Consider the following 144,179-nt stretch of genomic DNA (forward strand, 5'->3'; position numbering starts at 1 on the left):
CTGGGCCCGGCCGATGTGATGTCACGTGATCAGGAACTTGACATGACATCACCAGATCCTTGAGGTCACAGGGAACAGGGGTTCGCAATAGAGCCTTTCACAGGCACTATTGCCAACATAAGGTATTTGAGAGAAACATTGTTTCTCCACATAATATAGATCTAGCAAATTAATATGAGTGAACCACCCCTTTAATGTAGGCGCCTTGTAAATTAGGGTCTCCATTCCTGTGTGGTGCACTTATATAGTGCTGGGCAGCCCGCCTAGTCTAATAGTATGGGCGTCATCAATAGGCTGTAAGCCAGATACTGTGCACCTACATGTGTGAATGGTGCCCTATACAAGCCATTTGTGTGCAATTTTAATGCTAAGCAATCACTCTTCTCCATGGATTGGCAGTGTGTGAGTTGTTGCTATATCATTATTTTGCACCTGTGGCCTCCATCTTTATTAAGGGGTTTTGCTGCATCCTGTTAGTGCATTTGATTCTGTGGACTGGGCAGGTAAACACTGTTGCCCTTTTGTTGCTGAGAATTTTTCTTTAATTTTTGGGGAATAATTGAATTTCTCTTTTTATGGTTCCCCTTGGATTATGCAGAGCATTAGAGATTTTTTCCTCTGATTGAGCTGGAATTCCACAGTCTAGCTGGAACCGCTATGGACTATCTGAGTTGTCGCTCTGACAAGCGGCTATCTGACCTTCCGGGGCTGTGTCAGGATAATCCCTTTATAGGGGCTCCCCCGCCAGTTGCTCCTGTGATCAGCATCATGACCCTTTGGGCCCTTTCCCCTTCAGCTCTTGTTCACCATCTCTTTAAATAAAACATCTTTTGTTTCCTCCAAGTTCTCTCCAGTCTCTTGCTGTATTGGGTAATCTGCTGCCACCACTCATCCGATGGTCCAGTGAGTCCACAGTAACATCTCCATGCCTCAGAAGCGTGACAAAAATTCTGAAGGAGGACATCCTATACACCCTGGAAAGATTAACAACGAGGGTCACATTTTGACCCTCTTAAAATAAGGAGCAAGAGACGTCTTATGACCCTCTAAAAATTTTAAATGAAGCTTGCCTTTTTACCCTCTAAAAATTTTGAGTAAGGGCTGCATGATGGACCCAGATTATATGGTGGAAAAGTAAGAGGAGAAGGACAAAATAAGAAGAAACCATGAACCATTTATGATGAGTATATGGAAATACACCAGAAAAAAAAGCAAATTTGAACTGGTTATATGTTTTTCTGCTGTCATTCAGTGAGGTTGAGAAGTCTGGGCCAATCCAGGCCTTGTTATTTTAATAAAAATCAGCATGCCAGCATTATCACTTGACAGTTGGAGGCACCAATCACTTAATATGCCCCTGTCAGCACCAGGCAAGGTAAGTCAGCACCTGCAAGGCATAGAGGAACAGTTCATTCCACGGCTTCAGCTTGAATACTCAATGGTTGTATGGCAAAGTTGAATCATGGAGGACACAGGTACAGTTGACTAGGTACTCCTTCATCGTCTTCAAAAAAAATTTTCCTCCCTTGTAGAATTTCTCATGCATCAGGGACTAGGCGCTAAGAGGGTCTAATCAAAAAGTTGCATAATTTTGCTAGTGTTCCCCTGCCTCTGTTCGACCTGGTGTGTGTCTCTCATCTCTCCTCCAGGGTGAGGGCTCACACTATATATAGAGGAGTTGTGAAGGGTCTCATACTGTATGTAGGGAGGCTTTATGGGGCAAATAATGTATATAGCGGGCTGTGTGGGAGTTCATATTGTATATAGGAGGCTACATGAGGGGTCATACTAAATTTAGGGCCTATGTGGGAGTTCATACTTTATATAGGGAGGCTATTTAGAAGCTAAATGTATGTATATATATATATATATATATATATATATATAGGCACTGTGGGGGCTCATACTGTTTACAATGAGGGCTGTGTGTGGACTCACACTGTATTTATAAGGCTGTATGTAGACTGATACAATTAACATTAATATATAATAAGAATGATAGTTTCTGTTAATATTAATAATGTACAGAATTAATTTTAGCTTACAGGTTTGGCCTCCACAACATTGATAGTCTGTCATGTGGCCCTTTGGGAAAATGTATTTATCACCCCTCGTATGCAATATAGAAGGCAGTAAAACAGAAACAAAAAACATAATGTAGCTGGTTTGTGATCAGCACCATAACATGAAGGTGCTCTAAAATGGTTAACTTGATATAAATTATTGTAAGTCAATAGATGACTATGCTATAAAGGTGTATGGATTTAAAATCAACAACAAAACCTTATATTACATTGCCCATATAAATAAAAGCATAAATAAATAATGTCACATTAGCCAAGATACACAATTGCTTCATAAAAAACAGTAGAAAGTATTTCAATGGTTGTGTCATCTAATATATAAAGCTGAGTGCATGTATGTGTGTGTGTTTGTGTGTGTGTGTGTGTGTATGTGTGTGTGTGTGTGTGTGTGTATGTCCGCTAAAGGAATCCGCACTGTCACATTTACAATCAGAAAATTTTGCATAGACACCCCATGTGACTCAGAGAACGTCATAGACTATGTTCTGACAAGAAAGGTTAACCACGCGCTTTACAGTTACTCTGCAAAAAAACCTGCCTCCATCAACACTAGAAGTCCCAGAAATTTCAAGCTTCGCCCTGAAGTCCCGAAAGAGGGTCAAATGACACTATACAATAAACTGAATAGAACTAACTAGAAACTAAATGGCTAAACTCAATGGAAAACAACAACCTCCTGTGGTGCGACAGTAATGGCCTTAATTACAGAACAAAAGACGGTGATTATAGGATGTTAGCTAAAATCCTTCAGGTCATTCGACCCGTCTCTGGGTTCCAAAGGTAGAAATGTTAAATTACCCCTCTCTGGGACTTCTAGTGTTAAAGTGAATGGAACTGGAAACTACAGGTTGTTAATAGCAGCTGTGATTGGTTGCTAAATGAACAAAGGACATTCATACTATAATAAGCTTATGTGTGAGGTAATATGATGTTGGTGGGGAGACAGATGCAGACAGACCGGACTGAGAGACAGACAGACAGAGACAGACAGGCACAGACAGAGAAAGAGACACACAGGGAAACAGACAGAGACAAGCAGAGACAGACAGAGACAGGAAAAAAAAGCCAGACAGACAAACAGAAAGAGACAAACAGAGGCAGACAGAAAAAGACAGACAGAGACAGACAGACAGGGGAAGTGACAGACAGAGAGACAGGGAACAAGACAGACAGAGAGACAGGGAAAAAAAAGACAAACAGAGAGACAGGGAAAAAGACAGACAGAGAGACAGTGAAAGAGACCGACAGGGAAAGAGACTGAAAGGGATAGAGACTGACAGGGAAAGAGACAGAGACTGATAGAGAGACACAAACAGACAGAGAGATAGCGAAATAGACAGACAGACAGACAGGGAAAGAGAGACAGAGACACACAGCAATAGAGAGAGACAGACAGATTGAGAAACAAAGAACGAGACATGGATACATTGACAGACAAACAGTTAGACAGACAGAGACAGACACTGTTTCATGTCCCCAACGGAGTCCGCGCCTGCGACTTCTGCTCTGATCGCCAGGCGATGCTGTGTTCCTGCCATGGATAGTGCTGGTGATGGGAAAGGAGTCGGTGCCTGTGGTTCTGCGGAGCACAAGCTCCGCTCATCCACTAGGCTGGGTTTCCCTATAACCTGCAGTTCCACTGGCTGACTGTAGGTGACGGGTGTCTTCCAGCTGAAGTTGCCATCAGTCACCTGCAGCCAATTGGAAGACACCACCCCTTCTTATTCCCCCTCCTGTCATCTGACCACTGCCAGAGATAGTCTGTATTCCTTGTTCCTGTGCTGTTTGTATTTTGATTTCTGTGCGCTGACCTTGATTGTGTTCTGACTACCCTTCTGCCTGTCGTTTTTGTACCTTGCTGCCAGTCCCGGATTTGACCTTTGCTTTGTCTCTTCACTATGCCCTTGCCTGCCGTTCTGTTCCTGTATTGAATTTCCTAGTTTTTGATCCTGCCTGACCACCACGGACTACAGCCTACCACAGGTAGTGATCTCTGGGGCTCTTTGTAATTCCAAATTCCTGTATATGGGTTAAAGGGTTGCGGAGTTCTCAGGGTCCTGCTTTGTGAGTGGATTTCCTCTGGCCTCCCTTTTACAGCGAGTCTGTGGCTCCAGAAAGGTGATACACACTGATAGAGACAGAGACAGACACATAGACAGAGACAGACAAATAGACAGACAGACAGAAAGAGACAAATAAGGAATAATGTTTAGAACACCATTCTAAGTCTGAACTGGGAGCAAAAACCTAAAAAAAAAAATCACTATATGGAGATAAGGTATGCACACCAGTGACTATGGAAGGGGAATACATGTAATAGCAGAAACTGCTGTGTGAATACTGACATGAAAAATCCAATACCTATATGTAAGAATGAAAATGTGAAAAATGGAATCTGCATTACTGCCATGAATATATGAATAAAGAGAAATTTAGCTACTGAATTGATCAATGCAACAGAGCCCCAACACTACGCCAAAGTATTTCTCTACGTTGGGGTCCCTAGCTTGTGTGTGTCCTCTCATGCAGTTAAAAAAACTTACCGTGTATGGGAAGCTGAGACCCAGGCTATGTATGCGTATCATGTGGATTGACAATAGGTGTGAGTGGGGAGGGTTCACAAACGAAAAACTACTAACAAATAAGGAATAATGTTTGGAACACCATTCTAAGCCTGAACTGGGTGCCAAAACCTAAAAACACATCACTATGGGGAGATAAAGTATGCACACCAGTGACTATGGAAGGGGAATACATGCAATAGCAGAAACTGCCGTGTGAATACTGACATGAAAAATCCAATAGCTATATGTAAGAATGAAAATGTGAAAACTGGAACCTGCATTACTGCCATGAATATATGAATCAAGAGAAATTTAGCTACTGAATTGATCAATGCAATAGAGCCCCAACACTACACGAAAGTCTTGAGTGATGATTTTTTAGGTTTTTGCACCCAGTTCAGGCTTAGAATGGTGTTCCAAATATTATTCCTTATTTGTTAGTAGATTTTCGTTTGTGAACCCACCTCACTTACACCTATTGCCAATCCACATGATACGCATATATAGCCTGGGTCTCAGCTTCCCATACACAGTAAGTTTTTTTAACTGCATGAGAGGACACACAAGCTAGGGACCCCAACGTAGAGAAATACTTTGGCGTAGTGTTGGGGCTCTTCTGCATTGATCAATTCAGTAGCTAAATTTCTCTTTATTCATATATTCATGGCAGTAATGCAGATTCCATTTTTCACATTTTCATTCTTACATATAGGTATTGGATTTTTCATGTCAGTATTCACACAGCAGTTTCTGCTATTCCATGTATTCCCCTTACATAGTCACTGGTGTGTATACCTTATCTCCATATAGACAGAAAGAGACAGACAGATAGAGACAGACAGAAGCAGACAGGGATAGAAACAGATAGAAACAGAAGCAGATAGGAAAAAGACAGACAGAGAGATAAAGAGACAGACAGACGGGGACTGTGAGAGAGACAGAGTGACGGTTACTATCCCAGGCAACACCCTGATACTAGAGCTAGTATATATATATGTATGTATGTATATATATATATATATATATATATATATATATAAAGCTGAGTGAATATGTATGTATGTATAGCCGCTAAAGGCATTCGCACCGTCGCATTTACAATCACGAAATTTAGCAGACACCCCATGTCACTCAGGGAATGTCATAGACTATGTTTTGACGGTAAAATTAAACCCCACATTTTACAGTTACTCTCCAAAAAACCTGCCTCCATTAAAGTCAATGGAGCTATGAGCTATTAGGTTATTAATAGCAGCTGTGAGTGATTGTTATAGAAACAAAATAAATTGTTAGTATAAGAAGCTTATGTGTGAGGTAATAAGATATCGGTGGGGAGAGGGATAGAGAGAGAGAGAAAGAGAGACTGACAGAGATAGAGTAAGAGGCAGACAGGGAAAGAGAGAGACAGACAGGGAAAGAGACAGAGGGACAGACAGTCAAAAAGACAGACAGAGGCAGACAGACACAGACAAATGGGGCAAGATACCCAGAGATGCAGACAGTCAAAGAGAAAGAGGCAGACAGAGACAGACAGAGACAGACAGGGAAAGAGACACAGAAACATACAGTCAAAGAGACAGAGGCAGACAGGGAAAGAGACAGGTGGACAGGGAAAAAGACAGACAGAGAGACAGACAGAGAAAGAGACAGACAGACAGGGAAAGAGACAGGAAAAGAGACAGGGAAAGAGACAGACGGAAAGAGACAAAAGAGGGAAAGAGACAAAAACATGAAAAGAGACAGATACAAGGAAAACGACAGGGAAAGAGACAGAGACAAGGAAGGAGACATGGAAAGAGATAGAGACAGATGAGGAAAGACACAGATGGGGAAAGAGACAGCTGGGGAAAGAGACAGACCTGGAACAAGACAGACAGGGAAAGAGACAGACAGAGAGACAGTTACACAGAGACAGACAGGTAAAGAGACAGACAGAGAGACAGACACAGAGATAGACAGAGACAGAAAGAGACAGACAGAGAGACAGAGACAGAAGGAGACAAACAGACAGAGACAAACAGACAGAGACTGGGAGAAAGACAGAGACAGTTCCTATCCCAAGCAACGCCCGGGTACTACAGCTAGTAATACTATAAAATGTTACATAATAAAAAACATTCAAAATTATCTAATGTGGAAAGTGTTAAACCCTTTGCTTGGATTTGAACTCTGTAATTTTGTATCAGAAAGTAATAGTGTTAACCAATTTATACCAGAAAATAATGACCAGCACTTTATAACAGAATGAAGCAAATGTGAATGGGTGCAAGCTGTAGTGACTGCAGAGTATAAAAGTATAAAATACATCAGCCTCTATAAGAACTACTACTGTATGTGCAAACATTAAGTATATGAAATTTGGACTGCATTACTGTTATATAGAATATTCTTATAATATAATAGGTACTTAGTGCATAAATTGTTGAATTCCTGGGAGCCCACCAGACACGACAAGGCATCTATTATTTATTGTGACCCTAAGCTTATTATTTATTAAACAAACCTCTTTTGGGCTACAAGCCTGTAAGTTTAAAGGACAGGCAAGATCCAGTGCTATTCAAAGACTGCCATAGGTCGATGAGAGGAGATAACAGAGAAAGGTCAGCTTCTCCAAGCGGTAACTAGTTGGCAGGAAGTGGCTAAATTGTGTGCTAATTATTTTCATTTTATAAGTATACATCTACAGCAGTATTGTAGATTAAATCTCATATATTCATTGTTTATAGACATCCTAAAATCTTTTCGCTTGAAGTGTTCACCCATTCCAGTATATTTTGTTTTTTAGACCTCAGTAGATTTATACACAAACTCATCCTCAGACAGCATTTTTCTATGTTATCTAAGAATCAACAACCTATTGTATAGCCAACTACTTATGGTGAAGTCCTTAAATCCATAGGGTTAAAGTAAAACTTGCCTCCTTCTTTCAACTCCACCCAAAACCAAAGCCTAGCCATAGATACTTTTTCATGAATGACAATTAGAAAATACCCTCCAGCATAGCAGTTATCTGTCATCTTAAGAAATACTAGCTATAAGGGCGCTAACGTAAAACACAAAGATTCTGATTAAGGCCAACAATATGGGTGAAGGAGCTGTGATTCCGGAGAAATATGACTACCCTATCGAGGCATCTAGAATACTGACCAAGATTTTTACATATGTCTTCATTCATTGTTAGAATAGAGCAACACAAATGTTTAGAAAATAGCATTTCAGCTCACCTGATAAACTGCACAGTGCAGAGAAGCTCCATTGACGATCCAAAAGTAGAAATAGTACCAGCCCAAGTCCTTACATTTTTTTTTCAATTCAAAAAGGCATAAAAACAAGAAGGTAGGTGGATTAAAAATAAAAACCAGGTTGAGACTTAAGCGGGCTTTACACGCTGCGACATCGCTCTGGACTTACTCTCCCTGCGACGTCGCTCTGGCCGGCGAACCACCTCCTTTCTAAGGGGGCGGTTCGTGCGGCGTCACACGGCAAGCATCCAATAGAAGCGGAGGGGCGGAGATGAGCGGGACGTAACATCCCGTTCACCTTCTTCCGTCAGCATTGCCGGTGGAGGCAGGAAAGGAGATGTGCGTCGCTCCTGCGGTGTCACACATAGCGATGTGTGCAGTCACAGGAACGAGGAACAACATCGCTAATAAAAAGAAAATTATTTTTTGTTTCAGGACGACCTCTTCGCGGTAAACGATTTTTACCAATTTTGCGATCGATTAAGGTCGCATATAAGTGTCACACACTGCGATATCGTTAATGACGCCGGATGTGCGTCACAAACACCTTGACCCGACGATAATTCATTAACGATATCCTAGCGTTTAAAGCCCCCTTAAGGGCTACTCTGGGCCAGAAACACGTTACCTGTGCCTGTCTTGTATCAGTTTTTTTTATTTTTAATCCACCTATCTTCTTGTTTTTATGACTTTTTGCATCGAATGAAATTGGAAAAAAAAATGTATGAACTTTTGCTGGTACTATTTCTAAATTTGCAATACAAATGTTTGTTGCTGCTGTTGTCAAACTATTAGCTGAATCTAATCAGGAATAAATCTTTTCATTTTGGAGACTTCTAGGGGGTCAAAAGATTTTGCCTTTGTTTTTTTTTTTATGACATCGGAAAGCAAAAAAACAAAAAATGAAAGAATAGTCTTTAGGGATGATCGAATATCTCAAATATTCGGCTTCGTGAATATTTTCTGAATAGGTCGCTGCTATGCGAATACTTGATGCGCAATGTAAGTCTATGGGAAGCTAGTTCTGAATAGTTGTTATTCGTGTTTCTTATAGACTTTCATTGCGCATCAAATATTTGCGAATAGTCGAATAGCGGTGACCTATTCGGAAAATATTTGCGATGCCGAATATTTGAGGTATTCGATCATCCCTAATAGTGATACATAAAGTTGAATACTATATATACGAAGATAAAATAGATACCTCCTCATGGACAATATGGTGGCTCTGTTGTTATCACTGTTGCCCTGGGGTCTAGGGTTCAAATCTCACCAAGGAGAACATCTCCAAGGAGTTTGTGTGTTTGCCCTGGGTTTGCATGGGTTTCCTCCAGGTTCTCCAGTTTTCTCCCACACTCCAAAACCATACTGAATTTAGATTATGAGCTCCAGTGAGGACAGTAATAAGCATGTCTGTACAGTTATGTAAAACATAATTATTACATATAAGCAAGTAAAATAAATAAAGTGAGAAGGCTCACGTGAGATGGTTATGAATAATATAGGTACCAATCTATCAGTAGGTGTGGAGATTGTCTCCGTAATCCTAATGTCTTTAGCCACTAAGTCAGGGATGTATAATGTATAAAGGGTATACTGCAGGCAGATCTCCATGTATCAACCATATTAAATAGACTCTACTCATGCAAAAGGACCAGCTTCATTTTGAAGTATTTTCTGGAAGAAATATCCAAAAACATACTAGATAACTTGATCGCCCAGAAGCTCTGGTGTGACGCCCTGGCAAAACCAGGTGTTCACAAAAGTGCCCACCCTCCTTGATACCACCAAAACCCACACCCAGGTACAACACAGCCATTAACGTCTAGCCACCCCCTCATGATAATAAGGACACACCAGTGGGCGGGATCAGGCAGATGAGAACGCCCACCTAGGGGTCCTGAGGTGTCAGGGGCAGGAACAACAATTGAATGATAGCCTGGCTCACTTCAATTATAATCAAACCGGCTGATAAGGGTGGGTCTTTGGTGGTGATGGACAAGAGCTATTATATTTCTGAGTATATGTCACAATTAGCTGATAGAACCACCTATTTACCACTGTCTCATGACCCTTCCAGTGACTCTTGGAATAATTGATTCTAAATTGGCTACCTATCTGAAAAAGGTCAATCCGGTTACTCCGGTTCTATATACGTTACCAAAGGTGCACAAAAATTTGTGGTATCCACCCGGACGTCCTATAGTTTCTGCGATTGACTCTTTGTTATCACCTTTGGCAATAACATTGGACTGTATTCTATCGCCTCTGGTATCTAAAACTCCCTCTTACCTACGTGATACAGGAGATTTTCTGCATCAGCTTCAGTCTCTTAGTCCATTCCCACCTGGCTCGTTCCTTGTCACTTTGGATGTCAATTCTCTTTACACAAGTATTGATCATTCTCTTAACATCCTAGTGGTCACCTGGTTTTTGGATAACTACAGTGATTTTTCTTCTATACAAAAAGAATTTTGTCTTGATCTTTTGACTATAGTACTTCATAAAAATTATTTTTTATTCCAAGATCAATTTTATTTTAAGATCAAGGGCACAGCGATGGGCTATGTTGCCCCACCATATGCAAACATATACATGACTCACTTTGAGTCTATGTTTGTATATACCCATCCGCTGTTCCAAGACCATATAGCTTTTTACAAACGATACATTGACGATATTTTTATTGTCTTTACAGGTTCTCAGGCGCTTTTTGACGATTTTTTTCAGGATTTGAATACTAGGGTAGTTGGTCTTTCTTTTACCCAACACATTGATCTGTCTACTGTAAATTTTCTTGATACTTTTATTCATATGGATCAGGAGGGTCATATCCTTTCTGACATGTATATTAAACCCACTGACCGTAATAGTCTCTTGCACTATACAAGTAGTCACCCACGTCATTTAAAAAACTCCCTGCCAATTTCTCAACATAAGAGAGTATCACGAATCGTTACATTGCATGATCAGCGTTCTCGTAGACATGGGGAGATGTCACAAAAATTTCTGCAACGCGGATATCCCGCATCGGTAGTTCATTCCGCATTTCAAGAAAGTTTAAATCCTATTCGTAAACCTAGGAGGGAGGGATCTTTTATTTCTTTTGTTAACACATTTCATCCTTTTCATCCAATCATTTAGAAGATTATACTTAGACATTGGCAGGTATTACAGAGATCCTATCCTCAAATAACCGAATTCTCCACTTCTCCTTTGTTTAGCTGCAAATGGTCCCCTAATCTCCGCGATCTTTTAGTCAAGGCGGACATTGGGTCAACAATTCTTCAGTCCCGACAGACCTTTCTTTCCACTCCCAAAAAGGGTAATTTCCTGTGTCTCCATTGTCCCCATTGCTCAAATATGGTTAAGGGCAACCAATTTACACACCCACGTATTGGGAAGGTTTCCCAAATAAAGGAATTTTTCACCTGTGACACATCATATGTAGTCTACCTAATAAAGTGTCCGTGCGGTCTCGGATATGTTGGGGAGACTACCCAGCATGTCCAAGACCGCATAGGGAAGCACAAATCCACCATTAGATGTAGATTGACTATGTTGCCTATACCCTATCACTTCATACAATGTGGACATACTATTTCTCAACTTCGCTTCCAGGTTCTGGAGCATGTTCCCCCATTGAGGCGTGGAGGTGACAGGGTTCGAAAATTAAACAATAGAGAATCCTATTTGATTCACATGCTCAATACCCTGTCCCCTCATGGTCTTAATAGGGAGTATGAATGTTATTGAATTGGAGATATGGGGTCCGTCCTGTTTTGTGATTCATTTTTTCTTGTTTGCTTATAAGTGTATGAATGTGGATGTACATGCTTTATATCCATATATATATATGTCACGCTCCCCGGGTCCTCTGCTCCACTCCCCGGCTCACCTGCCACGCTCCCCGCTCTCCAGCCTCCATTGCCCGCGCATCCCAGGCCTCCTGGTCCCCGCTCCCGGCGCCCGTCGGCTTCCCAGCCTCTGCCCGGCTCTGCTGCTTCCTCCTCTCAGCTTCCTGCCCTGGCTTCTGGCACCCGGGCCGCGCGCATGCGCATTAGGGCGCGCGCGCGGTCACTGACCCTTTCTTAAAGGGCCAGTGTCCACTAACAGGAAATGATGCACTAAGGTACAGGGTATAAAGGGGTTTAATGTCCAAGGGGGCGGGGCCTGTTCTTCGTGTTTCCCAAGCTAGGAGTCAGGTCTCCTTGTGTTTCTGTGAGATACTTACCTCTCTCTCTTCTAGAGCCGATCCTGCATTGCCATCCGGTCCTGCTGTATCTCGAACCCCGAACGCTGCCTATCTGCCATCCTGACAGTCCGTACCATCTCTGTTCCCTGCGGTGACCCGTCATCTCGCTCCAACGGTTCCGGACCCTGCCTGACATCATCCCGGCTTCCGAACCTGAGCTCCGTCACCCGGACCACCATCAGAGACCCCGTGGTCCCAGGGACTTCTCCATTGTGCTCTAGTGCACGGACTGTCCTGCTACCTAAAGTGCTCCGGCTACCGGACTCCTTTCCCTAATCGGGGAGTTCGGCCCAGTGGATCCACCTCCCGGGTCTGCCCATCCATCTGGCCCTAACAGTAAGAACAGGCCATGGATCCCGCCGAAGCACTAGCGGCCTTGCATGAGGAACTCCAACGCCAGCGTGAAGTCCAGACCCGCATGCTGAACTTTATGACTTCCGTGGACGCCCGCTTGAACACGCTACAAGCCTCGGTCACATCTTCAAGGAGAAAAAGACATTGCACATATCCGCACAACCTAAGTATATTATCAAAAATCTTTATTCGTACACTTAAATGCAATAAAACACCATTAAAACCGTGAACCATAAAACAAACAACCTGGCCCCCACAATTATAACAATGCAGACCATAAGGTGCCCGTGTAATCCATTAATACATTAGTATATTGCCAAAATTAGTTAAGCCCACATCCCCCAATTGAGCATGGTATGCAAGTCCCAACAAAAAAGCAGGTCACATGAATGGCAGTTTGCAACAGTTATAAATATAAACAATCTTATGCAACATAAAATTCTATGCCTGGACACAAGGAAACCACATACACATATATGATGCCACATATAAAGTGTAACCCCAAAAGTACTTAGAAGGGGTCTATGGCTATAAGGCTAATATAAGACCTAAGCCCGTGGCCACAAAAATGAATGCATACAATAATACAGCGTGGGCTGCTCAATCCCAAACACAAATAGCAGCAATGATGCACCAATGAGTTATATCACCCCCAGGGGAGGGGGGGGAGGGAGAGAGAGGGGGAGGCTAAACCTATAAGGCTATAGACCAAGGGGAGCAGACCATGGCAGGGCACGTGGGTGCACCAGGGTTCCCACGCGTATCGCCGCCGCTGCGGCTTCGTCAGGGAAAGAAAAGTGTAAGCGTACAGAGTTTGAGGGGTATTTAAGGTTAGGTAAGGTCAGTCACCTGTGTCGTGACGCTGGCGCAGGCGCGGTCCGGACCGTGTGTGTAATCAGTAGCGCGTGCGCAGAGGAGCATGGACGGCGAGTCAACTGGGTCATGAGAGCGCAAGATGCTGTACCTGTAAGCGCATGCGTGGAGGCTCGACATACCAAGGAGGCGCACTGTCGCGCTGTTGTCCAGCACAGCTGGTACCTCCGTCACATTCACATGAAATAAGCACAATGTTTAAGAATCCATACATAACATACAAGTCTATGTAGTGCCACACGATAAAGCGATCGATACCACCATCCCATATGTTTATAATAAGTGCTGTTTTGTTATACAACAAGGCAAGTGCCCCCACTGTTAATGCGAGCCATCAAGAGCACCCAATAAGGATGCTATTGATATCATCAAATGACCATAGTGGGTTGGTAGAACGGGGGGGGGGGGGGGAGGAGGGGGGAGGGGGAAGAGGCACCTCTAGCTCAGAACCATATAATTTGACCAGGGTCAACCTGTAAACACCAATATCCATACGTGGTCCCACATTGTCCTGGTGTGTATTTAAATCTGTGTGCTCGTCCAACTGTAAAGCATAACCAATAATATTCAGAATTATACTGAAGGCCAACGAACCACGCAGAACCAAATACCATTTATCTTATATCTCAGGGGTATAAAAAACATATCTCCCAACGGAGGACTCTGTGACATATATGTATAGACCATTATGTATGCGATGTCCAAGGACAAGGCATACCGTACACACCTCACACATATATTTTACAGTATAAACCCATGAGAGTACACATGGAAAGAGGGGGAGGGAGGGGGGAGGGGAGAGGGGGGGGGGGGAAAGGGAAGGGGGAGGGTCACATCTTCAGCGCCCCGGGTCTCCACTAGTCAATCCACGGCTCCCGCTCCCGTGGCAGCCTCCTCGGATGCTTACAGACTTCGTTTGGCCTCAACACCCCGGTACGCCGGAGATCCTAAGACCTGCAGGGGGTTTATAAACCAATGCTCCCTCCATTTTACGCAGCTGCCGCATTTGTTTGCCTCCGACCAAGCCAAGGTCGCCTTCATAATGTCTCATCTAGAGGGCGAGGCACTGGCGTGGATGAACCCCTTGTGGGAGAAGGAGGACCCTATGACCAAGAACCTCCAGGAGTTCCTGCAGGCCTTTCGCGGCACCTTTGACGAGCCTGGACGCGCCTCCGCGTCTGCTTCATCTCTTCTCCGGTTACGTCAGGGAACTCTGACGGTGGGTCAATACGCCATCCGTTTCCGCACCTTGGCTTCGGAACTCGGGTGGAATAACGAGGCCCTAACCGCCGCCTTCTGGGAAGGACTCTCGGGTCGAATCAAAGATGAGCTGGCTGGTCGTGACGTACCGTCCACCCTGGACGCCCTGATTACCCTAGCGACTCGAGTGGACATTCGCTTTCAGGAGCGGTCCAAAGAGGTGTCCCGTGAGAGACGTCCAGTACGGCATTCCTCTCCTCCACAGAAGCCCGCCGTACTCCAGTCAACGGCCTCTGGTGTCTCCGTCCATGAGCCCATGCAGATTGACCGTGTGCGACAGTCTGAACAACGTCGAGCAGAGCGGCTCGCCAAGGGCCTCTGCTTCTACTGCGGAGAAGGCACACACCTGCTACGCTCCTGTCCAGAGAGGCCGGGAAACTCCAAAGCCTAGGGTTGGTAGGAGAGGCCACCCTAGGTGCTGGGACTCTCTCAGACCCGGTTACATGGACTGTGCAAGTGACAACGGGAGAGACGCGGTTCACGGCTGAGGCGTACCTCGATTCTGGGGCAGCAGGCAATTTCATCCAGCAGGCCACGGTGGACAAGTACCAGGTGCCTGTTACTCCACTCGACAAACCCCTCGTGATAGCCTCTGTGGATGGGAGACCCCTCTCTGACACCATCTCCTGGATCACCAAGCCGCTTGAACTGCGTATCGGTGCTCTGCACACTGAGAACATCGCTCTCTACGTCCTCCCACACATGTCACATCAAATCCTGCTGGGCCTTCCTTGGTTGCGGACACACGAACCCTCAGTCAGCTGGGGCACTGGTGATATCACTCGATGGGGGTCTTCTTGTCATGAGAACTGTCTGAAGACCATACAACCCATCCGGCGACCTCCGGTTCCAGAGTCCCTACCGGGACTGCCCTCAGCCTATTGGTCCTTCGCGGACGTCTTTGATAAGAAGGAGTCAGAGGTACTTCCGCCACATCGTCCTTACGATTGTGCCATTGACCTGCTCCCGGGAACCACACCACCTCGAGGACGGATATATCCACTGTCTCCAGCCGAAACAAGGGCCATGTCTACGTACATCACAGAGAGCCTGGCTAGGGGATTCATTCGGAGATCCTCCTCTCCTGCTGGAGCAGGCTTCTTCTTCGTAAAGAAGAAAGAGGGCAACCTACACCCATGCATAGACTACCGGGGATTGAACCAAATCACCGTAAAAAACAAGTACCCCCTGCCGCTCATCCCCGAATTGTTTGATCGGCTCAGAGGAGCTCGTGTGTTCACCAAGTTGGATCTTCGGGGTGCCTACAACCTGGTCCAGTGGATCCACCTCCCGGGTCTGCCCATCCATCTGGCCCTAACAATATATATATATATATATATATATATATATATATATATATATATATATATATATATATAAGTATAATCATTATGGTAATTCTTATCCTCCATTGATTACATAAGGGTTGGGAATCTGTTACTGTATTCCTGATAGTTGTAGCAGGGGCATTCAGATAATGTATACGTATGTATATTCATACGGCTCGTATGTTTTGACTATTTATATTTGGTCATTACTTAATATTGGTAATCACTTGCTTTGAACCTGCTACATTTACTTATATCTTTCCTTTTTCCCTCCTTCCTATAGACACGCTGAAGTTTACTTTGGTTTCCATGGAGCTCCGAATCCGGGTTACACTGTTTCACCATTCCCTCATTACTGCGCATGCGCGCACTTCCGCGTTTCACCGTGCGTTCCTTCATACAGGAAATTATTAGTTGGCCCGCCCCTATTCGGCTTATAAGCCTCACCGCGGCTCTGTTCTGTCCCATTCCACCACTGATCTCCCAGGGCACAGGTAATGTCATAGCGCTCCTCACTGCTATCATCATGTTATTCTATGGGATTATTTTTTCTATATCCTTCATTGATTGTTATTTCACTTTATCCTCTAGCTATCTTATTAGCGATATTTGTATTCCAAATCCTCTCTAGGAAACTCCGCTTTCTATATGAGGTAATATGATGTTTTATTGTGGCATACATATGCACTTTCTGTTACATCTTAATATGTGGTTTAAAATTTATATTCTTTGTCCCATAGATAACCACATATGTGATCATTATACCACGTTATTCAGAGCTCTTCTTTAGGGAGATTCTGATTAGGTATGTTTATATTGTATGTTCTTTTTGGCGGTTTTATGCATTTAATTCTTCTTTGTATCAAATATATGGGCCTTTTTTTCTAGAAAATTTCATGCGAAGTTCATTGATATACTTCACAGGATAAAACATATTACCTGTTTTCACACTGAATTAGGTATATATGATGTTTTTCTAATTATTTTTGATATGGATATGATTTATAATATCTCATGTATTTATGGTACTGATAACTGCATATGTTTCTATTTTTTATTTAGTTTTGAAAAAGGCATTCGCCGAAACGTCAAAAATAAAATTAAATAAAAATTCAATTATATAAGACTCTCTCATTTTTTGAGTGCTGGGGTTCTCTATCTACAGGGGCAGGAACAAGGCAGACAAGTTGGAGAGTTCAAGCTGACAATTCGAGTTGTAGTGGAGTGGAAGTGAAGTACAGACTGAGAAATGTAGTCGGGGTAGGGGCCCTTGAACTCCTCGGCAAGATGGCAGACAGTAAACAGGGCCACAGGCGACGGAGATACGGTCGTGGGAGATCTTAAGTGGACCGGGGCAGGGTTATAGCCCGCCGGTGCCGACAGCGGGAATCCGGTCCGGAGGCCATGCACAGACGGGGTGCCAGAACCCTAGGAAAAGGAAGGTTGAAAGCCCCTTGTTAATCAACCAGCAGAGGACGAGGTTTCAGACCTTTTTCTCCAGAAGCCCAGAGAGCGAAACGGAAGCCCAACGCGGGGGATAGGGTGTCCGTCAGAACCCACAGAAATCCAAAGAGTCACAGCTCCCAACATACACAGTACCTGGAGTGGACTTCCCCGTTCCATGCGGAGTCGTCCCACAAAAGAGACAAACACAGAGTGCAGGAGAAAGGGACACCTGTTTGCTACACCCCGGGTGTGGGACCCGAATACACCCCTCAATGGCGACCGGTCACTGGCAACTTGGTTTACCACTGGACTTGTGTGTGATTACTGAACTGAGTACACCATTGATCCCCAGTCCAACCCGGCACGCCACTTCCAGTAGCCATTCCTCCCGTGTACCAACGGGCCCCGGGACTACATTTGGGATCCCAAATTGCTGCACCCGCTTCATCAGCCCCAGGCGCCCCATCACCAGGCAGCGTCACCATCCCTCACCGCAACCCACGGGTGGCGTCACCGACACAACAAATCCCCTGTTAATATCCCCCTTCCGACGGTTGTGAGGACAGACGGCCGTGTGAGCCCGGGTCCGGTCACAACTCAAGTCGCAGCAGTGAACCCGAATCCGAGCGGCCCCAGAAGCGGCAGCGGCCCCCGCCCAGAACACTGGCATTCAGAGAGGCAGCATGTTACTCCTTCACAGCCATATCAGGCAACCTGACAGTGCCAGCCTGCGAATTGTGCGCATTGCAGATGTCCAACATTTTCTCCTCTAGATATGACCCTACTTTTGCAGTCATAATACTATGAGTAGTGGAATATTATAATATAGGAAGAGATGAGCAAATTCGTGGGTCGGTATTGGTGTTTGTACCAAACACAGATGTTACAAAAAAACATAGTTCAGGTGTTTTATGTATGAAAACCACTCACACAGGCCTCTCTGTGTCAGGTATGCTCGGTGCTCAGCCCAGTGCGAGCCGCTTGCAGTGTTTGAACAGCTTGTACTGGAGGTAACAAAATCACAATCGGGTGTAGTGTGGACCAAACAAAAAAAATATGGAAAAATACCTCCCACCTGGCCCAGAAAGGGATCTGTTTATGGCTGAGTGCATTTGAGCGGACACCTCAACTGCCCAATTGGTGACTTCCATTGGCGTTCAAGTTAAGTCCAGATCCCAAACTGAACTTCATCTAAAGTTCGGGTGACCTGTCAAAACAACCTTCAACGGGTTTACTAATTTCTAGACATAGACCCATCATACTATATACTGTATGTGGAGCTGTGCTTGCCATCATTCTATATAGGGGACTGTGTGGCCATCATACTGTTTTTGTGGGGGCACACTGTTGACCATTATAGTGAGTGTGGGGGCAGGGCTGCCATCAGGGCATTAATGCCCTGACTACTATATGAGGCCTCTCCTGTTCTGCACTATAATGCCTACCTGGAACCACAGACTCAGATTAGTTGTAATGGACAGGCTAGAGAGAAGCCGCTCATCAAGCAGGACTCTGAGAACCCAAAAACCCTTTGAGCCCTATACAGGGATTTGGAATTACACAGGGCTCTGGTGATCACTACCTGTGGAAGGCTGCAGTCTAATGAGAGCAGTAGTCAGGCAGGGACACACCAGGAATTGCTGAACAAGGACAAAATCGGCAGGCAAGGACCTAATGAGGAAACCAAGCAGATGTCAAATCCGGGAGTGGTGGCGTGGTACAAAAACAGCAGCAGAAGGGTCATCAGAAAACAAGCAGACGTCTAAACACAGGGGTCACTAAGCAAAACAGAGAGGGAGCCAGGAAACAGGAAAATAAAACTATCTCTGGCAGAGGCCAGCAGACAGAAGGGGGAATTAAAAGGGTGTGGTGTCTTCCCATTGGCTGTAGCTAAATGATGGTAACTTCAGCTGGAAGAACATGCCACCTACAGTCAGCCAGTGGTACTGCAGATCTCAGGGAAACCCAGCTTAGTGCATGAACAGAGCCTGCGCCCACCAGAGCCACTGGTACCGACTCCTCTACCATCAGCAGCACTATCCATGGTGGGAACACGGTGTTGCCTGGTGATTGAAGCAGAAGTCTCAGGAGTGGACTCTGGTGGGGACATGACATACACCAATTAAGAACTGCAAGACATGGTAAGATATTGTGTGTGTGTGAGTAAATATAGCAGAGCTGTGTGTTTCTATATCTGCATTTATTGTGCATCTAACAGTTGTGTTTGTCTATATCTGCATGTAGTGTGGATGTCTATATGTGCATGTAGCAGAGTCGTGTAGGTATATCGGCACATAGAAAAGTTGTGTATGTTTAGGGGCATGTAGCAGAGGAGTGTATGTCTATGGGCATATAGGAGAGTCATGTATGTCTATGGGCATTTAGCAGAGCTGTGTATGTCTATGGGCACATAGCAGTGTCACTTAAGTCTATGGGCATATAGCAGAGCTGTGCGCGTATAATATATACACTGCAGAAAGACACTAACAATAGATTTTGCCTGGATTCTCTAAATTATATATATATAGCCAGGACAACACAATGTAACTCTGAGTCTATCCCACTTTGGTGAAATCAACCTGTCCAGTTATGAATCAACACTGTTTGTGAATCAATTTCTCCAGCTGCTGTGCAAATGGAACATACATTAGGTAGAAATAATAGGCAATTAGCAAGACACGCCCTATAAAGGACTGGTTCTGTATATTGTCACCACAGACCATTTCTCTGTTCTCATCTTTCTTGGCTGTTGTTTGGTCACTTTTGCATTTTGTCATTGCTCTCAACCCTAGCGATAGTTTGACGCCCTGGGAAAACCAGGTAGTCACAAATAGGCCCTCGCATAACAACTTCCCTCACTAGGAAACACACAGCCAACCTAGAAACCCTAGTCACTCCCCCCCCATAGGGAAAGATAGACACACCATTGGGCATGACCAGACGGTTGGACACGCCCACCCAGGGTGAAGTATAGGAGTTCAAGTGGAGAGGAGTGTGGGCTGGAGTTAAGTGTAGCTCCAGCAGTGAAAGTTCAAGTTGAACGGTTCCAGGGTAGGAGCCCTCATGCCTCTGGCGAGGAGGCAGACTGTGGTCTCCGTCAGCAGGAGACGGAAAGACGGCTCGGCAGAACCGAGGTTGACCGGGACAGGGTTGTAGCCTGCCTGTACCGTCACGGGGAACCAACCCGGAAACCGTAGCACAAAGTGGGGTACTCGGACCCTGAAGTCAGAACCGGAAACAAGTGGACTGGTTAATTCACTGATTGAGGCCAGGACTAGAGGTCCTGTCCCACCCAAAGTCCCTCATAGAAGACAACAGCCCACCGATAGGGATAAGAGGTCACCGCCAGGGCCCATAGATCCAACGGGCCAGCGTCTGTGGGCTCGGCTCCTCAGGCCACATCAAGCCGGAAGCGGACTCCTGAGTTTCAGACTAGGAAGTCCACCTTACACAAGACAGTGCAGAGGAAAAGGATAAAGACCACCAGCCGGGTGGGGGACTAGAATGCAACCGGCCGTGGCACCAGCCACCAGCACCTTGGTTTACCAGAGACATGTGTGGTTTATTAACTCTGAGTAAACAAACACCCCCTGCGGTCGCAATACCCTGCACCGGAGCCACTGGGTCCCGGGGCAACCATCCCTACCCACGGAGGTATTAACATCCAGCTGCCAATATCTCTCCCCCGGGTGTCCCATCACAGCAGCGGTGGCGTCCCAACTCACCACAAACCGTGGGTGGCGTCACGAACTTAATACGGCCTAGCCCGTACATCTACGTCCCCCCATTTTATTTGGCGTGTCCGCGAGACCTCCGGGTCCGGAGACCCTCGAGCCACTATCCCAGCAGGCCCGGATCCGAGCAGCGCCAGCTGCTGGCACGGGGACAGCACAATAGCATAAGGTGATGTCTACAATCCTCAGAAGTTGCTCAGGTAGCACAGCTCATCCAGGATGTCACATCAATACGAACTGTGGCAAGAAGGTTAGCTGTGTCTGTCAAAACAGTGATCAGAGCATGGAGCAGATACCAGGAGACAGGCCAGTACACCAGGAGAAATGGAGAGCAACAACCCAGTAGCAGTACCGCTACCTCCTCATTTGTTCAAAGAGGAACAGGAGGAGCGGTGCCAGAGCTCTGCAAAAGAACCTCTATCAGGGCACGAATATCCATGTGTTTGCTCAAACTGTTAGAAGCAGACTCCATTAGGGTGGTATGAGGACCCCGAAACCACAAATTAGTGTAGTCCCTACAGCCCAAGACTGTCTGTGCAGGGTGATTGCTATTTGCCAGACAATACCAGATTGGCAGATTCGACATTTGCACTCTCTACTCTTCCTGGATGAGATCTGGTTGACACTGAGCACGTGACAGAAATGACAGCATCTTGAGATGTTGTACCGCCCCGAGGGCTCGGCCGGCTGCCGAGCCGCTCGGATCCGTGCTCGTCGGTGGGTGGCTCGAGCTCTCTATGGACCCGGAGGTCACGTCGCTCTCAAAGGGGTTTGGCGCTACACGCTGGGACTTCGGTGAGGAGTTCCACGGCCGGAGCCGCGGTGGTTTGTAGGGGATTTAAGTTCGTGACGCCACCCACGGGTTATGTGGTGAATGGATGGACACCACCGCTGCCATTGACTAGGCCTCCTGGGGATGGTGTTGCGCAGCTTGGTGTTGACCCCCTCCGTGGGTAGGGGAGTTATGGTCCCGGGGGCCCGAGGGAGGCGCTGAGGCGGGGAATGAATGGTGCTGGCGCATCGGTGCGGTGTGCGACCCGAAGGCACTGGTGTACTCACTATGATACAACACACTGGAGTCTCTGATAAACCAAACGGGATTATGAACGGTGCCCGCAGCCGGCTGCAGCTTCCCATTAACCGGTTGGTGGTTTCCGCCTTTCTCCTGCACCTCTTTAATGTGAACGTTATGACTCCTATGCCTAAGCAACGGTAGGTAGTCCGCTCCCCGGCTTGCTGGATGTCGGGAGAGCCCTGTTTGCCCACGGACGCTGGCCCCTTGGGTCTCTACGCCTTGACGGTGGCTTTACCCTAATGGTTGGGCTGTTGTCTTCAGTCGGGTCTTGTGTGGGAAAGGTCCTAAAGTCCAGTCCTTAATCAGTTGATTCGACTTAGCCTAGTTGTTTCTGGGCCTCGTACTGGGTCTGAGTACCCCTCCTGGTGGTCCGGTTTGCAATCGGTTCCCCGATTCGGCACCAGCGGGCCACCGCCTGACCCCGGTCCCTACGGTTCCACCGGCTGTAATCCCAGCTCCTGCAGGCGGCCACCACCGTCTGCCTCCTTGCCAGAAGTGACTCGGCTCCAACCCAGACATCTGGTAGATTATGGCAGGCCTGGTCACAGGTCTGCCCTCGAACTTGACTACTCCCGTCCACTGTCAAAGCTAATCTACTTAGAACTACTGTTTTTCCCGCCTCCAGGCCTGTGAACTCCTCGGTGGGCGGAGCCAACCGCCTGGCTCCACCCCCCTGGTGTGGACATCAAACCTGCAGGGAGATAACGAGGGTTTTGAAGTTTGGCTGCTGTCACCTTTTTAGGGAGGGGGTGTGTGTGCATGGGACTACCTGGGAAGACCTGACTTGTCCAGGGCGTCACAATGTCATGGAGAACGTTCTGCTGCCTTCAACATACTCCAGCATGACTGGTTTGGCAGTGGGTGTGGTGTGGAGAAGCATTTCTTTGGAGGGCTGCACAGCCATGGGATGAGATTCTCAGACCAATTGTGAAACCATATGCAAGTGCAGTGGTTTCCTTCTGATGCATGACAATGCTAGGACTTATGTCACTCAAGTGTGCCAGCAGTTCTTTCATGATGAAGGTATTGATGCTATGGACGACTGACCTGCTCGTTCCCAAGACCTTAATCCAATCCAGCACATCAGGGACATCATGTCTCGTTCCATCCACCAACTTCATGTTGCACCACAGTCTGACCAGGAGTTGACTGATGCTTTAATCTAGGTCTAGAAGGAGATCCTTCAGAAACATGCCTAGGTGCTGGAGGGTGTAGAACTGGTGTCCCTGCTGGGATGTCAACCTACTACCCACTTGGGCAGGGTTGCATCTTTCCCCGCTGCCATGTGACTGTCCATGTGTGCTCCTTCTCTCTCCCTACCCCCCCTAGACCTGTGCTTCCCACACAGACTCCCTGGGAATGTGCTTAGGACACGCGTGCACACCGGCCCTCCTCTTAAAGGGCTGGTATGGCATTTCCTGGAAGTGCCTCTAAGTCTGAGACTGAGAGGCATTATGTATAAAAGGCACCCTCCCATTAAGGGAGGTGCCTGCAAAATGCTCCTTGTTAGTTAGTCTATCAGTCTGCTAGCTAGTTGTCAGATCCCGTGCTTCTGTCCCATCAACTGTACCTGTGTCTGTACTCCCAGGTTATTTTAACCCCACTTAATTGTAAAGTATACAAATAAAATAATGTTTTTACAAGGAACTTTTTTGTTGCAGGAGCTGGATACCCTCCCTGCTGTTTCTTCCTTTCAGATGAAGGCTATGCTTCATCCACCACAACAGATTATTGTATCTGCCTCACTATTTACAGCAGTGTGGGTTAGTTATTAAAGGGAACCTGTCAGGTGCAATATGCACCCAGAAGCATGAGCAGTCCTGGGTGCATATTTCCAATCCCTGCCTAACCGTCCCTGTATCTAGTAGCATAGATAAAGTGATCTATAGAAAAAGTATTTGTAAAGATCCTTTATGATATTCTAATAAGGCCAGGGACTAGTTGCAAGGACGTTACTTCCCTTAGCTAGTCGGCCTCCTTAGCATGTTAGTACACCCCTGTGAGCGTGCTATCAGGCTAATGAATGAGCAGAGTCAGAGGATGGTCGTGCTCATGTAGCGCCCCTGAGAACCTCAGGGCACTAGAAGGAACTGCATCCTCTTTTAGATGCAGGACCTACCCCCTGGGACCTGTGCTGATTCCACCAACACATATCTAAAATCCTAGTTCTCCTCTCCACACTGGGCATAAAGCGTTAACCATGTAAGGGGATGGTCGCCATGGGAACGAGTCCCTGGGTACAGCCAGCCTTGTGGAATGGGTCAGTCAGTCTGAAGTGGGGAGCACACAGGAGAGTTGTGTGGATGTGCCAGAGCTGGGTCCGTGTAACGGTGACCCCGGGGGTACAGGAGAGAGGTCGCCAGGATGGATACCGAGATACCGCTGGGACCGGAGCACGCACGAGGCACAGGGCCCTAGGTCACATGTCAAGTTTCAAATGGTTTGATAAATACCTGCCCGGTGAGGACACCTTCACGGACTTCATCGAACCAAATAATCCAGTGGCATCACCAGTAATTTAGGATCGGTGTTCACACCCGCAGGGTCCACACTGCCTGCCGTGTGGAGAAGGAGACTATACTCAAAAATGGACAGTCGGGGTTCCCAAACATTCCATGCTACGGGGACTCAATCTACAGAGAGTGCCGGGGACAGAGCAACCTGGGTGACTACATTGGCACTGATACTCCTGGGACCGGAACCAGCAGGCCGAGGGTCCATGTAAGTAGAGACTGTTAAAGTTAACCTGGTGTGGTCTCCATCATTACACACCATACATCTCCCAGGCACAGCCCTACCTGCGGAGGGACTACCACCATAGCTGCCCCTACCACCATCCATGGGAGTACCCACGTTGAACAGCACCGGTTCTCCATTCTTAACCACAACCCGCAGGTGGTGTCACGAACATTAACTCTATTATCCCCTGTAAATACTCCCCTTTTATTGAACGTCCCCATGACACGGGACCGGGCAACGGCCACCAGAGTGATATCCCCGTTTGCAACTGCCCGAGAACGAGTACCCCCTTCCCTGTGCGATGCAGCCTAAAATTGGCATCACGAGAAGGATACGGACAAGGCCCTTTAACACGGGTGACGTGTGCCTTAAGAACTGTATTATATGGACTGTTTCTGTAAAGACTATCACCATCTTGAATACTGAAAAAGCTGCTGCACCATCACTGTGCCTAAAAAGAGTGCAAAACTGCAAAAGCGCGCGAACCTAAGCCCCGCTCATGGACCCTGAGAGTGCGGGCGGAAGTCGGCAGTAACCGGACCTAGAAGCTCCCAGTGTGCCCCAGTCCCCAAGAGAGTGCTGAGAGATGAATGAGGGGGATTGGCGAGACAAAGGCGCGGGGAGACGACAAAGGTTCGCACGCCTGTGACTGGCAAGATGTCTGCACCTCCAGTCCGTGAGCATGGACGGCTTGGCCGCGGAGACGTGCCCTGGATGGCAGAGAGACTGGAGGCGGCGGTCCAACGGATGTACTGGACCCTGAGGACGAAGAACCTGCGTCGAATCGCGGAATGGGAGGCGAAGACTATGGGGATAGTGGCAGCCATGCGGGCTCAAGAGAGTGGAGCTCCGCCTGACCAGGCTATACCGTCCCAGGCCCCAGGATCCCTCCTTGACCAGGCATCATCGCCGCCAGAGCCAGTGAGACCAGAAGCGGTCACATCACCTTCCCCGCTGGGGAAGGAGCATGCATCAGTTCCTGATTCGGGTTCAGCAATCCAGGCCTCGTTGGAGTCGGGAGTCGCAGGAAAGGTTGCCGCCGGTGCTGATGATCATCCACAGGTACTGCGCCCAGCCACTGTAAAGGGAATGGCGGCTCTGATCCCAAAGCTAGAATGGGTGCCACATGCAGGGGAAGAGTTCGTCCGCGTTGTGCTAACGCGATACACGGTGTCTGATATGGAGGCGCCAAAGCCAGAAGAGTCTGTACACAAACCTGCTGCGGTGCCCTTTAAAGCCTCTGCACCTGCGACAGCACCAACATCCCAGCGGCCGCTAGGGGGCGGTAGAGATGTGTGTACCCAGTGCGGTTAATCATGTAAGGGGATGGTCACCATGGGAACGAGTCCCTGGGTACAGCCAGCCTTGTGGGAAGGGTCAGTCAGTCTGAAGTGGGGAGCACACAGGAGAGGTGTGCGGACGTGCCTGAGCTGGGTCGGTGTAACGGTGACCCCGGGGGCACAGGAGAGATGTCGCCAGGATGGGTACCGAGATACCGCTGGGATCGAAGTACGCACAGGGCACAGGGTCCTAGGTCAAATGTCAAGTTTCAAACAGGTTGATAAATACGTGCACGGTGAGGACACCTTTACAGACTTCATCGAACCAAATATTCTGGGGGCATCAGCAGTAAACTAGGATCGGGGTTCGAACACATACCTCCCCGCAGGGTCCGCACTGCCCACCGTACAGAGAAGGAGACTGTACCCCCAAAGGGACAGTCAGGGTTCGCAAACGCTCCACGCTACAGGGACTCAATCTACAGAGAATGCCGGGAACAGAGCAACCTGGGTCACTACATTGGCACTGATACTCCTAGGACCAGAACCAGAAGGCCGAGGGTCCATGTTAGTGAAATGCGCGTTGGAGTGCGTGACAGGGGAACAGCATCACACTCTGGCTCTGAACATGACAGCAGGTAATTACTAGGGATTCTCCTTCTACAGCCCCTGCTTTTGTATTTTGCAATCTTGACAGTTCAGCAATATTGGCAGTGATTTTTGGACTGATGGCGGTATGTGGATTTTGGCTGAAGAGATTTAAGTAATTTTAATTATACACACTGTGTGCAGAATTATTAGGCAAATGAGTATTTTGATCACATAATTTTTATACATGTTTTCCTACTCCAAGCTGTATAGGCTTGAGAGCCAACTACCAATTAAGTAAATCAGGTGATGTGCATCTCTGTAATGAGGAGGGGTGCGGTGTAATGACATCAACACCCTATATAAGGTGTGCTTAATTATCAGCCAACTTCCTTTCCTTTGGCAAAATAGGTCAGAAAAGAGATTTGACGGGCTCTGAAAAGTCCAAAATTGTGAGATGTCTTGCAGAGGGATGCAGCAGTCTTGAAATTGCCAAACATTTGAAGCGTGATCACCGAACAATCAAGCGTTTCATGGAAAATGGCCAACAGGGTCGCAAGAAGCATATTGGGCAAAAAAGGCACAAAATAACTGCCCATGAATTGAGGAAAATCAAGCGTGAAGCTGCCAAGATGCCATTTGCCACCAGTTTGGCCATATTTCAGAGCTACAACCTTACTGGAGTATCAAAAAGCACAAGGTGTGCCATACTCAGGGACATAGCCAAGGTAAGGAAGGCTGAAAACCACCACCTTTCAACAAGAAACACAAGATAAAACGTCAAGACTGGGCCAAGAAATATCTTAAGACTGATTTTTCAAAGGTTTTATGGACTGATGAAATGAGAGTGACTCTTGATGGGCCAGATGGATGGGCCAGAGGCTGGATCAGTAAAGAGCAGAGAGCTCCACTCCGACTGAGATGCCTGCAAGGTGGAAGTGGGTACTGGTATGGGCTGGTATCATCAAAGATGGACTTGTGGGACCTTTTCGGGATGAGAACGGAGTGAAGCTCAACTCCCAGACCTGCTGCCAGTTTCTGGAAGACCACTTCTTCAAGCAGTGGTACAAGAAGAAGTCAGTATCATTAAAAAAAAAATGATTTTCATGCAGGACAATGCTCCATCACATGCTTCCAACTACTCCACAGCGTGGCTGGCCAGTAAAGGGCTAAAAGAGGAAAAAATAATGACATGGTCCCCCTGCTCACCTGATCTGAACCCCATAGAGAACCTGTTGTCCCTCATAAAATGTAAGATCTACAGGGAGGGAAAACAGTCCACCTCTGGGAACAGTGTCTGGAGGCTGTGGTGGCTGCTGCACGCAATGTTGATCGTAAACAGATCAAGCAACTGACAGAATCTATGGATGGTCGGCTGCTGGGTTATATCATAAAGAAAGGTGGCTATATTGGTCACTAATTTTTTGGGGGGTTTGTTTTTGCATGTCAGAAATGTTTATTTCTAAATTTTGTGCAGTTATATTGGTTTACCTGGTGAAAATAAACAAGTGAGATGGGAATATATTTGGTTTTTATTAAGTTGCCTATTAATTCTGCACAGTAATAGTTACCTGCAAAAACAGATATCCTCCTAAGATAGCCAAATCTAAAAAACCCCACTCCAACTTCCAAAAATATTAAACTTTGATATTTATGAGAGTCTTTTGAGTTGATTGAGAACATAGTTGTTGATCAATAATAAAAAAAAATCCTCTAAAATACTGTACAACTTGCTAAATAATTCTGCACACAGTGTATCTTCTCACTATTGCCTAGAGAATATATACCGTATTTTTCGGATTATAAGACGCACTTTTCCTCCCAAAAATTTGGGAGGAAAATGAGGGGTGCGTCTTAAAATCCGAATATAGCTTTACCTGGGGGTCCTGTCTGTGCAGTGATCGGGCGTCCGGCTGCCTGTGGCTGCGTGCAAGCGGCTGGGTACCTGTGCTTACTTGCGGGTGGCAGCCGGGTACCTGTGGCTGCGTGCGGGCGCCAGTCAGGTGTCTGTGCCTGCATGCAGGCGGCAGCCGGGTGTCTGTGTGTGGTAGGCAGCCGGCACCAACAGGCACCCGGCTGCCGCCTGCACACAGGCACCTGACTGCCGCCCGCACGCAGCCACAGGTACCCGGCTGCCACCTGCATGCAAGCACAGGTACCCGACCGCTTGCACGCAGGATGTACGGGCCGCCTGCTGGCTGCCACTCTGTGCGTGCGGCAGGCAGCTGTGCAGCAGGTTACCCAGTTTGTCCGCGGTCCCAGATTCAAATGATGGCGCCGGGAGTGGGCGCATGCGCAGATGGAGCTCTTGGATGAGAGCTCCAGCTGCGCATGCGCCGCTCCAGGCGCCATCATTTTAACCGGGACCGCGGACACTGGGAAACTCACCGCACCGGCCTGCTGCACGACTCACCCGCCGCCGCTGCTGCCGCCACTGTCGCGGGCGGGGAGGAGGGTGTCAGCACACCGCGCTCACCCCTTCTGCTCGGGTCCGGCAGCTGCTCCTGGTGGCTCGAGCTGTAGGCCGGATCCCGGGGTTTCTCGAGCGACACTCCTCGCCCGTGAGTGAAAGGGGGGTTTTGTGGTTGGGTGTGGGGATTGTTATAGTTCGTGACGCCACCCACGGTTGTGGTGATTTCACCACCGCTGCTCAATGTGGGGATCCCGGGGATGGTGATGTGGAGCAGCCAGTTGTTGTGTTGCCCCTCCGTGGGTAGGGGTTGGTGATCCCGGGGGCCAGTGGGGTGCAAGGGCGCAGGGGGCAGCGCTGTGCCTTGCGGCACTGAGGTACTCACTCAGCCAGTAAACACGACACAGTTCTCGGTAAACAAACGGCTGGTTGGACGGGTCCCTCGGACGTTTCACGGTGCTGCAGTTCCCTGCAGTTAGCGGTGACGGTCTCTTCCCTGCACCTTTGAAATGTCTGTTTGGTAGCGGTGGATTCCCACCGGTTACCCGCTCCCCGACTGCAATCTGTGCCGGAGGAGCTCCACACTTTGCCCGCAGGCGCCGGCCCTGGGAAACTGGTGCCTTGGCGGTGGCGGTGTTTCCCCGTTGTGGTTGGACCTTTGCCGTCAATCAGGACTTGCTTGTTGGGGGATCTACGTCCCCTTCACTAACGGATTTAGCAATTTACAGCGACTCCAAGCCTTGCTGGGATCCGAAAGCCCCTGCTCTGGTGCTGACTGCCCTTTGTATACTGCTCCAGGCCCCCGGATACACACAGCCTCCGTGGCCCTTCCAGCAACCTCCAGACAGTCCCACTGCAGATCTTCACCACTGTCTGCTGACCTTGCTGGCTCCTTCTGGGCACACAGCCACAGACCAACTTCAGGCTTTCTCTCTTTACTGCTTTCTTCCTTCACTTCTTCTTAGCTGTTTACTCTAACCCTGTCTAGACTACTCCTTCACTCTTGCCCTGCCTGGGCTCGACTCTCTCTTAGCTCCTCACTCCTGCTCCTCCCCGAGCTATCTCCTGAGCTCATCTGCCTGGTTACTTCCTGCCTCCAGAGCTGTGAGCTCCTTGGTGGGCGGAGCCAACCGCCTGGCCCACCCCCTGGTGTGCATCATCAGACTCCTGGAGGAAGGCAACAAGGATTTTTGGGTTAGCTGGTGTACCTACAGGGAATGTGGGGTGCGTGTGTGTTGTTATCTGTGTCCCCTGGCTTGCCCAGTGCGACACATTCCCCTTAGCAAAACGCAGACCGTCCTCGGGCTGCCCGTCCAACACCGGTTTTATTTTCCTTTTTGTTTTTCTGAAAATGTAAAACGGTATAACATTATAAACGGTAAATTATATACATTTTTAATCACAACTCTTCCCAAGACGGGAGGCACATTTACTTTTAACGTTGCAACGGTATACGGTCACGGTTTCCGCTCTCTCCCACCCAAGCAACCTGGCCCTGATGCTGCCCCTAAAACCCAGGCAGCACCCCTTGACCCACAGTCCAGCACAAGTTACCCGAGCGGGATCTGTCCTTCCCCTCCAGAGGGTGGCCACCGGTTCCTTTGGTGGCTGGGCCCTGGCCTGCTCTGCTCAGGGCCCTCCCTCCAACCTGCCTCTCCGGAGGCGGTATTGCGGAAACGGTAACGGTACCCAACATATTTACAAGCCACTTAACGTTTGTGGTGCCCTGCAAGTTCACGGGCTTGTCCATGGATAGTTCCCATGCAAAACTTAAACGGTCCCCACGGGGACAACGGTGCCGGCTCCAGCCGGTTCAATCACAAGCCAATCAACAAACAAATCAGGTGACTTCTTCGGTAATTTCACTTATCATTTCAAACTTTTTAAACTTTTTCAAACAAACAACAACTTCAGTGATGGTCCCAACGGGGACGGTGCAACGGGCATCCGCTGCTCTACTCCGGCTCCTCTGCTAAGGCGAACCCATCCTCTGCCACCAGCACACCAAACAGGCACTGACATGCCTGCTGTGACAGGGGTACCCGGTACCCATTTCCACCGGTACGCGGGGTATGATAAACCACGGGGTCCCCCACATAGCGGGAGCGCTCAATTGCTCCTTCAGCCGCAACAGCGGACCTGGAGCTGGGGCAGGAGTCGTCATCTCTTAGTCCTGCGTCAGGCGGGTTGCCGCCAGCTGCCGCAGCCTCCTGGCCCCCAGTATCCAACACCTCAGACCCTTCTACGGTAGCACGGGGCAGCAGATTAGGCGAGCTTACACGGAGGCGCTCCATAGATAACGGTAAGGATGATGTATAAGCCGAAACTAGGCCGGGCCCCTCAGCCGCAACGGCCGGTCCAGGTAGGACATAGGGACGTGGGTGACCAGTCGGTTCTGCTACATCCATTTCCCCTCCGTACCTCGGGGCAGTTGTAATCAGCTCCTCCACCTCGTTGGTCCACTGCTCCAGCATCCGGAAGATCTGATCCTGCTGACGCTGGTGGAATTGTATCACCCGGGCCTTCATCCAGGCCACGATCCCGGGCTCAGGGTCTGGCACAGTCTCTATTGGGACTTCTGACACCATGCTGTTAAGGGGCCGCGGTTCTAGCGGTTCCCCTTGGGGCACTTCAGGGCCGTCCTGGACGTCTGCAGCCGGCTGATCCGCCGGAGCGGCTGGGCAGGGTATCGCTACCGATTGGGCAGGTAGCGGGCCTAATGGCGGGGCGGCAGCTACTATTACGGGTAGCGGGGAGAGAGGCAGGGTGAGCGGAAGCCGGCCGGGCCCCTCAGCTCCAACGGCCGATCCTTCAGGAATACAGGGGCGTGGGTCGCTTACCCGCTCCTCCAAATCCTCTTCCGCCTCGCGTCTCCACATAGCAGCCACCACATCCGCCATGTCGGTCTCCCACTCCTCCAGGAGGAGTTGCATATGGGCCTGCAGACGGTTACTCAGCGGGACGGTCCGGTCCCTCAACCACGTCGCCGTGCCGGGCGCAGGGGCTTCTTCGTTGGGAGCTGGGTGGTACATCTTGGCACTCGTGCCTTCCAGGAACTGGGTATCTTTGCAGAGTCCTGGCGTCCCTGCTTTTATAGCCGCGGCTACATGCGTTCAGCCGCCATCGCGTCCCCCTTAGCTCTTTCCCGGCCCCTCCTCTCTCGGGGCGGGGTTTTGGCTTTCGCGCCTTCCCTGCTCGAGAAGATGCTCGAGCTGGAACCTTTCGCGCCAAAGATGGCGGCTTCTCAAATTTTTCTGCCGGATGCCTCCGGCGGTAACAAGGCGCACCTCTACCTGACGGCAGAGCGGTAAGATCCTGTTCGTGACGCCAAGTTGTCGCGGGCGGGGAGGAGGGTGTCAGCACACCGCGCTCACCCCTTCTGCTCGGGTCCGGCAGCTGCTCCTGGTGGCTCGAGCTGTAGGCCGGATCCCGGGGTTTCTCGAGCGACACTCCTCGCCCGTGAGTGAAAGGGGGGTTTTGTGGTTGGGTGTGGGGATTGTTATAGTTCGTGACGCCACCCACGGTTGTGGTGATTTCACCACCGCTGCTCAATGTGGGGATCCCGGGGATGGTGATGTGGAGCAGCCAGTTGTTGTGTTGCCCCTCCGTGGGTAGGGGTTGGTGATCCCGGGGGCCAGTGGGGTGCAGGGGCGCAGGGGGCAGCGCTGTGCCTTGCGGCACTGAGGTACTCACTCAGCCAGTAAACACGACACAGTTCTCAGTAAACAAACGGCTGGTTGGACGGGTCCCTCGGACGGTTCACGGTGCTGCGGTTCCCTGCAGTTAGCGGTGACGGTCTCTTCCCTGCACCTTTGAAATGTCTGTTTGGTAGCGGTGGATTCCCACCGGTTACCCGCTCCCCGACTGCAATCTGTGCCGGAGGAGCTCCACACTTTGCCCGCAGGCGCCGGCCCTGGGAAACTGGTGCCTTGGCGGTGGCGGTGTTTCCCCGTTGTGGTTGGACCTTTGCCGTCAATCAGGACTTGCTTGTTGGGGGATCTACGTCCCCTTCACTAACGGATTTAGCAATTTACAGCGACTCCAAGCCTTGCTGGGATCCGAAAGCCCCTGCTCTGGTGCTGACTGCCCTTTGTATACTGCTCCAGGCCCCCGGATACACACAGCCTCCGTGGCCCTTCCAGCAACCTCCAGACAGTCCCACTGCAGATCTTCACCACTGTCTGCTGACCTTGCTGGCTCCTTCTGGGCACACAGCCACAGACCAACTTCAGGCTTTCTCTCTTTACTGCTTTCTTCCTTCACTTCCACTTAGCTGTTTACTCTAACCCTGTCTAGACTACTCCTTCACTCTTGCCCTGCCTGGGCTCGACTTTCTCTTAGCTCCTCACTCCTGCTCCTCCCCGAGCTATCTCCTGAGCTCATCTGCCTGGTTACTTCCTGCCTCCAGAGCTGTGAGCTCCTTGGTGGGCGGAGCCAACCGCCTGGCCCACCCCCTGGTGTGCATCATCAGACTCCTGGAGGAAGGCAACAAGGATTTTTGGGTTAGCTGGTGTACCTACAGGGAATGTGGGGTGCGTGTGTGTTGTTATCTGTGTCCCCTGGCTTGCCCAGGGCGACACACCACCACGGACGCCGCTGCTGCCACCACCACGGACCCCGCGGCTCCTGCCACCACGGACGTCGCGGCTCCTGCCACCACGGACCCCGCGGCTCCTACCACCATGGACGCCTTGGCACCTGCCACCACGGACTCCGCCGCCACTGTTCCGCCGCTCCTGCCAGCACAACCTCTGCCTTCTGTGACCCCGCTTCACCACTCCTGCTGCTCCCTTCCGGTAAGAGAACACCGGAGTGTAAAACGGACCCCATTTTTATTTTTTCACCTTTTTTATGTCTAAATTTGGGGGTGAGTCTTACAATACGGTGCATCTTATAAAGCAAAATATACGGTATATATATATATATATATATATATATATATATATATATATATATATATATATATATATATATATATATATATATATATTGGAGACATGAGTGTGACCTGTTCCCTTGCCATATGTATTTATGCTTTTAACATGTCTTATGTGTAATTGTTTTTATATTGATTTCTGGTTCTATCAATAAAGAGATAATTTATATATTTATTGTTGTGTGTTTTCTAGGACAATTTTTTTTGGGTTAATCTGGTTTGATGTATGTTCTTGATCAGGTTTATTGAAGTATTGGTTTCTCCATGATTATGCACCATACATCTCCCAGACACAGCCATATCTGTGGAGGGTGTACCACCATAGCTGCCACTACCACCATCCATGGGAGAACCCACGTTGAGCAGCGGCAGTTCTCCATTCTTAACCGCAACCCTCAGGTGGCATCATGAACATTAATTCTATTATCCCCTGTAAATACTCCCCTTTTTTTAAGCGTCCCTAGGACACGGGACCGGGCAACGGCCACCAGAGTGACATCCCCGTTTGCAACCGCCCGGGACCGAGTACCCCCTTCCCTAGGCGACACACTCACCTCTCTGCTGCCATTGTATCTGAGTCCTCAATTTCAGCTCAGTGTGCATGATCTCGGACTTTTGGTCATGCGTACTATGAATCCGGGTGTACGAGTCCTGGCTTCAAACCCATGTAGTGTGCATGATCGAAAGTCCGGGATCGTGCGCACTGAACGAAAATAGAGAACTCAGATGCAGAAGAGAGGTGAGTGCAACCATCCTCTGATGCTGCACATTCATTAGTATGATAGCACGCCCACAGGGGTGCACTAACAGGCTAAGGGGCTGACTAGGGGAAGTAACGCTCTTGCAACAAGTCCCTGGCCTCATTACCATATCATAAAGGATCTTTAGAAATACTTTTTCTAAAGATCTCTTTATCTATGCTAGTGTATACAGGGATTAGCAATATGCAACCCAGAACTGCTCGTGGTTCTGGGTTCATATTGCACCTGACAAGGGGTGCCTGGTAACCCAACTGTGCAAGACCAGAGAGGACTGTACAGACTCTAGAGCTGAGGTATGATAGAAGCCTGCAGTGTGGACGTAGCTTGCTGAAAATCCCACCATCCAAATTCTATATTCAATGTTTGCATACCTTAGTGTCTCAGAGTGCAGCTATATATTTGTTAGAGTATATTTTATGTTCAGTTTGCACTTGCACCTGTTCACACTTGTCTGTTAGGAAGACAATAACACATCAGACCATGAAGGGTGCAGCTTAATGAAAAATAGGCAGGGCTAGCTTTACGGGGATGTTTTTTATTGCCACCATTTTTTTTAATAATTGTATAGCCTCCCTTGGTCGAATAAAGGGAAGCTTTCTTATGGAAGGGGAGTGGAGGCTGACCTTGAAGTCAAGACAAAGAAAAAAAAAACTTCTGCATTTGGTTATGCTACAGTATGTAACTTCATTCTATATAATTAATAATTCATCTCTTATAAATCAGCAGAAATTCTGTGTTCACTCGTCATACAAACAATAGAAGTGGATCTAGTCAGCAAATTATGAGTGATTCCTCCACACTGCAAGTGAAGGCAAGAATATTATGAAAGAAGACAATGACAAATATGGTTATCTACCGCCATCTAGTGGTACAAGTAGAGAATACGCCAGCTTTTCTCATGCTTTATAAAAGCGTAGATCTGAATCATAGTTGAATAGCAAACAGGGTCATCATCTAGATTTTTTTTTTTTGTTCTGGACAATGTTTATGAATATATTTAAAGGAGTAATTACAGTATAAAGTAAGTACATAGTCTTGTAACAGATCTATAACTAGGGATGATCGAATACCTCAATTATTCGCCTTTGCGAATATTTTCCGAATACATCGCCGCTATTCGACTATTCGCGAATATTCAATGTGCAATGTAAGTCTATGGGAAACCCGAATAACAACTATTCGGAACTATTCGGGCTTCCCATAGACTTACATAGCGCATCGAATAGTCAAATAGCGGCGAGGTATTCGGAAAATATTCGCGAAGCCGAATAATCAAAGTATTCGATCATCTCTATGTATAACCATTTTAAAAATCACACTTGTACGGTATGTTCTTAAAATGCTTTGTTTTTGCTCTGATTTTCAAAAAATGCAATAAAAACATTGCAACTTTGCAATGATTTCAGAAATTTATAGTAAAGAATATCATAAACTTACCCTTAGAATACACCTATAATGTTTTAATCTTTGCCAATGTTGTGCAAAAACAGAAGTTTAAAGAAAAATACTTTAATTAGGGCACTTAGTGCATTCTAAGAATGGCCAAGAGGTTTAGTATAGCAATCATATCCACGATTGTGTCTCCTTTTTTTGCTTTTGCTTAACTATGGACGTTTGTTTTGCCTGATGATTTTGCACATTTGTGGTGCCCCTAAGGCTCCAGTCGCCACAGAGGTACTGCACCTCAGCCAGAGATGTGGTATCCCATTTCCAGGTAAGGAGGAGGTCACAGGTCTTTGCACACACACACAGACACACTCTTTATTTAGCAATACTTCATCAGACCATGGTTAGGGCAAGTTGAACCTTTAGGGAAAGCCCAGCCCAGACGCCAGCTTGGAGGTGGAGTTTAGTTAGTGGGAGCAGACTGTAGAACGTGAGTCAGTCAGGAAGTGGACACGGAGGAGAGAGGTCCTGGGGTTTGGGGCTGGAGCAGCTCATCCCAGGATCCAGGAAAAAGGAGTCTTAGAGCCACGGGAAGTGAGAAATCCACCCGTGGGCTCATATCCATAGCTGGCATACTAGCGTGGAGGGACTTGGCCGCAACGGAGATCCAGTCCCTAGACTAGTCGAGAACAACCAGGCTCAGCTAGTAAACCGGAGGTTGAGGATACTTCAAGTACAGAAGCCACATCCACACAAATCCAGTGAAAAAGTGACCACATAGGACCAAGGGACTAGACAGGAAAGCTACCCCTAAAAGCAATCCTCAGACACCGGCTTGGGGTACTGTGTGCTTAAGCGCGGGGCAGGTGGGAGAGGAAGACAACCAAGGAAGGAACATAGAAAGGTGTGCCGAGTTGTGCCTCCGAACTATCCGTGGATCGGCTGGAGCCCATCACAGCAGAACTCAGCCTCCAAGGGCAGCATCTGACCAGTCGTGATAACCTGGAACTGACAAATGTGAGTAAAGAACTTGTGACTGCATCCATGCGTTGCCCAGTTATTCACGCATTCTCTAGTCCTGCAGCCTACCATCACATCTCAACATCATAGACTCAAACAACCAAACCTCTATCCCTGCCCTGGGGCTAAGCTCTATCTGTGGAGCGCTCAACAACCTCTGCTGCATCACCAACTACCCCAGGGGAACTGGGAGGCAGCATTGGCCCCTACCTCGCCACATACCATGGATTGCGTCATGAATCTATCCCCTGTAAATAATTCCCCCCGTTCATAACAAGACCGCCGGGATCATGGAGCCAGGCCTTGCCACCGCAACCACCCGAGAACAGAACCGGCCCGGTAACGAGTGCCCCATGGCCCCAGTGGGCATGTCACATTCTCTTGCCCTGTTTCATTTCTCTGGACATCAGCCCTTCTACATAAGCAATCCAGTGGAACCCCCCCCGCCCACATTGTAAGACCAAATCTTTGTACAGTGTGATGGTAAAGGATGAAGTTCAGGGTTCCTCTGGTATATGCCAGATGGAGTAGCTTGTGTCAAGTCTGTCCGACATAACCTGTTTGGGACTATAGACGTTACAAGTTACATTCTATACAGTTAGATTAGAAAGAGAGATGGTAGAATTATGGAAATCACAGGATCAATAGAGTTGATAATGATATGGAAAGTATGAAAAAATGGCAACAACATATTTGCAATGTGTCGTATAACCAGACACTAGCTGCTGATAAAATTTCTGAGCAATTTTAGTCCATTCTTCTGACCTCAAGGTGACCTCAAGGTCACTAGTGTTCTTGAGTTTGCATACTGCAACTGACATCTTCAAATCCCATCAATTATTTTCTGTGAGGCTCATATCAGATGAATGAGGGCCACTCTATAATCTTCGTAGACTTCTTTTCAAACCAAGCATTGGTGACCTGGTGGCTTCATCACAAAATTAATAATATTTTCTTCAAGAATTGCTTTATACTTGCCTCTGCCATTCCTGAGCCGGTGCATGTATCCTGCTTCCGGGGTTTAGGTCCCTTGGAAGGAGCCTGATTGTTCTGCTCTTGTTCCGGGGGTCGCACTGCCATATCTTGGTGCTGCTACCTCCGGGACGCCGCCAGTAATATTTCTAGCTCTACTGCGTGCACTGTTCCTGAGAGAAGTTCTCTGTTTGTTGTCCTGCTACCCAGTACTTTTTGTCCTGATCTCCGTTCCTCTGCCCGACCTGACCTAACCTCGGTTCCCCAGACCTGGCCTGACCTTCGTTTCCCCGGCCTGTCCTGAACCCCATCCCTTCTTCCTGACCGTTCCTATGTTCCTCCTATTCTGTGTCCTCCACTCCCTCCCCTGTGCTTATTTGCACTCCTAGTATCCGACCTCGGTTCTGTTCTTTGACTTTGGATTGTCCAAAACAATTAACCATGACATACAAAGCCATCCACAACCTGTCTCCTCCTTACATCTGTGACCTAGTCTCCCGGTACCTACCTGCACGCAACCTCAGATCCTCACAAGATTTCCTTCTCTACTCCTCTCTTATCTCCTCTTCCCACAATCGCGTACAAGATTTCTCCCGTGCCTCCCCCATACTCTGGAACGCTCTACCTCAGCACATCAGACTCTCCCCTACTGTAGAAAGCTTCAAGAGGAACCTCAAGACCCATCTCTTCCAACAAGCTTACAACCTACAATAGCCCTCAGTCCAGTACACCACTGCGCAACCAGCTCTGTCCTCACCTATTATACCATCACCCATTCCCTGTAGACTGTGAGCCCTCGCGGGCAGGGTCCTCTATCCTCCTATACCAGTCTGTTTTATACTGTTAATGATTATTGTATGTATACCCTCTCTCACTTGTAAAGCGCCATGGAATAAATGGCGCTATAATAATAAATAATAATAATTATCAGATAAAATTAGAAAGATTGATAGATAGATATAGAGGGTTAGATAGATAGATAGATAGAGGGATAGATAGAGGGATAGATAGATAGATAGATAGATATAGAGGGTTAGATAGATGGATAGATAGATAGATAGATAGATAGATAGATAGATAGATAGATAGATAGATATAGGGATAGATAGATAGATAGAGGGATAGATAGAGGGATAGATAGATAGATAGAGGGATAGATAGATAGATAGATAGATAGATAGATAGATAGATAGATAGATAGATACATGGATAGATAGATAGATAGATAGATAGATAGATAGATAGATGGATAGAGGGATAGATAGATAGATAGATAGATAGATAGATAGATAGATAGATAGATAGATAGATAGATAGATAGATAGATAGATAGATAATAGATAGATAGATAGAGGGATAGATAGAGGGATAGATAGATAGATAGATATAGGGATAGATAGATAGATAGATAGATAGATAGAGGGATAGATAGATAGATAGATAGATAGATAGATAGATAGATAAATAGATAGATATAGGGATAGATAGATAGATAGATAGATAGATAGATAGATGATAGATAGATAGATAGATAGATAGAGGGATAGATAGAGGGATAGATAGATAGATAGATAGATAGAGGGATAGATAGATAGATAGATAGATAGATAGATAGATAGATAGAGGGATAGATAGATAGATAGATAGATAGATAGATAGATAGATAGATAGATAGATAGATAGAGACCCCGCCCACCATTGCTAGGAGTAAGCAGCATTGAAGATGAGCTCCTGAGTTTTTCATCATTTATACCTTCTAATGAGCAAACAGTAAGACAAAACCTGGAAAAATTGGACTCTGTGGAACAGGAAAACAAGCTGGACTGAGCTGGACTAAAGATTTTTATGAAAAAAAGAGGAAATAGAGGATTTAAAGGACATAAGAAAAAACCTGTTGAAGGACAGATCACATACAACAGGAGGACTCAATCACATACTCTGAAGGGCAGAAAAGCATTCATGCGCAAAAAGCCATAAAACATGCAAAGATTAGAGAAGATCCAGAGACCCTCTTTTCTGATTTTACCTCTAAAGAGAAAGATAAAAGGAAAACCAATTTATTATTTTTCACAGACCAACCGTTAGCCTGGCACACCGCTCTGTGCAATCAATATAAGTATATATCCAAGAACGGCATTAATAAGGGCCGGCAGATCAGAATTAGAAACCAAAAAGAAGACGAGACCAACTCACTGACCATAAACGTGTACAATAACGGCATAATCATGGTACAAGGGGCTGAGGAAAACTTACATAAATTTGAAGACAGCTTTTCTCAAATTAAACTCCAAGCACAAAATTGCAAAGAACAACAAACCCCAGCAGCCACCATCACCTCTACAGAGACCTCCAGAGACAGAACTGCAGCCCCCAACACTTCAAACCCATCACCCGAGACCCTCAGAGACTGTTTATCTCAACTAGAAAGAGACTTTGTACAATTTAAAGAAGAACTTCAAAGAAACCTTGGTGACAGAAATGCAAATGACCAAGTAATGAATGAGATAAGCAAACTGAGATGTGAATACAGGTTGACCCTGCAGGAAATAAGAAGCAAAATGTGTGAACTGCAGCAAGAAAATGCCCCACTGAGACAGGAGATAACAGAGCTGAAGACTCCTGGATGCCTGAAACAGGAGGACGCCATAGAAACACAGAGGAGTGAAGACAACATGGCCTCCACTGGCCAGGAGGGAGCTATGGTAACTAACACCAGTACAGACACCATGGCCTCCACTGGCCAGGAGGGAGCTATGGTAACTAACACCAGTACAGACACCATGGCCTCCACTGGCCAGGAGGGAGCTATGGTAACTAACACCAGTACAGACACCATGGCCTCCACTGGCCAGGACACTGAGATACCAAATAACTCCAACAATATGAATGCTCCTGAAAATAACATAAGTGAACCACAAACCAGAGATATAGAAAAGAGAAGAGAACCAGCCACCAGCAAAATCTCCAGCACAGACCCCCAGCTTCACCCACGTACCCCACCCGTGACCTCACAACGTTTTGATACCATCCTAATAATGGACTCAAATGGGAAATACCTGAAAACATGGCGACTATTTCCAGGAAAAAGGGTCAAAAAAATCCACTGTGCAACAATTGAGCAGGTGACAGCAGTCATCAATAACCCACGGTTCACAAGCCCAAATCATATTTTTATACACACAGGAACAAACAATCTGCCAGCCCAACACCAGCAGATCGCAGGACAACTGACCCAACTAGCAAAGACGGCAAAACTAAAATTCCCAGACAGCAAAATAATTCTATCATCTCTGCTCCCAAGAAATGATGTATCCAGCCAAACTACCCAGAGCATCAACACGGACCTGACCACAAGAATCAAGGCTGTGCCTGACGTGATCCTGGCACAACACCCCTCCATAAAACACCAACACCTCTATGACGACAAGCACCTAAACAAACAAGGGGTCAGCCTACTGGCCAAAGAGCTGAAGGACATTATACTAAACAGAGACCCCATGCCTGGACTCAACAACAACCAAAATCTCATGGAAAGACCCCCAACAATAAAAAGACAGGAAACCCCAATTTCATCACAGGAGGCCAGAAACAAAGCCCTTCACCCAACATCGGGCCAACAGAGGAGGAGACCACCATGGAGGGGACCATCAGCCCCACACAGAGACATGCAGGGCAGAGATATGGAAGAGATTAGAACCCTGCTCAGCACATTGTGCAGGAAACTAACACACCTATAAACCAGTCGTAAATCCAGAGTGTCTTACAGAGCCGCACTCATTACAAGGTATATACACAGGAGGTATATGGAAAAAAAAAAAAAAATGACCTCATTCACAATCAGCAGCTGGAACATCCAAGGCCTGAGCACCTCGGCCTTTGGATGTAAAACAAATGACCCCGACTTTATTGAAAGACTGAAGAATATAGACATTCAGATCCTCCTGGAAACATGGAGCAGAGCTGAAAACGAATCTCTGGTGCCAATCGGATACAGGGAAATCTCTGTCCCTGCCATTAAAAATAAAAACACCAAACAGGGCCGCTGCTCAGGAGGAATATTGATCTGGTATAAAGAAGAGCTCCACCAGTACATCAAACCAGTGAAGAGAGGAGGCAGCCACATATGGATCAGAATCAGCAGCCCCATCCTCACCTCTCAGTCCGATGTCTACCTCTGCACCACCTATATACCACCGCCAGAGTCCCCCTACTTCAATCCAGACAGCTTTGAGATCTTACAAGAAGAAGCCACCCATTATCAGGTCCTGGGCAAAGTTCTCATCTTTGGAGACCTCAATGCAAGAACAGGGAGAGAAAAAGACTTTCTGAGCACAGATGGAAACATCTACATATTTGGGGCAGAGAATGACAGTCACGACTCAGAATACTCAGAGAGAAACAGCTATGACAGTACAGTCAACAAAAGTGGCAAAAAGCTCCTGAACTTTTGTAAAAGTTTAGGTCTTCATATTCTTAATGGACGTACAAAGGGAGACTCACTGGGAAGATATACACTAAACTCCCATGTAGGAAGGAGTGTAGTAGACTACGCCATTACAGATATGGGCCCGGCAAATATTAGCGCCTTCATAGTCACCCCACAAACGCACCTGTCAGACCACAGCCAACTTCTCCTGTACATATAATCTACAGAGAAACCATCCACACAAAAGCCACAGCAGAGCAGCCTCTACAACCGACCTCCATCCTATAAATGGTCCAAGACGTCAGAAATAAAATATAAAGAGGCTCCCAACAGACCGGAATTACAGGAGATGCTCCACAACTTCTACAACTACAAGTATAAGTCAAACCCAGAAGGAGTGAATCAAGCTGCAAAAGACCTCAACAAAATATTCCACACCATGGCCAAATTGTCCGACCTCAAACAAGTCAACTATAAGAGGCCAAAAGAAAAGCAGATCAATGGTTGGTTTGACAAAGAGTGTAAAGCCGTTCGAAAGACCCTGAGAACAGCCTCAAACAATAAACACAGAGACCCCAACAACCCAGACCTGAGGGAAGCCTATGACACCATACAAAAGCAGTACAAAACCATCCTCAGGAGGAAGAAGCAGAGCTACATCTCTACCAAACTTAGCCAACTCCAAGACGCCCTCCAAGACAACTCCTTCTGGGAAATATGGAGCCACATGGACACAAAGAGCAAGAAAAAGAATGACACTCATATCCAAAATGGCAACATCTGGCTCCAGTACTTCAGAGACCTCTACAAAGACATCCCAAAAGAAGGACTAAGCCAAGAGCAGGAAAACATAACATCAAAACTAAAGGCAATGGAAGAGAAAATCAAAAACTTCCAAAACCCACTGGACACACCAATTACATTACAGGAAGTTGCAGAGAAAATCACTTCCATAAAGTGTAAAAAATCTAGTGGTCTGGATGGAATCCCCCCAGAGATGTTGAAGTACAGCCCACCAGAAATTCAAGCTGCAATGGATAAACTGTTCAACATTGTGCTGAGTGGTGGTTACTTCCCTCGTACCTGGAACTAAGGACTTATTACACCGATTCACAAGAGTGGGGAAAGGTATGACCCTGCCAACTACAGAGGCATATGTGTCAGTAGTAACTTGGGAAAACTGTTCAACAGCATCCTAAACAAAAGGATCATCAGTTTCCTTACCGAGCACAATGTCCTGAGCAAAAGCCAAGCAGGGTTCGTGCCAAACCACCGCACCACGGACCACATCTACACCCTGCACAGTCTCATTCAGAGCCACGTCCACAATACAAAGCATGGGAAGATATACGCCTGCTTTGTAGACTTTAAAAAGGCCTTTGACTCAGTGTGGCACCCGGGCTTGTTCTTGAAAATGCTGGAAAGCGGAATAGGAGGAAAGACCTACGATGTCATCAAAAGCTCCTACACCGAGAACCTCTGCAGTGTGAGTGTGAACGGTAGAAGAACGGCTTATTTCCAGCAGAGCCGAGGAGTCAGACAGGGCTGCAGCCTAAGTCCAACGCTCTTCAATACTTACATCAATGAGCTGGCTACTGCTCTAGAATCTTCAACTGCTCCAGGTCTCACACTCCATAACGCCCAGGTGAAATTCTTGCTCTATGCAGATGACCTACTGCTGGTGTCACCAACCGAGAAAGGTCTCCAAGACAACCTACAAATTTTGGAGAAATTCAGCTCCACATGGGCACTACCGATCAATCTAAAGAAAACCAACATCATGGTGTTCCAGAAGAGAAAAAGAAGATTTGACCAGCATCCTTCATTTGTCGTAAATGGCTGCACTCTAACAGGAACAGACAAATACACCTACTTGGGCCTGGAAATTCACCAGTCAGGGAGCTTCAAACAAGCCATAGAGACCCTGAAAAACAAGGCTTGCAAAATCTTTTATGCCATCCGAAGGAAATTGTATCATCTGAAGCCACCAGTGAGGGTCTGGCTAAAAATCTTCGATTCCATCATTGCCCCAATCCTCCTGTACGGCAGCAAAGTCTGGGGCCCTCACACTTACCCAGATTGGTCAAGGTGGGATTCCAGCCCAACAGAAATATTCCACCTGGAATTCTGTAAGCACCTTCTCCAGGTCCATCGAAGCACCTCCAACAGCGCCTGTCGAGCTGAGCTGGGCAGATTCCCTCTACACCTAGCAGCTCTGAAGAGGTCACTATCATTTCAGGCTCACCTACAGAGTAGCAATCCAAGCTCCCATCACCACAAAGCTCTGATATATATACGTGGGCCACATGAACCAGGACCCCTGGCACAGCTCTCCCAAACCCAACTGGACAAAATAACCAATCACAGCAGCCTGACAAGAACCAGAATCAGGAAGATGGTAGACGAGGGCCAGGAGAGGTATGTCAGTGACTGGAGGACCGACATCAACACCTCACAGAAACTGACCACGTACCAGAGACTACAGAGAAACTACAGACTGGCCCCATATCTGGAAAAACTCCCGAATCCCAGAGACCGCAGGACCCTGAGCCGATATAGACTCAGTGCCCACAGTCTAGCCATCGAATCCGGTCGACACAAGCAGAGCTACAAGCCCAGGGAGGACAGACTGTGCCAACACTGTGACCTGGAGGCCCTGGAGGATGAAACCCACTTCCTGCTACACTGCACCAAGTACTCAGCAGTGAGGGACACTCACTTCAGGAGACTCTCCCATCTCTTCCCGGATTTCAGCTCCATGAAGGAGGAAGAGAAAATATATATCCTGCTGGGGGAAGAAGAGAGCGCAGTGGAGATAGCAGTGCAGTATGTGAGCGAATGTCATAGACTTCAAGAAAGAGAACTATGATAAGTCATGGACTTCCATAGCCCCCCATCCCAGATGTGGCCTCCCCAATCCCCACCCTGGATATGCCCCAACCACCGTTACTACAGTCCCCACCCTGGATATGCCCCATCATAAGCCATGGACTTCCATAGCCCCCATCCTAGAAGTGCCCCCACAGTCCCCACCCTGGACATGCCCCATCATAAGCCATGGACTTCCATACCCCCCACCCTAGAAGTGCCCCCACAGTCCCCACCCTGGATGTGCCCCATCCATCCTTCCTACAGTCCCCACCCACCATCCCCACAACCCCAGTCCCTAATGTACACTTGCTTTGGCAAAACTAATTTGTATTTGGTCCTGCCAATAAAGCTTATTTGATTTGATTTGATTTGATAGATAGATAGAGGGATAGATAGATAGATAGATAGATATAGGGATAGATAGATAGATAGATAGATAGATAGATAGATAGATAGATAGATAGATAGATATAGGGATAGATAGATAGATATATAGATAGATAGATAGATAGAGGGATAGATAGATAGATAGATAGATAGATAGATAGATAGATAGATAGATAGATAGATAGATAGATAGATAGATAGATAGATGGATGGATAGATAGATAGATAGATAGATAGATAGATAGATAGATAGATAGATAGATAGATAGATAGATAGATAGATAGATAGAGGGATAGATAGATAGATAGATATAGGGATAGATAGATAGATAGATAGATAGATAGATAGATAGAGGGATAGATAGATAGATAGATAGATAGATAGATAGATATAGGGATAGATAGATAGATATATAGATAGATAGATAGATAGATAGATAGATAGATAGATAGATAGATAGATAGATAGAGGGATAGATAGATAGATAGATAGATAGATGGATAGATAGATAGATAGATAGATAGATAGATAGATAGATAGATGGATAGATAGATAGATAGATAGATAGATAGATAGATAGATAGATAGATAGATAGATAGATAGATAGATAGATAGATAGATAGAGGGATAGATAGATAGATAGATAGATAGATAGATAGATAGATAGAGGGATAGATAGATAGATAGATAGATAGATAGATAGATAGATAGAGGGATAGATAGATAGATAGATAGATAGATAGATAGATAGATAGATAGAGGGATAGATAGATAGATAGATAGATAGATAGATAGAGGGATAGATAGATAGATAGATAGATAGATAGATAGATAGATAGATAGATAGATAGATAGATAGATAGATAGATAGATAGATAGATAGATAGATATAGGGATAGATAGATAGATAGATAGATAGATAGATAGATAGATGTCACTAAATGGAAATGCAAAGGTTACTCTTGATGAGGACAATAAAATCTAATTAAAAATCAATGATGCACAAAAAGTTTTATTTTCTATTCAAATTTTACTGTGTCCCATAGAAATACAAGGAAATATGGTCTGCAAACCTTCATTAATTGGTAAATGATACATTAGTTGATCTGCCTGATATTAAAATGATTAACGAATCTCTGCGTCACAATTACAAGTCTCTTTACAAATATTCTTAATCTGATACTCCTCATCAATTCCTTCCTCACTGGAGTCACAGTGTTCCTTGTAAGTTGGACATTCATCATAGTCGTCGTCGTGTTCACAGGGATTCACTGAAATAAATCATAGAAAACGTTACTGCAATGCATGGAAAAGTATTTTTTCCAGTAATATAGACTTCCAGTGAAACCAACAGTGATCTTCAGGTATACTTTTCACTAGTGTTGAGCAAGTAGTTAACTATTCGTACTCACTATGCTGTTAGCGTGTACTGTCCGTTACTCGGATATTCTTTACAAGTAGCGGGTGCAATGTAAGTCAATGGGAAATACTCGCTAAGTAGCGAGTAACCCGAAAGCCGTACTAATCGCTACTAGCACGAAAAGTACGGCTTTCGGGTTACTCACTAATTAGCGAGTATTTTCCATTGACTTACATTGCGTCTGGTACTCATAATGAATATGCGAGTAGCGGACCGTACTCGCTAACAGCATAGTGAGTACGAATAGTTAACTACTCATTCAACACTACTCCCCACACAACACTTATTTGTTGTGCTGTAAACCTCTCTTAATTCACTAACACTTGCCTCTCCTCCTCCCTTTCTCCTCACACTACAGTAAAAGAGAGATACTGCCTACTTCAATCAGTGCTGATGCTGCTGTGATCACAGGACTTTATTAGCTAGAAGTATTGATCTAAATAAGCACCATCAGTATATGATTCCAATTGTATTTTTCAAAATCTATCTATCTCTCTATCTATCTATCTTCTATCTATCCCTCTGTCTATTCCTCTATCCATCTATCTATCCCTCTATCTATTCATTATCTATCTATCTATCCATCCATCTTCTATCTATCCATCCCTCTATCTATTCATTATCTATCTATCAATCTTTCCTTCTATCTATCTATCCCTCTATCTATTCATTATCTATCTATCCATCTATCTATCTATCTATCCATTCCTCTATCTATTCATTATCTATCTATCTATCTATCTATCTATCTATCTATCTATCTCTCTATCTATCCCTCTATCTATCTATCCCTCTATCTATCTATCTCTCTATCTATCAGTCTATCCTTCTATCTAGCTATCCCACTATCTATCTATCAATTTATCCTTCTATCTATCCCTCTATCTATCCCTCTATCTATCCCTCTATCTATCTATCTATCTATCTATCTATCTATTATCCATCTATCCCTCTATCTATCTATCTATCTATCTATCTATCTAACTATCCATTATCTATCTATCTATCTTCTATCTATGCTACACTGTGCAGTGAGCTTCCAGGACCTGCCGGAGGATCACATGGCCAGAAGCACGTGGTATCTCTGGATGTTGTGAGTGTGTGTGTGCGATTGTACCAGTATGTGCAATTTCATGAGTGTATGCGATCGGATGTGTGTCTGTGTATTCTGATGTGGCAGTGTCGGCCAGACGCAGGGGAGCACAGCTGCTGGGATATCACAGGGAGGAATGATGTGGAACCTGATGTGTGTGTGTCTATATGAGTATGAGTGTGTGATGTGATCTATGCGAGTGTCAGGCAGACGCAGGGGAGGCGTGCAGCACACCTGCTGGGAGATCACAGGGAGATCTGAGAGCCAAACAGATGCCCGGGGCAGGTAAGTATGACGATCCTGGGAAGGGGGAGTCTGCTTTTTGTTTGGGGTAAACTTACCTCCAACCATGTCTCCTCGAGAATAAGACACCCCCTGAAAATAAGACCTAGTGCTTTTTCAGGGCAAAAAAATAATATAAGACAGTGTCTTATTTTTGGGGAAACAGGGTAGCAGGCAAATAATTTGTCAGAAGGTCCAAGGTCAGGTAAACAATAGATCATAATGAGCACAGGAACAACAGACATGCAGACACCACCGAGCTAAAGCTACAAGTGACAGCAATTAAAGACATAGAAGCAGCTAAATAGCAAGGTAATCACTCTAAACAGGAAACAAATGGAGGAAACCTTGCACACCCCAACCCTGATTGGACGGCTGAATATTTGATCACCCTACTGATATGCTCCTGCCTCCGATTAGGTGGCTGAATGGTCTATCACCACACTGACAACTCAGCATGGTGCTGCCTCCAATTACATGGCTAAACTGTCCATTACCATACTGATAGCTCAGAACACCCCTTTTCAATATTGGATGGCTGAATTGTCACTCACTGCATTCAGACACACCAGTAGGAGTAGTCATGACATTATGCTACTAGTTTCAGACTTGTAGGAGAGTTTCTCTCAGTAATATATGCTGGATTTGCCCAACAAGTCCTCTCCCATTCCCTGCTGTGATATCTAACACTAAGGGGCACTTTGCACACAACGACATCACAAGCCGATGCTTGCGATGCCGAGCACGATAATCCCCGCCCCCGTCGCAGCAGCGATATCTTGATATCTTGATAGCGAACATTATCGCTACGGCAGCTTCACATGGACTCACCTGCCTTGCGACATTGATCTGGCCGGTGACCCGCCTCCTTATTAAGGGGGCAGGTCGTGCGGCGTCATAGCGATGTAGGCGACCAATGGAAGCGGAGGGGCGGAGATGAGCGGGACGTAAACATCCCACCCACCTCCTTCCTTCCACATAGCCGGCGTGAGCTGCAGGACGCAGGTAGGAGATGTTCCTCGCTCCTGTGGCTTCACACACAGCGATCTGTGCTGCCGCAGGAATGAGGAACAACATCGGACCTGTCGCAGTCGCATAATTATGGAATTCCCAGACACTACACCGATGATATGATTACGACGATTTTGCGCTCGTTAATCGTATCATCTAGGATTTACACACTACGATGTCGAGTGCGACGCCGGAAGTGCGTCACTTTCGACAAAGCGATGTCGTAGTGTACAAAGTGCCCCTAAGTATAAAAACATTGCACAGGCTCTAAAACAAAGAGGAAGGGAATATTTTTATCTTAGACTGTTTACTGGAAGCTACTCTTTGCAGTATCTCTTCTGAGAACCCTCATTTTGTCAGAACTTTTTAAAAAATATCCTGGTCACTCATAAAAATGCTCTGAGATTGCTGTCTGTTAGGACCCCTTCACATATCCATGCAAAAAAACAAATGTTATGCATGGTCCATTGTGGAGTTCCGTGGGCCATCTGTGTATCAGTATGTGTGTCCTCAGTGTGCTGTCCGTGTGCTATCCATATGACATCCAGATAGCACACCAACAGCATGAACTTGTATAATTACCTGTCTGTGGCACTGCTGTGACACTGGCTTCCAGATCCGCAGGCAGTGCAGTGAATATTCATGAGGCACAATGAGCAGGACCTAGAAGCAACAGCAGTGCCAGAAACAGGTAAATATAAAAATCCATCTAATTTCAGTGAGGTGTTGTCCGGTACGTGTCACTGATGTCACACGGATCACATCAATGTGAAGTCCGTGTTACATCTACAGTATGCTGTGTGAGGTAGCGTGGTCGGCTGCGCGGCAGAAGACACGGGATCCAGGCACCAATGGTCACAGCACACGGTTTATTGCACAAACAAAGTCCAAAACAGCACACAACACGTTCCGGAATGTCCTCCTCCTGGACCAACAAGCCAGGTTCCAGAAATGGCTCACATGTGTTTCTTTGGCAGAAACTCAGGGAGTTGTGTTCACTCCCTCACACTAAGGGGCCCACGCCCATCTTCCTGTTTCCTTTTAACCCTCCTTTCAGCCTGCAGGGAAACAGCATTAACCCTGGAGTGGAGTTGCTTTCTATACATGGAGGGAGCACAACCGGGGCGAGACGTACCGGCCGTCATAGACAACCCCGGTCACAGTCTCACATATCCCCCCCCTCAGTTCAAGCGTGCGGGGTTGAACTCCCGCCATCAAACACGGGCCGCGGGACAAGGCATCGGCATTGCCCTGCAACCTACCGGCCCGGTGTTCATCCGTAAACCAGAAGTTCTGTAGAGAAAGGAACCACCGGGTAACCCGGGCATTCCGTTCCTTGGCGGACCTCATCCAGACCAGCGGAGAGTGATCAGTCACCAAGCGAAACTGCCGTCCAAGAAGGTAATAGCGTAGGGACTCCAAGGCCCACTTGATCGCCAGGCACTCCTTCTCCACTATGCTATAATTCCGCTCGGGAGGCGTGAGCTTCCTACTTAAGAAGGTGACTAGGTGTTCCTCACCCTGAACCACCTGAGACAGCACTGCCCCCAGGCCAACCTCAGAGGCGTCAGTCCGTACTACGAACTCCTTCCGGAAATCAGGGTTGACAAGAACGGGCTGTCCGCACAGGACCCCCTTCAGTGCCCGGAAGGAGTCCTCGGCCTGCGGAGCCCAGCGCACCATGACTGACTTCTTGCCTTTGAGAAGGTCCGTCAAGGGGGCTGAGAGTCCCGCAAAATCTTTTACAAACCTCCTGTAGTACCCCACGATACCCAGGAAGGCCCTAACCTGCTTCATGGTCAGGGGTCTAGGCCACTTCTGGATCGCCTCAACTTTGTTAATTTGGGGCTTAATCACTCCTTGGCCTATTACGTAGCCCAAGTAGCGGGCTTCCGTGAGCCCCAACGCACATTTCTTGGGATTGGCTGTCAATCCGGCTGTTCGGAGCGCGTTCACCACCGCTTGTACCTGTTCCAAGTGGGTCTGCCACTCGGAGCTGTAAATAATGATGTCATCAAGGTACGCTGATGCATATGCCTGGTGGGGTTCCAGCACCAAGTCCATCAACCTCTGGAACGTGGCCGGAGCGCCATGTAACCCAAAAGGCAAGACAACATAGTGGAAGAGACCCTCCGGCGTAACAAAAGCGGTTTTCTCCTTGGCAGACTCCGTCAGTGGCACCTGCCAGTACCCCTTGGTCAGGTCGAGCGTGGTGAAATATCGCGCCTGTCCCAGCCTATCAATCAGCTCATCCACCCGGGGCATGGGGTAGAGATCGAACTTGGATATTTCGTTCAATCTCCTAAAGTCATTGCAGAACCTTAAGGAGCCATCGGGTTTCGGTATTAGGACAATGGGACTAGCCCATTCACTCCGGGATTTTTCGATGACCCCCAGGCGTAGCATTGTCTTCACTTCCTCTGATATGGCTTGTCTTCGAGCCTCCGGCACCCGGCATGGCTTCAGGTGTACCTTCAGGTGAGGCTCGGTGACAATGTCATGTCGTATCAGACTGGTCCTACCAGGCAGCTTGAAGAAGACATCGGGGTTCTGATGAACCAGCCATCTGGCCTCTCGCCTCTGTTGCTTGGTGAGGGCTTCTCCAATCCTTACTTCCGGTTCGTCCTCTCCGGAGGTCGCTGGAGCCGGGTTTGAACGACCCGAAGAGGAGGGAGATGGGGAAAAATCAACCATCAGGCTTTCCCGTTCCTGCCAAGGTTTTAACAGGTTGACATGGTATATTTGTTCAGGTTTCCGCCTACCGGGCTGCAATACCTTATAGTTGACCACCCCGATTCTTTCCTTTATCTCGTAGGGGCCTTGCCACTAAGCCAGGAATTTACTCTCTGCCGTGGGGACCAATACCAACACCCGATCCCCGGGGTTAAAGGTCCACACGGTGGCTTGTCTATTGTAGCGGCCGCTTTGCGCGGCCTGAGCCTCCTGTAAATGCTCCTTCACATTTGGCATGACCGTGCTTATGCCGTTCTGCATTCCTAAAATGTGTTCAATCACACTTTTATGGGGGGTGGGCTCCTGCTCCCATGTTTCCTTTGCCAGGTCCAACAATCCCCGGGGATGTCGCCCGTATAACAACTCAAAAGGCAAAAACTCCGTGGATGCCTATGGCACCTCTCGGATGGCAAACATCAAATAGGGAAGCATCATATCCCAGTCTTTCCAGTCTTTGGAAATCACCCTTTTGAGCATGGTTTTCAGGGTTTTATTGAATCGCTCCACTAAACCGTCCGTTTGAGGATGATACACAGACGTACGCAACTGCTTGATCTGGAGTAGCCGGCATAGCTCTTTGGTCACTTTAGACATGAATGGGGTCCCCTGATCCATAAGGATCTCCTTGGGCAACCCCACCCGGCAGAACACAGCAAACAACTCCCGAGCTATAAGCTTCGCTGCAGTATGTCTGTGAGGTATCGCCTCTGGATACCGGGTGGCATAGTCAACAATCACTAGGATGTGTTGGTGCCCTCGAGCGGACTTTACGAGGGGCCCCACCAGATCCATCCCTATCCGTTCAAAAGGGACTTCTATAATGGGTAACGGTACCAACAGACTGCGAAAGTGGGCCAGGGGTGCGGTAAGCTGACACTCCGGGCAGGTTTCGCAGAACTGTTTTACCTCCCAAAAGACCCCGGGCTAATAGAACCTTTGCAATATTCGCTCCTGCATTTTCTTGACCCCTAGGTGGCCACTCATAAGGTGTTTATGAGCCAAGTCGAGGACCCGCCGGCGATACGGCTGGGGCACCACCAACTGCTCTACCCCCACGCCCCGTATTTCATCTACCCGGTAGAGTAAATCCTGCTAAGAGCGAAATGGGGATACCTTACCTGGGCACCGGGCAGCTGTGCCACCCCGTCATCCACTGTCACCCGACTCCGGGCATGTATTAATGTAGGGTCCTGGAGTTGGGCTGTCCCAAACGTATCCGGGGACGCCTCCAACTCCGGGATGGGCTCGACCATCTCAGCCTCTCCTGCCAATACCTCTAGGGGTGACCTATCGGGTTCACATTCTGTCCCTATCATGGGGACCCCTCCGGCAGGCGTCCGGGATTCGGGATTGTCGGGCTCAGGTCCCGGACTGTCCAATACCTGAGGGGACTTAGGAGGCCCCTTCCATAGAGTCCAAAAATACGGCAGATCCCTTCCTAGGATCACGTCATAGGGAAGAGTGTTCATAAGTCCCACCTCATGTTGCACCTTACCGCAGGGTGCTGTGATGGTGACAACCCCCGTGGGATAATCTCGGCGGTCCCCATGTATGCAAACCACCCCCACTGTACGTCCTGTGGCCTTTACTTCAGCCATTAGGGTTGATTGCACAAGGGTCACTAAGCTTCCGGAATCCAACAAGCCTGTAACCGGACATCCATTCACCTGTATTTGGCACAAGTGGGGCTCAGTCTCCGGGGAGACAAGGTCCGCGGTACACACCGCCTGAGCATACATTGAACCCCGCCGGGTAACCCCACAATCCATGGGCTCCGTGGTGAGTGGACACTGGGCTTCCATATGTCCCACCCGCTGGCACCGCCAACATCTAATAGGGAAGGAAACCCCCTTGATGAGTTGTCGTTTAGGGTACATAGCCTTCCAGACCTCAGGGACGGCGGGCGCGGCCTCAGATGGGACGGTAGCGGACTCCCGCACTGGTGTCAGCGGTGGGTCCTTGGCCCGAGGCTTGGAGGGGCCGGACCGACGGGCGGCACGCAAAGTCTCAGTGTCCCGTATCAAGTCCTGCGTAGCCACATGCCGCTCCACCAGGCACACTAATTGGTCCAGGGTACTTGGGTCGCCCTGTCCTACCCACCGTTGAATGGTGACGGTAAAGTGCGCACAAAGCGATCAACCACTACCCTCTCCACCATTTGCGCAGGGCTCAGAGTGTCAGGCTGCAACCACTTCTTTACCCGATGCAACAAGTCATAGGCCTGGCAGCGTACGGGTTTGACTTCCTCATAGAACCACTGATTTACCCGTTGAGCCCGTAAATAGGTAATCACCCCCAACCGAGCAAGTATTTCGGCTTTCAGGGTCTCATATTATATGGCGTCCTCGGTACAGAGGTCCAGGTACGCTTTTTGGGGCTCTCCCGTCAGATATGGCGACAATACCTCAGCCCACTGGGGGGTCGGCAGCTTCTCCCGCTCGGCCACCCGCTCAAACACCGCCAGGAACGCTTCCACATCATCCCCCGGGGTCATCTTTTGCAACGCTTGTCTCACCGCTTTCCGGACGCTGCCGTTGTCACCTGGTCCCGGGGTTGTTGCTGCCAGTCCGGCACGGATCGACTTGGCCAGGAGAACCATCTGTTCTTGGTGCCTTTGTTCCTGCAACTGCAAGGAGTGCTGGTGCTGTTGCTGCTGACGATCCAACGACCGGAGCAGGTGTGCATTGGTCTGTTGTTGCTGTGCATTAGCCTGAGCCAGCTGCTTTAGAATGTCCTCCATGGCGTCGCCGGGTTTGGGCTGTAGTATAGCCGCTCGAATCCAGGACATGCGCTACTGGGTCACCAGGGATGGATGCTACACCTCACCGGGCTGGCATGCCCGCGTTCTCCACCATCTGTGAGGTAGTGTGGTCGGCTGCGCGGCAGAAGACACGGGATCCAGGCACCAATGGTCACAGCACACGGTTTATTGCACAAAGTCCAAAACAGCACACAACACGTTCCGGAATGTCTTCCTCCTGGACCAACAAGCCAGATTCCAGAAATGGCTCACATGTGTTTTCTTTGGCAGAAACTCAGGGAGTTGTGTTCACTCCCTCACACTAGGGGGCCCACGCCCATCTTTCTGTTTCCTTTTAACCCTCCTTTCAGCCTGCAGGGAAACAGCATTAACCCTGGAGTGGAGTTGCTTTCTATACATGGAGGGAGCACAACCGGGTCGAGACGTACCGGCCGTCATAGACAACCCCGGTCACAGTCTCACAGCTGTCAATCAAAAACGGACATGTGGAGCACACAGACACAAGTGTACTCCACATGGACACACGTTCCATGATAAAACACGAACTGTGTGGAAAAAAAAACACTGAATTTAATGGGTCTACCTGTGTCCATGTCTCTGTTATGTGTGGAAATGGACACTATACGTACTGGAAGCATGAATGTGGGAAGAGGGCCTTAAGTGTAGTATAGCATGCTGAGTCTAACAAAAAGTGTTGCACATGGAAAGGTTGAAGATAGGATATGATTGAGGGCCTCTTATTCATGAGTTATAAATCTCTGTACACAAGCTGATTTATTACGGACTTTCTGGTGTTTCTGAAGTATATTTCAATACAAATTCATATAAGTCAATGAGACCTCTGGTTTCACAAAAGTTTCAGGCTCCTAAGTTGTGAAAACATGAACTTTTAGGAAGAAAATCTTACCGCACAGTCCATTAACACAATCCTTTTCACATTGGGCACACACGTCTCCGGCTTCATATGGGACATTGATATACTTTTTTACATTTCCACTGTCATAAAAAATGGATATAATTAGTATCATATTTTGCTCAATATTCCACATTCAATATTTGGCATCTTTAAAAAATTATCACATAAATAACATAGCAAGTTAATAAATGTATAATTTTAACAGGCCTAACTGCTGGTGGCCCCCAAAAATCATAAGAACAGTGTCCCCAAGTTTCCGATGTCTCCAGTGTGAGTAAAATTGTAGTGAGCATGTGCAATCATTGCTCCATAATAGGAGTTTTTAGTGGTGCTGTCGCACATGCTCACACCTGCTCCATTCACACAGAAGACTTTGGGTTCATCTACAGTATGCTTGGGGTTAGTGGATACCCCAGAGGTCAGATGTGTAGTACTCACACAGTTGACCAGTGGGTGCATTATATATGTTTGTGGCACAACACCTTTAGGCTATGTTCACACTAAAAAAATGATTTTTCTTAAGAAATTTCTTAAGAAATTTCTTGAGAGTGAAGGATTAGCGCACCTGCGTTAAAAAACGCACCAATAACGCAGGTGCGTTTTTGGTGCGTTTTCTTTCATGTTGGTCCCTGCGTTTTTTAATGCCTTTACAGCAATAAAGCACATTGAAAATAAAAAAAAAAAAAATAATACAGAGATAGATATATGATAGATAGATAGATATAGATATTTAGGGGAAAAGATAGAGTATAGAGGGAGAGATATAGATAATAGATAGAGGGATAGATAGATAATAGATATTTAGGGGTATAGATAGATAATAGATAGATATTTAGGGGTATAGATAGATAGATAAGATAGATGGATAGATAGATAGATAGATAGATAGATAGATAGATAGATAGAGGGGTAGATAGATAGATAGATAGATAGATAGATAGATAGATAGATAGAAGGATAGATAGATAGATATAGATAGATAGATAGATAGATAGATAGATAGATAGATGATAGATCGACAGAAGGATAGATAATATAGAAAGATAGATAATAGATAGATATAGATAGATAATAGATAGATATTTAGGGGTATAGATAGATAGATGATATAGATAGATAGAGGAATAGATAGATAAATAAGAGATAGATAGATAGATAGATAGATAGATAGATAGATAGATAGATGGATAGATAGATAGATAGAGGGATAGATAGATAGATAGATAGATAGATAGATAGATAGAGGGATGGATAGATAGATAGATATATAGATAGATAGAGGGATAGATAGATAGAGGGATAGATAGATAGATAGATAGATAGATAGATAGATAGATAGATAGAGGGATAGATAGATAGATAGATAGATAGATAATAGATAGATAGAGGGATAGATAGATAGATAATAGAGGGATAGATAGATAGATAGATACATAGATAGATAGATAGCTATGACTCACCCACCCCAGGGCTATGGGACACCCGGTGCCGGACCGGACTAGTCCGGGGGTCGGCAGTGGTGGCGGGGCCCGGTTCCGTGGCCCTGGTGGGGTCAATTAATATGGCTGGTGACTTGGGGTGAATAAAGTTTATATTTGTCGTGACGCCACCTGTGGTTTGCGGCTATTAAGCCGCCGCTGCTGTATGAGGCCTCCGGGGTAATGGAATGGCAGCAATGGTGGTACTGCTCCCCACAGGTGGAGCGGTGTCCCGGGGACACTGTTGGTGCTCGTGAGAGTCTATGGTGTAATGGAAGTCTATGCAGCCGACAATAACTGAGACAACAACGGAGGGTGCAATTACAAGATCTTTACTCACACTTCCTGGTAGGTGCACACTGGTGCCTTCAGACGGCTGGAACCCACTGTCAGGGACCTCCGCCGTTTCTGGGTGATTTCTGGAATGAAAGCCGGTACCCTTCTCTCTAAAGTGTCTCTGTCTTCAGCTGTCTCCTTAAGCCTAGCTCTTTTAGGATGAACCTGCTCGGCCTCCACTACAGCCTCCAGGCTGGGAGCTCACCTGTCGGTTACTTGCCCCCTTTCTAGAGGTTCTGCTGTGGGCTGTGGCCCGGGGAGTTTGCAACTTTCCCTGGGCCTCGGTTTTTACTGTTGGAGATGATTTTTCACTCCTTCTGTTTCTAGGGACCGTCCCCTGTTGCAGCTTGATCCCTCCACCGATGTTCCTGTGGAACAGGCCACCACAGCTCACCAGCTATCCGTGGCCCTGGAATCCCTTCGTTCCCTGCTTGGTGTCACCTGGACCCTCTGAGTCCCAGGGTCTTCACCAGGAAGCGTCACTTTCGTTTCTTAGCTCCTGTCTGACTAGAGCTTTTCTTCTGCTTCTCCTTCTCGTCTGCCTCCTGCAGACCTCCTCCTCCTTCCCCTCACTCTCTTCAACTTCCTACACTTGACCTTCCTTTCTCTGACTGCACTCTGGTGGCTCCTCCCACCTCCCCAGTTGCTAAGCTGTACCCTATAGGAGCAGGGATGGGTCTTACAGCCCCTCCCAGCATGCAGCATGGGAGGGTTGCTGCCACTATCCCTGGTCCCAGTGTGTACCTAACAATGGGTGTTGTGTAGATTTGCTTGGGGACCGGCGTTCACTCCTTTCCTTACCCAGAATGGGACATCACACCGCTGGATGGGGTGCAATGGCCTGTGGCGACGGAAGCCTCAGGGGCGCCACACTCCCCCACAGCGAATCTCAGCACGTCCTCGGGCTGAAAAACAACAGAAAATGTGGAAGGAATTGCAAAATTTTTGTTATGCATAACATAAAACAATAAAACTTTTCTTCCCTTTATGGGAGGCACAGTCACTTTAACGTTGCAAAACTTTCTTATAAAGAAACTCTAAATGTGCACTTCCAGTCCATTGCACGGTTTGGCACTTCCTCCATAATTCTGGTAGGGGGCACAACAGGTGCAACTATTTACATTTCTGACTACAACAAGTCCAGTAGCCTGGCAGTTTGTTCAACTTATTAAACTAAAAGGGCAAGGACAAGACCAGCCACTAAGTCCAGTGGCCTGGTTAACACAGGACACATTACACATTCACCGGGGACCACATTCCAGTTCCGTGGCCCGGTACATATAAACAAAGGGGGCACAGTACCCGGTGGGACCGGGCACGAAATCCTGTTCGTAACGCCAAATTTGACTCACCCACCCCAGGGCTATGGGACACCCGGTGCCGGACCGGACTAGTCCGGGGGTCGTCAGTGGTGGCGGGTAGAGTTGAGCTCGGTTCGTGGTTCGAGGTTCTCCAGTTCTAAGCTCGAGTGATTTTTGGGGCTGTTCGAGATCGAACTAGAACTCGAGCTTTTTGCAAAAGCTCGATAGTTCTAGATACGTTCGAGAACGGTTCTAGCAGCAAAAAGCAGGGCTTTTTACAGCTACAGTGTGCATGAGCCATCGCTGGCAGCCTGCCACAAGCTGGTAACCAAGATAAACATCGGGTATCCAAGCAAAGCGCTTTGGTTAGTAACCCGATGTTTATCTTAGTTACGTGCAGGAAGCCCACACTTCCCGCTCAGCTCGCTCCGCCCCCTCCTGCCCGCGGCATGAACACATATACACACACACACGTACACATACATACACACACACACATCCCCCCCCCCGCTCGGCTTACCTGCGGTGATGAAGTCCTGCCATCCCGACCTCAGCGCTGTCACTGTCCTCCATGGCCGCCGCTTGTCACATCACCTCTCGCTTCCGACCCGAGACTGACTAGCGGTGACGTCACGGACCTCTCGCGATACTTGATGTGAAGGCGCCGGTCACTGAACTCAGTGACAGGGGATGTCGGCAGTGCTGGAGATCAGCGCAGGTAATGTACCTCGCTGACAGCAGCACTTGTCATCCCCTGCAGTGACCTGGGCTGACCCATTGATGTTAGCTCAGGTCACTGCACTGCTCTCCCAGCCAATGGGGAACATCCTGCTCTTCATTGACTGGGAGAGTGTGGATCGTCATGGCAACCCCTTGGATTACAGCAGACCTGGATTTGTTTTTCATTCTAATAAATTGGTTAAAGAGGGAATGTTTTGGGGAGTGTTTTTTCAAATAAAAATGTGTTTGTCGTCTATTTTTTTTTATTACTGACTGGGTTGGTGATGTCGGGTATCTGATAGACGCCTGACCTCACCAACCCCAGGGCTTGATGCCAGGTGACATTACACATCTGGTATTAACCCCATATATTACCCCGTTTGCCACCGCACCAGGGCGCGGGATGAGCTGGGGCGAAGCACCAGGATTGGCGCATCTAATGGATGCGCCACTTCTGGGGCGGCTGCGGCCTGCTATTTTTAGGCTTGGGAGAGTCCAATAACCATGCACCTCCCTAGTCTGAGAATATCAGGCCCCAGCTGTCTGCTTTACCTTGGCTGGTGATCCAATTTTGGGGGACCCCTACGTTTTTTTTTTTTTAAATTATTTATTTAATTTAAAATAACAGCGTGGGGTGCCCTCAGTTTTGGATTACCAGCCAAGGTGAGGTTGCCAGCTGTGGTCTGCAGGCTGCAGCCGTCTGCTTTACCCTAGCTGGCTACAAAACTAGGGGGAACCCTACGTCATTTTTTTTTTCATTTTTTTGGCAAAATACAAAGCTAAGCACCCCTTAGTGCCACATGAAAGGCACCAAAGGGTGCTCCACTCCATGACATTTGTATCACGTGTTTCATTTCTTGCTGTGTTGCAATTTTTTTGCTGCATCCCAATTGTACCTCTACATTGTTCGAGTTTATGTTATTGTTCTCTCACTCTTATGTGATACTGATTATTGTCATTTTTCATGATTACATGCAGATAAGTCCAATCTGACGAAGGCTCAGGCCGAAACGTCATTTGTAACTTGTTTTGGACAAAAACATATATGCTTATGAAAAAAAAAATTTCTTAATACGGACCAATAAAGAGTGATTTTGCATTACTATCCATTGTGACTTACTAACTTAGTCTGGGAGATTTAGAGTGCCGAGGTTACTCACTAATTTTATCTATTATTACCTCTGAGCACCTATATACAAGTGAGCAGAGCTTCCTCTACAGTAGTTCTCCTGATTAGGCATGCCCTTACCTCATGAGCAGGGCATTGCAGCTTTGGTAGCAACCATTACGACATGGACTCTGCTGCTGTGGACCCGGGGAGAGTGAGTGCAGATTCATTGCATTTTTTATTTTTTTTGCCAAAAAACTACAAAAAAAGGACGTGAGCTTCGCCATATTTTTGTATGCTAGCCAGGTATAGCAGGCAGGTGCTGGAAGAGTTGGATACAGCGCCAGAAGATGGCGCTTCTATGAAAATGCCATTTTCTGAGGTGGCTGCAGACTGCAATTCGCAGCAGTGGGGCCCAGAAAGCTCAGGCCAACCTGTGGTGCGGATTCCAATCCCCAGCTGCCTAGTTGTACCTGGCTGGACACAAAAATGGGGCAAAGCCTACGTCATTTGTTTTCTAATTATTTCATGAAATTCATGAAATAATAAAAAAAGGGCTTCCCTTTATTTTTGGTTCCCAGCCGGGTACAAATAGGCAACTGGGGGTTGGGGGCAGCCGTACCTGCCTGCTGTACCTGGCTAGCATACAAAAATATGGCGAAGCCCACATAATTTTTTCAGGGGGCAAAAAACTTCTGCATACAGTCCTGGATGGAGTATGCTGAGCCTTGTAGTTCTGCAGCTGCTGTCTGTCTGTATGGAGAAGAGCAGACAGCAGCTGCAGAACTACAAGGCTCAGCATACTCCATCCAGGACTGTATGCAGAAGTTTTTTGCCCACCAAAAAAATGACGTGGGCTTCGCCATATTTTTGTATGCTAGCCAGGTACAGCTGGCAGCCACGGGCTGCCTCCAACCCCCAGTTGCCTATTTGTACCCGGCTGGGAACCAAAAATATAGGGAAGCCTGTTTTTTTTTAATTATTTCACTTATTTCATGAAATAATTAAAAAACAAATGACGTGGGCTTCGCCCCATTTTTGTGTCCAGCCGGGTACAACTAGGCAGCTGGGGATTGGAATCCGCAGCACAGGTTAGCCCGAGGTTTCTGGGCGCCTCTGCTGCGAATTGCAGTCCGCAGCCATCCCAGAAAATGGCGCTCTCATAGAAGCGCCATCATTTGGCGCTGTATCCAACTCTTCCAACAGCCCTGTAGCCGGGTGGCTTGTTGGGTAATCAAGAGTTAATACTGGCTTTGTTTTACTAGCCAGTATTAAGCCAGAGATTCTTAATGTCAGGCACGTTTGACCCGGCCATTAAGAATCTCCAATAAAGGGTTAAAAAAAAGACACCACACAGAGAAAAAATACTTTAATAGAAATAAATACACAGACACATTAGAGACTCCATCTTTATTACCCCCTGTCAGCCCTCCACGATCCTGCTCTTCTGTCTTCTTTCTTGCTAGTGTAGTAGTAGTGACGATTGTAGTGAGGATGAGATTCACCAGCTCATCACTTGGGGCTGGGGAACCTCCATCCTCACTACAATCATCACTACAATCGGGAAGCAGCGTGCAGCCTTCACTCCGTGAGTGATCAGTGCTGGCTGCTAGCGGTAACGCTGACAGACGCGTTACCATAGCAACGGTGCTCTCGGAGCCGCGGTTAGTGGTGACGTCACCGCTAACTGCGTTGCTATGGCAACGGTGATCTCCGTTAATGACCGGCTGTGTCAGCCGGTCCCTAACGGAACGGGGAGTCGACCGTGTGCTAGAGCATGTCGCCGGTACACGGCGATACACATATGTGCACCGTGTACCGGAGAGATGCACTCGCAGGTCCTACATGACGTGTCATAGTCATGTGACCAGTCTGTAGCCAATGAGATAATAGCCACGTGACTGGTCACATGGCTATTTTGACGTCACGATAGGTCCTGCTTCTCTGCTGGCAGTGCAGGTCACCGGGAGGATTCAGCGATCATCGGATGGAATAGCGGCAGGAGACAGAGTGCAGAAGGGATCGCGAGGACCGGTAAGTGTTATGGCAATGTTTATTAACTGTTTGTGTACATTTATAATGCATTTTTATGTGTTTGTGATTGCCTCCGATTCTAGCCTATATGTTCGAGTTCGGTTCGTCGAACGTTCGACGAACCGAACTCGAACGGGACCCCCGTTCGGCGAACCGGCCTCGAGCCGAACCGGGACCAGTTCGCTCATCTCTAGTGGCGGGGCCCGGCTCCGTGGCCCTGGTGGGGTCAATTAATATGGCTGGTGACTTGGGGTGAATAAAGTTTATATTTGTCGTGACGCCACCTGTGGTTTGCGGCTATTAAGCCGCCGCTGCTGTATGAGGCCTCCGGGGTGATGGAATGGCAGCAATGGTGGTACTGCTCCCCACAGGTTGAGCGGTGCCCCGGGGACACTGTTGGTGCTCGTGAGAGTCTATGGTGTGATGGAAGTCTATGCAGGCGACAATAACTGAGACAACACCGGAGGGTGCAATTCCAAGATCTTTACTCACACTTCCTGGTAGGTGCACACTGGTGCCTTCGGACGGCTGGAACCCACTGTCAGGGACCTCCGCCGTTTCTGGGTGATTTCTGGAATGAAAGCCGTTACCCTTCTCTCTAAAGTGTCTCTGTCTTCAGCTGTCTCCTTAAGCCTAGCTCTTTTAGGATGAACCTGCTCGGCCTCCACTACAGCCTCCAGGCTGGGAGCTCGCCTGTCGGTTACTTGCCCCCTTTCTAGAGGTTCTGCTGTGGGCTGTGGCCCGGGAAGTTTGCAACTTTCCCTGGGCCTCGTTTTTTACTGTTGGAGATGATTTTTCACTCCTTCTGTTTCTAGGGACCGTCCCCTGTTGCAGCTTGATCCCTCCACCGATGTTCCTGTGGAACAGGCCACCACAGCTCACCAGCCTGGAATGCCTTCGTTCCCTGCTTGGTGTCACCTGGACCCTCTGAGTCCCAGGGTCTTCACCAGGAAGCGTCACTTTCGTTTCTTAGCTCCTGTCTGACTAGAGCTTTTCTTCTGCTTCTCCTTCTCGTCTGCCTCCTGCAGAACTCCTCCTCCTTCCCCTCACTCTCTTCAACTTCCTACACTTGACCTTCCTTTCTCTGACTGCACTCTGGTGGCTCCTCCCACCTCCCCAGTTGCTAAGCTGTACCCTATAGGAGCAGGGATGGGTCTTACAGCCCCTCCCAGCATGCAGCATGGGAGGGTTGCTGCCACTATCCCTGGTCCCAGAGTGTACCTAACAATGGGTGTTGTGTAGATTTGCCTGGGGACCGGCGTTCACTCTTTTCCTTACCCAGAATGGGACATCACACCGCTGGATGGGGTGCAATGGCCTGTGGCGACGGAATCCTCAGGGGTGCCACAGCTACATAGAAAGATAGATAGATAGATAGAGGGATAGATAGATAGATAATAGATACATAGATAGATAATAGAGGTATAGATATTCCAGCTTTATTTATGATGTTTCCCCCCACACACTGCACTTCTCGCGGCCGGTAATGTGTTCACATCACTGGCCGTGAGAAATGTCCTGTAGTTACCCGCAGCCATGCTCAGGAGCCGCATTCAGCACTCGCTCACTGACCCGTGGAGAACTGTCACACGCGGCTGGAGCAGGGCTTGAAGCGCCGGGGGACATCGCTGTGAATTACATCGGAGCTGTGTCTGGGAGGTGTTAATACAGTGGAGAAAGAGGGGCTTTTTGTCTTTTATTCAAAATAAAGGATTTTTCGGTGTGTGTTTCTTTACTTTCACTTTCATATTAGTGACGGCGTGTCATAGACGCTGCAATCACTAATCTTGGACTTAGCGGCAGCTATTAGTTGCCGTTAACTCCATATTACCTGGATTGCCCCAACATCACGGCATTTGGAGGAGCCGGTAACACGCCGGGACTGTCGCATAATGGATGCGACAGTCCCGGGGCAGCTGAGGCTGATATTCTCGGCTGTGGGAGGGGGAGGGGGCATTAACCCTGTCCCTCGCTCTCCCCAGCCTGAGAATACCGGGCCGCTGCTGTGTGTTTACCCGTCTGGAAGGTAAAAATACAGCGTAGCCCACGCTTTTTTTTTCTCTTCTCCTTCCTCTTCCTGTCCTAGTGACATCACTTCCCTGCAAAACGCAGTGCAGGGAAGTACACTATGTCTTGAAAACGCGAAATAACACGGGAATAACGCAGGCATTAAGCAGGTATAACGCAGGAATAGCGCACATCACTTGCTACCTGCGTTATACCTGCGCTATTTCATGATTACATTACAGTCAATGGAGTGAAATAACGCAGTTAGCTGCAGAAAAGAAGTGAGATGCTCATTCTTTTTCTTAAGAAAATCTACTGAAAGAATTTTCTTAAGAAAAAAACACAGTGTGCGCATAGCTAATTTTTTTCCCCATAGGTTTTGCTGGGGAATGTCTGCAGAAAGGTTACAAGAATTTCTCAAGAAATTTCTGCAGCAAAAACGGACCAAAAACGCAGGTAAAAAACGCAGCGTCTGAACATAGCCTTAAATTTCAAGGTATCTAATCTTCACGTGGGCTCTGGCACCAATGTCTAGTAGAACTAGAAATCTAGAGCGTTGTTGTTTATGCCACAAAGAGAACATAGCCTAAGTTTGTATTATATGGTTTTTTTTGCTTCTTGTGTTCACAGTTACAATATGTTATTTGCATCATGTTGATAGTCATTACTATGACCCATTGTCATGTTAGAACTCTAAGGTCCCTAATATCACCCCACACCCCAGCACAGATCGCCATGACAACACTATCTGATCAGCCTGAGAGTTTTGGTATTTACGACCAAGGGGATGGAATAGCTGAAGCCAAATCTGTGCACACAAAAACATCTTTGTTCTTTTAAGTAGAAAAGCTATTAACACAGTTTTTAGCTGCCAAGTTAATGCTAGAAAAATGAAAAGCATATTGTCAGAATCACAGCGGAGCGCTGAATGCAGCACACCATTTGGCTTTGCTAGGTGATCGACGGTATCCCGACAAATGGGAATTGGCCAATAAAATCATGCTAGATACGTCGTGTTTGGTATCTATGCGAATGAAAAACCGAGACATAAAATATGACGCTAATATCTTTCACCTGTGTGGCCCAGGGACAAAGATATGTGAAAAACTAGAATTATCTAATCTTGTTTACATGCTTGCCATAGCCTACAAGATATCATAAAATGAGATCACGGAGAAGGGGGTGACCTGAGGGCATAAAAGTCAGAACCCCATTTTTGGAGGTTGTCAGTTTCGGTGGTGGCAGCAAAATTATTGTTGTGTTGAATTATTGGGGTGCCACCAGTAAGAGGTATCAAGGTACATATATATTCCATTAGCAGCAATCGTTGATATATATATATATATATATATATATATATATATATTACCCATACTGGTAAACATTCCATATTTGGCATTAGTAGTTCAGCAGCCTCATTTACTTATTGTCTGGCAGTACCAAAATTGACCTCCTGACAATAGGGGCGCTAGAGAGTAGTCTGATTGTGACAAATTGGTGAAGAGCGGGTGGATATTATGAGACACTCACCCGGCTCTTCGTCACACCCATGTTGCGTAGAATCACAAATAGTCTACATTCCATTGCCCCCTTGAACACACCCCATAATAAAAACAGATCCCTAGACATAACAATTATGACAAAAACTGATTCAGGATAAGATCCACCAAGTATTCAGTTCCCAAATCAGACCCTAATTTATGAACATTTCATAACAGACCTCCATCCATAAAGAACCTAGACTAGAACCTCCCAGTTATGAAAAGCCCAATTTGGATTTCAACTATATAGACAAATCCCAGGCCATCCTTCATCTATATAGATCCTAGTTAAGGCCACACATCTAAATAGATCCTAGATTAGATCCCGATGAATAGACAAGTTCAGTCCTCCAACTATATAGACCTCTTTATACAACTCAGTAACCTGAGCCCTTATATTTACAGATCCCAGCACAGACCCATAATTTATGAATAGTGATGAGAGAGCACTACCATTCTCAGTTGCTTGGTACTCATAACAAGCAGTAAATTCTCAGATGGGCACCATTCGAGTACCCGATCATAATGGATATCAATGGAAAACTGAAGTATTTTTCCAAAAGATTTCCTAGAAAAATGCTCAAGTTCCCCATCAACATCCATCATTATTCTTGGGTATGTGAGTTACGCCCATCTCAGCATTAACTGATTGTTACCAATACCGAGCACCCAAGTATGGTAGTGCCCGCTCATCACTAGTTATGAGCACTGAGCACCCGAACATGGTAGTGCCCGCTCATCACTAGTTACGAGAACCGAGGACCCGAGCATCGTAGTGCCCGCTCATCACCAGTTATGAGTACCGAGGACCTGAGCATCGTAGTGCTCACTCATCACTAGTTACAAGTACTGAGCACCCGAGCATGGTAGTGCTCACTCATCACTAGTTATGAGCACCAAGCACCCAAGCATGGTAGTACTCGCTCATCACTAGTTACGAGTACCGAGTACCCGAGCATGGTAGTGCTCACTCATCACTAGTTATGAGCACCAAGCACCCAAGCATGGTAGTACTCGCTCATCACTAGTTACGAGTACCGAGTACCCGAGCATGGTAGTGCCCGCTCATCACTAGTTACAAGTACTGAGCACCCGCGCATGGTAGTGCCCGCTCATCACTAGTTACGAGTACCAATTACTCGAGCATGGTAGTGTTCACTCATCACTAGTTACAAGTACTGAGCACCCGAGCATGGTAGTGCCCGCTCATCAATAGTTACGAGTACTGAGCACCCGCGCATGGTAGTGCCCGCTCATCACTAGTTACGAGTACTGAGCACCCAAGCATCTAGTTTTCGCTCATCACTAGTTACGAGTACCAAGCACCCAAGCATCGTAGTGCTCGCTCATCACTAGTTACGATACCAAGCACCCAAGCATGGTAGTGCCCGCTCATCACTAGTAATAAGTACTGAACACCCGAGCATGGTAGTGCTCGCTCATCACTAGTTATGAACATTAAGCACCCGAGCATGGTAGTGCCCGCTCATCACTATTTATTAAGACTTAGGAACAGACCTTCATCTATATAGACCATGTATTAGAACCTACTTTTTTGCCTATAACTCTGAAACTTTATTTTTAATAGCAGATTTACTAAGCTAAACACATCTTAGCTATGACTTGAGAAGACAGTATAAGGCCCTGTGCGCACCAGAAAAAGGACTTTTCTCAAGAAATTCCTTGAGAGTCTGAAAGATTAGCGCACTTGCATTCAAAAAACGCACCAATAATGCACTGAAAAACGCATGCGTTTTTACAGCGCTTTGTGCATTTTTTATTGTTTTTTCCATATGTTGGTCCCTGCGTTTTTTACCATTATCTATGGCAAAAAACGCAGGTATCTGCAGAAAAGAGCTGACATGCTCCTTGTTTTTCTCAAGAAATTCTGCAGAAAGAATGTTCTTGAGAAAAAAAACGCAGTGTGCGCACAGCTATTTTTTTTCCATCGGTTTTGCTGGGAATGTGTGCAGAAAGGTTACAAAAATTTTCTCAAGAAATTTCTGCAGCAAAAATGCAAAAAAAAGCGGGTAAAAATGCAGTGTGCGCACAGGGCCTAAAGCGGGCTTTACACACTACGACATCGCTAGCAATTGCCAAATCAAATCAATTAACTAAAATACATAAATAGGAAACTATAATAAATACAGTAGTAAAATGTAAAAAAATAAAAGAAAACAATTTACTTACGATGGGCAGTAGTGACAAACAAAGAAATAAGATAATTTCTGATTGGGACAAAAAGATACGGCACAACCCAGTTTATAGGATTTATACCAGACGAGCTGCAAGTATAAAAAAAGGAAACATAATATGGAGACAAAAGAATGAAAAAAAATTATATATGCACAATACATAATGTATCTTTAGGGACAACAAATGAATTTAAAGTTTATGTGATGCCCTACAAAAATTCCATTGAACTATGAGGTATCTGGAAAAGTGAAGCTGTTGCCACCAGAAGTACAATACTGTAGTCAATTAAAGAGCATTGCATATGCAGTAGGCATCTTGTAGAAATTGAAAATTATTTAGGACATTAGGGATGAGCAGATTATTTCAATGAGAATTGTAATTGCGTCAAATGTTTAGGAGGTTTTTTTTCCTAAAAATGGCCATTTTACAAATTGCAGAAGATTTAATCAGCTAGACAAAGTATAACTCGGGCTAAGTTCACACTTCAGTAGTTTTGCATCAGTCACATGCGTTGCTTGACGCATGTGACTGATGCGTTGTACAACGGATGACAACGGTGACAAAGAAAAGAATTTCTTTGTCGGACTCCGTTGTGTGCTGGGGGCGGAGTTTGGGGGGGCGGAGTTCGGGGGCGGAGCTGAGGACGTCAGTGTCGCGGTCTGCATGCCTGGGGACAGGTGAGTGAGTGAGTGTGTGTGTGTGTGTGTGTGTATGTATGTATGTGAGTGTGTGTGTGAGTGCGTGTGTACATGCGGAGCCGAGTGGTGAAGTGTCAGCCTCCTTGCACACTGTATCCAGGGTAAATATCGGGTAACTAAAAGCAAAGCACTTTTTGCTTGGTTACCCGATATTTATCTTGGATACCAGCTTAGCGCGGGCTCCGTGCACCCGTAACCACTGTAAATATCGGGTAACTAACCAAAGCGCATTGCTTGGTTACCCGATGTTTATCCTGGTTATGGGGGCGGGGAGCCAGAGAGCGCATGCGCAGCAAAATCCTACGGATCGCGCTGCTCAAAAAACGTTACATGCTGCGTTGCTCCCGCCCAGCGGTCAGTTAAAAAACAACTGACCGCGACGCAGCGGATGCAACGCAGCATCATCAGTCACAATCCGTCACTAATAGAAGCCTATGGGGGAAAACAGGATTCCTGCAAAATATTTTGCAGGATACCGTAATTCCTAAAGGCTACGGATTGTGACTGATGCAAAACAACTGAAGTGTGAACTTAGCCTCAGTCAAAAAGGAGGAACTCTCATAGCTTGTATAAAATCAGAGGTAGGAAATGCAGCTGCCATTTTGTAGCTTATTTGGATAGAGAGATGATGTCAGAGCTCACAGCTCATTTATAGAGATAGAGAAATCAATAAAACACTAAAGAAACTGTTCAGATAATGTGTGATAGTACAGCATAGAAGAAGTATAGTGTGTGAGATCAAAATAATTCAGATGTAATTGATATGGACAGAGAAAGGTGAGTTAACCTCTTGTCATTTATAGTGAGATTACTTTGACAGTACTAGTTAAATACCGCATTTTTTGGATTATAAGACGCACTTTTCTTCCCAAAAATTTAGGAGGTAAATGAGGGGTGAGTCTTAAAATCTGAATGTAGCTGACCAGGAGGTGGAGAATGGGCACTGTGCTGGCTGTCGTGTGAGCTTCGGTGGGGGCTGTGTGTGCGAGTGGCTGTCTGTCTATGCAGGCGGCTCTCTGTGCCAGCGGCTGGCTGTGCGAAGGGCTGCCTGTCCAAGTAGCTGTCTGTCTGTCTGGGTGGCTGACTATCTGTCTGTGCGGGCAGCTGGCTATCTGTTTGTTGCGGGCAGCTGCCTGTCTATTTGTGCGGGTGGTTGACTGGCTGGCTGTCTGTGTGGACGGCTGTCTGTGTGGGCGGCTGTGTGGAGCAGGGTGGTGCAGTGGGTGTCTCAGATGCTCTGACTTCAAATAATGGCACCCAGATTCGGCGCATGTCAAGACTGAGCTCTCGGCTTGTCATTGAACCAAGAGCTCCATCTGCGCATACGCCAAATCTGTACGCCATTTCTTTGAAGCCTGCACTGCTGACAGAGCATTTGTGACTCTCGCCACACTGAACTGATCCACGCAGCCAGCACAGCCCCCACTGCTGCCAGCACAGCACCCACCACTGCCATCACAGCCCCCACAGCTGCTGTTCCAGCCCCCACCGCCGCCAGCATAGACCCCATTGCTGCCAGCACAGACCCCACCGCAGTGACTGCAGCATCGCCATACTCCAGCACTACCCCTGCCTCCTGTGACCCTGCTTCACCACAGCTGCTGCCCCCCTCTAGTAAAATAGCACCGGAGTATAAGTCAGAGCCTATTTTTTTTTCCTTTTTCACCTCTAACTTTGGGGTGCGTCTTATAATCCAGTGTGTCTTATAAAACTAAAAGTACAGTAGCTTCTTGTCTAATGAGCTCTTGCATGTCAGAGGGGTGTCTGATGATTCACCATCCCAGCACAACTCACGAAAAACGCAAATTGCCTTCTCAGAGAGGAAGAGCACTTAAACATTAGTCTCACCTATTGGAAATAGAAATACTAAAAGACAATATCCATCTTTTAATGAGCCTTGCCATGTTACTTAGGATGGAAATCTGAAAATAAGGAGCGCTGATAGTGTAATACCAAACGGAAAGGTGCGGTATACCACAGATATACACTCACCTGAATCGGTTGTGATAGTCACAACCACTAGTGCGCATGAGATAATGGCATCTGCTGCAGTCCCACGTGGATGAGCATACAAAATGGAGTAGAGAAGGGGTTAATGCCGCGCATCAGCCAAATGAAGATGTAGAAATGTTGATGATGATAAACTTTCTATTTATTCCATAGGTCTATGCGTTTCGAGGTGAAAACCTCTTCCTCAGGACCAGTACATCAACAAAAAGCCAAGGGCTTTTTGTTGATGTACTGGTGCTGAGGAAGAGGTTTTCACCTCGAAACACGTAGACCTATGGAATAACTAGAAAGTTTATCATCATCAACATTTCTACATCTTTATTTGGCTGATGCGCGGCATTAACCCCTTCTCTACTCCATTTTGTATGTTACTTAGGAAAAAAGCCAAACCAGAATCTCACTTTGCAGAAACGGTGTTTAGGAGTATTGTTCGTCTTCAGTGAAAAGCATGAGATCTGACTTTGCTGTATGACAGACTTTTGAGTGGGTGACACTAGAGTTCAAGTCTTCTTTCTTTCTGAAGATGCAATTGCACAGCTTATAGGTGACACTGGCATGTCATTCTTCACAAGGAGAAACGTTACCCCTTAAAAAACATTCAGAAAGCCAGGCTTTGTAAGAGGTCTCTGCTTACAAATACACAGCCACCTACCTGGGTATAATGGCCAGTGACAGCACCATCTTCTGTTGCTCCCTTTCCATGATAAAAGTATTGATTTTCATCCCACCAGCCTTGGATTACTTTTGTCCAGTTGTGTGGCCTGTTAGCCATGTATAAGTTTTCTCCACATCCAAAAGCTGAAAGCAAAATCATAATTTGTAAAACTTAAAATTATACTGTAATCTTAAGGATGCACAAACTATTGGACTATTGGGGAGAGGAGGTTAATCCAAAGATCTTGTGCTAAAATACAGTATTTTAAGCATTTGGGTTTTTCTAAGAACTTTGCACATTGCTTAATTCTGAGAAAAGTAAAAGGAGAATCTGTTTCAATTGTGGAATCTGTGAGTTTTTATCCATATTTTCCTAAGCTCCTCTCTTCTAATTTATAACCACATCAAAACTCAGCTCAACTTTGATGTGGTCTGTGGTTTTAAACCAACACAGAGCAGTTAAGAAAAATGATTCAACATTTACAAACCCCCTTCACAATGTGTTATCTGACCGATTCTCAATAATCCCATTCTGCTTCCAGAAATGTGCAGGGAAGCAAAGAGCCTATAAAATTTAAACAATGCAAAATTTTTATTAAAACTCATTTTGCAAAGCTTTTTGTAGCAGGATTTAGGTAAAAAAAAGTCCCCTTTATGTTTGTTCAACAATAATAAGAAAATTGTCATTTATATATTGTGCCACTTGGTGTTACTTGTGCAAAATTTGGCTCAATTATGTTGACTTCATTCCTTGTATTCTCGTTTTTTATAGCACTCTTACTTGGGTACACTTTGTCACTATTATTTGGGAAATATTGGTACCATTTTGTGCATTTGTGGCCCTATTCTGTTACAATTTTTTTTTTTTGCATTAGATAGTAGGGTGCCATGTACAGTGCCTACAAGTAGTATTCAACCCCCTGCAGATTTAGCAGGTTTACACATTCGGAATTAACTTGGCATTGTGACATTTGGACTGTAGATCAGCCTGGAAGTGTGAAATGCACTGCAGCAAAAAAGATTGTTATTTCTTTTTTTTTTTTTTTTTAAATTGTGAAAAGTTTATTCAGAGGGTCATTTATTATTCAACCCCTCAATCCACCAGAATTCTGTTTGGTTCCCCTAAAGTATTTCAGGCACAAAGAACAATGAGCTTCACATGTTTGGATTAATTATCTCTTTTTCCAGCCTTTTCTGACTAATTAAGACCCTCCCCAAACTTGTGAACAGCACTCATACTTGGTCAACATGGGAAAGACAAAGGAGCATTCCAAGGCCATCAGAGACAAGATCGTGGAGGGTCACAAGGCTGGCAAGGGGTACAAAACCCTTTCCAAGGAGTTGGGCCTACCTGTCTCCACTGTTGGGAGCATCATCCAGAAGTGGAAGGCTTATGGAACTACTGTTAGCCTTCCACAGCCTGGACAGCCTTTGAAAGTTTCCACCCGTGCCGAGGCCAGGCTTGTCCGAAGAGTCAAGGCTAACCCAAGGACAACAAGGAAGAAGCTCCGGGAAGATCTCATGGCAGTGGGGACATTGGTTTCAGTCAATACCATAAGTAACGTACTCCACCGCAATGGTCTCCGTTCCAGACGAGCCCGTAAGGTACCTTTACTTTCAAAGCGTCATGTCAAGGCTCGTCTACAGTTTGCTCATGATCACTTGGAGGACTCTGAGACAGACTGGTTCAAGGTTCTCTGGTCTGATGAGACCAAGATCGAGATCTTTGGTGCCAACCACACACGTGACGTTTGGAGACTGGATGGCACTGCATACGACCCCAAGAATACCATCCCTACAGTCAAGCATGGTGGTGGCAGCATCATGCTGTGGGGCTGTTTCTCAGCCAAGGGGCCTGGCCATCTGGTCCGCATCCATGGGAAGATGGATATCACGGCCTACCTGGAAATTTTGGCCAAGAACCTCCGCTCCTCCATCAAGGATCTTAAGATGGGTCGTCATTTCATCTTCCAACAAGACAACGACCCAAAGCACACAGCCAAGAAAACCAAGGCCTGGTTCAAGAGGGAAAAAATCAAGGTGTTGCAGTGGCCTAGTCAGTCTCCTGACCTTAACCCAATTGAAAACTTGTGGAAGGAGCTCAAGATTAAAGTCCACATGAGACACCCAAAGAACCTAGATAACTTGGAGAAGATCTGCATGGAGGAGTGGGCCAAGATAACTCCAGAGACCTGTGCCGGCCTGATCAGGTCTTATAAAAGACGATTATTAGCTGTAATTGCAAACAAGGGTTATTCCACAAAATATTAAACCTAGGGGTTGAATAATAATTGACCCACACTTTTATGTTGAAAATGTATTAAAATTTAACTGAGCAACATAACTTGTTGGTTTGTAAGATGTATGCATCTGTTAATAAATCCTGCTCTTGTTTGAAGTTTGCAGGCTCTAACGTATTTGCATCTTATCAAACCTGCTAAATCTGCAGGGGGTTGAATACTACTTGTAGGCACTGTATGCTTAGCATTTTAGTTTGTCATGATATTGTTATTTGTATACTATTATAAGACCACCATTCTGATTAGTTATTTGAATATGGGTGCTGGCTATTATTACACTTTTATTTGGAAATTGTTTGTAGCCATTATGTGTATCTTATATGGGTTTTTTTTATCCATGATACATAGTGGTTGTATGCTTTGTGGCAGTGTTCCGTAGGCATTATGTGGCACATTTGGATGTTATTTAACACCTTGCTTATATTTTTTAATTTCCATGAAGCATGGCAAAAAGTTGATGTTACATTTTCCCAGGGCATTGATCAAATACTCCATCCTTTGAAAACTAGACTTATAGAAATTCTTATATTATCTTCAACAAATAAATAATATGGAGGAAAGTATCAGAACCCACCAGCGTCTTTGTATAGCTTTTAAATCAGACGATGCTTAGGGAAAATGTTGCAGTTTTTGTTATGTTTTTCATTATTTTTGCAATGAATTTGCCTGAAACAAATACAGTACAGACCAAAAGTTTGGACACACCTTCTCATCCAAAGAGTTTTCTTTATTTTCAGGACTCTGAAAATTGTAGATTCACATTGAAGGCATCAAAACTATGAATTAAAACATGTGCTATGAAATATTTAAAAAAGTGTGAAGCAACTGAAAATATGTCTTATATTCAAGGTTCTTCAAAGTAGCCACCTTTTGCTTTGATTACAGCTTTGCATACACTTGTCATTCTCTTGATGAGCTTTAAGAGGTAGCCACCGGAAATGGTTTTCCAACAGTCTTGAAGGAGTTCCCAGAGATGCTTAGCACTCGTTGACCCTTTTGCCTTCACTCTGCGGTCCAGCTCACCCCAAACCATCTCAATTGGGTTCAGGTCTGGTGACTGTGGAGACCAGGTCATCTGGCGTAGCACCCCATCCCTCTCCTTCTTAGTCAAATAGCCCTTACACAACCTGGAGGTGTGTTTGGGGTCATTGTCTTGTTGAAAAATAAATGATGGTCCAACTAAACACAAATCGGATGGAATAGCATGCCGCTGCAAGATGCTGTGGTAGCCATGCCGGTTCTGTATGCCATCAATTTTGAATAAATCCCCAACAGTGTCACTAGCAAAGCCCCCCCACACCATCACACCTCCTCCTCCATGCTTCACGGTGGGAACCAGGCATGTAGAGTCCATCCGTTCACCTTTTCTAAAAAGATACTGTGGTTGGATCCAAAGATCTCAATTTTTGACTCATCAGACCAAAGCACAGATTTCCACTGGTCTAATGTCCATTCCTTGTGTTCTTTAGCCCAAACAAGCCTCTTCTGCTTGTTGCCTGTCCTTAGCAGTGGGTTCCTAGCAGCTATTTTACCATGAAGGCTGCTGCACAAAGTCTCTTTTAATAGTTGTTCTAGAGAGGAGAAGGTTTGTCCAAACTTTTGGTCTGTACTGTATATTTTTGAGCAGTATATATAAAATTGTGGCTGCTTCTAAGCAAAAATCACCTGCAGAATGATCCTGCCACTTCTTTCAGCCGTTGAATCCTTAAGTAGTTAAAAGATGTTTAAAAGGCAGCATTTATGCACTGCAAGTCATATTGACATTGCAGTGCATTTGTTAATTATTTTTTATGATATTTTTTTATAGATTTTTCATGTAGCTTCCAGGCAGAACTTGTCTAAAAAAGACATGAAGTGCATACACCCTTAACCCCCTTTACATCCGAGGACATACTGGTACGTCTTGAATGATGTAGTCACCACTGGCTGCTGCACTGAGTCGGGGGTGATCTCCACACATGTCTGCTGATTTGAACAGCAGACATGTGTTGCTAGCAGGCGCAGGTGGATCTACGATCCAATTGTGCCTGTTAACCCTTTAGATCAGGCTGTCAAAATGTGACAGCACAATTTAAATGCCCGCTTTTAGGAAATCATCTTTCCTGCCTCCATTGGTGGACCTGTAATACAATCATGGGGAATTGATGGTTTCCATGCTAGCATAGGGTGATTTGATGACTTCTGTTGCTGTAATGATTTAGTTCCTGTTCTTCCTGACAGAGCAGCGGCTCTAACAAGAATGCTGTGTTTCTGCTGATGTTGTGCTCCTCTGATCAACAGAAATAATCAGTGATCAGACTGCTGATCCTTATAATCCTCTAGGGGACTAGTAAAATTAAGAAAAGTTAAAAAGGTGTTCAAAAAATATAAAAAACTAAAAAAAAAACTAAACGTTCAAATTCAGTTAAAAAAACAAAAAAATATACACATATTTGGTATTGCCGCATTCAAAAATGCCCGATCTATCAAAATGTAAAATCAATTAACCTGATCGGTAAACAGCATTGTGGCAAAAAAAAATCCAAACGCCAAAATTATGTTTTTTTGGTTGTTGCACATTTGCGCAAAATGCAATAACAGGCAATAAAAACATAGCATCTGCACAGACATGGTATCATTAAAATTGTCAGCTTGAGATACAAAAAATAATTGAACCACATATCCCAAAAAATGAGAATGCTACTGGTCGCAGAAAATGGTGCAAAAAGTGTGCCACTTTTTTTGGACAAATGTCTGAATTGTTTTTAACCCCTTAGAAAAAAAGTAAACCTATACATGTTTGGTATCAATCACACTTCTTTTGCAAATTTTCTGCACCTGGAATTTGTTTGATGTTTTCCAGTACATTATATGATAAAACTCATAGTTTAATTTAAAAGTACAACTCGTCCTGGAAAAAGCAAGCCATCATATGGCAAGATTGACGGAAAAATAAAAAAGTTACGGCTCTAGAAAGAAGGGGAGCAAAAAACAAAAATGAAAAATGGAAAATCGCACAAGGGTAAAGTGGGTAATCATTGAATTAAAGATTTTCATTTAGTCCCAGTGCCACAAGTGTACATGTACAATTGAAACCAGAATTTTACATACACTATCTAAAAAGACACATCTGCAGGTTTTTCTCACTGTCTAACATGAAATTTCTTGTTTTAGGTCAATTAGGAACCAAAATTATTTATATTTGCCAAATCCCGGAATAATGAGAGAAAGAACATTTAAGGCATTTTTATTACTTTCTGCAAAGTCAAAAGTTTCCATATATTTTATTAGTATATTGAACTATTGCCCTTAAACTGTATGACTTAGGTGAAACATTTTAGATCTCCTTTCACAAGCTTCTCACAATACATGGTAGGAATTTGGGCCTATTCCTCCTGGCAGAACTGGTTTAACTGAGCAATGTTTGTAGGGCGCCTTGCTCGCACTGACCTTTTCAGCTTTGCACATAGATTTTCAATCATATTGAGATCAGGGCTTTGTGATGGCCACTCCAAAACATTGACTTTGTTATCCTTAAGCCACTTTGTAACCAGTTTAGCAGTATGCTTAGTCTCTAAGTTCCTGGCTGATGTCTTGAGATGTTGCTTCAGTATTTCTATATAATCTTCTTTCCTCATGATTAGAGTTGAGCGCGGTTCACGGTTCGAGGTTCTCCAGTTCGCGGCTCGAGTGATTTTGGGGCTGTTCTAGATCAAACTAGAACTCAAGCTTTTTTGCTAAAGCTCGATAGTTCTAGATACGTTCGAGAACGATTCTAGCAGCAAAAAAAACAGCTAATTCCTAGCTGGCTTTCCGCTGTAATAGTGTAAGTCACTCTGTGACTCACACTATTATGACATTTAAGTCTAAAGTGTGTGGGAACAGCGCATTCAGATCACTACTGTATGTATAATGGCGATCGCCATTTTTTTTTTTTTTCCTTGTCTTCCTTCCCTAAGCGCGCGCGTGTAGTGGGGCGGGCCAGCATGTCAGCCAATCCCAGACACACACAGAGCTAAGTGGACTTTTAGCCAGAGAAGCAATGGCATGTGTGATAGGATGTCCATGTCACATGTCCCTGCATTATAAAACCGGACATTTTCCTCCAGCACGCCATTATCTGCCTTCTGCGTCCTTGGTGTCAGACATCACTGGCGCAGCTCCTATCGCCGATACTGCTGTATACGCTCCATACACAGCGCTGTACAGCATAGGGATAGCACTTTCTATCAGTCCTTTTAAGGGCTCATACCGGCAGGGTCATAGCCATAGGTTACAGAGTTTAAAACAGAGTTTAACAGCTACACAAGATGACAGCGTCTGTGTAGCTAAGGTCAGGGATTTCCTCGCTGCATTTCCCCATTAGGAGGGATAGAAAGGCAGGCTTCAATTCCTCTACCCAGAGACCCACAACCCTGCCACTGTACCCTCCTGCCCTTTGCACACTCCAACTCATTGTTACTAAGCCATTATACTAGCAAACACTGAGTGAACTTAGTGGCATCCTAAACGTGGCTGTTGGACTTCTGTATCGTCCCACAAGTGCAAAGATATTTGCAGCACCTCTGCCTGCATTGCACACTCAAACTCATTGTTACTAAGCCATTATACTAGCAAACACTGAGTGAACTTGGTGGCATCCTAAACGTGGCTGTTGGACTTCTGTATCATACCACAAGTGCAAAGATATTTGCAGCACCTCTGCCTGCATTGCACACACAAACTCATTGTTACTAAGCCATTATACTAGCAAACACTGAGGGAACTTAGTGGCATCCTAAACGTGGCTGTTGGACTTCTGTATTGTCCCACTAGTGCAAAGATATTTGCAGCACGTCTGCTTGCATTGCACACTCAAACTCATTGTTACTAAGCCATTATACTAGCAAACACTGAGGAAACTTAGTGGCATCCTAAACGTGGCTGTTGGACTTCTGTATTGTACCACTAGTGCAAAGATATTTGCAGCACGTCTCCTTGCATTGCACACTCAAACTCATTGTTACTTAGCCATTATGCTAGCAAACACTGAGGAAATTTAGTGGCATCCTAAACGTGGCTGTTGGACTTCTGTATTGTCCCACTAGTGCAAAGATATTTGCATCACGTCTGCATGCATTGCACACTCAAACTCATTGTTACTAAGCCATTATACTAGCAAACACTGAGTGAACTTAGTGGCATCCTAAAAGTGGCTGTTGGACTTCTGTATTGTCCCACTAGTGCAAAGATATTTGCAGCACGTCTGCCTGCATTGCACACTCAAACTCATTGTTACTAAGCCGTTATACTAGCAATTTATGCTACCAGTTTAAGGGCCGTAGTTGCATTATCAGGGATATTTATTCTTTATTATTCTGCTGTTAATAAAGCTAGACCACCGCTGCAATCTACACCACCTCTCAATTTTTACTACCACATTTTAAGTGCACAATCTTGTCGCAATCAACATGAGTGGCAAAACGACATATGCTGGTGGAAAGGGGAAGAGGCGTGTTGGAAAAGGAAAAAAAGGGTTTGTCCGTGGGGAAGGTGGCAAAGCTCCATTAACATCTGCTGAAGATAGACCATCTACCAGCAAAAGTAAGATGTCTACTAATTACCGTGAACAATCCGATGTGCTCCCTTTTTTACGGACACGAACAACAGGAACAAAGGTAGATGATGGCCAAAAAAGGAAAATGCTTGAATGGATCTCAAGTGGTCCAACAAGTGCCCTCTCAGCCACCTCAACTACCGCATCCAAAAAACACCAGTCCTCTGAGTTGTCATCCCAATCAAACTTGCTTTCTCCCAGCTCTGAAGTCTCCATCAGCCCTGCACAGTATGGTGGAACTGAGATGGCTGAGTCTGCAGAGCTGTTCAGTCACACTATAGCCTGGGAATCAGAGGTCTGTTCCCAAGCTACAGTGAGTACAGACCAGGAAATGGTCTGCAGTGATGCCCAGAACCTTTGTGACTCTGATTCAGGCCGTGAGGACCAAGTTTCTGAGCATAATGTTGACCCTTTGTCACAAACTGTAACACCTGTGGTTATAGACAATGAGGAACATACTGATGACAATAAGACGCAGATACCAGATTGGGATGACAACTTAAATATTCGGTCAGGGCAAGAAGAGGCTCGGTCTGAGGGTGAGGGGAGTGCAAACACAACAATTGATGAGGAAGTTCTAGATCCCACCTACTGTCAACCCAAAGTCAGGCCCTCGAGGAGGTCAACAGAGGCGGTGGAGGAGGATGCAACCGACGACGAAGTTACCTTGCGCCTTCCTGGACAGAGTCGGAGCACTGGTAGCATGTCTACAACTGCATCATCAGCCACCACTCTGCCTCTGAGCACTAGGGGGGGGCTCAGCAGGTCGCATGCCCTCTAAGCCTTGCCTAGCCTGGTCCTTTTTTGACATAGAAAAAGATTGCCCAAATTATGTGATGTGTAAAATTTGTCGTGATTCTGTTAGTAGAGATCAAAACCTCAGCAGTTTGACAACTTCTTCCATGAATCGTCACATGAATAAATATCATAGGTCCCAGTGGGAAGCTCACCGTGCTGCAATGCGGCCTAGCGGAGCGAATCATCCACCGCCTGGCCCTTCCAGTGCATCCACGCGCTCTTCATCTTCTAGGACTGTGGGGTCAGCTGTCACACTTGGTTTTCCACGCACAACTTCCACCACTGTAACCGCAACAGGCAGTTTGCTTGGTAGATCGTCAATTGGTTTGGAAGGGGAAACAAGTGCGTGTGTATAGCTCTCTGAGACATCGATAGCACCAACGTTGGATAAAGGCACTATCATGTCTCCGACTTCACTTTCCTCAAAAACCTGCATTTTTCCAGGGACACCCTACTCAACACCGTCTACACACAGCAGCCAGATCTCTGTCCCTCAGATGTGGACAAATAAAAGGCCATTTCCTGCGACCCATGACAAAGCTAAGAGGTTGACTTTATCCCTCTGTAAGCTCTTGGCTACCAAAATGCTGCCTTTCTGCCTGGTGGACACACAGGATTTTAGAGACCTTATGTCTGTCGCTGTTCCCCAGTACCAGATGCCCAGTCGCCACTACTTCTCTACGAAAGGTGTGCCTGCGCTACACCAGCATGTCGCACACAACATCACCGCTTCCTTGAGAAACTATGTGTGTGAACGGGTGCATTTTACCACCGATACTTGGACCAGTAAGCATGGACAGGGACGTTACATGTCGCTGGCTGGGCACTGGGTAACTATGGTGATAGATGGTGAAGGGTCTGCTTCACAAGTCTTGCCATCCCCACGACTTGTGTGTCAATCCTCTGTCTGTCCAAGTTCCGCCACTGCTTCTGCCTCCTCCACCTCATCTGTGTCCTCCAGGAGTTGTGGTCAGCTCTGCGGTCCGAGTTTAATAAATGGTTGTCTCCACTCAACCTGCAGCCTGGTAAGGCCGTGTGCGACAATGCTGCAAACCTGGGTGCGGCCCTTTGCCTGGGCAAGGTGACACACGTACCTTGTATGGCTCACGTGTTGAACCTTGTTGTCCAGCAGTTTTTAACACACTATCCCGGCCTAGATGGCCTTCTGACCAGGGCACGAAAACTGTCTGCTCACTTCCGCCGTTCAAGCGCCGCAGCTGAGCGACTTGCATCGCTCCAGAAGTCTTTCGGCTTGCCGGTTCATTGCCTGAAATGCGATGTGCCGACACGCTGGAATTCGACTCTCCACATGTTACAGCGACTGTGGCAGCACTGCCGAGCCCTGGTGCAATACGTCATGACGTATAGCCTGGGCCAATGAGATGCAGAGGTGGGGCAGATCACCCTGATGGAGTGGTCTCAGATCAAGGACCTATGCACCCTTCTGCACAGTTTCGACATGGCGACGAATATGTTTAGCGCTGACAATGCCATTATCAGCATGACAATTCCAGTCATTTACATGCTGGAGCACACGTTAAACACTATTCGGAGTCAGGGGGTGGGACAACAGGAAGGGGAGGAACTACAAGAGGATTCATATGCGCAAGACATAACAACATCTCCAAGGTCCAGATGTTCATCATCACCAACGCGGCAGGCATGGGACCATGGGGGACAGGGATCAACAAGGGCGCATGGTAGCAGGCGAAATGTTGAGGAAGGTGCAGGAGAACATGAAGAAATGGAGGACGAACTGTCCATGGACATGGAAGACTCAGCGGATGAGGGAGACCTTGGTCAAATTTCAGTTGAAAGAGGTTGGGGGGAGATGTCAGAGGAAGAAAGAACGGTTAGCACCTCTATGCCACAAACACAGCGTGGACTTGGTCCGCATGGCTGTGCAAGTCACATGAGTGCTTTCTTGCTGCACTACCTCCAACATGACCCTCGTATTGTCAAAATTAGAAGTGATGATGACTACTGGCTTGCCACACTATTAGATCCCCGGTACAAGTCCAAATTTTGTGACATAATTCCAGCCATAGAAAGGGACGCACGTATGCAGGAGTATCAGCAGAAGCTGTTACTCGATCTTAGCTCAGCTTTTCCACCAAACAACCGTGCAGGTGCAGGGAGTGAATCTCCCAGTTGTAACTTGACAAACATGGGACGGTCTCGTCATCTTCAACAGTCTACCCGTACCAGTAGGACTGTATCTGGTGCTGGTAACAGCAATTTTATGGAATCTTTTTATAATTTTTTTAGACCCTCCTTTGCAAGGCCAACAGAGACAACAAGTCTAACACATAGTCAACGGCTGGAGAGGATGATACAGGAGTATCTCCAAATGAACATCGATGCCATGACTTTGCAAATGGAGCCTTGCTCATTTTGGGCTTCAAATCTTGCAAAATGGCCAGAGCTCTCCATTTACGCCTTGGAGATTTTGTCGTGTCCAGCTGCCAGCGTTGTCTCTGAACGTGTCTTCAGTGCTGCTGGGTGTGTGCTGACAGATAACCGCACGCGTCTGTCCAGTGACAATGTGGATAGACTAACGTTCATCAAAATGAACAAGTCATGGATCCATAAGGAATTTACTACCCCTGTGTCATCCTGGGGAGAGTAAATGCTTGTGGATTTGGAATGTGCTTGATGCAAATCAAAACATCCTGTTTGCAACTAGGGCACAAGTGCTGCCACTGATGGGGTGTCTGTGTGGCCCAATTTTTGGAAAAATGGGAGACTCCGCTTGGATTAACCCTTGCTTACATTGTTTTTAAAAATGATCCAAGATGAACAGAGCTGAGATCAGGAAAGACTTTGCTACCTACCCCGGAGTCATCCTGGGGACGGTTAAGTATGGCATATTTTTGAATGTGCTTGATGCAAATCTAGCTGGGAAGTGTACAACTAGGGCACAAGTGCTGCCACTGAATGGGTGGGTGGGTGTGGGGCACAATTTTTGGAAAAAAAGGGAGACTCCGCTTGGAGTAACCCTTGCTTGCTGTGTTTTTTAAAAATGATCCAAGATGAACAGAGCTGGGATCAGGAAAGACTTTGCTACCTACCCCGGTGTTATCCTGGGGACGGTTAAGTATGGCGTATTTTTGAATGTGCTTGATGCAAATCTAGCTGTGAAGTGTACAACTAGGGCACAAGTGCTGCCACTGAATGGGTGGGTGTGTGTGGGGCCCAATTTTTGGAAAAAAGGGAGACTCCGCTTGGAGTCACCTTGCGGTGTTTTACATGATTTTAGAAGGGCGTGCCATGCCTATATATGTGTCTCGTCCTCTTTTTCCTCGTTACGCTCTTTTGTTTTCGCATGAGAATCTGTTCTTGTCACTTTCCCATGTGTTTGTGTTGTGATGTGAGTTGTTTGTCACCTTTTGGACACCTTTGAGGGTGTTTTCTATGTGTTTTTATGTGTTTGTGAATGCCTGCCATTGTTTCCTATGCGGTTCGAGTTCGGTTCGTCGAACGTTCGACGAACCGAACTCGAACGGGACCTCCATTCGGCGAACCAACCTCGAGCCGAACCGCGACCGGTTCGCTCATCTCCACTCATGATGGCATTTTTTTATGAAGTACACCAACCCCTCCTGCAGCAAAACAATCCCACAACATGATGCTTCCACCATGTGTTTCACAGTTGGGATGGTGTTCTTAGGCTTCAAAGCTTCTCTCTTTTTCCTCCAAACGTAACGATGGTCATTATGGCCAAACAGTTCAATTTTAGTTTCATTAGACCACAGGACATATCTTCGAAAATTATTTTTTTTTTGTTTCCTGTGTGCATTTGCAAACATTAATATGGCATTTTTCTTTTCCTTTTGGACTAAAGGCTTCTTCCTGGTAGAGTGGCTTTTTAGACTATGTTGATACAGTCTTCGTTCCACTGTGGATAGTGACACAATCTTACCAGCTTCTGCCATCATCTTCACAAGGTCTTTTGCTTTTGCTCTTGAGTTAATATGCAGAAGTCTGACCAAAGCACGTTCATCTCTGGTACACAGAACCAGTCTCCTTCTGAGCGGTATGATGGCTGGATATTCCCATCTTGTTTGTACTTGCATATAATTGTTTGTTCAGATGAATGAGGCACCTTTAGGTATCTGGAAATTGCACCCAAGGATGAACCAAACTTGTGCAAGTCCACAATTCTCTTCCTGAGATCTTAAAATGAGGTAAAACTGTGGAGAGAAATAGCACAATAGGGTCTTACCCGGTATATATCCAGGGAAAATAAAGGGAATGCACTCACCTCAAGGAGTTGTGACAGTCACAACTCCTATGAAAGCTTATGTTGTTGGGAGGAAATCAGCTGCCCCCCCGTGGTTGATAACAGAGAACAATAGAGAAGGTGTTTATGCCACGCTATTCATCAGGAAGGAGGACAGAGAGATGATCAATGTTCCTTTATTGTAGCTTGTGTCTATGCGTTTCAGGAGCTCTGCTCCCTTCATCAGGACATACAGCACAAAAACAACATATCTGCAGTTGATCCAAAGATCCCAGCATAAATACAATACAGAGAAAAGAAAAAAATGCCAAGATTCCTGAAATCTTAGCATGATAACTTTTGAATTTCCCATGATGCTATACAAGGAAGCAGTGCGTTTCAGGTGTGTGTTAAAATACATCCACGTGTGACTCAAATTAACTCATATGTTGCGAATAAACCTATCAGAAGCTTCCAAAGACATGACATCATCATATGGGCTGTCCCATATAGTTTAAAGGCACAGTACTCTTAGGGGTAGTTTGCACACTACGATATCGCAAGCCGATGCTGCGATGTCAAGAGCGATAGTCCCCGCCCCCGTCGCAGCAGCAATATGTGGTGATAGCTGGCGTAGCAAAAATTATCACTACGCCAGCTTCACATGCACTCACCTTGCCGTGCGACATCGCTCTGGCCGGCGACCTGCCTCCTTATTAAGGGGGCGGGCCGTGCGGCGTCATAGCGACGTCACACCGCAGGCGGACAATAGGAGCAGAGGGGCGGAGATGAGCGGGATGTAAACATCCCGCCCACCTCCTTCCTTCCGCATATCCAACGGGAGCCGCGGTGATGCCAGTAGGAGATGTTCCTCGCTCCTGCGACTTCACACACGGCGATGTGTGCTGCCGCAGGAGCGAGGAACAACATCGGACCGTCGTGTCGGCGTAATTATGGAATTCGTCGACGCTGCACCGATGATACGATTACAACTCTTTTTCGCTCGTTAATCGTATCATCTAGGCTTTACACACTACGATGTCGAGAGCGACGCAGGAAGTGCGTCACTTTCAACATGACCCCACCGACATCGCACCTGCGATGTCGTAGTGTGCAAAGTACCCCTTAGTGCATGTAAGCGTTTGATTTTGCAGAAAGTAATAAAAATGCCTTAAAACACACTCTCTCTCTTTCTCTCTCTCTCTTTCCCAGTATTGTGGCATTTGGCAAATATAAATAATTTTTGTTCCTAATTGACCTAAAACGGAAAGGTATATTCTGATTTCATGTCAGATAGTAAGAAAAGCATGCATAGCTATCTTTTTACATGGTGTATGTAAACTTCTTGATTCAACTGTACATATACTAACTTGTGACAAAATGGATCATTCAAAAAAGGTCACTGATACTGTGGCGCCCTGGACAAGCCAGGGGCCACAGGTAACAACACACACACACCCACCCCCAGCAGTTCACAGGAGTCATCCCCAGAGAGACCTGATTTCTTCCTCGGGTTCAGACAGATACACCAGGTGGGCGGAGTCAGGCAGATGGGCACGCCCACCGAGGAGTCTAGCTGGCCTGAGGCAGGAAACAAGTTGAGACAAGTCCAGGCAGAGGAAGAGAGAGGAGGTCTGCAGAGAGGCAGACGCAGACTGGGGCCTAGGTTGGAGCCTAGGTCCCTTGTGTAGCCAGTGAGGCAGATGGTAGTGGCTGTCTGCAGGAGCCGGGAAGACAGTCTTGGTGGAACCGTAGGTAGCTGGGACAGGGTAGTGGCCCGTCCGGTACCGAACCGGGGAGCCAGCTGGAAACCGGAGCGCAGGAGGAGCGTACACGAAGGGGCAGGAAAGGACTTACACTACCAAACTGGGTCAGGGGAAAACACCAAAGCCGCCTGTGGGACCCGTCCATCCAGCCGTTTGTTTGATCAGAGACTCTGTGCATTCATCATTGGCTGAGTGAGTACTACCGTGCCGTGCGGCACCGCGCTGCCCCCGCGACCCTGCACCCTCACCAGGCCCTGTAGCCCGCCTGCCATCCTAACCCCTCACTGGGGCCCCGGGACAACCAACCCCCCTACCCACGGAGGGGAAAAACAACATCCAAGCTGCTACCCGTCATCGCTCCCGGGATCCCCGTCCAGAGCAGCGGTGGTGTCACAACCTCACCACAACCGTGGGTGGCGTCACGGACAATATCCCTAAACCAAACCACCCCCTTTCACTCACGGGCGAGGAACAGCGCTCGAGTCCCCGGGATCCGGCCCACCGCTCGAGCCACCACCGAGCAGCAGCAGCCAGACCCGAGCAGTGGGTGAGCGCAGCGTCCCCTCCTCCGCCCGCGACAATACCAACTCAGTTTTGTAATAGGAAACCTTTTCTTAACATATCAGTTTATGACATTTCTTTCTCCTAAATAATCCACCATCACCTGTGAGTAATATTATTGAGAAGTGGAAGGAAGTACAATACTTCAGCCATGAAGTGGGGACCCCATAATGATACAGAGTGAGAGGTCAAGTGGTGTGGAGCAAAGGCAAAAAAGTCTCTGATCTGCTGCAGACCTCATAACTGCAGAATTGTAAACATTTTCAACACAAAAACTGTGCTACAAACGTCATGACTTGAGTCTCCCTGGCAAAGCGACTGCATTCAGAAGCCTTAGGGGTACTTTGCACACTACGACATCGCAAGCCGATGGTAGCGATGCCGAGCGCAATAGTCCCCGCCCCCGTCGCAGCTGCGATATCTTGTGATAGCTGCCGTAGCGAAAATTATCGCTACGGCAGCTTCACATGCACTTACCTGCCCTGCGACGTCGCTCTGGCCAGCAAACCGCCTCCTTCCTAAGGGGGCGGGTCGTGCGGCGTCACAGCGACATCACACGGCAGGCGGCCAATAGAAGCAGGGGGGCGGAGATGAGCGGGATGCAGGTAAGGCGATGTTCCTCGCTCCTGTGGCTTCACACACAGCGATGTGTGCTGCTGCAGGAACGAGGAACAACATTGTAATATCGGTCCTTCTGAAATTATGGAAATGACCGACGCTACACCAATCATACGATTTTGACGCTTTTGCGCTCGTTAATTGTAGCAAAAACAATTCACATACTCCGATGTCGACAGCGACTCCGGATGTCACTTTCGTCACTTTCGATTTGACCCCACCGACATCGCACCTGCGATGTCGTAGTGTGCAAAGTACCCCTTACATCACCAAGCACAATTGAGTGATATTAAGCAGCCCAACTAGATTCTGGAACAGTGGAAATGAGTTCTGTGGAGTTATGGATCACATTTCTCTATCTGTCATCTGATAGATGAGTCTGAATTTGGAGAATGCCAGGAGAACAGTACATGTAACATACACACCCCAAAATACTGCAGAAGCAATGCAACAATGTGAGGAATATTGTGAGGAATATGACATTCATATATGTCAGTCAACAGCCACTTTTCATTTGCACACCCCTTCCCTGCAGCAATGAGAAATCCCCCAGATATGTTCACCAAATGGAAGGTGACAGAATCCAGTTAAGACTGAGGTAGAAGCTCATACCAGGGCAAACCCCCTTCTGACAAGGTAATTCAGCAAGGGAAGAGGGAGGACAATTGCAAGATTCAGGAAAAGCCTCAAATGCCTTCTGTAGTCAGGATGGCTCCAAGGAAACAGTTACAATATTGGGGAGTGCTTTGCTCCCACAAATAGGACAGGCATATTTCCAGCTGCTTGACAGCAAGAAGCACATCACACACATTTTCCTTAAATTGTGAGACGTGCATATCAATCCATAATTAATAACTCACTGAGGGAAGCCAACAGAGACATCGTGTTTCCTATCCATGGATAGATGAAATCATAACTAGAAATATGATGGCCATATGTTCCATGTGGGACACTCAGAGGTGGAGATATGGAGAAAACTGCCAATTCATAACTTTCTGGAAACTGAAGGCACAGCCTATGTCCAGCCCAGTCTTAGGTCACAAACTGGGGTGGTACATAAGAGGCACATAGGTTCATAAAAAGGAGAGCACACATTTTGAGTGCCTCTTTTCTCTCAGAGGTCGTGTCATATGTCTGAAAGTCTCAATGAAACTAGAGGCTCCACAGCGCCTCCCTTGTGTTGAGCCAGCACCAGGCCTAATCATAAGGAAAACAATAATTTATACATCTGTTTATCTGCTTGCAACCATAACTTACTCATAACTGTATTTCTGACATAATATCTATAAATCATCTCTTGTATATAGAGTATTATCTAGTGTGCTCTTAAGGTGATTAAATATATAGTTTAATCTTGGGCTGTTTTTTTATCTGAATCCCGGAATCCCATGTCCATGAGCTCGATTTATTATTACACGCTGCATGGGCTGATTTCTGGCCCAATATAGTCCTGCTAATGAACCAGGCCTATATTTAACGAGGAACTGGTGGAATACTACTGTAGTGGACCAGCAGAAGCCTGTTTCACTGGGGCTAGTGAAAAGCTTCTGGTGGCTTAAGGCAAAGTATCATCCATAACTGGCAGAATAGTTGCTGCTACTTGGTTTGTGGCGCCCCTGACCTGGTCAGGCACCACTGAGTACTGCACCCATGCTGGGGACAGTACAATACAGGTAATCCAGAAGGCTGACTGGGGTGTGGTACACAGGCGCATAGTGATCAGGTCTCACACATGTACCCATGAGAGGACCCCTGGGGATCCCAGGAGGGGGAAAAGCCTTCACCTTCACTGGAATAGTGGAGGGGGCCAAAAGCCTCCATCTCCTCTCAAGGGGTGTGGTAAGAGAGTCTGGTTGCTAGGTGGCGTAGGCAGGCACAAAAAGGGAAAAGAGAAGGAGGAGTAAAACAGTCTAGAGTCTGCAGCAGAGTGTGGAGGAGTGAGGAGCAGGAAAGTGAAGCTCAGACAGGAGCAGGAGTGAAGGTCCTAGATGTGAGCCGGTTCAGTGCAGAGTCCAGGGAGCTCCGAGGAGAGCTGACCCCTTCCCCTGGGCTGCTGTAGTCTGACAGCGTCCGCGCAGTGGCTACCAACGGGGGAGAACGGTCAACTAGGAGTGCTACCCGAAATCCATCTTCAGCTAGAGAGAGAGCAACGGAGTGGGAAGTAAGGAGACTGCTAGAGAGTACCAGGCCCAAACGGGCGGCAGATCCCGAAGCGGAGATAGATCCAGCTTTCTTTTGCTAAACCTGCCGGTGTGGGGCTCTCAAAGCCCACGCCACAACACCACAAAAGCCGCAGCCACGTAGCCACAGTTAGGGCCCATAGGTCACAGGAGGCAAGCAGCTGGAGTGGCCTGGTCCAGGCAACAAGCACACGGCAAACGAAGGGGAGTGAGGCTTCAGCAACTTCCCTGGGTGACCCCCATAGGGACTAAAAGTCGGGGTCACCCCAAACCACCAAGGGCTAAGGAAGGCGAGTTAGTAGTCACCCTCACAAGTCAGCCTGAAGGACACCTGGTTCCCGCCTGGTTCATCCCAGCTACGCCCGGGTTACTCACCCTGCCACCTGAAGTGAGTAAAAACCCTGAAAGACATTCTGCCTGTGTTGAGTCATTCTGCGCCTTGTGGTACTACGCACCTACACCGGGCCCTGGGGCTTGCCTCACTCTCAGGAGGCTATTCCAACTAACTGCACACACCATCAGCCCCAGGCGACCCTCAACCTGCAGTGGCGGTCCCTACTGGCCGCAATACTGAGAGTGGCGTCACGACAAGAAGAAGATCTCCTACCTGTGACAAGATCCAGCTGAGTGGAGTCCCTGAAGGTAATGCACCGACACAACACCTGTGGGGCTTCACATCTGGCGTCACGAACAGGATAAGGACTAGACCTGTCCAGACAGGTGACCATGTGCCTGGGCGGTCCGCTTGAAAAATTGGAAGCGCCGCCATATTGCCACCATGAAAAGCGCGCTGAAAAACAACAGCAGCCCGCGCTGGGAGAAGTTACCGCCCACGAAGAGGTGTGGCTACCCAGAGATCCCCTGCAGAGTTCTGACCTCGCTTGTGAAGAGAGCGGAAGCGTCCAGAGACGGCGGGAAGGAAAGGGAGCCACAAGCCTGCTGCTGCAGAGAAAAGAGATGGAGTCCGGACGTGGATACCCAGAACCAGGCTCTGCTGCCTGGTGGTGCCGGGAGCTTGCTATCTTCTGCGATCAGCTGGAGGCCAGGATCATGCGACAGCTCAGTGAGGGACGCACGGAGCTTCTGGAGATGGCTGCGGCGGTTCGGACCTACGAGGAGGGAGCCGCGCGACGCCTGCCAGATCGAGCGGCGACGACTCAGATCCCGATGGTGCCACCGATGGGTGAGTCCAGAGTTGCCCCGGCCAGCGCAAGTGCTCCGACCCCTGCTGCTACGACCGCGGTCCCAGAAGAGGCGCCCGGCGCGGCGACGCTGAGCCAGGCCGCAGCCATGCCAGGTGCGGCCCGCCAAGCCCCGGCCGCCGCAGCGATGCCCTGCTCGGCCCGCCAAGCCCCGGCCGCCGCAGCGATGCCCTGCTCGGCCCGCCAAGCCCCGGCCGCCGCAGCGATGCCCTGCTCGGCCCGCCAAGCCCCGGCCGCCGCAGCGATGCCCTGCTCGGCCCACCAAGACCCGGTCCCTGCAGCAACGCCCAGTCCGGCCCGCCAAGAACTGGCCGCAACAGCGACGCAGATCCAGGCCGCCGCCACGCCAGGCTCGGCCCGCACAGACCAGGCCGCCGCCATGCCAGGCGCGGCCCGCCAAGACCAGGCCGCCGCCATACAGGGCGCGGCCCGCCAAGAGATTGCATCACCATTTACCCCGGCCTGCAAGGCCAGAGCAGACACCGCTCCCCAGCCTAAGGAAGTCCCTACTAGGAAATCCCTGATAGGTGAAGACTCCGCATACTGGCAGCTGAAGGCTGACCTGGAGGCTAAGTTCCCACAGGAGATGGTGGACCGATACATGCTCCCTCCGAACACCCCTAAGGCAACCCCTGCAGCAACCACGCTGAAGAGTCCACCGCCTGGGCCAGCTGAGGAACACTCATCCCCAGTGCTGCCACGACCAGAGTGCAGCGAAGAACTAAGGGGGAGAGGAGGCCAGGAAACTGAGGAGCTGACTCAGGAGCCAGCAGCAGTGCTAGTCCCAGAGCCGGAGATGCTGCCATATTCCCGCTGGGACGAGGAAGACCTGACACCTCCTGCTGACGAAGAAGACCTGCCCAACCGCCCTACCTGGGAGCTTGTAAGCTGCACTTCGCAGAATCCAGCCCGCAAGACACAGCGCCGCAGCAGAACCCAGTCTTTCCCTGCACCGCCATCCCCAGAGCAGAGAGATGACATCACGGCCAGAGACCTACAAGAAAAAAGGTTCCTGAGAAGAGCCAAAGCACAGGTCCGAGGACCCCTTTGCAGAGGAGTAGTGGAAGACTTCAGCCTCAAGTCAGGATATGGGTTCATCGTAGCACCTGGTATAAAAGAAGGTATTTTTGTCAATCGGAGAGACGTCAGAGCTAATCTGCCCAGAGGACACCCTGGCAGAAACTTAAAGATGGGAGACTCCGTACAGTTCACCATGCACCAAGGAGAAAGAGGCTGGTACGCGCTAGATGTAGTGCCATGTCCCAAAGAAGAAAGGAAAGACAGCCATAAGGAAAGAAAAGACAAAGAACCTACTGACGAGACAACTACAGATGAGGAAAAAGGTCAAGAAAGCAACAGGTGCCGCAGCCCTACAGGCCCAAGCCCTGGTGAAGAGGAGTCTGCATAAGTTCAAGTAAAGTACAGCAAGTTTTGACCAGTTTGGAAAGTTTGTTTTGCAACGTTTTAAAGTTCAAGAATGTGCCCACATAAACTATTGTGAGAAATAAACCTTAAGGCTATGAACTGGCTATAGCCACAAACTCTCGCAGTGTAAATAGTTACACCAAAAGGGCACCACCACCACCAGAGTCAGCCTGTTTAGGGGCTTGGCTCGTCTGCAACCAGGAGGAGCCCGTCCGTATATAGGGCCTTGGCTCACCTGCGACCAGAGAGCATGCCTGTTTATGGGGCCTGGCTCTCCACCACAAAGAGGGTACCTGGTCAGCACCAACTGTGGAGGCCGCCTCTGCATCCTGCCAGAAGAGGCTGAAGGCGCGGATCCACCAGGCCAGGTATACCCTGAAACCACCAGCCCATGTAAGCCGCCTCTACATCCTGCCAGAAGTGGCTGAAGCCGCGGCCAACATGAGAGGGTTTTGGGTGGGTTAACGGACTTGTGGGTGGAGGGTGGTGATGTATGGTACCTGGTGCTTTTAAAAATGTTTTACATGTTTTAATGTTTTATGCATTTTAAAATGTTGTCTTGCAGCCCGAGGACGTGCTGGTGATAACTAAGGGGGAATGTGGCGCCCCTGACCTGGTCAGGCACCACTGAGTACTGCACCCATGCTGGGGACAGTACAATACAGGTAATCCAGAAGGCTGACTGGGGTGTGGTACACAGGCGCATAGTGATCAGGTCTCACACATGTACCCATGAGAGGACCCCTGGGGATCCCAGGAGGGGGAAAAGCCTTCACCTTCACTGGAATAGTGGAGGGGGCCAAAAGCCTCCATCTCCTCTCAAGGGGTGTGGTAAGAGAGTCTGGTTGCTAGGTGGCGTAGGCAGGCACAAAAAGAGAAAAGAGAAGGAGGAGTAAAACAGTCTAGAGTCTGCAGCAGAGTGTGGAGGAGTGAGGAGCAGGAAAGTGAGGCTCAGACAGGAGCAGGAGTGAAGGTCCCAGATGTGAGCCGGTTCAGTGCAGAGTCCAGGGAGCTCCGAGGAGAGCTGACCCCTTCCCCTGGGCTGCTGTAGTCTGACAGCGTCCGCGCAGTGGCTACCGACGGGGGAGAACGGTCAACTAGGAGTGCTACCCGAAATCCATCTTCAGCTAGAGAGAGAGCAACGGAGTGGGAAGTAAGGAGACTGCTAGAGAGTACCAGGCCCAAACGGGCGGCAGATCCCGAAGCGGAGATAGATCCAGCTTTCTTTTGCTAAACCTGCCGGTGTGGGGCTCTCAAAGCCCACGCCACAACACCACAAAAGCCGCAGCCACGTAGCCACAGTTAGGGCCCATAGGTCACAGGAGGCAAGCAGCTGGAGTGGCCTGGTCCAGGCAACAAGCACACGGCAAACGAAGGGGAGTGAGGCTTCAGCAACTTCCCTGGGTGACCCCCATAGGGACTAAAAGTCGGGGTCACCCCAAACCACCAAGGGCTAAGGAAGGCGAGTTAGTAGTCACCCTCACAAGTCAGCCTGAAGGACACCTGGTTCCCGCCTGGTTCATCCCAGCTACGCCCGGGTTACTCACCCTGCCACCTGAAGTGAGTAAAAACCCTGAAAGACATTCTGCCTGTGTTGAGTCATTCTGCGCCTTGTGGTACTACGCACCTACACCGGGCCCTGGGGCTTGCCTCACTCTCAGGAGGCTATTCCAACTAACTGCACACACCATCAGCCCCAGGCGACCCTCAACCTGCAGTGGCGGTCCCTACTGGCCGCAATACTGAGAGTGGCGTCACGACAAGAAGAAGATCTCCTACCTGTGACAAGATCCAGCTGAGTGGAGTCCCTGAAGGTAATGCACCGACACAACACCTGTGGGGCTTTACAGGTTTATCTAGCCACATTGGATAGTTGTCGGCCTCCTGATGAACCAGATTTGTTGGGGAAATGCATCAAGGCATGAGGCGATGATAAGATAAGTTATCATACAGGCTGTCTCTGCTTATGTTGTGGTTCTCATAGAGAACGCTGGTGACCTCCTAGAAATCTGGGGGGTTTTGTGAACCTGGTTATTGCACTTATATTACTTTATGTAATGCGCACTGCACTTTATGTTTGGTTGCAGGGGTTTACAGGGTAACAGTAGGGACAGTCGTCGGTGAGTGGGGGCGCCATATCATACATCTAGGGTGCCAACCTGCACGGCTAGGTAGGGCACAGGAGGGATTGTTTTCCTCCTCTTCACTGTGCACCATTTTATTATATTATTTTGTATTGTGGTTTCGGACCATTTTAATAATATCATTAAATGTTATGTTTTAGTTAGTGATTTATGCTTTTGTGACTTATACCTGATAACTAGATTTTATGTGCTGGTATTTTGCACAAATTTGATCTGTGGCTGCTGAGGTGAGAAATTAGATACTGCAGACAGTTGAGGTGACAGATGGATTGGAGGTCGCCCTTTCCAATTTGAGAAGGATTCCTTTCGTACTAATTTTGATAAGTTGTATAAAACCCTTTCATACCATTAATTATACTAAAATCCGTTTTACACACTGCAGTGTATCTTACAATGTGTCGGCGGAGTCACGTTGTAAGTGACGCACATCCGGAATTGTAAGTTACATTGCAGTGTGTGACAGGTACGTGCGATTGCGATTGAACGTTAAAACGTTCATCGCATACACATCGTACCTTTCTCTATAATTGCACGTCAGATTGTTCATCGTACCCGGGGTAGCACACATTGCACTGTGTGACACCCCGGGAATGATGAACAGATCTTACCTACGTCCTGTGGTTCCTGGCCCACAATGCGGAAGGAAGGAGGTGGGCGGGATGTTTACGTCCCGCTCATCTCCGCCCCTCCGCTTCTACTGGCCGGTTGCCGCGTGACGTCGATGTGACACCGAACGTCCCTCCCACTCCAGGAAGTGGACGTTTGCCGCCCACATCAAGGTCGTATGGACGGGTAAGTATGTGTGACGGGGGTTAATCGTTTGTGTGGTACGTTCAACAAAGTAAACGTGCCACACATACGATGGGGGCGTTGCAAACCGCATACGATATCGTATGCGAAATTGCAATGTGTAAAGCAGGCTTAAGAAGTGATTATAAGTGACTGTTACAGTGTGGAGCTGACAGGAAGCAAAGAGACTGTACATGAAGGTATAGGTAGGGTAAGAAAGGGAAAGAGCTTTTACTTTTAGTTCTTGTTACTTGTGTATTGGAACATTCAAATGGGCATGGTTTTAAATGGTTGTGATTTCCTAACACAAACCGGGAATCTGTTATTAAAAATTTTAATCCCACCCCTGACCATAGGCTCTTGTAGGTGCAATGTGTAGTGTCTAGTGATGAGCGAGCATGCTTGTTACTACTCGGTACTCGCACGAGTATCACTGTACTCGGGCTACTCGGCGGGTACCGAGTAATTTTGCAATACTCGTGCTTTACTCGTGGTCTTCATCCCTGCATGTTGGCGCTCTTTTGAGAGCCAGCCCTCATGCAGGGATTGGCTGGCAGACCACTGCAATGCCACAGCCCTGTTAGTTGTGGAATTGCAGTGATTGGCTGGCCTGCACAGCGTGACCGAGCCTTTATACCGGCCGGCGCGCTGTGCTCTGTACACAGCCATCTCATATTCCCTGCTTTCCACGCCCACAGGCGCCTATGATTGGTTGCAGTGAGACACGCCCCCACGCTGAGTGACAGGTGTCACACTGCACCCAATCACAGCAGCCGGTGGGCGGGTCTATACTGTGCAGTAAAATAAATAAATAAATAATTTAAAAAAACGGTGTGCGGTCCCCCCAATTTTAATACCAGCCAGATAAAGCCATACAGCTGAAGGCTGGTATTCTCAGGATGGGGAGCTCCACGTTATGGGGAGCCCCCCACCCTAACAATATCAGTCAGCAGCTGCCCAGAATTGCCGCATACATTATATGCGACAGTTCTGGGGCTGTACCCGGCTCTTCCCGATTTACCCTAGTGCGTTGGCAAATCGGGGTAATAAGGAGTTAATGGCAGCCCATAGCTGCCACTAAATCCTAGATTAATCATGTCAGGCGTCTCCCCGAGATTCCTTCCATGATTAATCTGTAAATTACAGTTAAAAAACACACACACCCGAAAAATCCTTTATTAGAAATAAAAAACACTAACAAAGTCCCTCATTACCAATTTATTAACCCCGACAAACCCTCCATGTCCGGCGTACTCCACGGACTCCGGCGTCGCGTCCAGCTCTGCTGCATGGAAGTGACAGGAGCTGCAGAAGACACCGCCGCTCCGGTCACCTACACGCAGCTAATGAAGGGAATAGCGCGATCAGCTGCTGTCAGTCAGGTAACTCCCGGCCACCGCTGGATCCAGCGGTGGCCGCGATTAACCTCAGTGACAGCAGCTGATCGCTATACTCACCTCAGTTGGTGCATGGAGCTGACTGGAGCAGCGGTGAGTAGCGCGATCAGCTGAGCTGTCACTGAGGTTACCCGCGGCCACCGCTGCATCCACCGCTGGATCCAGGTAACCTCAGTGACAGCTCAGCTGATCGCTATACTCATCTCATTAGCTGCGTGGAGGTGACCGGAGCGGCGGTGTATTCTGCAGCTCCTGTCACTTCCATGCAGCAGAGCTGGACGCGACGCTGGAGGACTGTGGAGTACGCCGGACATGGAGGGTTTGTCGGGGTTAATAAATTGGTAATGAGGGACTTTGTTAGTGTTTTTTATTTCTAATAAAGGATTTTTCGTGTGTGTGTGTTTTTTAACTGTAATTTACAGATTAATCATGGAAGGAATCTCGGGGAGACACCTGACATGATTAATCTAGGATTTAGTGGCAGCTATGGGCTGCCATTAACTCCTTATTACCCCGATTTGCCAACGCACTAGGGTAAATCGGGAAGAGCCGGGTACAGCCCCAGAACTGTCGCATCTAATGTATGCGGCAATTCTGGGCGGCTGCTGACTGATATTGTTAGGGTGGGGGGCTCCCCATAACGTGGAGCTCCCCATCCTGAGAATACCAGCCTTCAGCCGTATGGCTTTATCTGGCTGGTATTAAAATTGGGGGGACCGCACGCCGTTTTTTTTAATTATTTAATTATTTATTTCACTGCACAGTATACACACACCGGCTGCTGTGATTGGGTGCAGTGAGACAGCTGTCACTCAGTGTGGGAGCGTGTCTCACTGCAACCAATCATAGGCGCCGAAAAGCAGGAAAGCAGGGAATACGAGATTGATTAATGAGCGGCCGGCTTTTTCAAAAGAGGAAAAGCCACCGGAGTTTGAACAGCTGTGCAGCGCCGCGGCAGTGATCGGGGAACGGTAAGTAAGAGAGAGGGGGGGGAACTGACCGACAGACTGTGAGAGGGGGACAGACAAGACAGAGAGAGACAGACCGACGGACTGAGGGAGATAGAATAAAAAAAAAAAAATGACCGACATCGCTAGTAAAAAGCACAAAACGTGCGTTTTGGACATCGGAGTGCCACACAAGGTTTTCATGTAAAATCTTTCATGTATTAATCTCAAAAAGTAACATACACCAGCTCTATCTCACTATTGGGTATGTGCCCTTAACATTTCCGCCATGAAAATTCATTTTGGTGTCATTTTGGAAGGTTTTCTGGTGAGTCCGTAAAAATGGCATAAAACTTGGACAAAATTGTTCACAGCTGTGACTTTTGAGTGATAAATGCTTCAAGGGGTCTTCCCCATGCTGATGCCATGTCATTTGAGCACTCTTCTGAGACTTTTGTGACATTTTTAGGGTTTCTACATGCTGCCGGGGGGTCATTTCACAAAAATACTCGGGTCTCCCATAGGATAACATTGGGCTCGGTGCTCGGGCCGAGTACACGAGTATCTTGGGAGGCTCGGCCCGAGCTTCGAGCACCCGAGCTTTTTAGTACTCGCTCATCACTAGTAGTGTCCCAATACTTTTTATTCATACAGTGAAAATTATGCTGCTGAAATATTTTCTTTTTACTTCCTTTACAACCCCTTTATTCTGCTTTGTATACACTTAAAGCACCACTCTAGTGATTTAGTTTTCTTTTCAGCTCTGGAGTGGTGCTGCTAATCTGATATCCCTGAAGTTAGTCTTAAGTTAGTTAGTTAGTTAGAAGTTAGTCTCACCTGTCACTGTTTTCACCTTTCAATGGCCCCACTCTGGTCCTGAGGAGCCATCTTGTGACTACAAGTTTTGACTCACCAAAAGTCAGAAGTTAGGGTCACAAGTGCTCAGTGCAAGTCTATAAATCAGGACCAAGGCTAGAATGAGGCTCTCTCAAACTTACATTGAGCTGTGACCTCTGGCACGCTTCATGAAACACTAGAGAGATCCATCAGGTCACAAATTTCAGAAGACCAAATGAATCGAGACGATAGAAGGTGAAGACAGTGATGGGTAAGTATAAAGGGGGCTTTACACGCTGCGATATCGCTAACGATTTATCGTCAGGGTCACGGTGTTTGTGACGCACATCCGGGGTCGTTAGTGACATCGCAGCGTGTGACACGTACGAGCGACCTTAAACGATCGCAAAACAGACAAAAATCGTTGGTTTTGGTGAGGTCTTCCAAAAAACAAATATCGCTGTCTGCTTAGTAGCGATGCTGTTCCTCGTTCCTGCGGCACCACACATCGCTATGTGTGACACCGCAGGAGCGACGAACATCTCCTTACCTCCGTCCACCGGCAATGCGGAAGGAAGGAGGTGGGCGGCATTTTCCAGCCACTCATCTCCGCCCCTCCTCTGCTATTGGACGGCTGCCGTGTGACGTCACTATGATGCCGCACAAACAGCTTCCTTAGAAAGGAGGCGGATCGCCGACCAGAGCGACATCGCTGACCAGGTATGTGTGTGTGACGCTGCCGTAGCGATAATGTTCGCTACGGCAGCGATAACACAATATCGCACACATGATGGGGGTGGGTGCTATCGCGCGCAACATTGCTAGCAATTGCTAGTGATGTCGCAGCGTGTAAAGCACCCTTAAGACTAGACGAGGGTACCTTAAATTAGAATCACTCCTATAAATAAAAAAACAACAGAGTGGTACTTTGAAGTCGAAATTCAAGACCCTAAGGATCAGATAGATATACATACTGGTAATCTCCCTTTGGTCTGCTTTGCTGTGGGAATTTTGGCACTCGTTTGCCCATTTGGCTGCATTAACCGCTGCTTCATCATCCCATTCCTTAAAGAAAATAACAGAATAACAGAAATATAAGCCATTACCCACCATGAAAATATTAAAAATAAACACACTATAAAATATCTCATATTAGGACAATGCTTTGGTGGGTAGTTAAAGACATGTTATTAAAAAAACCTGTAAAATGCAACTTTAACACTTGTAAAGTGCCCACATCAAAATGTAAACACTCTGCACAGATGGGCACACAGTCCTTAAAGAGATCGTCTGAAAATAAGGGTGATTTAATTCCTAAATGTCTATCTTCTTAATGTAATAATTTAATAGAATTTCGAATATACCTTAATTAAAAAGTTTCTATTGTTCTTTCTATGCTATCTAGCTACTTTATTTATTTCTTTTACTTCCAATTTGGTAATGGTTTGTATCAAAATCTGTAGTTGCTTTCCCCACGCTGAAACTAAGCATTATCAGTTACGTCCTTTTCAGGTTCTGAGCTAGTCACAGCTCTACTCTATGTGCCAGATGTCTTTTTTCACTTTTTTGTTAGGAAGTTAGAAGGGTTAAAATTTTAGCTGCAATTTTTAATTTTGTAAATTTAATTCATTTTTCCCAATTTTATTTAAAGTGACTCTTAGGCGGGCTTTGCACGTTGCAACATCGCAAGCCGATGCTGCGATGTCGCACGTGATAGTCCCCGCCCCTGTCGCAGGTACAATATCTTGCGAAAGCTGGCGTAGCGAAAATTATCGCTACGCCAGCTTCACATGCACTCACCTGCCCTGCGACCGTCGCTCTGGTCGGCGACCCGCCTCCTTATTAAGGGGGCGGGTCGTGCGGCGTCACTGCGACGTCACACGGCAGGCGGCCAATCGGAGCGGAGGGGCGGAGATGAGTGGGATGTAAACATCCCGCCCACCTCCTTCCTTCCGCATATCCTACGGAAGCCGCAGTGAGGAGATGTTCCTTGCTCCTGCGGCTTCACACACAGCGATTTGTGCTGCCACAGGAGCGAGGAACAACATTGGACCGTCGCGTCAGCGTATCGATGATACGATTACGACGCTTTTGCGCTCGTTAATCATATCATCGAGCCTTTACACACTACGATGTCGCATGCGATGCTGGAAGTACGTCATTTTCAATTTGACCCCACTGACATCGCACCTGCGATGTCGTAGTGTGCAAAGCCCGCCTTAGAATATCAGAAAATCACGAAATAAGACATAATTTTCAAACTGTATTTCTTGTAGTATTCAAAATCACATTCAGAAAGTATGTTACCCCTTCAAATGCTTCACAATATTTAACACTAAAGCCCGCTTTACACGCTACAATATATCTTACGATGTGTCGGCGGGGTCATGTCGTAAGTGACGCACATCCGGCATCGTAAGGTACATTGTAGTGTGTGACAGCTACGTGCGATTGCGATTGAACGTTAATGAATCCTGATGAATTGCACGTCAGGTTGTTCAATGTTCCCGAGGTAGCAAACATTGCAGTGTGTGACATCCTGGGAACATTGAACTGAACTTACCTGCGTCCCACGGCTCCAGCCGGCAATGCGGAAGGAAAGAGGTGGGCAGGATGTTTACGTCCCGCTCATCTCCGCCCCTCCGCTTCTATTGGCTTGCTGCCGCGTGACGTATCTGTGACGCCGAACGTCCCTCTAACTCCAGGAAGTGGACGTTCGCCGCCCACAGCGAGGTCGTATGGATGGGTAAGTACGGGGGTTAATCATATGTGCGGCACATTCAACAAATTGAACGTGCCGCACATACGATGGGGGCGGGTATGATCGCATACGATATCGTATGCAAAATCGTAACATGTAAAGCGGGCGTTAGTTAAATGAACAAAAAATTGAAAATTATTTTTTCACAATTAAATGTTATTTTAGTACCAATTCTCTTATTTCCACATGGGTAACAGGACAAAATAGACACAACATTTGTTTGGCAGTTCCTCCTGAGCAAGCTGATTTGGTACATATAGTTGGAAGCTATTGTTTGGGGTAGGGATTGGAAGCAATATGACTTTTGCAGGACATTTTTTTGGCAATAGATTGCAAGGTGCCAAAACAGCAGGGATGCCCTACAAGTGACCTTATTTTAGAAACTCAGCCCTTAAGGAATTCACATAGGTGTGTAATTACCATTTTAGATTCTCGAGTGCATCACAAAATTTATGACATTGGGAAAAATTTCTCATTATCAAAAGGGTGACTTGAGATAATGAACCTCTCAATTTGTGGCACAATTTCTCCTGAGTAAGGGGTGCTTCACACACAGCGAGCTCGCTGCCGAGATCGCTGCTGAGTCACGCTTTTTGTGACGCAGCAGTGACCTCATTAGCGATCTCGCTGTGTGTGACACTGAGCAGCGATCTGGCCCCTGCTGCGAGATCGCTGCTCGTTACACACAGCCCTGGTTCGTTTTCTTCAAAGCCGCTCTCCTGCTGTGACACACAGATCGCTGTGTGTGACAGCAAGAGAGCGACAAATGAAGCAAGCAGGGAGCAGGAGCCGGCGTCTGACAGCTGAGGTAAGCTGTATCCAAGATAAACATCGGGTAACCAAGGTGGTTACCCGATATTTACCTTAGTTACCAGCCTCTGCAGCTCTCACGCTGCCTGTGCTGCCGGCTCCGGCTCTCTGCACATGTAGCTGCTGTACACATCGGGTTAATTAACACGATGTGTGCAGCAGCTAGGAGAGCAAGGAGCCAGCGCTAAGCAGTGTGGCGGCTCCCTGCTCTCTGCACATGTAGCTGCATTACACATCGGGTTAATTAACCCGATGTGTACTGTAGCTAGGAGAGCAAGGAGCCAGCGCTCAGTGTGCGCGGCTCCCTGCTCCCTGCTCACACTGGTAACTAATGTAAACATCGGGTAACCATACCCGATGTTTACCTTAGTTACCAGTCTCCGCAGCTTCCAGACGGCGGCTCCGTGCAAGCGCAGCGTCGCTTGCACGTCGCTGCTGGCTGGGGGCTGTTCACTGGTCGCTGGTGAGATCTGCCTGTTTGACAGCTCACCAGCGACCATGTAGCGATGCAGCAGCGATCCTGACCAGGTCAGATCGCTGGTCAGATCGCTGCTGCATCGCTAAGTGTGAAGGTACCCTTAGGTAATACCCCATAAGTGAATGGAAACTACTGTTTGGGTAAACAACAGGGCTCAGAAGATAGGGAGTAAAGATGAGCCAACCTCCCAGGGTTCGATTAGGTTTCTGTTTACCGACTTCAATTGTGTTCACCAAACGGTTCGATGAATAATTCATCGAACATATCTGAATCTCATAGAATTCCATGGGAGGCAAAAACAAAGTCATAGACAATACCTTTAGGAGTCCTAAAAGATGCCAAAACATCTTAAACCATTTTAGAGTGCAGCCACAGTGTTGTGGCACATCCATTAACTTCCTAAACTAGTAACATAAGAAATATTGGATGACTGACAGGTAGGCCTGTTGCTCTGAGACCCCAGCCACTACAGACAAGACACAACTTGGACACCTAACATGGAGTCTCCACATTTCAAAAAATTAGGGGTAGACAGCAGGACAGTGGCATCAATTTCCCCACAATCCCCATAGTGTTTTGGCCCAGCAGTTATGCATGGACCATGCTTTCAAATGAAGTTGTGTATGAGTGACAGAAATAGGTGTGTTGCTCTCCAACCCCTGCCACTATATACACAACACAAATTGGAGACCCTTCTTGGAGTCTCCACATTTACAAAAATATGGAACACAGCAGGATAGTAGCATCAATTGCCCCTCAGTAATCATAGTATCCTTGCATAACAGTGAGTCATGAGCCATGCACCAGACAGGGCTGGTTGGCACTGAGGAGGAAGCAAAATAAGGAGGAATAATTTTACTAGTTTTATGCATATAAAAAAAGGCAAATTATAAAAATCTCAGAGGTGGACACACCATTTTATTGTTGCATCACTAAGATACAGCATCAGCAACAGCAGCCACAGAAACCATGACAAAGGTGTCACAGACTGTAATAATGCGAGATCAATGCAGTACACTGAAAACTAAACCATCGCATAGTTTGCACAGTCTGCGATTGGAGTAGAAAAGGCATTGGAGATCCATGACTTGTTCAACTTGATTAAAGTTAGGTGGTCTACACTTTCAGGGGACAGCCAGAAGCGCTTATCTGTCAGGACACTACTAGCAGCGCTGAAGACACAATCTAAGAGAACATTGGCTGCCGCGCATGACAAAACCTAAAAGGGCATGACTGGCGAGCTCAGTTCACAATTCAAATTTTGAAGAAAGGCAAAAGGGTCCAAATCCCCCCGATGGCATTGATGTTGAACTCTATATTCTCCAGGCATTCACTATGTGTCAGACTAGAACTCTGCTCTGCTGGTGCACAGGATAGTCAACAAAATGTGTGCCACAAGTCACAGAAATTGCATCTACCACTTAAAATGCTGTTGCTAATGTTTTTCTGCAAAGACAATTCAATGTTCCTGGCACTGGATGTCTACATCAGCGATGCACACTGTGTACCTCATTGCTGTTTTGGAGAAAAGCACTCTTAAGATTGTGTACAAGTTGGTTTTGATACTCCAGCATGCATGTATTTCTTCCAGGGGGGAAAGTATCTGGTAAAATTTAATCTTCGTGCCATGGATCTAACAGTGGCAGCTGAGTAGGTAGCAGTATTTCTAATCCTAAAAATTCGGGAATCATGTTGCTGATAGTGCAGCAGGAAGGCGCTAATGTATCGGATGCTTCCTTGAGGTCCAAATGCATGATGCGTTGGTGGCTGGGTAACACTGTAACTTCCTTCCTCCATCTCCTCCCACCAACCAGAGACAACAGAGAGGGGATCAATATCTTCTTTATCTCCTGACTGTTGCACGCCCATCAACTCTTCCTCCTCATCCTTCTACATTTGATCCTTGGCTCCTGCAAGTTCTTAAAAAACTGTTAACAGTTTGTCTGGTACCATGAGCCCTGCTGATTTCTGTACTAGACCCTCCCATGTCACCCACCTATGCGACAACAGACCGGACCTTAGAGAAATTGGTATCCCTTCCTCATCCTCCTCTGCTTTCTGCTCTTACTCTGGGACCACTACTTACTCCTGCACACTATTCAGAGTCTGCTCCAGCATGTAGATGACAGGAATAGTGATGCTGATGATGGCATTGTCAGCGCTAACCATCTTTGTAGCCATTTTAAAACTCTGTAGAAGGGTGCAGAGGTACCTTATTGGTGCCCATTCCTCAAGTGTGATTTGCTACCTGACCGGACTGCGTTGGCCCAGGCGAAACATCATGAAATACTGCATTAGGGCTCTTCACTGCAGCCACAATAGCTGCAAAAATGTACAGACTGGAATTCCACTATGTCAGCACGTCACATATCAACCGGTTAACAGTAGGCCAAAAGACCTCTGTAGCAATGCAAGTTGATTAGCCATGAGGTGTGAATATACAGTGACCGTGCCTTCTGCCACAACACATGCAGGCCAGGATGTTGGCCTCGAAATTGCTGGACAACCAGGTTGAGGATGAGAGCCATGCAAAGCACATACATGAGGTTGCCCCTGTGTGTGGCCGCAGACAGGTAAGCACTGTTATCTCACACGGCGTTCCCTGGCTCCAGGTTCAGTGGAGAAAGCCAATGCTCAAACTCAGCCTGGATAGCTGTCTACAACTATTGAGCTATGTGACTGTGTTCTCCAATGTATTTTAATTTCAATACTGCCCGATTGCAGTGAGCAATAGCTGTGCTATACAGAGGTGGGGTGGATTCTCTCCTCTGCACTCTTGAAATGCATGTTACATTAAGAGAGAGGTTGAGAATGCTGATGGAGGTGATAGATGAAGTGGAGGAGGCAGAAGCAGTAGAGAAGGAGGTAGATACAGAGGTTTGTCCCGCAAACCTTGGAAATTTCAAGAATTGTGAAGCAGCCTCTTTCCTGCCTGCCCCTGCAGTCACCAGAGTCACCCAATGTCCCAGTCAACGAGATATAATGCCAATAGTCATGCTTGCTCATTCAGGTGTCAGTGGTGAAATGCACCGTGTGAGACACAGAGTTTTTCAAGGAGCAAGTGATGTTGTCTGCAACATGTTGGTGAAATGTAGATAAAGCTTTATTGGAGAAGTAAATGGCAACTGGTACTGGAGGACAGCGACGGCCATCAGAATTCAGAAACCATCAGTATCCATGAGGCGCCAAGGCAGCATTTCCATAACCAACAGTTTAGATATGGTGAAGTTCAATTTCTTAGCTTTGGCATGTGAGGGTGGAAATAATTGCTTACATGAGCACAACTGTGGGACCAAGGGCTGGCTGTTTTGCTGAGAGAGGGTGCAGTACGGTATACAAGGCAAACTGGAGGACTGTGAGGATGTTTTAGTGGACTGGGATATTGTGTGTTCGATGTCTGACAACTGTCAAAAACACCAGGCATGATGACTTCCATAACAGCTGAGAGGTTCTCACTCAGCTCAACTATAGTGGATAAACATGTGAAGGTTCTGCAGCTGTGTGAGAACACTTTTGACAGTAATGGAGGAGGAAGAAGCAACTGTCGTGATTGATGAGGTGGCCGGTGGTTGGTCACCTTTTAGCACAGTAAGATTCTCCAAACTAACGTATGTTGGTTGCACATGTGCCTGTTGGTGCCTGTAGTAGTCAAATTATTGGAATTCTTTACTCTAATGAGTCGTTGTTTACAAATTTGGTAAATAACACAAGTTGGGTCATCCTTTGCGGTCTCAGAAATGGCCCAAACTAAGCAACCTTTCCCGACCCCGCAAACTGCAGACCCATGACCTCTACTGGCTTCTGCCAGAGTTGTGGCTCAGGAAATTGTGCTTGTCATGGTTGCATTATTATGAGTTTGTTCAGGCAGCAGCAATGTAATCTTCTCATCTTCCTCCTTCTTCACCTCCTCTGCTGAGCTGCTCAGTTGTGTGCCTCTGGGTTTAAACCAAGTGGCATCTACAACCTCATTGTCATCCTCTCTGTTGTCCCACTCATTACCATGACAGTTACCCTCCTCCTCTTCCTGCCCTGACTGCACAGTACAATACACGTGCGCCACAGGTATCTGAGTCTCATCATTACTATCGTCTCCAACCCAGTGCTTAACATCTGATGATGAGATTCTGGATTCTGGTTGGACCCTATGTGGTCCAACCCCAGTTGGAGAGCTGTGACATGGAGGGAAACAAGGGTAACTGGGGTGCCACATCTGAGAACTGTACAGTGTGTGATGTCAAGTTGGAGGCAGAGGAGAAGAGGCCAATTGATGCAGCACTTGCCATCCAATGTAGCACATGCTGTTTCTGGCCCTCATTTACAAGTTGATCACTGTGCGGCTGCCAAAGAAAGGGAAAGGAGTAGCCCATCCAGTACCAGAAGTTGTCAGTTGTTTTTGGCTATGATGAGCCAATATTTGTTTAATAAAAGTTCAGGAACATTAGCACCTACCCCATGTACATCTCAAACACCATGCTTATTCCACCATTACCTCAGGAATTCCCACTCATTTTTTATGTACCCTTTACCTCTTTTAACCAGCTATTTCTCAACCCTAGTCCTACACCTCTCAGTCACCTATCACTGAATTAATAATCACGATTTATGTGATTAAATGACAATCTTTAGCTGAAGCACATATTTTGCACTCCTTAGGTGATTATATGACAATTATGAGCTGGAGCACAGATTTTGCACAATTTAGATGAGGAAACAGCAATTTTTAGCTGGAGCACAGAATGACCACTATTTAGATGAGTAAATACAATTTTTAGCTGGAGCATAGAATGACCACTATTTAGATGAGGAAATAGCAATTTTTAGCTGTAAAAGAATCAAAACTGTTTAGATGAGGAAATAGAAATTTTTAGCTGGAGCACAGAATGACCACTATTTACAGTTGTGCAAAAAAGTTTACATACCAGATTTTTTGCTTTCTTGGCCCTTTTTCGGAGACTATGCATGATAACACAAATCTTTTTTTCCACTCATGGTTAGTGGTTGAGCGAAGCCATTTATTATCAAACTACTGTGTTTTCTCTTTTGAAATCATAATGACAACAATCCTATGATTGCTTCGGTTATCCAGGTTGCTTGTGCACTTTTTTCTACCACATTTTTTCCTTCCACTCAACATTCCATTAGTATTGGATACAACACTTTGTGAACAGCCAGCTTCTTTAGCAATGACCTTTTGTGGCTTACCCTCCTTGTGGAGTGTGTCAATGACTGCCTTCTGGACATCTGTCAAGAAAGCAGTCTTCCCCATGATTGTGTAGCCTACTGAACCAGACTAAGGGACCATTTTAAATGGCTAGGAAGCCTTTGCAGGTATTTTGTTGTAATTATTCTAATTTTCTGAGATAAAGACTTTTGGGTTTTCATTGGCTGCAAGCCATAATCAACAGCATTAACCAAAATAAACACTTGAAATAAATCACTCTGTGTGTGATGACTCTATAATAATATGTGCATTTAAGTTTTTGTATTGGATTACTGAATTAAATTAACCTTTTTGATATTCTAATTTATTGAGATGCACCTGTATGTTACTCATAGATTGGGCAGCATGTATTTGCTATGAGATTCCCTTCAAATAATTGGACATATTTATAAATCTGAAGCGGCAATATCAACTTTCTTTTCATTTTTTTTCCTTTTGTTATTACATAAAAATGTAATTTCATATTTTTTTTATGATTTTTTTCAATCTTTAGTTTGTTAGTTTTTTTTATAAATATATTTTTTTTACTTTTCTTTAACTTTTTATCTTGTCCCACTATGGGAGTAAAACATTTTATACCCTAAGTGTCCAATACTTTGCAACACTTATGTATTGCAGGGTATTAAACTTTTCAGATTAACAATGGCACCACTTCTATAATGAACAAGTCCCCTTAGCTGGCAGACTCAGTTTTTCTTGACTTACGGGTGCCATGACAAAAATTGGCATCCCAGGATTGCGTTGTGGGACTGCTGGCAAGGTGAGAGGCAAAGCTACTAAACGCTGCAAAAACTATTTATCATTGCATTTAAATGGTTTCATGGCAAAGGTGCAGTGCTAACATTGGCCATGGCTAGTGCAGAAGAAGACTGGCTATCCCATAAAAATGGTTGCCCACTACTTTAACATTGATGGACTATATTTAGGATATGTAAACAAAGCAGACTGCAGCACCTGTGGTCAATGGCCGCCTGTGTGACACACAATTTGGCGGTACTGGGACGCCCGTCCAGTATAATAGTATATATATTTAGGATATGTCATCAATGTCTGATCGGCCGGGGTCGACACTCTGCATCCCCACTAATCAGTTGGTCCTGGTGCTGGCAGCGGCAGCAGGCGACTGGAAATTCTCAGTTCCGGAGCCGCCCCATTAACTGATTACAGTTGAGGCTGAGTACTGCAGATCCACATCTCATTCAAATCAATAGGAGATGAATGTGCAGCTCCTGGCCACGGCCGCTATGAGTTGACCGAGCTGATCCGGAACTGAGCATTTCTGGCTGCCTGCTGCTGCCGTCGTTACTGATTAAAGCTCATTGACAGGAATGCGGGATGTTGGATCCTGGCCAATAAGATATTGATGACCTACCCTAAGGATTGGCCATCACGGTTATAGTAGTGGAAAACCTCTTTAACCCCTTCACCACTGCAGGCAGTAAAGTTATGTCCTGTTTTTACGTGACTTAATGACCAGGGACGTAACTTTACTGCCTAAAATGAATTTGATTGCCATGGTCATAGCAATGGCTTTCAAATGATTCCCCCTGCTGTTTCTTACAGCAGGGGACCTTGCCTTGACCCCAGGGGGTAGCATCGATCATTGTGATTGGCTGTTCAAATCTGAACTGCCAACCACATCAATCGCCCTGTTTTCGGCTAAAAAATGCCTCAAACAGTGCGTTCCTGTGAGATCCTGCAATGAGGTGCTGCTGCAGCAGCAGATCATAGCTGGAGGTCAAACATGGCGCCCCCCACTCCCTGCAGCACTGATTGAAACGATCGTGCTATGATGCGCAATCGTTTTTTTTTCTGTATCACCTGTCCGTTTTTACACCTTACCCGTCCGTGCGTCCCGCCGAGCACAGATCAGTGATGCATATAATGGATCTGCATCCGTGCTCAATTTTCTTCGGGACGTTTTTTTGTCCGTATCCCGCATTGTTTTTTTGCACCTGTGTGTGCGTCCTGCAGTGGCCGAGTGCTGATCAGTGATTCACATAACGGATCGATATCTGTGTTCAATTTTTGGAGTAACTTTTTTTTTTCTTTGTATCCTTGGTCGCTTTTTGCATCGCATATGTCCATACATCCTGCAGCAGCCGATCAGCGATGCACATCATTGCTCGATGTCTGTGCGTTTGAAAACTTAAATGGCGCTCTTTCTCTTCTGAGCCCTGCCATGCTCCCAAACAATTGAATTCCACCACATATGAGGTACCAGCATACTCAGGAGAAATTGAACAATACATTTTATATGCATTTTTCCTGTCACCTTTGTAAAAAATAAAGCTACCTGGTTGAAGCAAAATTTTTGTGGTAAAAAAAAATATATATTTTAACAGCACAACATTCTCAACTTTGGTGACGCTCCTGAAGGTTCAAGTGGCTCACCAAACATCTAGATAAACTCCTTGAGGGGTCTAGTTCCAAAATGGGGTCACTTGTGGGTGAGCTCCTTTGTTTAGGCACCTCAAAGGATCTCCTAACCCGACATGGCGTCCGCTAATGAGTAAGGATGGGCGAATTCGAACTGGAAAGTTCGGGGTCCGTACCGAAGACATAGGGTCTGTGCACACGACCCCAAACACGAGCTTTCTTGGGAAGCTCATGTTACAGTTCAGGTCCAGAGGCTGCAAATAAACCGCACATTATTAAAAAAACATTATGATCATACTTACAGATAACCGTCACGCATCCTGCAGACTCTGTTTCCCAGCGCTTCTGCTTCCGTGTTCGTCTAATCATTGCTGTGCCACCCGGTAAGCACCTCTGGCTAAAAGGACCTTGCATCACGTCATACCCATGTGACCAGTCACTTGTGAATGTTGTATTACCTCAATGGCTACAGACTGGTCACGTGAGTATCACATCATCAAAGGTCCTGGTGCGCCGTGATGCGAGTGTCACATCGCATCGTGGTGCACAGTCTCCTGACAGCAGCGGGTCAGATGCGTTTTTTCCATGAAGCTGAGTCGCTCCTGTCCTGAGAGCGTCAGGTGCAGGGTGATGCAATGCGAGACATAAGTGCAATCATCCCAACACTATCAGCCTGCTTCATCGCTCTGTACAGAGCGATGTAGCAGAGCTGACATGGGTTTCTTTGCTTCTCTCTCTGTATAGACACTGTCTGTGCAGAATGATGAAGGAGGGGTGACTTTGCTTTACCTGTGGATTATGTCGGACTAAAGATTGTTTGTATAATAAAGATGGAGTCTCTAAATGATTTTTTTGTTTTATTTCTAATAAAAAAATTCTATATGTTGTGTTTTTTTACTGTTTCCTAGAAATTAATCATGGCTATGTCTAATTTGGCGTGACACAATGAATTTCGGGCTTAGTACCATCTGAAAATACGAAACTGGTATTAACCCCTTTATTACCCAGCATGCCACCCGGCACCAGGGCCACTGGTCGTGGTCGAGCTGGGTAACACGCCTGAAAATGGTGCTAAGAAACAATGTGCCATTTACAGGGGTGGCAGCGGGCTGCCGACAGTCCCAGCTCCCAACTGCCTGGCTTTACCTGACTGGCGATCAAAATCCAGGGAACCCCATTTTATTTTATTTTTCAGATTTCTAAAAAATAATAAAAAAATGCGTGGGCTCCTGCTGCAGTTTCTATTGCTAGCTAAGGGTAATCCAAGCAGCTACTGGTTGCTAAACCCCACTGCTTGGTGTTACCTTCACTGGCATTGGAAAATTCAGGGAAGCCCTTTTTTTTTTAAAGTTTATTGCCAAAAAAACAAACAAAATTACGTGTGCTTCGCCATATTTTTGCATGCTAGCCAGGTAAAGCAGGCAAGTATGGGCTGCCCCCAACCCTCAGCTCCCTATTTGTACCCAATTGGAAACCAAAAATATAGGGAAGCCCTTTTTTAATTATTTCATGAATTTCATGAAATAATTAAAATAAATTTAAAAAAAACGATGTGGGCTTTGTCCAATTTTTGTGTCCAGCCAGGTACAACTAAGCAGCTGGGGATTGCAATCCGCAGTGCAGGGTGGCCCAAGCTTTCTGGGCCTCCCACAGCTGCAAATCGCAGTCCAAAGCTGCCCCAGAAAATGGTACTTTCATAGAAGTGCCATCTTCTGGCTCTCTATTTAACTCCAGCGGCCCTGGTGCCAGGTGGCATGCTGGGTAAGAAGGTGTTAATACCAGCTTTGTTTTACCAGCTAGGGATTCTTAATGTCAGGCCAAGTTTGACTCAGCCATTAGGAATCTCCAATAAAGGGTTAAAAAAAAGACACCACACAGAGAAAAAATACTTTATTAGAAATAAATACACAAACACACTTAGGGACTCCATCTTTATTACTCCCTCTCACCCCTCCACGATCCTTGTCCTTTGTCTTCTTTCTTCTTCAAACCATGCAGCTCTAGCTCTGCTATATCAGAATGCACGGGGGGGGGGAGAAGAACGCTTCTGCTGCTGGTGCAGTCTAATAACTCAATGAGTACAGAGGCTGCGGGTTGGTAAGCAGTGATGTCACCGCTGCCACTGTTGCCATAGTAACCTAACAAGCGGGTTAGTATAGCAACGGTGACCTCCGATCACTTGATTCCCGGCGCCACTGTTCACCAGCTGTGTCATTAATGTGTGGAGGCCAATCCCTGCATGTGGGCTGACTCTGTAAAGAGCACCAACATGCAGGGAGGGGGAGCCAAGAATGTGCCCGAGCCAGTATTCATCACTGAGTATATTGAGTACTGAGATGCTCGGACGAGCACCAAGTACCAGCAAGCACCGAGACACTGACACTGCAGGACCTTGCATGACGTCATAGTCATGTGACCGGTCTGTAGCCAATGAGATAATATAACATTCACAATTGACTGTTCATATGGCTACGATGTCACGGAAGGTCCTATCATCAGCAGTGGTTACCGGGTGGCACAGCGATGAACGGAGTCAGAAGCACAAGCGGCGGGACACTGAGTCTGCAGGACGCGTCGCGGGACCTGCAAGTATAATCATAATGTTTATTAATAACTGTATTCTGTATTTTACAGCCCTCCCGCTGCCCCCTCACATAACTGTACAGTCCAAGTTCGGTGTTTGGACGCAAGTTCGCGTTAGCTCAGAACCCGAACTCGAGCTTTATAAAATATTCGGGCGAGTCTCCCGAACATCGGGGGGTTTGCCCATCTCTACTAATGAGTCCAGCTAATTTTCTGTTAAAAAATTCGAATGGCGCTCCCTCTCCTCAGAGCCCTGCTTTGCACCCAAACAATTGATTTTTACCATTTTTGGAGTATTGTCGTACTCAGGAGAAAATGCACATTAAATTTTAGGGTGCATTTTTTCCTGATACCCTTGTGAAAAAAAGCTAACTGGATAAAGCAACAGGGGTTCAAAGTGCTCATCAAACATCCAGAAAAAATCTTTTAGGGCTCTAGTTTCCAAAATGGGGTCACTTGTGGGGGAACTCCATTCTTTAGGCACCTCAGGGTGTATTCAAAACCAACATGGCGTCCGCTAACAGTCCAACTAATTTTGCATTCAAAAATTCAAATGGCGCTCCTTAACTTCCGAGCTCTGCCGTGCGCCCAAACAATTGATTTTTACCACATATGAGGTATCAGCATACTCAGAAGAAATTGCACAATAAATTTTATGGTGCACTTTGTCTTTTCTCCTTTGTGAAAATGCTAAATTTTATGGAAAAAGTAACATTTTTGTGTAAAAAAAAAAAGTTAAATTTTCATTTTTTCCTTCCACAATGCTTTGGTTCCTGTGAAGCACCTAAAGGTTTAATAAACTTCTTGGATGTGGTTTTGAGCAGTGTGAGGGGTGCAGTTTTTAGAATAGTGTCACTCTTGGGTATTTTCGATCACAGGCCTCTCAAATTCAGTCCAAATGTGATGTGGTCCCTTAAAAAAATAGTTTTGTAAATTTTGTTGGAAAAATTAGAAATTGCTGATCAACTTTGAACCCTTTTAACTTCCTAACGAAAAAATAAAAATATTTTGAAAATTGTAAGCACCTTCCTGATCATGATACACATTACAATTATAATACTACCAACTAGCTACACTGATAATGTTATAATACTCAATTCACTGGTTACTTACCATGGAAATGTTTCACAATCTTAGAAGATAAAGAAAATATAAAACCATTGAGATAACAAAAATGTTTACCATTTGCAACATGTTGCTTGGCGCAGGCTTTACTTGTGATCTTAGCTCATTGTGTCTGTTCACAATGTAATTTTTGATGTGTTCATGTTCACATGAAATTAATTTATGGGGTTCATCCTGTAGCAGAAAGTAAATAAAATCACTATTAATTTGCAGAACAAAATTAAGACAGTTGACTGTGGTATTCAAAATCAGCTTCATCTGGGCAACAGGTTTCATTCTAAATTAATATATTTTGCTATGTATACATAGAAAAATGTGGATTCTAATGATTTAAAATTTTGTGGGATTCAAAATTTTTAAATCCATCAAAAGAGTGGCCAACTTGTCATCATTTTCCTGGATTCTGAGGACTAGCATTAGGTTTAATAAGCAACAAAATATTTTATTCAACTCTCCATATTGCTCTCCATACCAGTCACGCTACCCTCACTTTCTACTAGTATTGAGCGAGCATTACCATGCATCGGTGCTCGGTACTTGAAACTAGTGATGAGTGAGCACTACCATGCTCGGGTGCACTGTACTAGTAACTAATGATGAGCGGGCACTACCATGCTCAGGTGCTTGATACTTGTAATGAGTGATGAGCAGGCACTACCATGCACGGGTGCTCTGTACTGGTAACTAGTGATGAGCGGGCACTACCACGCTTGGGTGCTCTGTACTCGTAACTCGTGATGAGTGTGCACTACAATGCTCAGGTGCTCAGTACTCATAACTAGTGATGAGCTGGCACTACCATGCTCGGATTCTCTGTACTGGTAACTAGTGATGAGCGGGCACTACCATGCTCGGGTGCTCTATACTGGTAACTAGTGATGAGCGGACACTACCCTGCTCGGATGCTCAGTACTAGTACCTAGTGATGAGCAGGCACTAGCACGCCTAGGTGCTTAGTACTCAAAACTAGTGATGAGTGGGCACTACCATGCTCAGGTGCTCAGTACTCGTAACTAGTGATGAGCGGGCACTACCATGCTCGGGTGCTCAGTACTCGTAACTAGTGGTGAGCGGGCACTACCATGCTCGGGTGCTCAGTACTCGTAACTAGTGATGAGCGGGCACTACCATGCTCGGATGCTCAGTACTTTTAACAAGCAGTACTTGAATGTATGCTACTCAAGAACTCGAGTATAATGGAAGTCAATAGGGAACTCAAGCATTTTTCCATTTTTCCAGAAGATGCTTGAGATACACATTAACTTCCATTATACTCATTACACAAGTTGAACCAGTTCAACTACTTATTACAAGGTCCAAGCACCTGACCATGGTAGTGCTCTCTCATCACTACTTCCTTCCACATTTCTCTTATTGCTCTCTCTGCCGTTTCTAACTTTAAGGGGTACTTTGCACGCTGGGACATCGCTACTGCGATATCATCGGGGTCAAATCGAAAGTGACACACATCCGGCGCCGGTAACAACGTCGCAACGTGTGAAGCCTAGATGTGTCAATAAACGATCGCAAAAGCGTCGAAAATCAGTGATCTGTGTAGTGTCGGTCATTTTCATAATGTCGCACAAATAGGAGATACGATGTTGTTCCTCGTTCCTGCGGCAGCACACATCGCTGTTTGTGAAGCCGCAGGAGCGAGGAACATCTCCTTACCTGCCTCCACTGGCTATGCGGAAGGAAGGAGGTGGGCGGGATGTTTACGTCCCGCTCATCTCCGCCCCTCCGCTTCTATTGGCCGCCTGCCGTGTGACGTCGCTGTGACGCCGCACGAGCCGCCCCCTTAGGAAGGAGGTGGGTCGCTGGCCAGAGCGACGTTGCAGGGCAGGTAAGTGCGTGTGAAGCTGCCGTAGCGATAATGTTCACTACAGCAGCTATCACAAGATATCGCATGTGCAACGGGGGCGGGTACTATCGCGCTCGGAATCGCTAGCCGATGCTAGCGATGTTGCAACATGCAAAGTACCCCTAAGTCTTCACAGAAATGAAGTCAATAACCTGTGTCTCATCCATATAACAGAATTGGGCCTGGTCAACACTACATGGAAGAGGAGCCTTTCAGATGGCAAAAAGAGAGAGGAGACTGAGGAGGAAGTAAGATTTTTTTAACCCCTTCATGGCAGATTAGTATCAAAATTATTTGATGCAAAATCTAATCTTTGTCCTATTTTTGATCTTACACTGAGCAAATTTCCACAAATCAAATTTCAGAAGATTCCCTCAACTCTGATTATATAGTGGAAAGTGATATCTGACTTGATTAGTAAGATTTTCAAAAGTTTGCCCTTCACCGATCAGTTGATCACCTGACCGATCAACTTTGTTAATGTCTATTTTAATAAACTTCTTACTAGCTATAAAATAATCCTAAAACCTCGCAATCCCAATGCCCTAAAGCAAACATACAAGGAGACATTACATATTTCTTTTATTGAGATGTAAGGTAAGTGAAAGGGGCCATGTTGCAGTACCAGACACAACCACATAGAAAAAAGGGGTGCAGTATTACATTCGTTGTTCACCCAGACCCCTTCTTTGGTGGACCCTACTGCATTTTGCCTTCTAATATGTTTGTGACATGATAAGTAGAGATGAGAAAACCTTTCGAGGTTCGGTTTGCTAGTAGCTATTGAACCGAACTGGTTCAAACTGAGCCTAAGCCCAGTTCTAAAACACTGATTGGCAGTTTGAGTTTCTGGCCACATACAGCCAGCCATAAGCAGATCACTTCCGGAGGAGGGTGGGCGTGCTTTTTCAATTTTATTTTGGTGCACACTACATCCGACCACGCTGTTCTTACCTCCTTCATGCGCCGTTCAAACACTGCAAGAGGCTTGCACAGGGCTCAGCATCAAGCAATACTCGCGCAAGTGGAGTTTGTACCTAAAGAATCCAAACCCGAACTCTGATTTTTTATGTCGTTGTTTAGTTCGAAAACTGAACCCCGGGTTTGCTCATCTTCAATGAAAAGGACACTTTGAACCATAATAAAGTATTGTTCAATAAAAAGCTAAAAGATGGATATTAAATTACCTGACATATAGTTTGCAGAACTGATACCGTCAGGCAAAGTAACAGGGAAGTCACCAAATTCATCTTAAGCTGTAATACAAATGAAAACATCAAACGTAAATCTAATAACAACAAAAAATTCAGTACAAAGAAGCTATTAAAATGGTGCTCTTGACAGATCTGACTGTCTAAAGGCCCCATTACATGCAACGACATCGCTAACGAGATGTCGTTGAGGTCACGGAATTCGTGATGCACATCCGACCTCGTTAGCGACGTCGTTGCATGTGACACCTACGAACGACCGCTAACGATCAAAAATACTCACCTTATCGTTGATCGTTAACACGTCGTTCTAATCCCAAATATCGTTGATGGTGCTGGATGCAGGTGTTCGTCATTCCTGAGGCAGCACACATCGCTACGTGTGACACCCCAGGAATGACGAACAACACCGTACCTGCGTCCTCCGGCAATGAGGTGGGCGTCACTTTCTTTCGGCTGCTCTCCGCCCCTTCGCTTCTATTGGACGGCTACCGTGTGACGTTGCTGTGACGCAGCATGAACCCCACCCTTAGAAAGGAGATGGTTCACCGGCCACAGCGACATCGCTAGGCAGGTTAGTCTGTGTGACGGGGACTAACGATATTGTGCGCCACGGGCAGCGATTTGCCCGTAACACACAAACGACAGGGGCGGGTGCTGTCACGAGCAACATCACTAGCGATGTCGCTGCGTGTAAAGCAGCCTTAACAATAATTTTTATTTTACATTTTTTATTTCACACCCTCTTTTGCTCATCTCTGTTCTCCTAATAAGTCATATAAGGTATAAACAAAATAAAACAAAATAACAGTTCCTCAATAAAGATACCGTTCTTACTAGAAAACAAATTAAAGAAAAACAATTCTTCATAAATTTTAAATTTGATCATAATTCCAACGCTAGGCATTCTCCATATTGGACAATCCTTTCCTTCGACAATATGCTGATCGCAACATAATCCCCAGCTCTAATCCCATCAACCAGCTCTAATCTATGGAGAAACCTGGAAGGAAGGATACATTTTTTCTGCAGTGATAACAAAAGTATTGAAAATATAAAACAATGCTCGTTAATATTAATCAGTTGTGTGCAGATTAAAAACTAATTTGAATTCACTAATATTTTTACAAAATTGAATCACTATAATCCATTTTTTTATGAAAAATAAAAAAAAACAATGAATATTTGGTTTTGTGTGAAATTATGTCCAATTTGCATTTTTTTTTCCTTTATTTTTATATTGTTCAAATACACGAAAAGGAAATAAACAGTATAACAAGACAGGTGTAAATGCACTAATGGCCTGGGGGAAAGGCTTCATTTTCTGAAACAATTTCAAAGTTACCACCACTTTTAGCTATTACTGTATACATATATACATACATACATACAGTATGTTAGACAACAAAAGAACCAGACAAATGTCGAAAGCCTAAAAGTTAACTTATAACCATATAATGTTAATATCCAATACAGGAAAATGATACACTGAATGCTACAGAGTACTGGGGAATGAACACAAGCTGGCTGTTACAATGAGAATTGTGCAGGATCGCCAACTGTCATGACGGTGTCAGAATCTGTGGAAGCTACAGATTCTAGCTCTCTGCTTGATAGTTTCTCTGAAGTCTGTGATCAGAGTAGATAATTGTGGGCATCGACCCTCTGACTTAGGGGTATTTTGCACGCTGCGACATCGCTACTGCGATATCGTCGGGGTCAAATCGAAAGTGACGCACATCCGGCGCCAGTAATGACGTCGCAACGTGTAAAGCCTAGATGCACCGATAAACGATCGCAAAAGCGTCGTAAATCGGTGATCTGTGTAGCGTCGAACATTTTCATAATGTCGCACCAATAGAAGATACGATGTTGTTCGTCGTTCCTACGGCAGCACACATCGCTGTGTGTGAAGCCGCAGGAGCAAGGAACATCTCTTTACCTGCCTCCACCGGCTATGTGGAAGAAAGGAGGTGGGCGGGATGTTTACGTCCCGCTCATCTCCGCCCCTCCGCTTCTATTGGTCGCCTGCCAGGTTACATCGCTGTGACGCCACACAACCCACCCCCTTAGGAAGGAGGTGGGTCGCCGGCCAGAGCGACGTCGCAGGGCAGGTAAGTGCGTGTGAAGCTGCCATAGCGATAATGTTCGCTACGGCAGCTATCACAAGATATCGCATGTGCGACGGAGGTATTATTGCGCTTGGCATCGCAAGCATTGGCTAGCGATGTCGCAGCGTGCAAAGTACCCCTTAGGCAGGCTACCAAGAGTTAATCTCTGTTGAGCTGCTTGTTAGTCTCTTTGATCACATGCTATGCGAGAGCTAGTCATATTCACTTTCCTCCTACACATTTAAATTAATGCCAGCTATAGCTTCTCTATATTGGTCTGGTGAGGTGTTGTGATCCAGACTTACTGGTGGATGTTGTGCATTATTAATGTAAGCGGTTGTGATGGAACTCCATGTTGTTACCCCCCATTATTAACTCCGACTTGAAAATATGGTTTACAAAAGTAGGATTCCCAAACTAGCAGTTCAGTTCTTCTGGATGTGCGAATGTACAATTTGCATCTTGGCCTGTTTTAACTTTGCCAGACATGGAAACACTGCTAGTATTACAAATGGCACATGATGAGTCTAAATGCCCTGTTACATGCAACGGCATATCTAACGATATGTCATTGGGGTCACGGAATTCGTAATGCACATCCGGCGTTGTTAGCGACGTTGTTGCGTGTAAAAGCTCCGAGTGAGTTTTAACGAACAAAAATACTCACCTTATCGTTGATTGTTGACACGTCGTTCATTTTCAAAATCTTGTTGGTCCTTGTGGACGTAGGTTGTTCGTCGTTCCTGAGGCAGCACACATCGATATGTGTGACACCCCGGGAATGACGAACAACAGTTTACCTGCATCCTCCGGCAAAGAGGTGGGTGTGTCGTTAATGCGGCTGCTCTCCACCCCTCCGCTGTGTGACATCGCTGTGACGGCGCACGAACCTCCCTCTTAACGAAGAGGTTGTTCGCTGCCCACAGCGACGTCGCTAGGAAGGTAAGTATGTGTGACGGGTGTTAGCGATATTGTGCTCCACAGGCACAGATTTGCACAAATGACGGGGGCGGGTGGTTTCTCGAGCGACATCGCTAGCGATGTCGCTGCGTGTAAAGCCCCCTTTAGTCTGCTTACAGATTTTGTATTAGGGCCCAGAAAAATGAAAAAGCTTACCTTCTATAGTGTTGCCAGGCGGTTACACTCTGTAACTCACCAAAAGTAATTCTTAATAAATGTTAGAAAGAATGAACATATACACTATAATTTCAAAACGACTTGTCCAGTCTTTTAAGTTTTGCTTAACTTGAAATTTGTAAAGACACAAACAATTAAAAGGAGAGACCTGACCATTCTTCAGGAAACCTCCTTATAACCGGTTACTACGTATTTCACACATACAACTAAAATAAAAAGAAAACAATGTTGGAGCCATTGCAAAGACATAAAAAAGATGCTTCAAAAAAACACCAACAAAGGTTTCCTGAAGGGTCTTCTGCTTCAAAAACATTATGGGAATGCGGGAATCTGAAAAACGCTTTTGTGCCTTGCATAGTTATAATGCTCTTTAAGGAAAGGTAAAAAATAAATTAAAAAAGGATAATAAAACGGACAAATTAGGTAAAAAAAATATAAGAATTTAGCATCGCTTCAAATCGTAACTCTAGCCCCTGGAATTTTTTTTTTAACACCTTTTGACTTGATAATTCTGAAATAAATAATACATAAAGATGTTGTCACAAAGAGTAAAAAATAAATAAATAAATAAAAATAAATATATTAAAAATTAAAATAAATTAAATATAGCCATTATACCTTTATGCTGTAATAACAGACAACCTGTGCTTTTAAGTCACTATGTCCTAAAATACCACAGTTCTTAAATGGGTTCTTCAAGAATGAGATAAAATAAGTATTTCATATAATTCAAACTGCAGCCTGTCATAGTGACGTGTCAACATGGACTGTAGACTGAGGATATACAGCTCCTGAGATATGAGTGTCATCTGACAAGAGCTGTATAACACATATCACAGTCCGTGGCCGGGAGCATGACTGTGATATGTGAAGAAATATATCTCTTCCTCGCTGAGCACAAGGGGATGATCATCTCAGCTTCATCCTCCTAAATGCTTGTTTGTTTTTCAGTTGGGCCCAGTCACTCTAAAAATCTGTTAGACTGATGGAAGAAGGAGGAGAAAGAAGCTGGAGATATCCTTGGGAAGCACAACGAGGATTAAAATATATTTCTTTACATATCACAGCTTTGTTTCCAGTCAAAGACGTATGTGTGATACAGCTCTTCTCAGTTGAGCCACAATTCTTGGGAACTGTATGTCTTCATTCTGCAGCTTGTCTTCGGGAAAAAAAAAATTGTAGAAAGCTGGATAGTCACAAAACAATAATAATTATATTGCTTAATTTATATTGGATCGTATGTAAAAAATAAGTTTTCATTGAGGTTCATTTTTTTTTCTATTCTAGAAGGCTATAATATTTTTCTGCACAGTAGCGTTTCAGAAAAATAAAAATATAACTATTCCCTTTTACATAATTTGTGTCTTTGATTAGAAATAGGATACACACATAATCCCCGGATTAACCTCCAAAAATCTTTTAAGCCACACGTTCTACTCTAATAGTCAACGATATGCTCTGGTTGCCTGCTGATGGCCATGACATTTAAACTCAGGTAATGTGCCAGGTTCTGCTATACAGATAAAGATTACAAATGGGTAGAGATAGATAGATAGATAGATAGATAGATAGCAGAGCTACAAGCCCAGGGAGGACAGACTGTGCCAACACAGTGACCTGGAGGATGAAACCCACTTCCTGCTACACTGCACCAAGTACTCAGCAGTGAGGGACACTCACTTCAGGAGACTCTCCCATCTCTTCCCGGATTTCAGCTCCATGAAGGAGGAAGAGAAAATATATATCCTGCTGGGGGAAGAAGAGAGCGCAGTGGAGATAGCAGCGCGGTATGTGAGCGAATGTCATAGACTTCGAGAAAGAGAACTATGATAAGACATGGACTTCCATAGCCTCCCATCCCAGATGTGGCACCAAAGTTCACACCATGGATGTGCCCCATCCATCCCTACTACAGTACCCACCCTGGATATGCCCCATCATAAGCCATGGACTTCCATAGCCCCCATCCTAGATGTGCCCCCACAGTCCCCACCCTGGATGTGTCCCATCCATCCTTTCTACAGTCCCCACCCATCATCCCCACAGTCCCAGTCCCTAATGTACACTTGCTTTGGCAAAACTAATTTGTATTTCATCCTGCCAATAAAGCTTATTTGATTTGATTTGATAGATAGATAGATAGATAGATAATGGATAGATGGATGGATGGATGGATAGATAGATAGATAAATAGATAGAGGGATAGATAGATAGATAGATAGATAGATAATCCATAGATAGATAGATGGAGAGATTGATAGGTAGATAATGGATAAATAGATAGATGATAGATATATGGATAGACAGATAATGGATAGATAGATAGATGGATAGATAGATAGATAATCGATAGATAGATGGATAGAGGGATAGATCATAGATAGATAGATAGAGGGATAGAGGGATAGATCATAGATAGATAGATAGATAGATAGACAGATAGATAGAAAGAGGCACATCTCCCAAGAGCTACAGAAGCTTGAGGACTCCCTACAGGATAACTCGTTCTGGAAAACCTGGAGTCATATTGGCACGAAGTCCAAGCATAGCACCCTCCACATCCAAAATGGCAACATCTGGCACAGCTACTTTAAAGGCCTCTACAAGAATATATCAGAAGAAGACCTAACTCCAGAACAGGAGCACCTAACCACTAAACTCAGGGACATGTAGGAGACAATCAAAGACTTCCAAAATCCTCTGGACATACCAATCAGTGTTCTGGAAATAAAAGACAGAATCAAATTTATGAAATGCAAGAAGGCCGCGGGCAGTGACGGCATCCTGCCAGAGATGATCAAATACAGTTCCCCAGATATTCATGCAGCACTGGCTAAACTATTCACCCATGTCCTGAGTGGCGGCTACTTCCCAAAGAGCTGGAATCAAGGTCTCATAACGCCCATCTACAAGAATGGAGACCGGTATGACCCAGCAAACTACAGAGGGATCTGTGTTAACAGTATTCTGGGAAAACTGTTTAACAGCATTATAAATAAAAGGATCATCACCTTCCTCACCCAGCGGGACACCCTCAGCAGAAGCCAAGCTGGGCTCATGCCAAACCATCGCACCACGGACCACATTTACACCCTGCAAAGCCTCATCAAGACCCACGTCCACGACAAAAAAACAGGGGGAAATATTTGCATGTTTTGTGGACTTCAAGAAGGCCTTTGACTCAGTGTGGCACCCAGGCCTGTTCGTTAAACTCCTGGAGAGTGGAATAGGTGGCAGAACCTAAGACGTGATCAAGAGCTCATACTCTGAGAAGGTTAACGGAAAGAGGACGGCCTTCTTCCAGCAGTGCCACGAGGTAAGACAGCGCTGCAGCCTGAGCCCAACTCTATTCAATATCTACATAAATGGACTGGCCTCAGCCTATAAATCCTCCCCCGCCCCAGGTCTCAGCTTGCATAACCGAGAGGTGAAGATCCTGCTGTACGCAGATGACCTCCTGCTGCTTTCCCCATCCGAGAAAGGCCTCAAAGATAGTCTGGCTGTGTTAGAAACATTCAGCACCACATGGGCTTTGCCCATCAACCAAAAGAAGACCAAAGTCATGGTGTTTCAGAAGAGGAAGTATAACGAAACCTCTACTCCCTCCCTCACACTAAATGGCACCACGCTGGAGAAGACCAGCAGCTATACCTACCTCGATCTGGAGCTAAGCCAAACTGGGAGCCTTAAGCAAGCAGCAGAAGCCCTGAAAAGGAAAGCATGCAGAACCTTTTATGCTATCAGAAGACAACTGAACCACCTCAAACCACCGGTGAGAGTCTGGCTCAAGATATTCGACAGCGTCATCACACCTATACTGCTCTATGGTAGCGAGGTATGGGGCCCAGTGACCTATCCAGACCAAACAAAGTGGGATTCCAGCCCAACTGAAGTCTTCCATCTGGAGTTCCGCAAATATCTCCTCCAAGTCCATCACAGCACCTCAAACATAGCTTGTCGGGCAAAGCTGGGCTGATTCCCCTTATGGCTCAGTATACACAAGCGGGCGCTATCACACCAGGCGCACATACAGAACAGCAACCCCAGCTCGTATCATCATAAAGCCCTGCTGAGCCAGAGTCCAGAGCAAGCCAGGAACCCCGGCAGCCAGTATAGCCAAAGTCAGCAACACACCCTGACAAAAGCCCAAATAAAAGAGATCTCAGAGAGCTGCAAGATGCAATACATAGAGGACTGGAAGAGTGAATTAAAGAACTCCCAGAAACTCACCATCTACCGGTCACTGCGGAGGGACTACACTTTGGCCCCATATCTGGAAAGGTTACGCCACCCCAAAGAAAGGCAAACCCTGAGCCTGTACAGACTGAGTGCCCACAGGCTAGAGGTGGAAACAGGGTGGCACCGACAGACATACAATCTGCGGGAGAACAGACTGTGCCAGCACTGCCAGCAGGGGGCCCTGAAGGACGAGGCGCATTTTCTGCTACACTGTAACAAATACTCAGCAGTGAGGGCCTCCCACTTCCAGTAAATTACCACTCATACCCCGGAATTTCCATCCATGGACGAGGAGAGGAAACTCCGGATCCTACTGGGGGAAGAGGAATCAATGGTGGAGATCGCCGCCGAATATGTCTCCACATGTCATAAGATGAGGGGTACTAAAGACCTCCAAATGAACCATCACTCCCTAAATTGTGGCCCCAACACCCCATCCCCACAAACCTAACCTACTCCCCTGTCACACTTCTTTTTTTGCTTTGGCAATGCTAATAGTTTTTTGGTCCTGCCAATAAAGCCTATTTGATTTGATTTGATTTGATTTGATAGATAGATAGATAGATGGACAGAGAGATGATAGATAATAGATAGATAGATGGATAGATAATGGATAGATAGATAGATAGATAGATAGATAATTAGGTGATAGATAGAGTATAAACTAGATAGATTAAAAATTTATTGTGTTGTTTATTTTGGGCTTTTATGATATTGAACAGATAAAGTAACCAAAAAGTCCCTGGATAGTCATTGTGACTCTTCTTTCAGGGTTGACAGACTTGTTACTTTACCATTTTCCAAACAAATCAAATGCATTACACATTTCCCACAAAATTCAGATTCAACAATTTTTGGAGGATTTGTTAATATAGGAAAAGAGGCCACTGTGAAGTATGGGAATGGGGTTCAAAATACTAACTCATACTCCCTTCTCCTTGGACCATCCTATACTTGTCCCATTGTGAAGTCTCTCAATTGGCTTCTTTTCAGCTTTCTATTCTTCTCCACCTCTTTTGGGTCTTGCCTCTTCTTGTGCTGCCATTGATTAGACCCCGCACACTCATGTGGGAAGCAGCACACATCAATAACTTTAAATGCTTTGCTTGCATGAGCAATATCAGTCACTATAGAAATCAGTAGCCCACATCTTTTAGGCAATTATCAATGATTATGAGTCAATGGTAGCATTAGTAGAGAGAAGACCAAGAAGTGGCTGAAGAGAGGGTGATCACCGATTCAATGACCAGCAGGATAGGTAGATGCAGGGTCGAAGAGAGGAGAATACAGACAATTTTTGTTAACCCCTTCTTAAAATATTTGACTCATACAATTTTTTTTTCTATGTGAATCATCTCCCACCCCACCCATAAATTGAGCAAATGTGTCAGCATTGAATTTCCGGAGATTAGGTCAGTTCTCTTTACTATGTAATTATAATAGTATGTATGTTACTATTGGCTCAATTCTAGAAAGAAAAGCTGTAAGTTATTCCAGATGGTGACTAGTGATGAGCGGGCAATACCATGCTCAGGTGCTCTGTACTGGTAACTAGTGATGAGCGGGCACTACCATGCTCGGGTGCTCTGTACTCGTAACTAGTGATGAGCGGGCACTACCATGCTCGGGTGCTCTGTACTCGTAACTAGTGATGAGCGGGCACTACCATGCTCGGGTGCTCTGTACTCGTAACTAGTGATGAGCGGGCACTACCATGCTCAGGTGCTCGGTACTCGTAACTAGTGATGAGTGGGCACTACCATGCTCGGGTGCTCTGTACTGGTAACTAGTGATGAGCGGGTACTACCATGCTCGGGTGATCTGTACTCGTAACTAGTGATGAGTGGGCACTACCATGCTTGGGTGCTCTGGACTCGTAACTAGTGATGAGCGGGTACTACCATGCTCGGGTGACCAGTACTCGTAACTAGTGATGAGTGGGCACTACCATGCTCGGGTGCTCTGTACACGTAACTAGTGATGAGCGGGCACTACCATGCTCGGGTGCGCTGTACACGTAACTAGTGATGAGTGAGCACTACCATGCTCCGGTGCTCGGTACTCATAACTAGTAATGAGCGAACACCACCATGCTCAAGTGCTCAGTACTCATAACTAGTGATGAGCGGACACTACCATGCTCGGGTGCTCTGTACTCGTAACTAGTGATGAGCGAGCACCACTATGCTCAGGTGCTCGGTATTCGTAACTAGTGAACTCATGCATTTTTCCAGAAAATCTTCAGGAAAAATGCTCTTGTTTTCCATCGATTCCCATTATACTTGGTATACTACTCCAGCCTGTCCAAGCATCAAAATGCTTATTACGAGTACTGAGGACCAGAGCATGGTAGTGCTTGCACATCAATAATGGTGACCTTACCAATAACGTTGGCAGAAATTTAACAACCTGGCCTAAAAACTGTATGCCTTCTCCTCTCATCACTGCTTACAAGTTTAGAAGCATACATAAGATTGGGAGGAAGAAAATAAGTAAGAAGATCATACAATCCGCCTTTTGTTATTTTTTTCTTATGTGGGTGCACAAAAAAGCTTGTAATTGCTTGGAAAATACAAATTGGGGAGCGATTGACAAAAAGAGACACAAAGAGAACCTCGATGATTAAAAGTGTTTACATTCTACAGGAGCGAGAGTAAAAGAAAAAGAGGACCCCACCGGCCATAAAAGCTTATACTCTACTGCACAGACAGAGAGAGGACACTGCTGACCATAAGAGCTTACACTCTATAGGTGAAAGAGAGGACACCACTGATCACAGAGCTTACACTATACAGGAGAGAAAGGATCATAGTGACCATAAGAGCTTACACTCTACAGTAAAAGAGATAGAGAACTTAAATGACCATAAGAGCTTACACTCTACAGGTGTCATGATTCATGCATAGCTTTGCCATTCCTGAACCGGTTTATGTATCCTGCCTCCAAGGTTTTGGTCCCTTGGGAGGGGCTTGTTTGTTCTGGCCTTGTTCCGGGGGTTGAGCCACCATATCTTGGTGCTGCTACCTCCGTGACACCGCCAGTAATATTTCACACTTTGTTGCATGCACTGTTCCTGAGAGTAGTTCTTTGTTTCTTGTCCTGCTAGCCAGTAATGTTCGTCCTGACCTCTGTTACTCTTGCCTGACCTAACCTCAGTCCCTCTTGCCCCACCAGACCTGATCTCCATTCACGCGACCTGACCTCCGTATCCCGGGACTGTCCTGACATTCATCCCTCCTGCCCATCCTGACCTCCTTCCCAACCTTTCAACCATTCCTCCCTGTCCCCTCAACTTTGGTCCTGTTCCATGTCCGCCACTCCCTCCCCTGTGCTTATATCCAACCTTGGCTCTGTTTTTTGACTTTGGCATGTTTTCTCCTCTGTACAGACATGACATCCTGTCATAGACCCTGACTGATCAACTATCCCTGCTCTTGTGTTTGCAACCTCTAGTGGGCTTCTGTCTAACTCTACTCAGGAGTTCTTTTTCTACATGAGTCCCAGTGCCCCCTAGCGACAGCTTGACAATATTACTAGCGGTGTCCCGGAGGTAGCAGCACCAAGATATGGTGGCGCGACCCCCGGAACAAGGCCAGACTGACCAGGCCCCTCCCAAGGGACCTGAACCCTGGAGGCAGGATACGTACACCGGCTCAGAAATGGCAGAGCCATGCATGAATCATGACAATAGGAGAGAGAGAGGACCCCGCTGACCATAAGAGCTAACACGCTACAGAAGAGAAAGAGAGAGGATCCCGCTAACTATAAAACCTTAATCTCTATAGTAAAGAGAGACTAAATGCCCCTTTACACGCTGCGATATCGGTACCGATATTGCTAGTATGGGTGCCAATCCCCATCGGTTGTGCGACATGGGCAAATCGCTGCCCATGGCGCACAACATCGCCCAGACCCGTCACACTACTTACCTGCCCTGCGACGTCTCTGTGACCGGCGAAACGCCTCCTTTCTAAGGGGGCGGTTCATTCAGCGTCACAGCGACGTTACAGCAGCGTCACTGAACCGCCGCCCAATAGAAGCGGAGGGGCGGAGATGAGCGGAAGGAACATCCCGCTCACCTCCTTCCTTCCGCATTGCGGGCGGGAGGCAGGTAAGGAGAGGTTCCTCGTTCCTGCGGTGTCACACGGAGCGATGTGTGCTGCCGCAGGAACGAGGAACAACTTCGTTACTGCTGCAGCAACGATATTAGAGAGTGGACCACCATGTCACCGATGAGCGATTTTGCACATTTTTGCAACGATGCAAAATCGCTCATAGGTGTCACACGCAACGGCATCGCTAAAGCGACAGGATGTGCGTCACAAATTCCGTGACCCCAACGAGATCGCTTGAGTGATGTCGCAGTGTGTAAAGCGGCCTTTTTCCAGTGACTCAGGTGATGGAAAATGACTCTGCTGTACAAAGTGTGCTCCACTGGGAACCGCTGATCTCTGATGACCGAGGTATAGACCACCACTGTATAAGGTACGAAAATCTGTGAGATGTCATAGCTGCAGTGCCTTATGGGGAGGCTGTGCAGCAATGTAAAATGACATTACCCTGTTGTCTGATGGTTCAGCAGTGTGGAACATGGTGTCAGCAAAGTTTTTTTGTTTTTTTTTTCTTTTTTTGCAAACCACAAATCAAATCTCAAAAAGTTTGACTTTGTGTAAAACCACAAATTTTAAGAGACTCAACTCAAACTCAATACTCCGCAGATCAATCCGCTCATCTCAAACATATGTCATTTTTTTTATATATATTTTTAAACTTGAGTGGTAATATATATCTTTGTACCAAGTTAGCTAGTAGAGATAAATAATTGTTTAAAAGAACTGAAGTCCTCAGTGGTTGATATCTTTTAATGACTAACTGAAAAGATGGTAATAATAGCAAGCTTTCGAGACTATGCGGTATATTCTGGTATCCTCCATTTTGATACAGGTAAAGTCTCGTAAACTTGAGTGGAGATTTTTTTTAGGTCACATTCATCCAAGATTTGAGTAAAAATTTAAAAGAAAAGCAAACTCTTAAAATATTAATTTTACCTATGGCATATACATTTATCATACGTCACTGAGCAGAGTATGAAGCTGGCTTTGGAGCTGATCCTGCTTCATACCAAGGCAGCTATTGACTTTGTTGGGCTGGGTTCACATGTCCTGTAGTCATCTGTTATCACTGATCCGTTAAAGATCCGTTTGCAAAAAAGTTGTGCAAAAACAACTTGTTTGTTCGTTGTTAACGGATGTCAGCCAGATCCGTTTTTAACATGTGGAGTCTATGGACAATGGATCCATTAACGGATTGCTATTTATCATCCATTTGTAAAAGATCTGTTAAGAAAACAATGGATCCGTTACAAATGCAAGTACAATGGAGGGCTAAATAGCAATCTGTTAACGGATCCGTTGTTCATGGACTCCCATTGTAAAAAAAAAAACGGATCTGGCATAAATCAGTTTCCCAATGGATCCATTCTAATAGATGACTACAGGACATGTGAACTTAGCTTTACATATGGGATCTGTGTGTAACTACAGTGACTAGAGATGGCGCCGATCGTTACCATTTAACTGTTTAAATGGCGCTATCAGTCTCTGATGGCAGCATTTAAATGACATTATTGCCAATGCACACACATACTGACTCTTATCAGCCCCCGAGGACATGATCATGATGAACCAATGAGTTGTCAGCTGAGGATTTGCTAAAGACCCCCAAAACTGTCCTGTTAGTCCTCTTGGATAGATAGGAGGAATAAGTCCGGTTTGGATGCCGTGCTATTCACCACTCCGCAATTGTATGATTAATGATGAATGCCTTTTATTTTCATGAGTAGTCAGCTCCCTTCATCAGGAGTAGGACATCAGGCAAAAAAAAACATCGAAGAGATTTGATGTTATTTTTGCCTGATGTCCTGATGAAGGGAGTTGAGTACTCCTGAAACGCATAGACCTGTGATGAAAATAAAAGGCATTAATCATTAATCATAGAATTGCGGAGTGGTGAATAGTGCGGCATCCAAACCCGACTTCTTCCTCCTATCTATCCATATACTCTACCCGGGGCTGCAGCTTTCCACCAAAAGACTACATGCGATTAAAGGGGTTGTGACTGGCACAACTCCTATAGGTGAGTCTTTTTTACCTTCATTTCACTCACGTTATCGTTGGTAAGACCCTATTGCACTTTTCTTCCACAGTTATATCATTCTGTTAGTCCTCTTGTGAAGCTCAACACAAGCTAGACTTTTCTAAAAGAACCATAATTGTGCTGTATACAGCAATCATTTGGTATTGTAGTATATATTAAAGGGATCACAGGTGCAACTCTTTTAGGGGGACTAAAAAAATAAGATACAAAAGTGTTTAAAAAAATTTAAATATATATAAAATGTAAACAAAAGCTTTAATCACTCTTCTTTTCTCTCTTCAAATACACGAAAAATTAAGAAAACATAAACCTACTTGTATCATTATGTCCACAAAAGTCCTATCAAAATATAGAATTATTTAAACCATATGTTAAATGTTGAAAATAAAAAAAATAACTCTAAACTCCTTAACTTCTTATTTTTGGTCAATGCACTTTCCCCTAAAAATACAATAGAAAGTGATCAAAATGGGATATGTTCCCTAAATTGGTATCACTGAAACACTCTTACAGTTCTTAGAGTGGAAAAATAAATAAGTTATGGGTCTTAGAAAATGTTTACACAATTTCTTTTTTTACCAGTTTTAAAATCCTAAAAATATTTAATTAACTCTACCAGTTTGACGTCTCTATTAGGCTAGGTTCACATTTCCGTTGTTTTGCATCAGTCACATGGGTTGCTTGACGCTTGTGACTGATGCGTTGTACAACGGGTGACAAGAATTGAAATTCATTGTCACAAGAAAGTGGATTCCGTTGTAAAACGAGTGATCGTTCACAATAGCCTGTTGCCGGCTTTTGAGAGCTCCCAGTGGCCGGCTTCTGTAAACGATCAGCTGATCAGCTGACTATTGTGAACGACCAGCTGATCGCTCTCATAAGCCGGCCGCCGGCTTTTAAGAGCGATCAGCTGATGTCCCTGCCGCCGGCTTTTGAGAGCGACTGATCGCTCTTAAAAGCCGGCGGTCGGGAGATCAGCTGATCGATCTCATAATTGGGCCACCAGCTTTTGAGAGCAATCAGCTGATTTCCCGGTGGCCGGATTCTGTGAGCGATCAGCTGATCTCCCGGCCGCCGGCTTTTGAGAGCGACTGATCGCTCTCAAAAGCCGGCGGCCGGGAGATCAGCTGATCGCTCACAGAAGGCGGCTGCCGGGCGATCAGCTGATCGTTCGGCCGCCAAGAGAGAGCATGCGCAGTGAAATCAAAAGGATTCTGTGGCTCAAAAAACATTACAAGCTGCGTTCCTGCCGACCGACGGTCAGTCGTTCCACGACTGATCAGTCGGGCGGCGGATGCAACGCAAGGGCATAGTCACAATCCGATGCTCATACAAGTCTGTGGGAAACAACATAATCCGTCAAACGCATTGCGTTGTTTATCAGAGCGGCGGATTGTGACTGATAATAAACAACGGAAATGTGAACCTAGCCTTATTGTACTGACCTGGAGAATCAAAAATGTCAGCACGTTTTTGCTGAAAAGTGAATGTCATAAAAACAAGCCCAAAGAAATCATGTCATCAAGGTGAAGGGAGGGAGAGAATTCCACAATTTCACTGACGTTGGAATTCTTTTTTTACCATTCTCCAACACTTGAGTAGGAAAAAAGTGGAGCAAAAATGAAAAATTCTCTGTCACTAATGGGTTAATACAGACTGGGACTCTTTCAAACAAGATTATGCAGCCAATCTTTAATAGACTTTGAAAGTGAGGTCACCCAACTCATCAGGTCTAAAGGAGTTAAGGCCGCTTTACACGCTGCAATATTGTGACCGATATCGCTAGCGTGGGTACCTGCCCCCATCGGTTGTGCGACACGGGCAAATCGCTGCCCGTGGTGCACAACATTGTGCGGACCCGTCACACTACTTACCTGCCTAGCGACGTCGCTGTGACCGGCGAACCGCCTCCTTTCTAAGGGGGCGGTTCGTTCAGCGTCACAGCGACGTCACAGCAGCGTCACTGAACCGCCGCCCAATAGAAGCGGAGGGGTGGAGATGAGCGGGACGAACATCCCGCCCACCTCCTTCCTTCCGCATTGCGGGCAGGATGCAGGTAAGGAGAAGTTCCTTGTTCCTGCGGTGTCACACGGAGCGATGTGTGCTGCCGCAGGAATGACAAACTACATCGTTACTGCAGCAGCAACGATATTAGAGAATGGACCTCCATGTTACCGATGAGCGATTTTGCACGTTTTTGCGACGATGCAAAATCACTGATAGGTGTCACACGCAACGGCATCGCTAAAGCGACCAGATGTGTGTCACTAATTCAGTGACCCCACCGAGATTGCTGGAGCGATGTCGCAGCGTGTAAAGCGGCCTTTAGATAATAATGGGTGACTGTTGCATTTTAAAATGTGGTGACAAATAAGTTTAACTTTTTGTTAACTAAATTTTTAAATAAATGAAACAAAACTATAAAGATAAATGCATTCTGTTGCAAGATTTTTTTCCTAAATTTCATTTTTTATTTACAAAAGGTGGTAAACAAAAGCGCAGATAGGGTTTTATCCGAGCAGAGCAATGGGATGGGATGGGAAGACAGATCACGAAGGCTCACCTGTGGGGGTTGTGAGAGTAACAACCATTGTAAGAACATGTAGTGACTAGTGATGAGCGAGTACTAAAAAGCTCGGGTGCTCGAAGCTCGGGCCGAGCCTCCCAAGATACTCGTGTACTCGGCCCGAGCAACGAGCCCAATGTTATCCTATGGGAGACCCGAGTATTTTTGTGAAATGACCTCCCGGCAGCATGGAGAAACCCTAAAAATGTCACAAAAGTCTCAGAAGAGTGCTCAAATGACATGGCAACAGCATGGGGAAGACCCCTTGAAGCATTTATCACTCAAAAGTCACAGCTGTGAACAATTTTGTCCGCGTTTTACGCCATTTTTACGGACTCACCAGAAAACCTTCCAAAATGACCCCAAAATGATTTTTCATGGCGGAAATGTTAAGGGCACATACCCAATAGTGAGATAGAGCTGGTGTATGTTACTTTTTGAGATCAATACATGAAAGATTTTACGTGAAAACATTGTGTGGCACTCCGATGTCCCTGAGAAGAGACGTACATGAAGGCCTCTTGAGTCTAATGTGCCCATTTTGAGGAAGTGAGTCTTTGTAGTATTTTCCTTTGCCAGGGCAGTCCTAAATTGTGAGGTTCACCAATGCCCCTGCATACAGACGTGCATGAGGGCCTCAAAACATTAAGTGTCCATTGTCAGGAAGTGGGTGTATTATAGTATAGCCCTTAGGCAGGGCAGCCAAAAATTGGGAGGCTCCACATTGTCCCTGGGTAGAGACGTGCATGAGGGCCTCAAAACATTAAGTGTCCATTTTAAGGAAGTGGGTGTATTTCAGTATAGCCCTTAGGCAGGGCAGCCAAAAATTGGGAGGCTCCACATTGTCCCTGGGTAGAGACGTGCATGATGGCCTTTAAACCTGAAGTGCCCATTGTAAGGAAGTGGGTCTATTTCAGTATAGCCCTTTGCCAGGGCAGCCAAAAATTGGGAGGCTCCACATTGTCCCTGGGTAGAGACGTGCATGAGGGCCTCAAAACATTAAGTGTCCATTGTCAGGAAGTGGGTGTATTATAGTATAGCCCTTAGGCAGGGCAGCCAAAAATTGGGAGGCTCCACATTGTCCCTGGGTAGAGACGTGCATGATGGCCTTTAAACCTGAAGTGCCCATTGTAAGGAAGTGGGTCTATTTCAGTATAGCCCTTTGCCAGGGCAGCCAAAAATTGGGAGGCTCCACATTGTCCCTGGGTAGAGACGTGCATGATGGCCTTTAAACCTGAAGTGCCCATTGTAAGGAAGTGGGTCTATTTCAGTATAGCCCTTTGCCAGGGCAGCCAAAAATTGGGAGGCTCCACATTGTCCCTGGGTAGAGACGTGCATGAGGGCCTCAAAACATTAAGTGTCCATTGTCAGGAAGTGGGTGTATTATAGTATAGCCCTTAGGCAGGGCAGCCAAAAATTGGGAGGCTCCACATTGTCCCTGGGTAGAGACGTGCATGATGGCCTTTAAACCTGAAGTGCCCATTGTAAGGAAGTGGGTCTATTTCAGTATAGCCCTTAGGCAGGGCAGCCAAAAATTGGGAGGCTCCACATTGTCCCTGGGTAGAGACGTGCATGAGGGCCTCAAAACATTAAGTGTCCATTGTCAGGAAGTGGGTGTATTATAGTATAGCCCTTAGGCAGGGCAGCCAAAAATTGGGAGGCTCCACATTGTCCCTGGGTAGAGACGTGCATGATGGCCTTTAAACCTGAAGTGCCCATTGTAAGGAAGTGGGTCTATTTCAGTATAGCCCTTTGCCAGGGCAGCCAAAAATTGGGAGGCTCCACATTGTCCCTGGGTAGAGACGTGCATGAGGGCCTCAAAACATTAAGTGTCCATTGTCAGGAAGTGGGTGTATTATAGTATAGCCCTTAGGCAGGGCAGCCAAAAATTGGGAGGCTCCACATTGTCCCTGGGTAGAGACGTGCATGATGGCCTTTAAACCTGAAGTGCCCATTGTAAGGAAGTGGGTCTATTTCAGTATAGCCCTTTGCCAGGGCAGCCAAAAATTGGGAGGCTCCACATTGTCCCTGGGTAGAGACGTGCATGAGGGCCTCAAAACATTAAGTGTCCATTTTAAGGAAGTGGGTGTATTTCAGTATAGCCCTTAGGCAGGGCAGCCAAAAATTGGGAGGCTCCACATTGTCCCTGGATAGAGACGTGCATGATGGCCTTTAAACCTGAAGTGCCCATTGTAAGGAAGTGGGTCTATTTCAGTATAGCCCTTTGCCAGGGCAGCCAAAAATTGGGAGGCTCCACATTGTCCCTGGGTAGAGACGTGCATGAGGGCCTCAAAACATTAAGTGTCCATTTTAAGGAAGTGGGTGTATTTCAGTATAGCCCTTAGGCAGGGCAGCCAAAAATTGGGAGGCTACACGTTGTCCCTGGGTAGAGACGTGCATGAGGGCCTCAAAACATTGTTCCCATTGCAAAGGAGCGGGTCTCCTGTCGTTGTAATGTCCATTCTGCAAAGAATGGGCGAAAAAATTTACCACTGGGGGTATACCTGAAACAAAGACCTAACTATTGTAACGGTCATCATGATGGCGCATGAGGAGAAGGAGGAGCAGTCCAGCGATTATCCAAAGTCGAGAAGTGTACCCATGGGTGAGTGGAGGTACATGGCAAACTTTAAATTCCGCTCTCATTTGCTGGTGGTGTGGTGAAGTCTGGCCCAATCCAACCCTTGTTCATCTTTATCAGAGTCAGCCTGTCAGCATTTTCAGTTGACAGGCGGGTGCGTTTATCTGTAATGATTCCACCTGCGGCACTAAAAACACGCTCTGACAAAACGCTAGCAGCAGGGCAGGCCAGGACTTCCAAGGCGTAGAGAGCCAATTCATGCCACGTGTCCAGCTTGGATACCCAATAATTGTAAGGCACAGAGGAATGTCGGAGTACAGTTGTTCGATCTGCAAGGTACTCCTTCAGCATCTGGGCAAACTTAGGATTTCTTGTGGCACTACCCCGCACCTCAGGGGCTGTGGTACGTGAGGGGCTGAGAAAACTGTCCCACATCTTAAAGACTGTTCCCCTACCTCTGGCGGATTGGACTTGTGCCTCTCTCGGCTGTACGCCTCGGTTGTCCACTGATTCCTGACCTATGCCGCTAGCGTTTTGTGAGGGGAATGCTTTGCCTACTTCCGTGAGTATGGCCTTCCGAAACTGCTGCATTTTGGTTGACCTCTCATCCACGGGAATAAGAGACAAAAAGTTCTCCTTGTAGCGTGGGTCTAACAGTGTTACCAACCAGTAATGATTGTCGGCCAAGATGTTCTTAACGCGAGGGTCACGAGACAGGCAGCTTACCATAAAGTCAGCCATGTGCGCCAGACTCTTAACAGCCAGGACTTCAGTAGCCTGACCAACAAGATGACTGAACATGCTGTCCTCCTCCTCCTCCTCCTCCTCCTCCTCCTCATCTACCCTGTCCTCTGGCCAGCCACGCTGAATCGAGGATATGACTGGTGTGCATGTCATATCCTCAATTTGGCCGGAGAGTTGCTCCATGTCTTCATCCTCCTCCTCGTCATAGTCCTCCACTGCACGTTGTGATGAGACGAGGCTGGGCTGTGTGTTATCACCCACACCCACTACTGTTTCTTGCTGCAACTCATCGCGCTCCGCCTGCAATGCATCATGTTTGTTTTTCAAAAGGGACCGTTTTAGAAGGCAGAGTAGCGGTATGGTGACGCTAATAATGGCGTCATCACCACTCACCATCTTGGTGGAGTCCTCAAAGTTTTGGAGGATGGTACATAGGTCTGACATCCATCTCCACTCCTCAGGTGTTATGTGTGGAGTTTGACCCATTTCCCGACGGCTTAGGTGATGCAGGTACTCAACAACTGCCCTCTTCTGCTCACATATCCTGACCAACATGTGCAGAGTTGAATTCCAACGCGTGGGGACATCACACACCAGTCTGTGAGCCGGAAGATGCAAACGGCGCTGAAAGCCGGCAAGGCCGGCTGAAGCAGTAGGTGACTTTCGAAAATGTGCAGACAGGCGGCGAACTTTTACCAGCAGATCAGACAGCTCTGGGTATGACTTTATAAACCGCTGAACCACGAGGTTGAGCACATGGGCCACGCATGGAACATGTGTCAGCTGGCCTCGCCTCAAAGCCGCCACCAGGTTCCGGCCATTGTCACAAACGACCTTTCCTGGCTTTAGGTTCAGAGGTGTGAGCCAGTGATCTGCCTGCTGTTTCAGAGCTGTCCACAGCTCTTCTGCATTGTGGGGTTTGTCACCTATGCAGATTAGCTTCAGCACAGCCTGTTGCCGCTTCGCCGAGGCAGTGCTGCAGTGCTTCCAGCTTGTGACTGGTGTGGAGGGCACAGTGGATGAGGATGCGCAGGAGGAGGAGGAGGCTGAAGAGCATGACATTCCGGAGCTGTAGAGTGTGGGTGAAACACTGACTGAGGTAGGGCCTGCAAACCTTGGTGTGGGAAGGACGTGTTCCGTCCCTCGCTCAGACTGGGTCCCAGCTTCCACAATATTAACCCAGTGTGCCGTCAACGAGATGTAGCGGCCTTGCCCACAAGCACTTGTCCACGTGTCTGTGGTTAGGTGGACTTTGGGTGAAACAGCGTTGTTCAGGGCACGTGTGATGTTTTGTGACACGTGGTTATGCAACGCGGGGACGGCACACCGGGAGAAATAGTGGCGGCTGGGGACCGAGTAACGTGGGACAGCTGCCGCCATCAGGTCACGGAATGCTTCTGTCTCCACCAGCCTAAAAGGCAACATTTCCAGCGCAAGCAGTCGCGAAATGTTAGCATTTAGAACTGTGGCATGTGGGGTGTTGGCAGTGTATTTGCGCCTGCGTTCAAAGGTTTGCTGAATGGATAACTGAACGCTGCGCTGGGACAAGGACGTGCTTGATGATGGTGTTCTTTCTGCGTAGGCAACTGCAGGTGCAGGAGTGGAGGAGGCTTGTTCGCAGGCAGCATGGACAGAGGATTGGCTCGCATGCACAACCAGCGAAGACGTAGCAGTGACATCAGCAAGCACTGCTCCTCGACTCTGTTGTACTTCCCACAAAGTCGGGTGCTTGGCTGACATGTGCCTGATCATGCTGGTGGTGGTCAGGCTGCTAGTTTTGGTACCCCTGCTGATGCTGGCACGGCAGGTGTTGCAAATGGCCTTTTTTGAATCATCTGGATCCAACTTAAAAAACTGCCAGACTCGTGAAGACCTAACATTTGTACAGGCACCTTGTGTCGTCGTGTTGTTACGGGGAACGGTTGCCTGACTTCTGCCTGGGACCACCACCCTGCTTCTTACTGCCTGTTGTGATGCTACGCCTCCCTCCCCCTGTGCACTGCTGTCCTCGCTCTGCATATCCTCCTGCCAGGTTGGGTCAGTTACTGGATCATCCACCACGTCGTCTTCCTCTTCCGCACCCTGCTCCTCCTCCTGACTTGCTGACAATTGTGTCTCATCATCGTCCACCACTTGTTGAGACACGTTGCCAACTTCGTGAGAACGTGGCTGCTCAAATATTTGGCTATCTGTACAGACGATCTCCTCATGACCCACTTCAATATGAGCTGGCGAGAGGCCAGAATGTGTGAATGGAAACGTGAACAGCTCTTCCGAGTGTCCAAGTGTGGGATCATTAATGTCCGAGGAGGACGTGTACTCAGCCTGGTGGTAGGAAGGAGGATCAGGTTCAGAAATGTGCGGTGCAGTATCACGGCTACTGACACTTGACCGTGTGGAAGACAGAGTGTTTGTGGTGGTGCCAATCTGACTGGAAGCATTATCCGCTATCCAACTAACAACCTGTTGACACTGGTCTTGGTTCAAGAGCGGTGTACTGCTGCGGTCCCCAAGAATTTGGGACAGGACGTGCGAGCGACTAGATGTGGCCCTTTGTTGTGGCGAAATTAGAGCTTGCCCACGACCTCGGCCTCTGCCTGCACCACCATCACGTCCACTTCCTTGTTCCTTGCCAATGCCCTTGCGCATTTTGCAATGCTGTGCACTGCTGACGTGTATATTCACTACTTGTGCGTTATATCAAAGTTTCTGGAAATTGCACACCAGTGCACCTGTACGCTGCCACCAACAGGCACACACGTGCGGTTTTAAAAACCAAGCACGGACGCAATAATAACCTAACACAGGTTTTAGGAGCAAAAATTAAGAACTCTGACACTATCAGCCACTGCTGACTGACGTGTATTATACACTACACTTGTGCGTTATATAATAGTTTGGTAAACGCACACCAGTGCACCTGTACGCTGCCACCAACAGGCACACACGTGCGGTTTTAAAAACCAAGCACGGACGCAATAATAACCTAACACAGGTTTTAGGAGCAAAAATTAAGAACTCTGACACTATCAGCCACTGCTGACTGACGTGTATTATACACTACACTTGTGCGTTATATAATAGTTTGGTAAACGCACACCAGTGCACCTGTACGCTGCCACCAACAGGCACACACGTGCGGTTTTAAAAACCAAGCACGGACGCAATAATAACCTAACACAGGTTTTAGGAGCAAAAATTAAGAACTCTGACACTATCAGCCACTGCTGACTGACGTGTATTATACACTACACTTGTGCGTTATATAATAGTTTGGTAAACGCACACCAGTGCACCTGTACGCTGCCACCAACAGGCACACACGTGCGGTTTTAAAAACCAAGCACGGACGCAATAATAACCTACTAACAGGTTTTTTTGGGGAGCGACAATTACAGTACAGACAAGTCAGACACTATCTGGACTGTTTTACACTGTGTACACCAGCCCCAGATATGAAGGCTGGTATACGGTCACCACTACCCTGCCTGCCTGCCTGCCTGTATACTGCTACAATAGTCCTGACAAGGACTCTTTTGGTCACTAGCCTGTATTCAGACCTGGCTATACCCTGCCTGTATATAGCAACAATAGTCCTGAGAAGGACTCTGCTACTGTACTCCGACCTGGCTATACCCTGCCTGCCTGTATACAACTAGAATAGTCCTGAGAAGGACTTTTGGTCACACTGTTTGCAGCCCTGCAACTGAAAAAGCTATAAAGGGCCGCAAAGCTTTCCCTGAATCAGCGACACTCTCCCTACACTCACTGTCAGAATAGCTGTGAGCAGAGCACAGCGCGCCGGCCGATATAAAGGCTCGGTGACGCTGTGCAGGCCGGCCAATCACTGCAATTCCACAACTAACAGGGCTGTGGCATTGCAGTGGTCTGCCAGCCAATCCCTGCATGAGGGCTGGCTCTCAAAAGAGCGCCAACATGCAGAAATGAAGACCACGAGTAAAGCACGAGTATCGCGAGATTACTCGGTCCCCGCCGAGCAGCCCGAGTACAGTGATACTCGTGCGAGTACCGAGTAGTGACAAGCATGCTCGCTCATCACTAGTAGTGACTGCTGCAGTAACCCGTTATATGTAGTCAAAAGAAGTCAGAGAAAGGGTTAAACAACACCGCGCTGCCGCAAAGATAGAATCCAGTCGAATCTTGTATAAAAAAGTGTTTGGGTTTTTTTGGGGTCTGTGCACTTCGGAGATTAATCTCCTTCTTCAGGACAAAAGTCACATTATGTGATTTTAATCTTGAAGAAGGAGATAAATCTCTGAAATGCGTAGAGCAATAAAAACACTTTTTTTATACAAGATTCGACTGTCTTCTACATTGGCGGCAGCGCGGTGTTGTTTAACTCTTTCCCTCTTTGTCTGACCTATTTTTCTATTTACGGAGTCCGAAAACAACTCCAGGCTTTTTCTCTTTTATTTAAAGAATTTAAAAAGTAAAATGCACCAAAGGTAAGGTTACTATTGACAGAAAAATTAGCTGAAGCCCCTGAACACCAAAGCAAAATCAGTATCATACCAATCACCATGGGCCATTTATAATATTGATGTTTTCTTATGTGGCAAAAGGAGTTTTGGGTCCCCAAATTCGGGGTGTGACTGCAATATTCCCCCCGCCCCCTCCAATATTACCCTCTTTCAGCTCTGGTTCTAACCTTTAAATTAGATATTTAATGTATTTAGTAAAATAAAATAATAACCATAGTGTTACATAATAACCATAATGTAACCTAACATAATAACTATAAAGTAACATAACATAGTAACCATATAGTAGCATAGCATAATAACCATAAAGTAGCATAGAATAATAACCATATAGTAGCATAACAAAATAACCATATGGTAGCATAACATAATAACCATATAGTAGCATAACATAATAACCATACAGGAACATAACATAACCATAAAGTAACATAACATAATATCCATATAGGAACATAACATAACCATAAAGTAACATAACATAATATCTATATAGGAACATAACATAATAACCATGTAGTAGCATAACACAATAAGCATACAGTAACATAATATAATAACCATATAGTATCATAACATAATATCCATACAGTGACATAACAAAATAGCCATATAACCCAAGTAGAAAAAAGTAGTAAGTCTGTGCTGGATTTACTACTTTTTTCTATATGGATTCTTGAAGGTGATTGTCCGTGCACTGTGTACAGGTGAGCTGGTCTATTTTTGTTTTATCTATAATAACCATATAGTAGCATAACATTTTAACCATACAGTAACATAACATAATAATCATACAGTAAAATAACATAATAACCATATAAGAACATAACATAATAAGGCTGCTTTCACACTACGTTTTTTTTTAAAACATGCGTCATGAACGTTTTTTTGCTGTAAAAGCGGATCCTGCTTTTACAAAGAAAAACGCATGTAAACGCATATGTTATTTTGCAGGATCCTGCCACTTGAAGTTTATGGGCGGGCATTGGAGTCATGTGATCGGGAGTGAGGGGAACTGAACGTGACAGACTGGGAGATGGCATCTGACAGCTGCGGAGGCTCGTAACCAAGGTAAACATCGGGTAACTTGCTTGGATACCCAATATTTACCTTGGTTACAAGCGTCTGCACACGTAACCAAGGTAAACATCGGGTAACTAAGGGAAGCGCTTTGCTTGGTTACCCGATATTTGCCTTGGTTACGAGTGTCCGCAGCTCTCAGGCGGGGGAGAGAGAGAGGAGAGAGGGAGGGGGAGAGAGTCAGAGAGGGAGGGGGAGAGAGGGAGGGGGAGAGAGAGAGACTGATCCCGCCAGGCTGGTTTCTGTGCATGCTCAGTAGAGCAAGCAGGATCCTGTCTATCAGCATGCCAGCGTTCACATGCGTTTGCGTGCAGTATAGTCAGGATCCAGCAATTTGAAGTATTTGGACACAGCTCAAAAACGCTACAAGTAGCGTTTTTGAAAAAAGTTAAAAAACTGCACCTCGCTGGATCCTCACTATAACGCACGCAAACGCAAGTGAGCGCATGTTCACGCGAGTCCATTGCAAATGCATTTAAATGAAAACGCATTTGCACTGGATCCGTTTTTGCGTAAAAAAAACGTTCAGGACGCATGTTAAAAAAACGTAGTGTGAAAGCCGCCTAACCATGTAATAGCATAACAAAATAAGCATACAGTAACATAACATAATAAACATATAGTATCATAACATAATATCCATACAGTGACATAACATAATAACCATATAGTTGCATAACATAATAACCATACAGAAACATAACATAGCCATAAAGTAACATAACATAATAACCATATAAGAACTTAATATAATAACCATGTAGTAGCATAACCCAATAAGCATACAGTAACATAACATAATAAACATATAACATCATAACATAATATCCATACAGTGACATAACATAATAAACATATAGTATCACAACATAATATCCATACAGTGACATAACATTATAGCCATATAACCCAAGTAGAAAAAATGTTATAAGTCTGTGCTGGACTTACTACTATTTTCTACTTGGATTCTTGAAGGTGATTGTCTGTGCACTGTGTACAGGTGAGCTGGTCTATTTTTGTTTTTTCTATAATAACCATATAGTAGCATAACATAACCATAACCATATAGTAGCATAATATAATATCCATATAGGAACATAATATAATAAACATATAGTAGCATAACATATTAACCATACCGTAACATAACATAATAATCATACAGTTAAATAACATAATAACCATATAGTAGCATAACATAATAACCATACAGGAACATAACATAGCCATAAAGTAACATAACATAATATCCATATAGGAACATATAATCATAACAATGTAGCAGCATAACACAATAAGCATACAGTAACATAACATAATAAACATATAGTATCACAACATAATATCCATACAGTGACATAACATAATAACCATATAACCCAAGTAGAAAAAAAGTTATAAGTCTGTGCTGGACTTACAACTTTTTTCTATTTGGATTCTTGAAGGTGATTGTCCGTGCACTGTGTACAGGTGAGCTGGTCTATTTTTGTTTTTTCTATAATAACCATATAGTAGCATAACATAATATCCATATAGTAGCAAAGCATAACCATACAGTAACATAAAATAGCCATATAGTTG

The 144,179-nt window shown here is 46.3% G+C and overlaps 1 protein-coding gene across 1 annotated transcript; it reads right to left on the reverse strand.

The window, feature by feature from the left end:
* Positions 1-47,118: 47,118 nt before the first annotated feature.
* On the reverse strand, positions 47,119-117,521 carry LOC142295736 (serotriflin-like). Its single transcript, XM_075338828.1, has 7 exons — positions 117,459-117,521; positions 114,468-114,584; positions 100,028-100,118; positions 72,291-72,436; positions 68,925-69,019; positions 56,201-56,289; positions 47,119-47,264 (listed from the first exon to the last, which is right to left on the reverse strand). Exons 1-7 carry the CDS (start codon positions 117,519-117,521, stop codon positions 47,119-47,121), a joined length of 747 nt encoding a protein of 248 aa, XP_075194943.1.
* Between the last annotated feature and the right edge of the window lie 26,658 nt (positions 117,522-144,179).

Source organism: Anomaloglossus baeobatrachus, chromosome 3 (genome assembly GCF_048569485.1).
Source record: "Anomaloglossus baeobatrachus isolate aAnoBae1 chromosome 3, aAnoBae1.hap1, whole genome shotgun sequence".
In the NCBI taxonomy this organism is placed as follows: Eukaryota; Metazoa; Chordata; class Amphibia; order Anura; family Aromobatidae; genus Anomaloglossus; species Anomaloglossus baeobatrachus.

What these genes read in the sequence shown, in the direction of transcription:
- LOC142295736 (XM_075338828.1), bottom strand. Translation starts at nt 117,521, where the DNA reads ATGAATTTGGTGACTTCCCTGTTACTTTGCCTGACGGTATCAGTTCTG. An exon ending in AGACCAAAGGGAGATTACCA is followed by an intron (nt 72,437 to 100,027) that starts GTATGTATATCT and finishes TTTTGCTTTCAG; the next exon opens with CTTTTGGATGTGGAGAAAAC. An exon ending in TCACTGGCCATTATACCCAG is followed by an intron (nt 69,020 to 72,290) that starts GTAGGTGGCTGT and finishes TTATACTTGCAG; the next exon opens with CTCGTCTGGTATAAATCCTA.